The following is a 139,369-nucleotide window of genomic DNA, read 5'->3' as shown; positions in this document are numbered from 1 at the left end:
GGCAGCTTCCCACTGTGTGGCTGTCACGTGGAACTGCCAGAAGGGCCCAGGCCTTGAACCCTAAGTAAGGGAGGCATCTCCCAGCTGGACTGAAGGGACCACTGAAGGGCTGGGAGGGCAGGATTTTGCCCCCGTTGTAAGGGATCTCCAGCTGACGGATGTAGGAGCAGGCATGATTCCTGCTCTTCTGGGCTGCTTCTTCCCAGTGCACCAGCTGAGGAGCTTCTGCAGCTCCCCGGAGCTGTGGATTTGGTGACTAAGGATTGCAGTGCTGAGCCGTGGTGGAGCTCATGGACCTAAACCCCCTGCTGGAGGGTCCCCAGAGAAATTCACACCTAGCCCCATGCTCACGTGGCCTTCAAAGAGCAGGATATATCCCCTCCCTCACTGCCCTCCTGCCCCTTCTCTCAAAGACCAGAAGCCCACCAGGAATGTCAGTCCTCTCTGCTGCAGGAACCTTTGGACTTCATGCCTGTGATGAAATCTGCTACAAGCAAGGAGTTAATGTTTGACCGGGACCACACAAGCTGCACAGAAAAATCCATGTGCAAGACCTTCTCTTCCTCCTTATTTGCTTTGCAAGGTGAGCAAATTCCGTTATGACGTCTCCTTCCCCTTTCACTGCCGCCCCCCCTCCTCACTTCACCCTGCAAGAGGTGGTGGGAAAAAGCATCAACACAGAGCAGAGACCGTGGGGTCTAGAGAGCCCTGGGAGGAGCACTTTGCTTGGTTCCTTTTTGTCTGTCCTCCTGTGGCTGGATTTGCTCAGCCTCCTCTCTGCTCCTGGCCCCTTCCCAGCCTCTCTGTTGCGCTCTGTTACAGCGTAGGAACCGCCACTGAAATGAGCTGCTGAAGGGACACACTGCAGCAGCTGTCATGGGCGACCTGGGGATGGAGTTTCAAGCAACGTTTCATTTGGTTTTGCTCAGGAGCTAAAGCGGTGGGATTGTTCTCCCTGTTGTGCATTGGCATTACGTGAAAGCGGAGCCCTCCAGTGAAACGCAACTCTGCCGGTGAAACCTCCCGTTGGCAGCCCTGTCCTTAACTCCTGCACGCACACCCCCAAAGGCCATGCTTCTGGGGGTGTTCTGTTAACCATTTGTGTTAATTTATCAGCTAGCCTTTAAGGCAGCAGGCCACAGAAAATATTAGATCACGGGCAAATCTTATAACCCACTGGGTGCAACAGCCAGTCTTTTGGATTTCGTGCTTTCACGCTCTCGTTGCATGTTAAACACCTTACAATAGATCGAGCCAGGAGAGTCGGTCATCTCCTGCGGCCAAGTCCCATGAGTGGTATTACGGTTCGTGTCACCTGAGCATGCCAAGCCAAGCTCTGGCTCTTCTCTCAAAGGTCAGGACAGTTAATTTTTTAAAAAGTTACCTTCCTATCTCTTAGACCAAAATTAATGGTATTTGGTTTAATACGGGAAGTTGGCTGGTTTTCTAAAAGGTGGCAGAACCGAAGTGCAGCCCTTCTTCTGGGAATAAGTGACAGTGCCCACAAGTTTATGAAGTCCTGAGGACACTGTCTAAAATAAATCAAATGGCACAAGCTCCTTGTCCAGAACTGTGCCCTAGGTTCAAGGAAACAAATGTGATTTGTTTTTCTTTCAACTTTTCCTTAACGTGTATGATACGATCCCAATTACAGTATAGTAATTGATTAACCCAAATGGAACTAGCTTCCTCCTCCTTTCCGTAGGGACAGAGAGGGACCTTCCAGGTCTGAGGCTTACCATACCTTTTCAGTGAAAGGCACGCTGAGGGCAAACGAAAATATTCTGGGAGTGTGTGTACATAGCTCTGGACTGTCTTTTTAAAATAGTTCTTGTTTAACTAAATACTCTCCAAAATGGTGGTCCCATCTAGAGGCCTGAGTGTTACCACTGTGAGAGGGTGGTGAAAAGCATCTCAGATAATCAGCTGTCACAAGCAAAACCAGACAAAGTCTCCAAGGCAAGCAGGAGTAAATTCCAACCATTTTAAGTGTGGACAAATATAAAACTTGGCATTCAGGCTGTAAATATGCTAAAAAGTCAGTCTGCTGTTTCTAGTAAGTGACTTTTGATTTTCTATAGTTGAGTTTCAGGCATTAGTCTCAGATATTAAAAATGAAGTTGTGAGGCTCATCTGGAAAGCAAGAGAAGTCAGGTAAGAGCTTGTGTTAAGGGATGAGCCGTCATTGACTTGAACGTTCCCAGGTTTATCATGTAGGTACAATATGATGTATTTAGAGGTGAATAAGAAGGAATTGTTAGTAAAAGTTAAGTGTTGTTTAAAAATATGGAAGTGCAAGTTACTGAATCTGTGTAAGAGAGTGACAGATGTGATCGGTGTGCATGGAGCAGTTCAGCCCGAAGTGCTTTCACAGCACTAAAGGTTATAAGTTTATCTCGTTTGTGGCTGACGCTGCCGGCAGGTACCTGAAGTACAGCGACTAAGTCATGGAACATGGCGAGTGTCTCTCCACTGAACCGTGCCTTTCCCTGCAAGCAATCCCACTGATTCCTGAGAGCAGGGGGTACTGACGCCTGCGGGAGCAAGGTTGGGGTGGAAGAACTGAGACCCCAGCACGCACCATTCTGTCATCGGACATCGGCACGCAACTGCTTGTGACACCGGTGGATGTTGTTTGTTGTGTACATATTGCAAAATGTCCCATTCTGACTTGGACTCTGCACTTCTGAAGAACACTCGTCTCTGATTTAACAGGCAGCGTGATCGATCCTTTAGGCAGATACAAGCTCTGCTGACTCCAATGGAAGCTGCAGTTTGTGAAAGGACCAGCGCTGGGGTCTCGGTGTTCAGAGACATGAGGGTAGCAGTGTGTGAAACTGGCAGATTCCTTGTAAAATGCAAGCGCACCTAGCACAGAGTTAACCCTGGGTGACAGCAGGTAAAAGAGGGCAAAAGTATAATAAAAATGGGTCTCTACTGTAGGTATTTACACAGTATTGACATTGCTAGCTGTGCTTATAGATTTATGTCAAATGTTACCGTGCTGTCATAAAACAATAAAGTACTTCTGTGAAGGGCTTAGGGCAAAGGGGAGGCAGAGAAGCCTCGCTATATAAGGCCCTCCTCCAGCACCCATGGTAATCCATGGGAATGTTTCCATAGCTGTGTGGAGGCCTGCTAGGGGAGGGCGAGCAGAAGTGGCACGCTCACTGTGTTTAGAGCAGGTAACTAGTGATTTTGTCTCAGGGAAGATATTGCCACCACCGAATTTTAGGAGCCGAATGCCGCTGACAAGTCCACTTTGCAGTCAGTGGAGAGAGATGAGGGTTCCTCCCGGGAGCAGGGATATATCTGAACTGAATTGTCCTCTCGTGTTTCATAGAAATGCTGACAAGGACCCATAAAAGCTGAGAGATGACGTTAAGAAATATACTGTGCTGAGGGTGGCCACGAGGTGAAAAGGGCGGGAGTCCAGCGTCCCAGGGTTTCTACACAGCGTGCCCCGGACTCGGCACGCTTTCAGCTCTGGGCTGCCGCAGCTCCGCTTCTCACATTGGGCTCACAGGGGGCTTCCCCTCGATGTTTTGGCTGCAGGACCAGACTTTGCAGCTGAACTCAGTGTTTGTATGTAGTGGACCAAACTGAAATGCCAGCCCCAATCAGTCAGGGCGCCAGGGAGTGTCGATCCAGGCACAGTGCCTGCCTGTCCATGGGTCTGCGGTTCCGGTTTGTTCTTCCTGCTCGTTCTCTCTGCTCTTCATGAGGTTATGGCAATATTTCTTCTCCAAGCCACGCTGACAGTCACACTGCAGAAAAGTATTGCTCCTCCACGAGAGGTGGTTGCTTTGTAGTCGTTCCCTGCTTAGATGCCACTGCATGGGAAGGTGTTTTCCTGCTTCTTTCCAGATGCAGGAGGTAATTGTTTTCCCTCAAAGCATTTAGCAGAAGTGTTCCCCCACCATAGCAGTCCCACAGCTGTTCTGTGAGGGGTGGGAGCGCTGCCTGCTTCCTCACCCTGCTCTGGACAACACTTCCCAAAAATCAGCCAGCTTCAAAAAAGAGAAGCATTTCTGTTGAGAAGGGACATCTTAGAGCGCCTTCATAGACCTGAGTGTTGCTGCCAGCCTGGCGTGCTTTGCTGTCCCTGTCAGGAACCAGAGCGCTTCACACCTGCTGGTCTTCACTGTTCTCTGATACAGCTGATACGGGCTGTTTGGAAAACAGGTGGGAAGGTGTTGAGCGCTTCAGCATCTGATCCCACGCCTCTCAGCTGTCTGAATTAAGTTTGAGCCTAGGCAACTAGATGAGCCTTCCATACTTCTTGCTCAGAAGCATGGCCCATGCCGTTTCCTGTCACAGATTTTATCTTACACGCTAATGAGTAGAGCCAAAAATCCATGCCTCACTCGTTAGATACATCAGCCTCCAAACCCCCCGGGCTGACTTCACACAGGGGCAGCTCTCAGAGTCCAGGGGCCCACTCCATCCGGATCTCAGTGTGAGGCTGGGTTGGTCCTTCCTTGCGAGACCTGGGAGATGTCACAGTGGCGTTAAACAGACTCAGTCCCTTGCCACCTGATGTCCCTTTCATTCCTCTGGTTCTCAGCTCAGCTGGTGCTGAAGATGTGGCCCAGGTTCATTCCCCTACTCCCAACAGCACCACAGGCTTCTGCTCCACAGGACCACCCCCTACCCCAGCAGAGCACCGTAGGACACCCTGTCCTTGCACCCCACTGTCCTTCTGCAAAAAAAACCCAAGCGTATTTTAAGCTCAGTTCAGTCAGAGGCGAGCACTCTCTCACATGCATACCCGGAGCAGAGCACCATGGCACCAGCATCCCCTTGGCTTTGTGTGTGATCTTTTCCCATGAATATCTCAGTGGTGTCTTCATCACATGAGCTCCTCAGCCTCTGGGGTGGTGAGACAGCCCAGGAGATGGAGATGACCCTTTTTAGTTTGCACATCTCTTGCTCCGCGTAGCCACCCATTAAAATTACTCGCTTTACCCTTCCCTGTAGGAATTCGTGGCGGGGGGGGGGGGGGAACCCTGGCACAAACGGCGTGGGACTGGCGGGGGAGACGCGGAGCAGAGCGTGTCTCTGGCTCCTCACACTCCACACTCCTTCTCTTCTTTTTATTGACCTGCCTCGCCGATTGGAAAGGACCCATGTGTCCGTCCCCCCGCCACGGCCCCCTCTTCCTCCCCAGCCACACAATTGTCACCGCCAATTAGTGCATTGTTAGGGCGCACAATGGCGCTGTGGCCACTGGAATGGGCCGCTTTTGTGCGTCTCCAGTCGGCCGTAGGGGCAGTCAAGATTCATTTAGGGCCTTACACAACATGGACAGAAAATACTATCAGAAAAGCAAAAGGGGGAAAAGAAAAAGGGGGGAGAGAGAGAGAGAGGTAGTAAGGGGGATGTAGGGGGGTGGTGGGCGAATTCTGCTATTCAGGGGTGAGCCCAGCCCCATGAAAGGCCCAAGAAGCAGTGCCACATTGAAGACGCCCCTTGGAACACAAAAAGGAACCAGGGCTTAACAGTAATTAGTGGGCGAACCGCAAAGAGCGCCGTGGCTCTCCAGTGAATTGTCCCTGCACCTACTGCCACAGCCGCCCCTTCCCCCTTCCCCCCGTGTCCGTGCGGGAGGGAGCAGCGCGGGATGGGAATGGGCAGCCCTGCGCTACCCACCGCGCTCGGGGAGGCCTCGCCTGGCTCCTCTTTGTGGCAGGTAAATTGGATTTCCTTCTCTAAAGCTGGCGGCCAATTCCAGGAGATAGTCCGCAGCCGGAGCAGGGCAGGGGGCGATGGTTTTGGGATCAGCACGGTGCCTGCACCGAGGACCTTTACAGCAGCCCTGTCCCTTTCTGCAGCCTGGAAACGGCTGTGCCCTGTGTGTCCCTGGCACGTCCCTCTTCCCCCAGCAGAGCCTTGGAGGTGGCTGCTCTTGTTCTCTTCTGCTTCCGTTTCTTGCCTCTTTACTCATAAAATAGCCACCCATACGGGTTTTTTTATGATCTATTTAGGGAAAGGCCCTAAGGATGAGATGAGGAATCCGCTCAGGCTGAAGACCAAACCTTGCCCTTCCTTCTCCGCGGAATTCTGCACAGAGCAAATAGCACTTGGCATCCACCCCTCTCCCCTCCTCTCTGTGCCGGCTCTCGGTCACGCTAAGGCCTCCAGCGGTACGTACATAATTTCTTAAAGTACATTTGGCCCAGCACGGCTTGGGCTTGTTTTGGGTGGCTGCATTAGTGTGCAGGTGAGTACGTTTAATCTCTGCTGCTGTGGCGATCAGCTTGTGGCTGTTACCAGCCTCGGCTCATCTCCGGAACTGCTTGTGCCAGGTTTAGTCAGAAGCTTCTGTGCCCAAGAGAGTTTGCTGCGTCTCAGGAATATGCCAGGTTAAAAGATCCGTAGGGCAGGTTTGGCCACACATAAACGTGCTTAAGTGTTGAGGAGAAATTCAGGGCATCTTGGCCCAAATGGAAAGTACACAGAGACACAAAATTATGAATCGTTCCTTTTATGTTGTCAGGGAATCTTAAACAAAATCTATGGAAGAAAGCTGCAGGGCCTGGTGGTTCGTTTGCTGGCTCTTCTCAGCTAATGGATGTGTGTTTTGGCTCTGTTTGGGCACAGGGGTGCTGGAACAGGTGCTCATCATAGACTCATAGAATGGTTCAGGTTAGATGGGACCATAAAGATCATCCAGTTCCAACCCCCTGCCCTGGGCAGGGACACCTCCCACTAGACCAGGCTGCTCAAAGCCCCATCCAGCCTGGCCTTGAACACCTCCAGGGATGGGGCATCCACAACTTCCCCGGGCAACCTGTTCCAGTGTCTCACCACCCTCACAGTAAAGAATTTCTTCCTAATATCTAATGTAAATCTCCCCTCCTTCAGTTTAAAACTGTTACCCCTCGTCCTATCACTACACTCCCTCATAAAGAGTCCCTCCCCATCTCTCCTGTAGGCCCCCTTCAGGTACTGGAAGGCTGCTATAAGGTCTCCCCAGAGCCTTCTCTTCTCCAGGCTGAACAACCCCAACTCTCTCAGCCTGTCCTCATAGCAGAGGTGCTGTAGCATAGAGCTCAGGCACAATCACACGCAATCCCGCAAACTTAAACTGGGCTCTTGCGGATTCGGCTCAGTGTAAATTAGACCAGACACCAACTGACCAAATGTAGTAGTCTCTGCTGGAAGCATTTCCAAACTGCAGCACGTGAAAGTGATGCACCCACACATATACGTGTACAGTTCCGGACTGCCATCTCTCTTCTGGTAGAGACTGAAGATACCTCCTCATTTCACCTGTTAGCCCCAGGTGCAACACTCTCCTCTCTCTAAGATACTCGAGCAAGCTTAGGAAATGCAGTTGCTGCTCCAGGACCAGTCTTCTTCCACGACCCGGAAACCACAGCCGCTCTCTATGGCTATGCAAAATAGGTTTGATTGCACTAGAGCAGCGAAAATAAGATTCGCGACCAAGACTTTTGGTCCCTCCAAAATCCCATCACAGGTTTCACAGGCGGCTGAGGGCAGCGCAGTGGGCATCAAGGGCTCGGCTGGTGCTGCCGGGATGGCTCCCGCAACGCAAACACGATCAGGGAGCTGACAGCGTACGTGTCTCACAGATAGAGCTGGTGGAAGGCACTGTCTCGCAACACAGGACGTGTCTGTCTCTCACCCGCCACAACACGTCTTCTCTCTGCTAATTAGCAACATCCCTGGCAGAGTCTCAGCTGAAAGGATTACGTCGTGTTCTCACCTTGCCTTCCCCCTGCCTCCCCCAACAAGGGATGCAGCCTGGCTGCCCCAGGTAAGGAATCGGCCTCCTTCCCCTCCAGGCTGTCCCTCTACCAGAAAGGGGTTTTTGCCTGCAGGACGGTCAGGCTGGCCCTGGCTGCACGGACGCGCAGCCTCGCATCCCCGCAGCCTCGCATCCCTGCAGCGTAGCACCGGAGGTTGTCAGCCCGATGTGCTCCAGTGGAACGGAAACGCAGAGCAGTGACTGCAGCGGGAGCCAGAATGGTCTTTTTCCAGCTCAGGACCGAAGGGCTGATTTCCCAGCTCTGTGTAGCCATAAGGGCAAATCACAGACCTCGTCTGTCTGCAAAAACAGGGAGAATTACCTGCCCTTTCTCCCATTTTTTTGTGTTCCTTGTGTGTCTGCTCAGCCCGAGAGCTGTTTGTGCTGCAGGTACGTTCGTCACCTAGCACAGCGAGGGGGCACATAACGAAGCTGCATGGTGGCAGCTCGCACAGTGATTTCTCCGAGCGCGCCCGGTGGGGTCCTGTCTGCCTGGCGTGGGTGTAACGGCCAGGCTCTGGCAGTGCCAGCCTGCCGGCGGCACGGAGAGGGGCTCAGCGGCTCCCCTGTCCCAAATAGTGGAACAGTCAGTTCCACCAGCCTAAGGGAAATACACAAAGAGAGGGAAATCTGCTGCAGCTGGGCAGACTTCTCTGAGCAGAAAGCTGAACCAAGCTACCCCACCATTTTCATGCCACGAGGAAGGTGCTGGCCTGTGTGAACCCCATCTTTGCAGCTGTTGCGCTACCTTTTTTGTCAGCTTGTTGCTTATATAAAATCAGGTTGATTGGATCAGTTTGATAAAAAGACCCTGTGAGAGGACTACACGACCTGGCCATCAGAGATTTCTGGCAGCCCTGTGCTAGCACTTGTGGAAGGACTGAAATGTTTTGGAGCGGTCCCTTGCATCACCAGGATGTATCCCAAGCAGGGTAACATCGGTGTGTGCTTGATGGTGCTGCACACGGCAGTGAGGTGCAGGATTTAGGGAACAGATTCCTTCTTTTGCCCAGCAAATCTCTTGATGTGCTCCAATTCTGTAACGCTAGTCCCTGCTATAGGTGTTGCTATTTAAGATTGAGCTCGGTGGGTTACTTGCGTGTGTTAATTCCTCACATCTAACTAATGCCTCAATGCGAAGGTTGCTGGCAATATCCTTTCCAAAATCACTTTGACCTGTGTATTACATTATCCCATGAATGGCTTGCAGAAGGAAGTCATAAAAACATGTATAGTTCCAGCTAGTGCTAATTGCCTTTTCATCTGTTTCTGTCTCTTTTTACTTAGGTCCAATAAATGTTGATTATGCAGGGACTTAAATCTGTATTTCAACATAATTTGGTTCATTTGATGTGAATGACATGACTCGCTAAGCCTTAGCTCCAAATATTCCTCCAGCCCCGTGTCAAGCACTTCAAGGATGTCAAAAGCAGATATGGAGAATCTGAAGTGCCTAGTCTTAGAAGGAGTGCCTAAAAGGTCAGGGAGAGGACGTTGTTTCAGGAGGTCTCTCGTCTTGATACTTACTGGTTCATGAAAACCTGAAAACATGGCATGTGTGTGTGTGTTGCATGTGACCTTTCTGCTTCCAGGGTGCTACAGATGAGTACACATACAGGATAAAGCCTTCAACTGGTGTGTGATTTTTTTGGTTGCCTCTGATCTTGAGTGGGCAATGTGGCATGTTGTAAAGGAGTCCACGGGACAGGTCTGTAACGATTTCTGGAAATAAAGATCCCTTAAGGTTGCCTCAAGACGGTCCAGAATCACTGCATTGGGAAAACCTGCATCACAGCGTCTTGAGAGGTTAGCGAAGAAATGCAGTCAGAGTGCCTTACGTGTTTGAAACCCATTTCAACTGTATGAAACTTCATATTTTCAGGAAAGGCCAGACTGAACTTGAACTATTCTGAATACAGACTGAAGTCACTCTTAACGGCGGCAGTTGTTATCATGTGTTTTTCACCAATTCATAGAATTTTAAGGCCAGGAGAGACCACCCATAACCGTGGATGTTCACACCCGTAGCGGTTTCTCTGTAAAGTGCCAGTTCAGCATAGACAGAAAGTTTCTTGGAAACTTTTCTATTTTGACTGACCGACTTTCTCTGAAAGCCAGGCAGGACCTAAGGGACAAGTGCTCACCGGGCGGATTCCTGTCCTGTTTCCCAGCAAGCTCCTGGCACCCCAGGATTTCCGTGTCCCCCGCTCCAGGACCTCCCCCATCCTGTGCTCCCAAGGCTTCCCCAGGCAGGGGGCTTCTAGGCCTTCTCCACGTTGTGACAGGAAACCTCCTAGCTTTTCCTGATGCTGCAGGATTTCTCAGAAGTGCGGGCAGCTTGCCCTGCTTGGCACAAACTGGTGTGTTTTACATTGTTTTTTTAATGTTGGAATTTTCCGCAAAACAGAAATTGCAAGTTTCAGCCAGCTTCGGGTCCAGGCCGCTTGAGTGTTTTCTCCAGAGGACTTTGCACATTGGCCATTACAAACTGGCACCTTCACTCCGAAGTATTTGCTACAACATTTTCAGCCAGAGGTTGCTCTAACCTCTCTCTCTCTCTTTGCTGGATTAGAAAACTGCTTGGTACTTTTGTCCCTGGAAATAAAGTACTGTAACAGATATTATTTTAATTTTTGGTGCAAAACAAGCAAATAGAAACAAGTTTCCAAAGGCTGTGAGCTGAGGCAGGGCAAGGAAAGCATTGTGCCAAAGCTGAACTGCTTTGAACACCCTAAAGGTCTCTCATAGCAAAGGAGGGGCAGAAAAAGTAAATAGCTATTTAGAGATGGTGTTGATCAAACCAGCATTGGCCTGAAGATAAAGCAAGCAGTAGCTAGTCTATATTATTATTATTTCATAGCGGCATTTGATAGCCCCTACATATGAGTTGGGGTTTTGTTTTACTCAAGTGATGAGCATCAAAGCTGGTGTAAGCCAGCGCTGACCTGATGGCTACCAAGATGATTAGGGGACTGGAACACCTCTCTTAGGAAGAAAGGCTGAGGAACTTGGGTCTCTTCAGTCTGGAAAAAAAGACGGCTGAGGGGGGATCTTATCAACACTTATAAATACTTAAAGGGTGGGTGTCAGGAGGATGGAGCCACGCTCTCTTCAGTGGTGCCCAGCGACAGGACAAGAGGTAATGGGCACAAACTTGAACATAGGAAGTTCCATCTCAACATGAGGAGGAACTTCTTTACCCTGAGGGTGGCAGAGCACTGGAAGAGGCTGCCCAGAGAGGTGGTGGAGTCTCCGTCTCTGGAGACATTCAAAACCCGCCTGGACACGTTCCTGTGCAACCTGCTCTAAGGTGACCCTGCTCTGGCAGGGGGGTTGGACTAGATGAGGTCCCTTCCAACCCCTGCCATTCTGTGATTCTGTGACCTTTGCCGTGCTCCTTCATGCCTGCTGAGGAGCCTGGCCAGGGTTGAGGCTTCTCAAATCTGCACCTGTGCTCAGAAGCCAATGCCTGTATTTTTGCATGCTGCCCCCCCCCCCAGCAGGTTACTGGCAAGTGGTGATGGTCCCACCTCACATGCACAGAGAGGGTTAGATGTGCCATGGTGGAACCCACAGCTTTGTGGCCATTAAGGTCACCTTTGCTGGACATTCAGATCAGACTCGGGCGGTTTGCAGGAGATGCCCTGCTCTCTCAGCTGGAGCCACTCAGACCACTAGAGTGGGGAGCAGTGGCCCCTTGGCCAAGAAAAAAAATCTCAGATTTCATGCTTCGGGGTTGCTCATTTGGCAGCTTTCCTGAGAGCTCAACTCACTTACAGCTATAAGCATACAAACGTATGTGCATACAATCACCCTGCTTGGAAATCCCAGCCGAGCAAAGTATTTGACTCTGAAAAATACTTGGAGTAACTTCTTTGCAATGTATAGAGCAGCAAGCATTTCAGAGAAACAATCTAACTGTGTATTTAAACAGTCATTACTGCCTTCTGGGTAAATAACACATGTTTTTAAAATGGTCTTTATACACTAACACAATAAATCCTAATTGCTCTGAAGGACCCATTAGGGTCTATCAGGTCAATACATGGCGGAGGGTTTTTGAAAGTCACTCACCCTGTTGTTACATGAGCCACAATTTGAAAGTCCATAAATAAGTATTTGCCCAATGAAGAGTGAGGGCTTTGCCAGGGCCATACTAATTTATCATGTCAACTTCACTATGGGGAGACTGTTTTCTTTTCAAGGGCCCATGTAAAAAGAAAAAAAAGAAAAAAAAGAAAAAAAGAAAAAAAGAAAAAAAAGAAAAAAAAGAAAAAAGAAAAAAAAGAAAAAGAAAAAAGCACGACGTGTTGTGTTTCGAAAACTACATAGCTGAAAACTTTCAGGCTGCAACGTGTGTGTGTCCCAAGAAAATCAAACGTAAATTCACTGCCTCCTCCTTATCTCAGCACGGTGTGAATCACAGCAGGGAGATTTGAAAATCAGCTGTGGCCGTGGAGCTGGTGGCTGGGCTGGGACGTGGCAGGGCTGGGACGTGGAAGGGCCCCTTCCTCATCCCCACTGACCCTCCTGCGCCTCTGGGCCAGGGCCCTGGTCCTGTCTCTGCCTTCTGCGTGCTGCGGTGGTGGCACCTGGGGACAGGAACACCCCTTGGGTGAACCAACCCTGCCACGCAGAAAGGGCTCCCAGTCCCCAGGGAGACCAGCGGAAACTAATTATGTACCTTTTATGGGCACTTATATGTGCAAATATTGTTAAGTAATAATTGATGAGTCCGGGAAGATGAGCTTCAAATGCAGCCGCTCTTCCTGATTTTGCTTTAGTTTTACTTACCTGAACTTCTGGTAGCATTTTACAAACTGCAGCCCTTGTGTCAGGTGTTGCTAAAGCCTGTGTCACTGTTAGAAATCAATGTGTCAGGTGTTGCTAAAGCCTGTGTCACTGTTAGAAATCAAGTTTTGCATTAATTCACTCAGAAGTTGTCTAGTTCCGCGTAGCTTTTTGAATATCACTACAGTTTGGCATGGTTTTGTTTCCCTGCAGTATGTTAAGGCGTGCAATTGCAAAAGTATATATAAAACCAAACAGTATTGATGTAGGTTAGGCTTTTCAAGGGAATTTCAACAAGGCATCCATGGTGAAAAGCATTTGAGTGGTTTAAATCTGAATTCCTGTCCCCAGCCCACAGCTTGTAGCTCATTCGGGCAGATGACAGAATGTTTGCCCCTGCTGCTGCTGCTGCTGCGCTCCGGTAGGATTTGGGTGCCAGGATCCCTCTGCAAATGCTGGCGGTGAGTCTCGTTCTGCTCTGCCCGCTCGCCAAGGGCTCCGAGCTGCCTGCGGGGCAGCAGGGACCTTGTCTGTTCTTTAGGAGCCTGAGCTAGCGCAGCCTCGCGCAGCCTCCAGCTGGGGTGACCGCCAAGTTGCCCACCAGCACCAGGAGCCCACAGTCACTTCTGATGGGCCTCTCCTGCTCCTTTCCTGGGAGCCGGAGCTTCGTCAGCCGTGCGGACAAAACCAAGGAGGGTGGAGGACCAGGGACGGCCTGATGGTCCTACAACAAGAGGGGCAGGAGGTTCCTGCCCTGTTTTGGTACAGGCCAAGCCAAGAGGGAGATCAGTGCTCCCCGGCTTTGTCCCTGCCCAGAGCCCGGGCTGAAAAGCTCTTTGCAAAATCTGCTGAGCTCCCGAACAAGGGCCAGGGCAATCGCTAGTCGTCACAGAGGCAGCTCAGTCCTTTCTAAAGTCTTTTAAAAGTCACCGTATCCTTCACAAAGGCAGTTTGTCCAAGTAAACAGCATGGGCTGACAATACAGCAGGGAAAGAACCAAATAATAGAGAAATATTTACCACCTTTTTTCTTTCTGCTTCTACCAGGAACCGCTGCATGCCAGCTGAAGCTGCCTCAGTGGGTGGAAGTTATGTCCGTGGGGACACAGGTGTGGTCAGCCCATGCCCGTATCCTCTGGGATGGAGCCAGGAGCAGGGACTTGCTGGACTCTCAGGCAGACCTGTCTGGTGTGTGGTGGAGCTTCACGAACACCTCTGCACAGGGATTAAAGGTAAAGCGATTCCCGGATAATTTGTAGAGTTTTTTTAACAACAACAGCAAGTTCTGAGGGGCGGGAAACACCTTCTCTTTTGTCTCCAGGGTTTGGCACCTGTCGGGTTTTGTGCAGGCCCAGCTTGTGTCACTAACAGTGCTGGGAGCACATAAAGCACCGTACCCTCATACTGTACGGTGGAGATGAATAACAAGCCTATCAACTGTACTTGCGCTTACACCATATTTAATCCTGTTCTGGTTGCTCTGCTACGTATTCATAAAAAAAAAAAAAAACAAAAAAAAAAAGGAAACAGAAGCACAGAGCAAGCCAACAGATGTCTACCTGGCTCTTAATTGGATTTTATGTGTCCCCAGTGTAGCAAATACACCATTATTTACAGCCAGGCTCTAAGAATTAGATGCATCTGGAGGAGTGGCGAAACCTGAACCAGGCTACAAGAGTTGATAGATTAACTGCAACGAAGAGCTGCCCCATTTTCCCCTTCTTATCTTCTCCCTTCCCTCCTAAGGTACCTGTTCCCCATCGCGTGTTGAATCAAACCAAGATACTGCCCAAGGGAGCGCTTATAAAAATTAAAAATACCAGCAAAAAAAAAAAAAGAGAATGTCAGCTTTTGTGGGGCTTCATCAGCATTTTCTAATTGTACAGCAATGATGATAATAAAAAGGCTGCCCTCTGCTCTCAGCTATAATTTGGATAATCAACTGAAAGCTGTAATGAAACTGTCTGTGATTGCTTTCTGCTGAGCTGCTAGCTCACAGAAACTCATTGTTGGGGAGAATTAAAAGTTATGACTCCTGCTACAGGGGTATGCCACTGTGTTCCAAAGGAACACGTGACTTGTAATTCTCTTCCATATAGCTTTATTACAGGCAAAACTTCCAGCATAAAGCAAAGAGGCATAGGGATGTCAGCTTTTTTTTGGGGGTTTTTTTGCCTTTTTTTAAAAAAAGTTGTTAAGCTTTGATAAGCACTTGGTAAGGTTGACAGTGCCAAATGACATGCACGCCTAGGCTGGGTGGGCTTGTAGACACAGAGGATTTCGGGGGTGGCAATGAGGGTCTCTGGTCTTGAAACCCCTGAGGACTTTGGCGTGTGGTTGCAGCAGTCACCGTGCCGCATAAGAGCCAGTGGCCAGGGAGCGATGGGCAAGCCAGAGTTTACCTCTGGGAGGAAGGCAGGAGCCAAGTCATGCTTTGAGTCTTTGCTTTCTGGGCTCTGGGATGCAGTCGGGGATATTTTGGGTGCTGGCGCTCCCCAGCACCAGGCCTGAAGGCGTGCTGTCCCTGCCTGTGCCGTGGGTATGTCCGGACCAGCAGGTCTGGTCCTTGGTGGGGGTGCTTTGGTCCAAACTGCCCTTCCATCCGCATCCACCGAGGAGGAGTGAGGAGCCCCTTCCTGTGCAAGGGCTCGGGAGCAGCCTTCCTCCTTGGCCAGCGCAAGGGCGCTGCCATAGCGGGTGCAGCCTGGCACCCCCAAATCTGGCTTCTGAAGCCGGTCTGTTCCCCCGCGTGGCCTGGATGTGCCGTGGGCTTCAGGAGCCGCGGAAGCCGCTGCAAACCGGGCGGGTAGTTTGGATGTTTGCTAGTGCACGGATTCAAATTCCGGATGTCAGGCAGCTGAGCGCGGCCACCGCCGGAGCCCCGTTTCCCAGAGCGCCGGGCAGGGACGCTCCGCCCCGGGCAGGGTCTCCCGAAGGCGCCGGCACGGTTCCGGGGCCTGCCGCCCGCCGGGGAGGCGGACAGCGGCTCCTCAAGCGCCTCCGGGGGCTGGGCGGGCGGCGGAGCGGCGAGCCGGCCGGCGGCCCGGTGCCGGGAACGCGGTAGCGCCGCTGCCCGCACCCCTCCGGCGGGGCCGGTTTCCCTTCCCCGCCGAGGCGAGGCTGCCCCGGGGGCGGGAGCGCTGCCCCGCCGGGCGGCAGGAGGTGCCGCCGTGACCCTCGTACCCGGGCTGAGGTACGATCGCCGGCAAAGGCGGGCAGGACCCCCCGCACGCCTCCTCCCCCCGGGTTTCCCCCCGCCGCCCCATCCCGTTACGGCGGAGCGAGGCCCCGGCCCCTTCCCGCGGAGAGGGGCTGAAGGGCTCGCGGAGGAGGGGGCGAAGCGGCAGCGGCACCGCAGACGCCGTCTGCCTCCTCCTCCTCCTCCGGCCGCTGCCCCCCGCCGTCCCGCTCGGCCCTGCTCGCCGGCGAGGGCAAGCCGGGACGGGGCGGCCTCGCCGGTTCAGGCGGGGCGCGCGGGCGGGGGGTTCCGGGAGGGCCCCGGTGGGTGAGACGGGAAGGAGGTGGGATCCCCGCGGCAGCCCAGGGGCCGGGGGCGGTGAGCGGTGAGGCAGCACCGCCGCCTCTTCCCGGGCCGGCTCCGCCGCGGGTGTCCGAGCGCCGGCGGGGGGGTCCGCCCCACACAGCCGGGGCCAGTCGGTGGGGGGGAGGGCCGCGGGCAGCGCAGCGTCCCGGCGGGGCGCCTCGGGGGGACTCGGTGCCCGGGGCGGGGGCGGCCGGTGGGAGCCTCGGCGGGGGCGTGGCGGGGGGGGCGTTCCCGGGGCGTTCCCGGGGCGGGCGCGGGGCGGGGCGCGGGCGCGGCGCGGCGCGGGGGCGCCCGCCCGCCCCAGAGCGCAGGTGGCGGCGGCGGCGGCAGCGGCGGCCGCGGCGGGTCCCGCTCCCGGCCCGGCGGCGGCGGCGGCGGCGGCAGGTGGCCGGTGGCCGGGGCATGCGGCGGCGGTAGGACGCGCGGCGGCGATGGGCGGCCGGGGGCTGCCGGTGCCGCTGGTGCTGGGGCTGCCGCTGCTGCTGGGGCTGCCGGCGGCGGGGCGCGCCGCCTCCAAGGCGCTGGTGTGCCAGGAGATCACGGTGCCGATGTGCAAGGGCATCGGCTACAACCTCACCTACATGCCCAACCAGTTCAACCACGACACGCAGGACGAGGCCGGGCTGGAGGTGCACCAGTTCTGGCCGCTGGTGGAGATCCAGTGCTCCCCGGACCTGCGCTTCTTCCTCTGCAGCATGTACACCCCCATCTGCCTGCCCGACTACACCAAGCCGCTGCCCCCCTGCCGCTCCGTCTGCGAGCGGGCCAAGGCCGGCTGCTCGCCCATCATGCAGCAGTATGGCTTCGCCTGGCCCGAGAGGATGAGCTGCGACAGCCTGCCGGTGCTGGGGGACACCGAGGTGCTCTGCATGGGATACAACCACACCGAAGCCACCACCCTGCCGCCTTTCTTCGGGAAGCCCACGCGCCCGGCCAAGGATGCGGCCAAAAACCTGACGCCGCTCGGCGGGCAGCGCCCCTCGGGGCCGGACTGCGGCCGGACTTGCAAGTGCAAAGCGCCCCTGATCCCCATCTCCAAGGAGTCCCATCCGCTGTACAACCGCATCAGGACTGGGCAAGTACCCAACTGCGCCATCCCCTGCTACCAGCCCTACTTCACCCAGGATGAGAAGACCTTCGCCACCTTCTGGATCGGCCTCTGGTCCATCCTCTGCTTCCTCTCCACCTCCACCACCGTGGCCACCTTCCTCATCGACATGGAACGCTTCAAGTACCCTGAGCGCCCCATCATCTTCCTCTCGGCTTGCTACCTCTTCGTCTCCATGGGCTACATCGTGCGGCTGGTGGCAGGGCATGCCAACGTGGCTTGCAACCCGGAGTACCACCACATCCACTATGAGACCACGGGTCCTGCCCTCTGCACCGTGGTTTTCCTTCTCCTCTACTTCTTCGGCATGGCCAGCTCTATCTGGTGGGTCATCCTGTCCCTCACCTGGTTCCTGGCAGCTGGCATGAAGTGGGGCAATGAGGCCATCGCTAGCTATGCGCAGTACTTCCACCTGGCTGCCTGGCTTATCCCCAGTGCCAAATCTATCGCTGTACTGGCACTCAGCTCTGTGGACGGTGACCCAGTGGCCGGAGTTTGCTATGTGGGCAACCAGAGCCTGGAGAACCTGCGGGGCTTTGTGCTGGCACCACTGGTGGTTTATCTCTTCACCGGCAGCCTCTTCCTGCTGGCTGGCTTCGTCTCGCTCTTTCGCATCCGCAGCGTGATCAAGCAGGGCGGCACCAAGACTGACAAGCTGGAGAAGCTGATGATCCGCATCGGCATCTTCACCGTGCTCTACACCGTGCCCGCCACCATCGTCATTGCCTGCTACATCTATGAGCAGCACAACCGGGAGGCATGGGAGCGGGCACAGAACTGCTCCTGCCCGGGGGACCCCCACCGCCCCAAGCCTGACTACGCCGTCTTCATGCTCAAGTACTTCATGTGCCTTGTGGTGGGCATCACCTCCGGCGTCTGGATCTGGTCTGGCAAGACGCTCGAGTCCTGGCGGCGCTTCACAGCCCGCTGCTGCCAGGCCAGGAAGCCGGCGGGCGCCTCCGTGTACGGTGAGGCCAGCCCGGCGCTGGCGGGCAGGACGGTGCTGCCCAGCATGGCCTCCTACCACAAGCAGGTCCCGCTGTCCCACGTGTGACCGGAGGGAGCCTCGGTGACCCCAGCTGCAGGGAGGAGAGGGTTGCAAAGACCCCGGGCCACAGAAGGGGGGGTGGCAGCTGGGCCGCCCCTGGCATCCTCAGCCCCACCGTGGCGGTGCTGCCTGGGACCGAGCGCGTGCGCCTGTGGGGCACGGAGCAGCCGCAGCCCCAGGCAGGGCAGGGAGAGGTGCTGCCAGTGATGTGGGGGCAGAGGGACAGGGAGGTCTGGAGCCTGGCAGGGCCACATATACCTCATTTGGGGTCCCACGCCCTGTTTGGGGTCCTGGGGTGCTGCTGGCTGCCAGCTGGTCAGGTGGCAGGTAGCCCTTGATCACTGATTTGTGTCCCAAAACGAGCCCCAGGGCAGGTCTTGCTGGTGCCGGGGTGCAGGGGGGAGCTGCAGCAGGCAGGGTGGGCGGTGGTCCCCAACCCCGGGCGATGCGCAGGCACCAGCACAGAGGGGGCCGGGGAGAGCTGGCAGTGGGGGCTGCCTCCCTGCCGTGCTGTGTCTGGGCCCCCCGTGTGGATCGGGACGGTGTCCCCAGGGCCCCCACAGCCCCTGGGCACAGCTGTGTGTTGCAGAGGAGAGAGCTGGGGGTTCCCGGGGGGGACGCTGCCGCTGGCCCCGCTCGAGCAGCAGCACGCTGAGCGGTGGGAGGGAGCCATGCGGGCCGGGGGCTTCGTGGGTGATGGCGGTGCAGGAGGAGGGGGCTGCGGAGAGGAACTGCCACCCAGCCCTCGAGGCGGGCAGGGACAGGGTCCCAGCTGTCTGCAGCGCAGGTGGGGACCCGGCAACACCAGAGGTCCTTTCTCCCCTGGGCAAACGTGTGCTGGCTCTTCCTGGGCAGGGGGCTCGGGGCTGGGCAGGGGCTGGTGCCAGTGGGGCTCAGCTGTGCGGCACCCACTCCCGGGTTTGACCCGCCGCCCTGTGGTGGGCAGCCAGCTCCGGCAACTCGCCCTGGCGAGCCGAGGGGCTGCATGGGTGATGAGGCTGCCATCCCAGCACTGGCTTCGCCCGGGGCCCCTCTGGCTCTGGCAGTGAGAGCAGCCTCCCCCTGCACTGCCGTGTGCTCCGGGAAGGGCCGATGCTGTGGCGTGTGGGTTACCAGGGGTGAGGCTGGCGTCCCTGCCGGCTGTGGCACAACCAGCCCTAAAAGGGTGGTCGTGCTTCTGCAGCAGTGGGTGGTGTGTGCATGAGGGTGTGTGGGTTCCAAGCCAGGCGGCAGGCTGTCTCTCCTGGGGAGCAGCTGGGGTTTCCAGCCAGCTTCAACACTTCTTGCTGCTTCTTTTCAAAGCTGCACCTGTGTTGGAGACAGCGCCGGGTTCTTCGAGAGGGAGCAGTTAATGTAGGAAAACAGCAGAGCGCTCGCTCTCTCTTTGCTCCAGCTTCCCCAGCCCAGGTCAGGCAGCAGCAGAGCACTGACAGACCCGGTGCCTGGCTTTAGGCGGTGGTGACAGCTGGGTTTGAATGAGTAGCGTGACGGTGGGGGGACCTGTTGTCAACTTCATGGAAGGCAGCCGGGGCGAGGGGATCCGGCTGTGGCACGGGCTGGGGCACAGCTGGCGAGGGGTGGCTGCCTGTGGCTTCAGCCTGTTTGTGAAAGCACCTGATTTTTAATTTTTTTTTTCCTTGCCCTAAGTGGTGATCACGTATGTAACCACCCAGCCGTTACTCGAGTCCTTTTTGCCTTCCTTCAAGCGTGGCACCGTGACCCGGCTGCTCCAGCACCGGAGAACAACTGCTGGCTTTGCTCCCGCGGGACTGCGGGGATCCGGGGTTGTTCTCAACACCCTTGGACCACTTCAGTCAAGAAGGTTTCCACCTCATTTTAAAACCAAAGCCTGGGATGTGAAGGGGGGGACACGCTCGAGTGGCACATTTACTGATAAAGGCACTGCCAAGGTACAGTGTGAGTGTCTCCGGGTGTTCTGGCCAGAGGAGCCGGCGGTGCCGGGCCGGGGGGGCTCAGGGAAGGCTCAGCCGCACATATCAGCACTCTTGCGACAGCGGGCTCGCTCCCTCCGGCGTGTTGCAGTACTTCATCGTGGACAGAATTGCACCACGTTGTGTTACAAACTGTAAATAGTTGTATTATAGCCTGCTTGTGCGCACGGAAGCCGTAGTGACCTTTGATACGGGTTTGGGGCAGGTGTGTTCTCAGCAGCAAGGCAGGTCGGGCGCAGAGACGCTGTGGGTAGTCTCCTGGTGTAATCCAGGGCATTAAATGACTCCAACCTGCTCCAGTCCTCGCCTCGCTGGACTCCTCTCTTTCCATAGTGCCTTTTGTAGATACAGCTAAACACACATCATGCAATACAATGAACAAAACCATGTCAAAGGTGGTGTTTTGTTGTTTTTGGTTTTTTTTTTCAAAGCGCAACTGACTGTGTAAAGAAAAAAAAAAAAACAACCAAGATTAGCAACAAACCGTTGCCTATTGAAAAATGCAAGAGCGTTTTCAGCTTTGATCTAACGGTAGGTTAATACAATCAACTTGTGTCTGAGCCTGGCTTCTCAGCAACAAGTGGCCGGCGGGGGAAAGGAGCTGTTGCCGTGTGCCCCGTGTGCTGTAGCCAATTTACATGATGGGGTCTTTTTGCCTCTTCCGTTACTGATGCTGTTAAACATTGTTTAAATAACTGTGCTATATTTTGTGAAAGAGCCGAAGAAATTTTATTCAGAGAGAAGTATTGAAATTAGTTATTTATGAGGACCAACAACAACAACAAAAAAGTGTGTGTTGTTTTCTTTGATTCTGATGATAGAATATTAAATACCATAACAACTTAACTGTGGGGGGGGACGGGGAGGCATGTGCTGGAGGGCTGTGCCGGGCTCTTATCACTAGGGATCGTGGGGGTCTGGTGAGGCAATTGCACAGGAATAGCATGTCCCATGTGCCTGAACCCCATGCAGCGCTGCCCTGGGCAGGTGGGGTGTCACGCACCCATGCCCTCGCCGCGGGCATGTCCTGGGCCACCACGGTGTCCCAGCCCGGCTGCAGCAGCCCCGGGGTCTGTGCTGAACCGGGTTTAACCCTGAGGGGCTGCCGCCCCGGCTGGCTGGTGGCCGTGACCTCGCCGACAGCGTGTTTCCTTGCCAGGCCAAGGTCGCGCCTGGCTGGCAGAGGAGGGTTAACTATCAACTTTTATTGGCGTTCTGCAGTTTGTACAGTGTCGGTCCCTCGCCCTACGCTGAGCTCTGGCCCTGAAGAGGTGCCCTTTGATATTTGTCAGGCCAAGCAGCTGACGGCTCTGCACCCAGCGGGTGCCGCACGCCCATTTGAGTGTCCGTGTTGCCATCTGCCGTGCGCTTGCTGGCGTCGGGAGGAGCGTTCAGCAAGGACAGCAAGGGGTTAAGGCCGGCTCCCTGGTGACTAATGGTGCAGGACTCTGCTATCTAGTTAGGTGTGTAGGCACACACCAGGTCCCACTAGATAGGATCTCTTACCTGGAAGCAGCATTCCAGCACCCAGTGATAAACCCCACAGCCGCAGAGCCTGACTCACCCTGTTCCTCAGCGATCTGCACCACCCCCCCACCCCCCCACCCCCCCCAGCTCAAGTACAGGCAAAACACGCTCAGGGGCAACTGTTTTGGGGTGTGGAGGGGACACGCACCATCTCAGCACAAGGTTCTTACCGCAGCCCTGCGGACACTTGCCACCTGCCTCTGGAAGTATCTCCAGCACCTCACTGGCAGCCTTGTTGTCATCCTCACCTGCCAGGAAGCCGCCGTGTCCTCCGCTCCTCAGTAAATAGGAGTTTGGTAGAGCTGCCACCCACCGCCTACCTGGAGCGGCTGTTCCGGAGCAAGGGAAGGGCCATTACTGCAGGCAGCCCTTTGCGAATCACCCGCAGGACCCTGTTCCTGTGAGCACACGCATGGTCACGCACAGCCCAGCCTAACGCTTGCGCTGCCGTGTCACTCCCATGCTCTCCGTGTCCCATGAGAGCACTCCCATGCTCTCAGTTTGGTCAACTGAGGCCACCCTCGAGGCAGTCGTTGGCATCCTTGGGCGTTGGAACAGTGCACAATTTCAGGCTGGGTGGCATGGGGAATGACAGCGTCTGACAGCGCAGGAACCATGTGGCTTCTCAAATAGGTTTTACTATCACAAAGCAGAAGCCAAAATGGTTGTTCCACCTAAAATAATGCCTTGTCCACAAAGGCAGCCTGAGACTTTTCTAATCCTATGGCAAACAACCCCATGTTCAGCCAGTTCAATGCTCTGTCCCTGGCCAGTCAGCTGGGGGGGGTGGCGTTCATAAGCGCACTACAGTCACTCTGGCAGCACCCTGTAATTCACTGTATATCGTCAAACAACTTTTTGGTGCAAGTGCAGTTTTCCCAGATAGCGTTATGGACCATCAGTCCTGTGTAATGTCACTGCCCTGTTGTGCTGTGGAAACGCCAGCGCAGGATGGGGTCAGCAGCCCGCCCGTGCTGAGCTCTGAACACAGCAGCTCTCCCTGCCCCATGCAAGCTCTTGCCTCAATTGCTCTTCTGTCCTCCTCTTCTGCTTGCTCAGGTTATGCTTGATGCCTATACTCTTACCCAGAAGTGATGGTCTTGACATTTATTCCATCCCTGAAGTGCCTGTCCTCTTAACTGCCAAACCCACACTGAAGTGGTTCTCATAAAATTCCCTTAGAAACAAAATACACAGTCCCCGTACACAAAGGGGAAAGGCTGCTGAAGCCCAAGGGCATCACGTAGCCCGCAAACACATCCGTGACTTCCTGCCCCTGCTGACCGCTAAAACAGGGTTCTTGTCAGTGCTCACGCTATTCTTGCTGGGCTGTAACACAGCTATCCTCCCTGCAAACAGCACTGACTGCCAGATGGGGAGCGCTGCCCTGCAACTGAACACAGGCAGAGGTCACCTCAACATAGATTAAATATTATTCAGCTGTTGGGTTAAGAGAAACAAGGTACATTGATCCCATAGATGGCTGCTCTTCCCTGGGAGCAGAGGTAGGTAACCATCTCTGTAATTCCAGTAGTCTGATCTGCTATTTTTCCTTTGCCTTTTTGAGAAAAGTGCTGCCAACATATAAATAATAGTGAAAGTTACAGGGTATCCTCCCTCCCCCAGTTCACCTTCCAGCAGAACCACCCAAATGTAATTCCTTCTGAAACACCACCACTGCTCACCCCTTCAAAAGGGAGCTGTATGGTTTACTTTTTATTGTTTACCTAAGAAACACACTAGCTGTGTTTTCCAGAATCAAAGTCTTTTAGTGGGATCAGAATGTTAAATGGGATTCCTATTTTTCCTCTCTTAAGAAGCTGAGTTGTTGTTGAGCCCTGTTTAGCATCAACTGAACAGATCAAAATCCTATTGACAATGTGCTCTGGGCTACGCTACGGTAAACCTAAAGCCAGTTAGGGTTCGAGGCAAAATTAAGTTTGGAGCAGCAGTCTCCTGCAGGATGTATCACAGAAGCAGCCGTCAGCCCGAGTTGTCATTCACCTGCCATCCAGATCAGCAGGAGGAGCCTCCATCACATTTGGCAAAAAAAGTAAACGACTGCCCTGAGTTTCTGCTGAGCCCCGCACAGCTCAAGGGCTGCACTGGCAGAAGCCATGTGCCAGCCTGCAAAGTGCATCCAGACCCTTCCCACAAAGTTGAAGGCACCTGGCGGTGCTAAGGAAAGAAAAGCTCTTTAGCAATTAGGTCACAAGTCAATCCAGGAGTCGGTCACCTGTAGCTTCCAATTTAATGCTCCTCAAGGGAGGACTTAAAAAGCATCAAATCATCTCCAGAGAGACTGGCCCTACCTAAAGGCCGTTTAAGTGCAAAGAAACTGTGAGTGAGTGTTTATTTGAGCAGCCAGAGTCAAATCCTAAATCCAAATGACATGTGGGAATAGCCAGGCAGCTTCGCAAGACTTTACCTCTCCTTCAGCCCAAGCAGGCGGCCAGGGCCCTGCCCCACGCTGCCGACCCAGCGGCTCGCAGTTGCCAGATGACCTCTGCTGCCGGCTCTGCAGACGTTCACAGGTCACTCCGCCAAAATGAAGGGGAAACAGATTAATGCACACCACTGGGTTTTTTCTTTCTTTTTTCATACTTCAGAGAAGCTGCACAGCACCAAATACTTGTGAGGGGGAATGAAATCAGACAGCTGTACAGAACACACAATTCACCTTTAACTTTAATTAAAATAGAGTTTATTAGCTTTTCTTTTAATACAAACATGAGAAAGGAAAACCACCTGAAGATGTAGCGTTATTTTCAAAATTGAATTGTGATCAATACCTGAAGTGCCAAGTTCCATGGATTTGGGAGCCAGGGGCTGGCGTGTTTGCATGCTGCAGAAGGCAACATGCGTCATTTTAACAGCTGAGTGCAGCCAAACTGATGGTTACGCTCAGACAGCCCCGCTCTCAAAGGCACATGGACTTGCTGCTCAGTGTAAGTTTCTGGGCCTTGGCTGGAAGAGGAAGTGCACAAAACCCGTGCCATTCGGAGGGAGATCTGCTCCTAGGACAAACCGCCTAGAATCCTATTTGGATCCAAGAAGGGAAGATACTACAAAGACTTGTAACAGGAAGAGCCTAATAATACTTATCCTGTTTAGAGTTCAGTTTCAGAGCCTGAAAGCAAGCTCCATTCCAAAGTCTCAGAAAGAGCAAAACCCAAGCCTCTAGAGCAGTTGCACAAGATAAAATTCACTTGGCAGGAAAAAAAAAAAAAAAAAAGAAAAAAAAGGGTTTTATAGAAAGCTTTTTGATAATTCTCAATTGAACACAATATTTTTCAATCTACCTTGCTAGGTAGTCCAGGATTCTCAAACTCATTACTGTCTCATTATGAATGTAAATCCCTCCCAGGAAACAAAATCCCAAGGAGGGCCAGATGGATGCACAATATCAGCTTTAGGAACTCCACTGTATATAGCACAAGAGATCTGCAGTAGAACTCGGAGAAGCAGTGCTGCACACACGCCATTCACCACTGGATTGCTACACTGTTTGGGATGGTGATGATGTTTCCAGACCAACTTTCTCATTCAATGCCTCAGAAAAATATACAGATTGCGTCTCTTCCAGAGCAATATAAGTATTAGAAAATGAGAGAAGCACCATAATTCACAAGAAATGCAGCATGGACCCTATACATTTTAACAACACATAAAACCATATCTCTGCCCCCAGTCAAAACATTCAAAGTCTTTTGACAATCTCTACCGGAGTGAAGTTGTGGGTGCAGAGCTGGAATTCCTTCCTGCTGGGCAGCTTCTTGCTTATGAACAGATCACCAATAATAGCAGCTTTTAGTAGCCAAACCAGGGAAAAGCCGTCAACACGTGTCTATGCTACTGTTTTCAGCTCCAGAGTGGCTTTATACTTTAAGAGTCCCATGTTTTGTTTTGTTTTGTTTTTGTTAACACTGCATCGACCTGAAATACAAATGCAGTGAGACTCTGGATGACAGGGGAGAGGAGGGAAGAACATTGTAACTATAGTCATGTGGTTAGTGTTTAAATTCTAAAATTTAAAACTACTTATTATTAAAAACCTCAAGAGTTCACAGCTATAGGCCTACATAGTAAGCAAACATCTGTGGGGGAGAGAAGGAGAGAAGTTTGTTTTTGCACCTCTGGATACATTAGAAGGAGGAGAGAGTTGATTTGACAAAGGTCTTGTCTTTTGCACCAAGTATGCTCCTCAAGCTCTGGGCTCTCTTGGCTAGTTTACCCTCCACTCCTCCTCTTGCTGGAAGACACCATCACCGCTGGCTTGTGTGCATGGAGTGGTGGTATTCCTCCCATTCATACAGATGCTGGTTCATGGTGCTGCACCTTTCTCTCTCCTCAGGAGAGGATGGCATTAGAACGGCGGATACCAACTAAGTTATCAGCACTGAAAGATCGTCTCATAGCAGCTTTTGACAAGTCTTTGTATTTGTCTTCACACAGCCGGGAGATAGCCTGGATACCACGTTCAGAAACAAAATGAGAAGTACACATTAGAAAAGTTTGAACATTTCAAGGAAGCTTTTACAAGCGTAATATCAACAGAGCAGGCACTCCGTAGCAGTGACGCTATGAGCTTTTTTACCTAGAACAACAGTAAATAAAAACTACTTTGGAGGGAAAATATTAAAGGCGTCTGTCCTCATGCTAACAAGAGCCCTATCCATCAGAAAGGCATAAAGGCGGCAAGTGGTTTCCATATCCAAGTATCTTCATTCTTTTACCAGTCTCACTATCTATTGGAAAACTTGGATCCATTTCAGACTTAAGAGTTTGTGGAAGTTATGTTCAAAATTGCACCCAGTAGCTAGGTCTGGAGCACACAGCAGCACAAAATCTTTTAACAGTACAAAAATGCACACAGTCGTTTCTATGAGAAAAGGCTCAAACTGAAAAGGTCTCTGCTCAGTGCAAGTGAGCCTAGGAAATTAAGTTCTACTAGGACATCCATTTTGCCTTTACCTTCTTTACACCCTCTCCCCCAACATGCTCCTTCTGGGATCGTTCACACGATCAGGTTCCTGACAAGGTCTGAGAAGGGAGGGCAGCCCACTGCTCCATGGCATGGCAATAGCCATGGCACTTTAATAGAGCTATTAAATATCAGCACATGTGGACAAACAGTGTTTAACCGCTTTTCCACCCATTTATTGGCTTGTGTCTGCTCTGCTTATCTAGCTAGTCAAGCAGCCTTTATTCTGGTGCAACTGTTCTAGTAATAAGCCTAATTATTTAAATCCTAATAACACATGATTGTCCAGAAAACTCTGTGTTTCCTCCCCTTGCAAAGCCTGTTTCTGATTGGAGCCTTCAGGCATTATCAATGCAAATAAATAGGGATACCGGTAATAAAAGGCTGAATTTCAGTCCTGAATATTCACTTCCATTAATAATTTACCACCTATCACCAGATGATCTTTCAGAGTCCTGCGATCAGCCACAAGCCTACACCTTCCCTTTAAGGCAGCACCCATTCAGCACAGCCCAGCATTCTGGAAGTTCAAAAGGTGAAAGGCACTCTGAGCATGAATAAACTTCTAAGTGTATTTTAAAATAATTATTTACATTTATTCCTGCTGACCTTCTGGAGGCATACATTTGGCTCGAGAGTGGCATTCTTTGAGACACTGGCTGCATGAGCTCCCGCTGCAAGACCAGACAGACTCTCCATCCTGTTTTAATGCTAGCACATCAATCATAAAACAACCTGTGTTGACATATTTACCCCCAGTCACCCATATGGTGTAAATCAGTTTTCAGTCCCTGCAATACTAATTCACCGCTCCACGCAGGCTCCTACCAACCGCTTGTGTGCTTCTAACCAAAAGGTAGAATTAAAAATTTTAGCAAATGGTTTAAATATTTATCACATTTTAGAATTAAAAATCAAAGTGTCCTATATACATGCATTAGTAAATGCATTATAGCAAATCACATACTGTACTGAAAATTACTCTGGTTTTAAATACCAAGCCCCCAAATGCTAGCAAAGAAGAAACAAAACAGGCTCACAATCTGTAAATCATCCACTTATGCCTGGGCACTGAGCGGTTCAGTAAACAATTTCATGTGGGATATGAACTGCCCTACAACCACATTTACAACTAGTGACAGTGTTAGCTTAAAGTGTGAGTAAAAAGGGTGAGACAAAGCAGAAGAGCTGCATTGCTTAACTTTACATAGAGGGATTCATCGGCATATCATACCTATCATTCCAAAGGACCAGGAGGGATCACACTTATTGCCAAAGTTCAGCCACTTCTGGCACTTGGCAGAATTATTGGGGGTGGACAATAGAACAATATAAGCCAAGAATACCATAGCACACCCCTCTTTGAAAGGGCCTATGGTATCAGTGTACACAGGGCCTGCGGTAATGCCTTTGTTATAAGGTACGCAAAACAACATGCAGAGTCATCAATTAAATCTGGACAGATGAAAGAACAAGAAATTTTGCCTGGGAACCCAGGTAATTTAGATATTTTCAAAAAGTCTTACATATCTCCGCCAATTAGGGAGACTGACTCTGCAAAAGTTCCAAGTTTTTTTAATATGAGCCTTCGTACCAAAGAAGGCTGCGGGGACTCACAGAGGGGCAGCCTTTCCCATCGAGCAGGAAGGGCCAGTAATCTGTATTTACACTCCTCTGGACATTCTGAAGGACTCCGAAGAAGCAGCTATTCCAAAACTTTATCTTAAAGAATAATTTCTTTGGAAAGGTGAGGTTCTAAGAGTTGTGAAAAGAAACATATTATTTCTCCAGCTGTCCCCAGACAAATGGTTTATTAAACCACGAGAACAGTAAGAGCGCTCCCTCTAAATCTAAAAGCAGCTGTGCAGTGGGATGCAGTGGGAAACCTTCAGCTGGTAGTATTTAGAAAGGCCTGAGTGTGACTGTCTCTAGGTGCTTGGAATACAGACTGTGACCAGGGAAGGACAGACAATCCATTACATATGACAGTAATCCTTTCAATCTTAAGTAGCCTAGCTGAGCTACGGTTCCCAAAATAACATCCATTTTATTTGGCAATCTGCTAGACTTCCGTAATCTCTGTCCCTTCCTTTCCTCAGAATACTAGCTTAGCCTAGGCATGGTTTCAGAAGCTCTAACTGTAGTTATAAAGGGGTTAAATTAGCCTGTAATACACTAATCTAAAAGCTTTTTAGTTTTTCTAACTGCCACTTAACATGATTAGCAACAGATGCTCTTACTACACATACAGACAGAGTCCCCTGCTCAGCCAATCTCAGACCATTACCTCCAGTTTCTGTGCTCTCTCTTTACTGAGAGGCTCCAGCAGAAAGCTCAGGTTATTGTCATCTGCTAGGGAGCGAAGATCGAAGTAGTATTTGGCGTAAACACTGGCAGGAACATTGATATTAAACTGCAGTAGCTCCAAGAAGTGCCTTTCCATCTCGTTCCTAGGAGGCGTAAGGGAAAGAAGACAAAAGAAAAAGAGATTGTTTTAGCTGGCTGAAAACACTGAAGAGACCTCAAGCTTGTTTTTAAAACCAGCAACTTTGAAATAGTCATCGAGAGCTCTGCATTATTAGTTTGGAGAGACAGGCCATTCACTAGTGCTCAAAACAAGGTGCAGCTTTTGAGTCCTGGCACCTCCGGCTCAGAGAGAAAGGTAGTGCCCTGTCGTGCTCTCGCTCGGCTGACCGGGGAGGTTCATTCTTCGGAGTTCCATTAGTGCAGCTGTACAATTCATGCGCCATTCTCACTCTCGTACGGCCCCACACTATAGTGATCAGATGAAAGGAATGATGTATGCTGTTTATTAGCTCTGAAGAACTTGCAGACATTTTCACCAGGCTGATAACAGGAAGGGGGTTTATTGAAGTAGAGGCGGACTAACAAAAGGAGTAGGCAGATCACCACGGCAACAAATGGATCTATGAAGAGCTGCTGCTATTATCTCACAGAAAAAAGCCTCTTGAAGCAACGTGGATTCATCTCCAATAAATAAATAAATAAGCAGCATTAGGTGGGAGAAGGAATTTTCTCCTCAATAGCATTAGGCAGGATAACAAAGTACTATGTCAAAGGGCACTGTCCAGTTTTTACTCACTCGTCTATTTTCACTGGGCAGAATATCTGGAGGAAAGTGGGGAGAGTGCCATGACATGAAAAAGGCTGCTTCAGCTACTGTACCGTGGTCAGCTAAGAGATGTTCTATGGATGAAAAACTATGTTTTACACATTAACCTAAAAGAAACTGGTGGTACCCAAACCAAGCAATTCAGTTCAACCCTAACTCCACGACTGTTCCTACTGGTAGCAGACCTGTCTCAACAGAATATAGCAGCTGTATAGGCCAATTGTGAATACACCAGAAGATAAGTTGCACAAATTCAGTGCCAAGCCTGTTCTTGCTTTTTTTGAGCTTTTAAAATGGATGTTTCACCTATCAGAGGGAGGGAAATAAATCAAAGAATCATCCAGGTTGTGTCCTGTATTGGATGGCAGGTCTCAATATGAATAGCAGCTTTGTGCTTGTTTCTAGCATAGTGGACTTGAGTATCATTGAACCTAGTGCCAAAATTAATTTCCTGTTCATATGGTCATAAGCCTATAGAAATGTAAATCAGATAATGTTTTGATGATCAGCTGATCAGAGCTTGATTTACCCTGTGAATAAATGCTCTTCACTGCCCCTTTTGTACTCACTACGCTAATACATTTTAATTGTGTAAAAATACAATTCTTCATTGGATTAACAAGTCTATTAACAGTGGTTTAAAACCTGGGAAAGGATAATGCCCATGTGTTTTCTGTGCCTTATTTACAAATATATGTAGCCAAAAGAATGAACAGCATGTGTCCCTTTACAAGCAATCATAGCAAGATTAGCAGCTGCACAGTTAATTTTTCAGTGATTATAGATTCACTCTCATCAAAGCAAGCAAGTTTTGACAAAGGATGACTTCCAAATGTCAATAATAGTTTCCTTTGCCTTTTTTTCCCCCATTAGAAATAAGTAAAACAAAACACCCCCCAAAATCCCCAAGAAAACCCCTTTTCAGTAAAAAACCCACCCTGCCTTGGTTAAATAGGAACAGGCTTGCAATAGAAAAAATAAGATGAACACTTAACCTACGTTGAATAGGAAGAGGCTAAGGCAAATGAACTCATCTGCCAGTCGCGAGGCCTGGATCGCGTATCCTTTAACCCACTAGCAGTTTCTGCAAGGGCCACACAGCTCACACTGCTGCTGTATGTTGAGTGTTGTGGGGTGAGGCTGCCAAACAAGTGTCTTTAAGCAGTAAGGACAGTGTGTTTGGTGGGGATGAGGTGCACCTAAGCTGCCTTTAGAAGAGGTGCCTAGCTTGTACACATATGCACACACACCGATTTGTAAATTGGGTGAACTAAACCAGATATAAACCCTTTTGCCCCGTTCCAGAGTGGTGTAACTCCCATGCTTGGCTTGCAGTGGCTCAACAAGAGTATCCGTCAGGTTAGTGAGATCATTCTAGATACAGAGTGCCAAGAGGAAAATTCATGGAAAATTCACAGAAAGTTCACAAACAAAATTTGCCGCCAGGCCTTGCAGACAGGCCTTTACTGCACAGGAATGGCCCACCGTGGGAGCAATACCTGGTAAAGTCCTGCCAAGCAATCTTTACCTGGGGAGCTGCTGGGTTTTTTTGGATGGATTTTTTGGCAGCATCACCGGCCATCTCCAACGTTACAATGCAACCACGCCTGAAATCCTTTGCCAATTGTTTTCTCTCAGCAACACTTGTGTTCAGAATGCCTAATACTCACCATCAAGTGACCAGTTAAAAAAAAAATTGGAACTACTAAAGCTGACAATTAACTATAGCACCAACTATTAATTGAAAGTAGACCTATAAACTTAAAATTCAGTTTTGCTGAGTTTTTTAAGCAGTTTTCTAAGGTCCTGATTAGGGTGATATTATCCAACCGAGGAGCAGTGAAGACCCTGCCAAGGGGCTTCACATCCCTGTGTGGGGCATGGGATGGACACCCCTGGGCCACTGTCTGAAAGGGGTTGTACAGTTTCTGCCCATACCTAAATTCAAAGGTCTAAGTCATTTCAAATGAGATGGGATTCCAAAAATCCCATCTTCAAATTGGAGGGAAAAAAAAAAAAAAAGAAGCCTAAATTCAGTCTATTTTCCTTACCACCATCACTGCTTTGAAAATGTAAGTACTGACAATTTCAGGAGTCCCAGCATCGGCAATAGAGAATAAACATCCTGCTTGTTACAGATATTTTCAGTGCTATCAATTTGATTTGTCCCAAATAAGGCTAGAAGAAGAGACATCAAAAAGAGCAAGATGTATACTCCAGCACTCCTAGCATCGCTGACCCCACTTCAGCCATCTCAGAGTTATTTGCAGCAGCGCTTCAAGTATGTTCCTCAGATAGATGAGCACTCTGAGCCAGGTTGAGTGAAGATGTACATTGTATAAAATCACTAATTATGCCTTTCTGAAAGCAGGGCTGGCACAGCCCTGCATTTGGAGACAAAGAACTCCCAGGCAAGGGGCATGTATAAAACAAGGTACTATGTTTGCTGTTGCTGTTTGCGAGGTGAAATAACTTGAATAACAAATTGTTTTGGTGCAGATAACTCCCACGTTTTTAGAAATACTGCTCCCCACCTAAAAGGAAGAAAACTGTTATTCCTCCTCCCAAAGAGTCACAGATAAGTAATTACTTACTGTACTTTAAACATTAGCTTTAGGCTGAATCCAGGGAAGAGAGCTTGTGGCAAGAACAGACTCTCTCACACAGGTAGCCTCCCGCAGCTGCCTGCACACCTCGACCATCTCAGCCTGCTCCTATGCTAGAACAGACTGTTACTACATAGGCCTGGACACATGCTCAATTACAGCGCAGCAGTGTGATAAAACTCAAAACGCACATAAAACGTGTCATGAAGTTCATTAAGGCCAGAAAGCCTGATATTAAGCTAGCCTTCTAGCACTGTGATAATAAGGGAAATAGGGGAACAAGCTGGCAAACAGAATTAAAACAATAATGCTGGCATCTCAAAGGTCTAAGAGACAGAACTTTGTGATGAGGAATTTAACAGGAAATCTAATGGGCCAAAACACGCTTCTAGCCCATAGTATGAGCCCAGAGGCACAAGGAGGAACATCCTCTGAAACTGCAGAAATTGTAGGGCTTAAAGCTGAGTGCACCAAGAAAAGACAGCAGATTCAAAATTTCTGAAAAACTGAAATCTACACGAGACAAGAATATATACAAGGAACAGCCTTATGTAAAAAAGTAGTAGTAAGATTGAGGATTTTCTTCTCAGCACTGTAGGCTAAGAACTAACTAAGAACTCACCCAAAGAGGATGAGCTGTATCAGTAGCTGGACGTAACACATGCAAACATGGATACCAACACACTGACACCTGGCTGCCAGCAGCAGTGGCTAGGAATTCAGATATTGAGATATTTAGTCCTTAGCTGGATACAAGAGCAGACACCTAAGTCACAAGTTATGGCTTACCTTGCAATTTTTCAAATTCTAAAACAGAAAAGGCAAAGAACAAGTTTAGTTAACTTTTTTTTCCCCTTCCCAAAAAGACTTGTGATAAGACTATAAATTAGACATTTTAGAGATACACCAATGCAAAAAAAATCAGTGGAAACAAGCAGCCAGTCCCATGGTTCACGACTGGGGGAAAGACGATAAAGAAAACTACCTTTGAAGCTGCTCACCCAAGTCACTAGAAATATTAATACGGATTTGTCTCCAAGTAGGGTTATCCAAAGTTTCCTAGGTTAAAAAAGGGAATGAGGCCGGACACTAGATATACATCTTGTACGTATATCATAGCACCAGAGACAGACATTTTTTCAATATGATCACAAAAATTGCCATTCGAAAAAAACAAACAAACCCCAAAACCCACGCCAAACCCCCGCCAAACCCCCACCACTGCAGACTGGCCAATTGTTGCAACTTACATGTCCTCAACAGTAATGTCCTTCAATATTTGGCAATAATCCACATTCCACACAGCCTGATCATCCCAGACTTTAGAAGCCAGCAGAATAGCTCCTAGGACTATCCTCTTCCAGTTACTAGGGCATATGTCAATCTCTGCATAGGTCAAAAGCCTTTCCAAATAAACCTATAGAAAGAAAAAAAAAAGAGTTTTATGTGTGTAGTTCAGACCTGGAGCTGAGTTCTGAGCAGCAAGCAGGCCAGTCCAACACAACTATTTTATCCCATTACCATTAAGTGTGTCAAAATAAGTATTAGTGATTACTACTTACACTTTATAATCTAAACTTTCAGGAGTGACAGGTTCCATTTTACTATAACACAAAAACTGGACCACCAAGGTATACAATAAAGTTACTGAAGAATCTGTCCTGAGCAATGAGCACTGCTGTTTCAGGCAGACACTGCTAGAGTTCCTTCTGTCACCGAGTCACGCAGTCACTGACAGGTTCTCATTAGGGCCTATCTGGGATAGCAAATCACTCAACATCACACTAGCCTCTCATCACAGTTAAGGTTCAGCACTTGTAGCTTAACAGGAAGCGCTAAAGCATGCACTGTGATCTCTAGTCATGGGACAAAGATGCATTAATTGTCATCTTTCCACAATGAAAAGCGTTACAGTGCTGTTTCTACTTCACCCTGTAGAGAACAGACTTAACCTACAACGTCATCCTCTGCTTTCATCTACATCACCAACTGCTTAGTGAAAGATCCCAAGTCCAAAGATAGGTCTTGCCCTTTTACTCATTCCTCCCATGTAACCTCAAATCATCCCAAAGATGTTCAATCAGTCCCTTGCTTAAAAATTTTCTGCTATTTCACTCCTATAATGATCCACGTACTAAGTAATTTGCACTTTCAAATTTGAATCTAGATTGTTTTTAAGGTTCTATTCCCTAAGCTAAGTCCAAGGTCCTAATGAAACCTCAGGTAAAAACAGGAAGCTGTTGTACAGGTCTAAGGGCAGGATCAATCTTTATTACTAGGGTCTCCCCACACTTTCTTCCCATCCTTTGCTTGTAGCCTTCAAGTGGACTGAAGGTGTTCCTATAATAACAGAGCCATCTAGTGGTAAAATCCACTTTAAAAACTACCTCTATTTCTGGTTTTTGTAAATACTTCAGCTAGTTAGATTGTCCGGGGTTAGCTATCATCTTGTCCTGTCAAAATTGCTTGCCATGTTCTTTGGAAAAGCAAAAACCTCAAGCTACTTTCAGAGTTCCAGTAGCCCTAACTATCCGGCCTTTTTAATTACTTATTTCCTTATTAAAGAGAGTCCTTCAAGCTGAGTTTGCTTAACTGCCACATTGTTTTTTTGGTGACAGTTCTTTTCTGTTCTCCTTTCAGACTGTTCTTCAGAAGGAAGCCACAATGAAGACTGAAGTCTAGTACAAAACAAAGTGCAAAGATATTGTCTAATGCAGCAATTACATAGGTTGTGGTTTTTTCCTTTCCCTTCATACACATATATGTATATGCATGCATATATGTGTGTGTATAAATGAAGTCATCAGTATCATCGTCAGTTTTTAATATCCATCTTGCTTTCTGAAATCAAACAACAAACTGTAATGAGATTATTTTCTTACTATTGTTCTAAAGTTCCAAGTACCTGCATGTCACCTGGGGAAAAAAATTGTAGCCTCTTTGGTTTAATAAAAAAAACCTGATAGAAAGGTGGTAGCGATTGAAGGACATAATAATGAGAAAGTTAATCTCCTGGAGTTCCTACAGTATTGATCCTCGACCTCTTAGGTGGTGTTACTTGCACTGTTCTCATTAATATGAACTCAAAACTCCCACTTTCCCCTCCACAAAACTGAAATAAAAGATGTCTTTGTGTCTGATCTTATTACACCCCACTGTTTAAGATGTCCCACTGTTCTGCCTTTCTCAAGGTTCTTCATCGAGTTATATATTATGAAACAATGTTTGATTGGACAAGTAATTAAGCATTACATATTCATATATAGAAAAGGTAAGGTCTTTTTTAGTTAACCACTTCAGTGACTACTTAGAAAATCTTCTTTAATGAACTTACTTGTACAGCATCTTCATTATTAACAAGATTTCATGAGATACTGTGATTATTTAAATGTCAGTTCAGCCCAGTTCACTCATTGAGGGGAGGGGAAAAAAAAGTCTTCCAAAAGCTCAAGTTTCGGTAATCAGGCATCTCTTACCAGTGTCACTATTGCACATTCAGCTGTCAGCTGTGCAGCACTGAAAAGTGTTCGAACGAACCGGTAGATGTGCTTGTGATCAGGGTCATGCTTGTAGTAGTCATCTGGAACTTCTTCCCGCTGCAAGAAAGTTCCCTGAATTACTGAAAAATCTGTTTTACTCAATACTGACTTTAAAGAACAGCCACACACATTTGCTGCTTCTCACTGAGTGGAAGTGTATACAACTCTTCCCTGCCACAGAGACACAACAAAATCATATACTGAAAGCAGCAAGCAGCCTTGCAATATTATGAATATTCCAAGCAAAACATAATAGCTTTAGTTGATACCTTTGTTTTGAACACTTTTTAAATCTGTAAGGCTAATGAGAAAGAGCATGAACTACCATCATTATTACAGGTCCTAACTATCATCCATGGAACATTTCAAAGACAGATAAAAGACAGATAAAGACAGATATCTCATTTTAAAGAGATAAAAAAACCAAAAGGTTTCTCCCTGCAAGAAAAATCACAGATATATACACACCAGGGAAACACTGGCTCTTCAAAAGGCAAAATTAAGAGACTTCACAAGATTCCCCTTCCAGCTGAGGAAGAGCTGAAGAACACGTCAGTAATTCTGTCACAGACAGAACTGGATGGTAACTTACGCTGTATTCGTAGGACTGTTCTTGAGAGATTCCAGAAAGACAACAAAGCTAATGAACAGCTAGATTTGACATGATGCTAAACTATTTCTAAATACAGGGGAGAAGAAAAACTTAGAAATAAACCGACTGTAAAAGCAATCCTAAACTGAGTGTTTGAGTGTTTAGGAATTCCGACCCCGTTTCCCCAGACATTCTGATATTCAGCACTCTTTCTGGAGGGATGAAACTTCAAGAGCACCAACTTTACCCACTGGTTCTACAACACTGATATTGAATAGGTTTCTATCAACAGTCCAAGTTAGACCTATAGTACGGTAAAGATACCAGATGAGGACAGCATAGCTGCTTGACATTAAACAAACAGTCATAAGGTAAGCAAAACAGCAAGCATTTTCATGTGGTTTTGTAGTTTAAAATAGCCAGGTAAGAGCATCAAGTAAAACAAAGAGGTAAGTTAACTTGCAGGCTCTATACGAGTCAGCAGTGTGCCCCGGCAGCCAAGAGGGCAAATGTCATCCTGGGCTGCATCAAACACAGCACAACCAGCCAGTAAAAAATGGTGACTGTCGCGCTGTATTCAGCATTGGTGCAGCCTCACCTTGAACACTGTGTGCAGTTCTGGGGCCCACAATTTAAGAAGGACGTGAAGGTCCTTGAAGGCATCCAGAGAAGGGCAACAAAGCTGGTGAATGGGCTGAAAGGAACATCCTATGAGGAGCGTCTAAGGACTTTGTCCTTGTCTGGTATGGAAAAGAGGAGGCTGAGGGGCAATCTCATTGCTCCCTACAGCTTCAGGGTCCAGTCCTGTTCAATATATTCATCAATGACCTGCATGAAGGGATAGAGCGTACCCTCAGCAAGTTTGCTGATGACATAAAGCTGGGAAGGATGGCTGACACACCAGAAGGCTGTGCTACCATACAGAGAGACCTGGACAGGCTGGAGATCTGGGCAAAGAGGAACCTTATGAAATTCAATAAGGGCAAGTGTAGGGTGCTGCACCTGGGGAGGAATAACCCCATGCACCAGAACAGGTTGGGGGCTGACCTGCTGGAGAGCAGCTCGGTGGAAAGAGACCTGGGAGTCCTGGTGGACTATAGGATGACCATGAGCCAGCAATGTGCCCTTGTGGCCCCAATGGCACCCTGGGGTGCATCAAGAAGAGTGTGGCCAGCAGGTCGAGGAAGGTCATCCTCCCCCTCTGCTCTGCCTTGGTGAGGCCACACCTGGAGTACTGCGTCCAGTTCTGAGCTTCCCGGTTCAAGAAGGACCGGGAACTGCTGGAGAGGGTGCAGCAAAGGGCTACCAAGATGATTAGGGGACTCAAATACCTCTCTTATGAAGAAAGACTGAGGGATTTGGGTCTCTTCAGACTGGAAAAAAAGACGGCTGAGGGGGGATCTTATCAACACTTATAAATACTTAAAGGGTGGGTGTCAGGAGGATGGGGCCAGGCTCTTTTCAGTGGTACCCAGCGACAGGACAAGAGGTAGTGGGCACAAACTTGAGCATAGGAAGTTCCACCTAAACATGAGGAGGAACTTCTTTACTTTGAGGGTAGCAGACCACTGGAAGAGGCTGCCCAGAGAAGTGGTGGAGTCTCCGTCTCTGGAGACATTCCAAACCCGCCTGGACACGTTCCTGTGCAACCTGCTCTAAGGTGAGCCTGCTCTGGCAGGGGGCTTGGACTAGATGACCTCCAGAGGTCCCTTCCAACCCTACCATTCTGTGATTCATGAGGAGGGGAAGTGGAGAGGGAGGTGCTGAGCTCTTCTCCTTGGTGTCCAGTGATAAAACATGTGGGAATAGTGCAAAACTGCACCAGGGAAGGTTTAGACTGGACATTAGGAAGCATTTCTTTACCAAGAGGGTGGTCAAACACTGGAACAGGCTTCCTAGAGAGGTGGTAGATGCCCAAGCCTGTCAGTGTTTAAGAGGCATTTGGACAATGCCCTTCATAACTTGCTTTAACTTGGTCAGCCCTGAATTGGTCAGGCAGCTGGACTAGACGATCCTTGTAGGTCCCTTCCAACTGAAATAGCCTATTCTATTCTAACTTTGTACTCTCCACACAGCCTTCTAATACACCACTAACCAACAGAGGTTACCTCTTCAAGGTGTGCGTGCAACATTAGGAATACCATGAGCAGGACCCTCCTTGCATAATTCCTGCACTATGAGCAGTACAAAAGCACATCTGGAAGTGCATTTTTGCATAGGAGGAAAGGACTGAGACTGGTATTTGTGACTAAGCCCTATGATGCTGGTAACTTCAAGTTTATTACTTCTGCTACGAGGGTCAATAGAGCCCAGATTTTGACTCCTTTGACTCCTTCTGAATCTTCAGAGAACAAGGTGTTCAGAGATTTCTTCCAGCTAGTAAACATTTTTAAAGCAACTGTAGGTACCTGCACAAAACCTCATTGCTATAGAAACTAACATGTCATTTGTATCTTTCCCCTCAGCAGTACGACATACAGCCATTACTATATTTCTGTCTGTACAGTGCAGTAAGGCAGAAGAGACCTTTAAGTGTTCCCTAAAGGACACAATGATTTTCCTTTATTCATACTCATTAAATTGGAGGTAAGCTATATGAAAGGATCAAATGATGTCAGTTTGCTCAATAAAGAAAATAAATTGTCTGATGGAGTTCATCTTAAATAAACAATTTTCAATGTGAGACAACAGATTCAGGCAGTTGAAAACAGTTTTGGACCAGACTTTTCTCTTGAAGTGACACAGTCCATATATGAAATCTTCTATATAGCTCTTCTCATGAAGTTCATTATTTTTATTGAGTAAAGAGTTGTATTTATTCAAGTGTACAATTCCTAGCACAATGGATTGCTTAGGGATGAAACTCTAACAAGCTTAGAATATTTGCTTATCAAAAACTGTTTATTAATAAGCCAAATCTGTGAGACAGATTAAGCTACATTCAACTAAGATAGGTCCCAGAGCAAATTGAATTTTTAAAGCCACTAGAACTTTGCTAAATTAATTTCCAATGAAAAACAAAGGAAGTGGTTCTGTAGGACAGTCATTAAGCTAGTAGTGCTCAAACTGGACATAAAAAGCACATGCTCCTCTCTTGAGCTTGCCTGCACTACGAGGTTTTGCATTTAAAGATTGTCCAAAAAAAAAGTGTACCAGGACCAGTCACGTTAGAATCACATGCTGAATGCTCCTAGCTGTTACTGCAAGGAGCGTTAAGCATATCTGCTTTAAAATTTTGCCTTTCAGGTTTTTTAAAGACCAGACTCACTGTCTCCTACTTTGTGTGATGCTTCATGTATTACGTTCTCCTGTTTGCAGTCATTTAAAAGGTTAGGCACATATCTACTAACCATGTCTTCCTAAATAAATAGGAAAGACTTTTAATTAAAGTAGTGTTAGAGAGGGGAAGAAAGGAGCCAGACAAGGAAGTTCCGACACAAAATATGCAAGAATCAGCACATGCTTACTTTTTATTTATATTTAGACAAAGCATAGAAACCTTTGCAACATTTAGAGAGACTGGGTTCTGTTCATGATTTAGCTGATATCAGAAGTCCAGAGGACACCGTCTGCGCTGTTTTATATATAAATACACAAATTAAGAACAATTTGCTTGTGACCTGGTACAAAGACATTTTGATGACTTATACAATACAAATAAAGATGTTAAAAACAGGTATATTGATACACATTCACAGGATCAAAAAGTTACACTTACTGTGAGAGGATGAGATTTTTCATCAAAAATATCCAATGATCTGTCGGAATCTCTACAAAGTAAAAATCTCTGTTTTAGCAACAAGAATAAGTTGGTAATGCTATGCTCCACTAAAAAGTATTATTCATTAAATGGAATAAACGGACACATTTTATAGATCAGCTTTTCCTAGAATATGGTATGAAGTTATATTTTATTTTTGCAAAGCATTTAACGATGAGATCTTACAACTGAATATTTAAGCAGCTAAACAATGAATAGCTATCCATATTCTCACATTATGCTTAGTACAGTTCTCCCTTAAAATGTGAAACAGTCTCATTAATAGCATTTATTTCAAAAAGGCAGCTGCAATTTTGAAGCATATGCTGTAACTAGCTATAATGGCATGGGTTATTTGTACAGGGGACAGAGTGTTCCTTCACCCATCAAAACTAATCTGTACCTCTGCATTCAGGAAAAGCTAAACAAAGTCCAAAGGCTGACTTGTAGCGAGTTAAGTGTATTTTCTTCAGTCCCTCTGTTTTGACTTTTTATGCTTCATTCTCAATGAAGTACATGCCATTGGATGGATACTGACCATTCCATATCAGCTCAAGAGAGGATACAAAGAGGAAGCAGATACAGCACAAAGTTACAGATTTTTAAAATCCTTTAAATTATACTAGCTGTTACTGAAATGACCAAGACCATATCCCCAGCTCAAAAAGAAAGTTGTTATATTTCAGAAAAAAAAAAGTTCACTCACCTGTTCTTTATATGGTAGAATATTGCTAATGTTACACTAAAAAAGAGAAAGAAAAAAAAGAAAAGACTAAACAAAGCACATTCTGTGCACACTATTCCACTGCAAAAGCTGTTCTCCAGGGCAAAATGTTTAGAATCCATTACGTATTGGCTTCCTCTTACATTTTCGAGTACTCTGTATCTCATTTCTGACGTTTACCTGCCTGAACAGAAACTGGCCAAATCAAATTTGCTAGCCAAACTACTTTTATATTCATCATACAGATGTTTGTGCTGCAAAATAAATATTATACCACATTTTAAACACACACCTTCACTGCCTGATTAAGTGACGTTTATTGACGATGTGGACATTTATTGAAGAAGCTCTGATCTGTTGCAAGATGTACACCACTTCAAAATGGCACAAGCACCATCTTTTAGGTTTTTTTTCCTCTAGAAAGAGAGTGACATACTAGGTACCTCTTGTTTCAAATCAAATTTTAAAGCAACAGATCAACTTAGATATTTCCAAAGTCTATTATGTTAAAACAGTAAAGCCTTCTGGGCCTAAATCTACTTTTCCTTACTTTCCCTTCAAGCACAGTGGAACACCTCAATTCTCAGCTGGTATTGTCTTTGCACAAACAACTGTCTCTGTGGTACCCAGAACAATAGGTCAAACAGCCATTTCCACTGGAGATCCAAGACGACTAAATAATTATCAAACTCACCTACCTGAAATAACAAATATATGAAGAAAAAGTAGAAAGGCTACAACTAAAACCAAAGCCAACAACATACTTTTATCCACAACTAGAGGGCAGACTAATACCACTGGCAAGTAGCAAACACAGTCCTACAAACTTTTCCTGCAACTCCATGCAAAATCCTTTTCAAGTTTTCACAGATCGGGAGTTTCTGGATTTGACTTCCAGTGTGAAGACTGAGCTCCCCACCCCCAACACAGACTTTTAAACTGAAAATGCTGACACACTTCTGCACCGACCCAGATTCTCAAGTACACAATGATAACTACTTTGAAATACAACAGTATATTAGTTCTGTAACTAAAAAAAAAAAAAGCTCACTTCAGCAGTCATAATTAAGCAGACCTCTACACCCCCTCCACGACCAACCTGAATAAGCAGTGCTGTGCTCCTCCCATTCAAGTGTCCAACTGGCTTTGGAACAGACAAGACCACCACAAAATCCCAAATAAGCCTTGCAATGCTACTAAGCCGCTTGTTGGCGACAAATGGTTCTTACCACTTTATTGTGCTTCTAAGGTTAGGTTGACTGACGGTGCTGTCATCTATAAATATTGTTGAGCACGAGCTGTATTTTTTTGTAAGCTGCCCAGGAGAAACCTTAGGGACGAAAAAAGAGAATACATTCAAGAAGAGGGATTCTGTAAGCTTCAGTTTCCCACACTGAATACTTGCTTTACATCTCAAGTAGTTACTGCAGAGAAGGGCTTTGTAGGTGATTGCTCCTGCTACGTAAGCTACTCTACAGCCACCAAGCTCCTGAGGACACTCTTTGTGCAAGCTAGGTTTAGAAATCACTGCTTTTATTATACAACATGATGTTTTTACGTAAGTAATTTTCAGCAGAAATAGCTGCAGCTAAAACTGCAAGTCCTCTGATTTTCTCAGTTCTCCTCCATTCCATTCTTGCCAGTTCAGGTCTCAGCCTTCCCTCTCTGATGTACTTTATTAGATTTCCCTGTGACTCCATAATCAACTTCTCCCTTCTTTTATACCCTATACCTTTACATTTTCTGGTTATCCAGTATAATTTGCATTCGGGGTTTTGTCTTATTGTATTTTAGAAAAAAAGAAACCTCTTCCTGACATTGCTCCCTTCACTCACGCCTTGTTTAGCATCTGGAATCTGGAAATAAAGTACTACTGTTACCCTTACTTCTAGTATTTAGAGCTAGCAATATGTTCCATCATCTACCCTAATCCTTTAGACGAGGGAGAAATCTTCCTATATAACACCGAGTCAGGCTTCCCTGAGCACGTTTAGAGAATGCCTTGCACTAGACCTAGGCCATCACAATTGAGGGAGGAGTTTTAATCAAGCAATTCAAGACTCATTAGTTTTTGCCAGGATCTTTTTAAATGCCTTGTCTGAAAACTTGAAAGTCTTTCATATAAAAATGTTGGCACCCTTCACAACTCAGTGGCTGCCTGGAAATACCTCCCGTTCCAGCTGAAATTTGCCAGCAAAAACAATCCAATCACACTTTACCTTGGTGCTGGCAGACTAAAGCTGGAACTGTAATTGAAAAAGAAAGAAAAGGGAAAAAAAACCACCACACCTCCCCCCAGTCATACTAAATACAACAGACTCAATATCATTATCTTACTAGGAACCTATCAGCAGACAATTCTGCTAGACAGTATTTTAAAAAAATTGTGTTAACAACTTCCATTCTTAGCTTTACTAGTTAATAATTTTTTTTATCCACTTATTAATGACATTGCATCTTTTTTGTATGTCTTTTTTTTTTTATAAGTGAAGTGTCAAAACCAACCAATATTTGTGGAAGAAGCTTAGAGCATATTTTCAGATTTAAAACTAATGGATTATCATTTGTTTATCACGCTGATTACAATGTTTGTTGATAATTCTCTTTTCATGCTGGATACATTTCTTACAGCAAGTCCTGTAGTAATGCTCAAACAGCAAGTCATTTAAGACTTGTCATCTCGGCTAAGAAATTATTTGTTTTATTTCTATTTAAAAGAAACAATGTAGGCAGTTTAACTTATATTTTCTCCTTTACTGTTCTGAAATGCTCAAGACTGATACAACAAAAGAATCCTTTTTTTTTTTTTGACATCACCCATTCTTGCCCTGTGATACTGTGCCTGATTGTTTATTTTTTAAAGACAGGTACCTTTATCTTGCTAAGGAGGGTTTGGAACACATGTAGGACTAAACCCCTAGAATTACTACAGTTGTTTCTCGAATTCGTCTTTGTCCCAATATGCTCATATTATCTATATAGCACACTAAGAATTTGTTTTACTTACATGATTGATGTGGTTACTCTTCCTCTTCTCTCGCACTATAGAAAGCGGGAGAAAGAATGTGAACTGAAAGGTTTCTAAAATACAATCCAAATTTACGTTCAATAAAGTCATTCCATTAACCTAGTCTTCTGAAGTACACGAGTATTAAAAGTTTAAAATTTGACTTTAGGTTTCTGGAAAAGTAGTTTGAGGGAAAAAATGCTGAGTTTTATCAAGCTAGTAAACTACTTCCAACTATCCATAGGTACACTTAGGAACTACTTCTACCCATCACACTAAGGGAAAAAAGTCTTGGCTTTGAAAAGATGCTATGCATCATGAAAAACTGGATGATTTCAGATAGTTCAAGTAGACAACGTCCAACATTCAACAGCAACCACTTAGCAACCAGATGCAAAAACATCACACCCCGAACCTGACAGAGACACACAAGGAGGAAGGTGCCCAGCATTATATATATGTGTCATGTCTCCTCCTATTGTCAGCAGAAAGTGAAGAGGTATTTCACTATACAGAAGATGCTGGCACAAGCCATGCCTATTCATCATATAACTGCAACCATATTATTTGATAGTTTTAAACTGTGTTAGCCTTTCAAAAAATATTGTAAGGTTTAACTTTCAGCTATAACAGCAATAGTAAACCAGTGCTGTTAAAGGAGAGCTGAGAGTTGCATACATGCAGAAAGCTATACAAATGTGACCAGCCCAGACAGATGACTTCTCCAAAATTTTCACCTCAGCTCATTACCACTTGTTATCAGGACACATTCTCTTAAATATTTAGAAAAAAAATTAACATTTGGAACATAGATTGTCCAATTTTTTTTTTTTGTCTTTTTGCATAAATCGAAAGTCATGAACCTGGTAACATACCAGTGAAAGAGAACTTACAGATATTAATTCTACTAGTTCTATGAAAGGTTAACTAGAGAAGATCCAGCGAAATTAGAAAATAAATTCTTCTGCTGACTTGTCCATTAAATTACCCTGTAAAAATCAATTCATCCAACTAATACAAACTTCAGAGAATAGTTAATAGTTATCATCTCACCTAGCAGACCCTTTTTCTACATGAACACAAGTGTATACATTTCAATACATTACACTTGAAGAATACTAAATCATGTTTAAAAGCAATACTGCCCCTAAGAAAGATGTTCATGTGGTTTGAACGTTGCTTGCAGCAAGGCTGAAAGGCTGTACAGTGAAGCTGCACCACAATGTTTAAGAACTCTGTCAACTTGCTAACTGCAACTTAAGCAGCGCTCATCTCAGAGGTGTTTGAGATGTGCAGGTCAGATCCTCTGTTTGAAGCAGTCTTCAATTCCTTGGCATCACCTCTTCTGGAGAATCATGCTAGTGCTTGTTTCCACTGCTTACGGATTATCTGAGCATTGCAAAGTTGATACAACGGATAATTTTACTACTTGCCATAAGACTCTGAATAGCAGGACTGCAACTGAAAGATCTGTCAAAACAATTCTACTTTTCTGTGGCACAGCTATGCCAAGGTAGAAGACGCACTGCAGCTTTCCATCAACACATCCAATCTCAAATGAAACACTGTCTTAGAAAAAATAGCACTTCAAACAAAAACCAACTATAAAAGGGACGGAAGCACTTTTAAACTAATATCTTAAAATCCTTTTGAATTGCAACTTAAAAATTTACTATTGTCAGAATTCTTTTTTATTTGTGCAATATGGAAATGCCTCCACTTTTTAAACAGCATTTTGAAATGCACAAGCTATACTAATCCTTCAAAATTGACTTTATTAGGTAAACAAGGGATCTGCAAAGAAACTGAAAATCCCAATACATCCATGTAATTAAAACCAAGATTCAAGAATAATTATGCTACTGAAACTAAACATATTCAAAAGTAACTGATATAGACTGACAGCTAAGGCTTATTATTCTTCACAGAAAACTGTCCTTTAATTTTAAATTATATTTTTTTAACTTAATTTTTGAAACAGGCCTTATCATAAAAAAAAACCACCACTGCTTGAAGCATGGATTGCAATAGTGAAGGAAGCCTTGCTCCTTTCCACTACTAGGACTCAAACTCTGAAATCTCCTGATATTTAAGTGTTTAGAAGAACAAGTGATTTTAGCTGTTAAGTAAAACAGCCTACAAACACACTTCTATGTAAACATGCAAATCATTAATCCCTATGCTTTGAAAGAGTTAAAGCAATTTAAGTGTTCTTGAGCTGTATATTTAAAACAGGCAGTTATTTTTCCATGTTTTCTCCCGCCTTTTTTTAAATTGGAAAAAAGCTTACCATCTGTTTGAGACTTGCTCAGGAAAATTGTGCTTGCTCTGGGATGATCAGATGGATTAGATTCCAAGGCTAAATCTGAAACAGAAAGGACAAAAAAAAGGAGAGACCTTTAACAGAAGATGATTACTGCAACGATTCCCACCCAGCCTTAAAATGCTCAAGCACAGTGATGGAGACAAGACCAGAAACACATGAAAGGGACTGTCTCTCTAAAGCAAAACCTTACTTTTGCCAAGATAAATAAAAATCTGACATTTTTCGCCTCTGAAGAAAACAAAGCCGGTGGACTTAATCCTACTGCCATGAAGCTCTGAAGTAGCTTATGGTTTCCATCAAAACAAAATCTGGTAAGGCAGATCTCAGAAAGCAACATACATCTTCAAAAGTAAGTACGTGTCCCTGCCTGTGCTCAGTAGAGGGCAGAAAGCTAGAACTTTATCAAGAGCATAATTTAAAAAAAAAAAAAGAAAAAAGAAAGAAAAAAAGACAGACACTGCTGACCTTTCCCTCTATGCTTTAAGTAGCCAGCAGGAAACAATCTCTGTGGTCTTATAAAGAACGTAATAAGTAAATTTTACAGTGCTGATAAATATCAAAACATGGATCATACACTATTCTTTTATTTTGGGATTTGAAGTAATACCCTGTACAGCCAATATGTAATTACTGAAGAACAAAATGACTGCTTTAATCCTTTGCCACAATGAACAGTGATGACATTAGATGAGGACATATTACTCTCTTAGATTAAGAAGGGAGTGATCTCTGAGAAGTTTGTTGATGAAACTGTAAACATCATGATGAAATTCTGAGCTGCGTTAGCTTTGACAGAAGAAACAGCTGTTCTGAAGAAGTCATGCTACAGACACACTGACTTACGTGAACATATGAACAGAATAATCTAGTACTGTGATCCTGCACATCCTGGAAAAAGCAAATTCACATCCATTTACATTGGTCAGTCTGATCTTCCTGTGTGCTACTTAGTCCATGCTAACCATAAAAGCATGCAAAATTGCAGACTTGCACATGGTAGTACTTCAAGGTGGTACACCAGTGCAGCTGCCACACCCTTAAAAAACGTCATCTAAGAATCAACATCAACTTTTAATGAAAAAAAAAAAATTAAAATCTTAAGAGCTTTTTACGCACTCAACCAACAGAACTCTGGTTAAATAGTAGCCAAAGTACGCACAAGCTGTCTTGGTGCTGGAAGTCTTAACCATGTGAATGTGTTGTGCTACTGCACCTAGGCCATAGCACAGCCACAGCCCTCATGCGTCAGCGAGTGAACGTAATTGCAAAAGTACGTGTGTCCCCAAGACTTCTCATTCCAGATTCCCACTGGTACACAACATTGGTATCCAGACCTGGATGTTTTCCAAGTACTTGGCTTACAACATCACTGATCTTAGTCCAACAGTATTGCTCTGACACTGGTCCAGGATGCAGAACACTGTAGTTCTGAATCTCTATTGTGTTAAGTAAGGTAGCCAACGTCTATTTAGGAACATAAAGATAGTTCAATCAGGAATTTTCCCCCCTTCTCAAAAAAGGGCCAGAGTCAGCTACAAAAGCAGACCATCTCGAGCAGTTTTTAAAAGCTAACTTACAAAACCAGTATTTCTATTTTCATCTTACTGTGCTTATTCACTGCACACAGTGAACAGATACCTGAATTTAATCACGTAGTTAAAATGTAAGAAGTCCTGGTTTAGAAGCCCTAGAACGGAATTTGCCTTACAGCTCATACCTGAAGCACCACTAATACATGTTTGATTCTCGGAAAAAAAAAATCCAGCACACAATAGTATGCCGTACTGGCAAATTTTAACTACTGTTTATAATGTCTCAACAAAACAGTGTAACTGTTTTTTTAAATTTGTCCACAACGTTGAGAATTTTCTAACACTGATTTAGCAAAATCACTTTTAATAGACAGTATAGAGACCAACTCTAATTTCTAATGCCAGCGCTCTATTAAAAAAAACCAAACCAAACAACATACTTCAACACAGACCACTAATAATGGCAAATATTAAACAACTTTTTAGATTTGAGAAAGGAGTGATTCAGAAATGAAGGTATTTTGCTAGTTTACCGAATAACTTAAGTATCATCAACAGGCAGAACAAGGCTGCAATATGCAGATATAAAATACAGATTATTATTATCAGGTTACGATGCAACAGAGCAAAGAACTCAGAATTTATTTACTTACAGTTCAGTAGCAACTTTTAGAATAACTGGGTAAGTCAGGTTAGAAAGGACCTCAGGAGGTCTCAAGTTCAACCTCTTGCTGAAAACAGGGTGAGCTACAAGGTAGAACTAGGCTGCTAAAGGCTTTATCCAGTTGAGTCTTGAAAACCTCCAATACGGGTCGCCAGAGCCCAGATCACCTTTCCCACCAAGGGGGACGAATGCCTATAGGTCTATGGGACTCACTATGGAATGGTAGAGAACAGCATGCAGGAGTGTACAAGACTTGCGTGATATTTAGGGGAAGGCAACAAGGAAGACTGGGGAGGAACAAGGACAGGCAAAGAGGGAAAAGGGCTACTGAATTCAGTAATTCCTAACATAGAATTTCATGTTTCTCCTTCTTGAATTTCAGAGGGTTCCTGTTGGCCCAATCCTCCAGCCTATCTAGGTCCCTCTGAACGAGCAGCCTCCAGCCTATTGACTGTTGCCCAATTGGGTGTCATCTGCAATTTGGGCGCACCCCATTGCCTCCCCCAGGTCATTGATAAGTGTTAAACAGGACACGTGCTTCTCTTCCAGGGAAGAGGCAGTAACGGGTAACGCCCATCCTCCCTCACCTCATAAAAAAAATACACTAACATCTTGACGTCCCTGAGGTTTTGATTTACTTGGAAACTATATGACTTGTTAAAGCTCACTTCTTACATTGTTTTTGCCTCTTGTGCTCCGCCAGTTCCTATATATCCATGCTGCTTAGATGTTAGAAATCATTACTTGGGCTAAAAGCACTACGAGAATTGAAAACATGCAAATATAACCAACTTTCATCCCAGACAAAAAGGTCTAAGATCCACAGCACTGCAGGATGCACCAAGGGACACAATATTGACATGGCCACACAAGTCAAACTTGCCCCCCTGAACCCAAGTAGACCCACACTTTTGAGGAGAGGAATAGCAGCAAAAGGAAAATAGACTTTGCTGGCTCCAGTTCCACACTGGCTCTGCCAGACACAAGATGCTTTCTGCTAGACAGTCAGGTGTATCAGCACCCACAGCACATTAAATCCACAACACAGACTATACAACTGGAGTTACGTTACAATACTAATGAAGTCCAAGACACACGTGCAGCCCCTGTTACAAACCCCCTTCAAGAAGTGATCAAGACCAACTGTGACTAGGCTTCTTATCCCAGAATAATGTGGCATTACTAGAAACAGTACATCTGCTTTTGTCTTGCAAGAGACAGAAGAAAGACAGATGCATTTAGTAGACTGCCTCCCTGTAGCTTTCCTCTTCTAAGCAGCCAGAGAATTTTGTCTGTCCTTTCTATGCTGTTCTCCCTGGACAATATTTTTTTCCAAACAATGGAAAAATTAGTCATATGATTTGCTTTTCCTAAACCGCCAGTGTTGCTCATGAAATACCAAAATGCAAGAGCCATAGAGCTGATGAAGGAAGCATAAGACAAGAGGCAGATAAGAACGTGAGAAGAGGCAAAATGTAATGGGAAACATGGCAAAAAAAAAAAAAAAAAGCCAGAGGAAGAGATCAATCAGTCTGCAAGTCTGCAAACAATTTGATTCATAACCAAGCGTAACTCCTAATACTTCCATCCTGGGAGCACTTACAAGTCCAAAAAATCAAGATATCTAGCCCTGAAAATAAGGGTAAGTCTTGATTAGGAGCTACATCAGAAGATGTATGACAGAAAGCTCAAGCTTCACAGAAAGTGACAGGATGAACAGAAATAATGGGAATTAAAACATGCAGAAACAGGGATGAGAGAAATGAGAGAAGGAAATGGATGATAAAAGAAAACAACTCCAAAACATTTTCGTTCTAGAGGCTATCAACTCAATAGAACTCAAAACACATTTTCTGTTGGACCCTCACACTTAGTAATAAAGAGGTGAGAAGGGAAGATTCCCACCAGAAATAAGGTCCGTCGGAGCAGCACAGTAATGTTGCCATGCTGCAATGGCCCTCCACGTCTCTCCAAGAGCTGCGTATTAAAAATAGCCTTCCCTCTTATTTCTCTGCATCTCTCAGTGCCACTTACTCACGTTGTACTACCAAGGCTGTCAGATCAACCCTGCAACTGGAGCACAGAGAAGCCTGAACTTGCTTCCCTCTCTCGCCATTCCCATTTTAAAGAATCCCTTGCAGCTTGCTTGCCCTTCAGACAATCTCAGCTACCTCTGCTGCTGCTGTGCACTCCATGCGCCGATAAGAGCATACAGTCCCCCGCAGGGCAGCTCATGTTACTTTTAAAAGCAAACCTCTGCCCCTAGCTCAAGATCTCATGTCCTTTCCTCAACACAAAATCCGCATGAAGACTTTACTTTTACTCATCTATGCCATGTAAGAACATGTGTGGGTTTTAGGCATTTATAATGCTAGCTACTTAGGTACTGTTTTACACACCTCCACAGGTGATTTCTAATTATTAAGAACACATTTTACACACTGCATCGTGCTACATATATTATCTCACGAATAAAACTGACAGTCAAAGATGTCACTGTTACTAAGTAGCAGCCTTTTGACAATTTCACTACTTCAGAACACTAAAATATTGCATTTCCTTTAATAGTTTTAGCCCCATCCTCTGCTTTATTAGACAGCAGTAACATTTTGATACAGCACATATTTAAAGCATTAAGTCATAAAATAATCTCTTTGCTGTAAATTGACAGTGGGTTACTAGCTTTGATTAATGTTTGAGCTTCCCTTATATTTCATTACCTTACAGTGTGAAAGATGTGAGTTACTCAACACTTCCAATAAAGATTTAAAAATTAAGACAAATTAGACTAAAAAATTTTCTAATACATTTCAGAAAGTGTGTTATTCCTAGCAATAGCTTCATTCCCAGAGGGACCTGGACAGGCTCAAGAAGTGGGCCCGTGTGAACCTCATGAGGTTCAAGGCCAAGTGCAGGGTCCTGCACCTGCGTTGAAGCAACACCCAGTATTAGTACAGGCTGGGGGATAAAGGATTTGCCCTTTCACACCACACTCCTGAGTTGGGCTGGTTCAACAGTAAATGGACACAGTCAGCATTTCAAATTTGCTACTAAAAATCAGAAGAATTTAGAAAGCAAAAGTGTAGACTATCTATTAAATACTGTGGGCTAACCAGGGTTCAAGTTTTCTATTCACTTCTGTGACTTTAAAAAATAAAAATAAAAATCAATACAGTATTGATGTTGCATTTTTTAAACTGCAGGATGATCCACACCACTATCATTGGCCTCCACAGCAAATCCCAACATGACCCTATTGCACTCAGCTCCCAGACCCTGTTGGGAAACATGATTGAGAGATCTGTTCCACCAGACACAATACCTAGCCTTTCTAGGACCGAAAGAAGTTGAGTGGGCTTCCATGTGTTTCATGATGGGTTATAATCACTTCTACATGTCTTAGCTAAGCAGAACAGCAGGATGTCAAGAGTACTCCAAATTCCACAGTGAAGGCAGGACCAGTTAAAAGAAAGGAAAACTAGATGTCCCTAGGATTTTATGTTGGCACTAGAAGGAAAACAGTAGTTCACAGGCTAGATCTTAAAAGTAACCAACATTTTGTTAGAGATGTTTCTGTACTGCATGTAACACAGGACCATTTAGACAGACAAGGAGAAAGAATTGGTTCCATGCTGTCCACTTTTTATTCCCCAGACAGACCTTTACATGTAACATAATTCACTACCACGAGAAGCTAAAGCAGAACTCTTCAACCTTAACTTTTTAATTGATAAGCCAAAATAAAGTTTTCTAACTGTACATACACATTAAAGATAAACCAAATTTTACATTTCCATGTACTGTGTGCTAGGTGTCACATGCCACCTGATGGACTGGCATACGTTAAGTTTTTTTCAACTTCCAATTGCTCACATTAATGCAAACTTCAGATGAAGTTTGGGCTTTTATGAAAGTTAACAGTTTCATCAAGTTTTGTGCCATTTTAGGCACAAGCTCAAACGCAGTCACTCTTTAGAGTGGCTTTGTGGATTCTCAGCGTACCTGCAGTATGTTCTATAAAATTAAATAACTTATCTGCATAACAAAAAACATCCAACAGTTTTACAGAAAAGCGCCTTTTTTTTTTAATCTTTTAAAGAAACTGACATTCAACAGTTTATTATCCAAGTCTGACTGACATGTTTGATGACAAGCCAGTGTTACTTTTCACACTGGAAAAAACTTAACAACTATGTTTGATTGCTGCAATGACTTCAAGACCCTTTCAGAACTCCAAACAAAAGCAAAGCTGTGCTATAAACACACAGCTCATCAGACACTGCAGAATGCTACCTGGTTGACAGTGGGATTTTTGTGTAAGCTGTTGAGGTAAAACTGATATTTGCATCACCTGCAAGTACGAGTTTTAGTTTTACTCATCTGGCTTCACTACACATTTAAATAAATAGCACCAAGCTTTTTAAGCCAGTTGCGTCTTTGTCCCTTCAAGTGGAAACATTTGGCATTTTCTTCTGAAAACATGGGTTTTCTAGTGAGTGAAATAGAAGCGCACATTCAAACTCCAGCTATAATAAATTAAAAAAACCCCAGATTTAGAAATCTCACAATCAGCTTGTTAGCAAGGATCTGTAGATCCAAGGTCTGGGTTCTTAACTTTCAATAGCATTTTCCTCCTGCCTCCCACAGTAACTTCTTCCTTTATGTGGAAGAAACATTGTTAGAAACCTTAATTTAATGTGTAATGCAAATTTGGGAGGAGTAGGTTTTTGTGTTTTGTTGGCTCGTGCGAGAGTTCATTCCCATGTTAGTCAGCTTTTCAGTATGATCTCACCACGCTGATCGCCCTTGAGAGAACAGATACTTCTAGCCACAAAATTTCTGTTGCTCTGTAACATCTACCCTGACAGGAGGGAAAAAGCAAGACTCCTAAAGAAAGCCAGAAGAGGAAAGGATCCTAGAAATGAGTTACATGGAAACCATAGTGTAAAAAAAAAAAAAAAAGTCAAGATTAAAATGAATTCAGTTTCCTTAATTCCACGAGTTTCATCAAAATCCTCAGGAGAGGATTTCATACAAGAGAATCAGAAAATCATTTGGTGGGAAGAGATCTTTAAGTTCATCAAGTCCAACCGTTAACCTAGCACTGCCAAATCCCACTAAACCATGTCCCTAAGTGCCACATCTACATGTCTTTTAAACACCTCCAGGGATGGTGACTCAACCACTTCCCCAGGCAGCCCGTTTCAGTGCTCGACAATTTCCTTTCAATATTTCCCATTTTCTGAAAAATCTCTCTGTTATAGTAGCTGTTACACTGGAAGCCTGAAGAAACACTCACCAAACCAAACCAATCAGTTTCCCTCCATATGAGCTTCATGTATGTATGTTCCATATCGACTCTTCTTAAAAACCTAAGGCTCACATAAACTTGCTCACTGCAGAAGTCTCCAAGATTTAGTGAGGAGAGAAAAGGACAGATTTCTTAGCTGTCAGCAGTACTCAAACATAAGAACAGGAATACAGATACTATGCTATGGCTATGACTTCTAATTCCCAAAGTTCTAGATCGATTTCATCATTGTTTCTGATCAACTTATTGATTCAGTCATTTCCACTACAGGCATGTTACAGACCATTTCGTAAAGGCCATGACATCAGGCATCTTAAGCCAACAACATGGAAGGTGTTTCAGGCTCGTAGAGAGTCAATTCTTTCACATTTGTCAAGACCACGTGTTATTTGTAACTGCTACAAACACCTTTGTGATTCTCTTTCCTAGGAAAGAGGTATTGAGAGTTCTGGGGAAAGAAGAGTGAGCTTTAAGTTAGCTGAAAAACTTGGCAAATACAAGGGAAAAAGTAGAGGGAACACCAGAACAGGGACCAGAGCATCAGTTGGTTTTCACCCCCAACTTCATATTTGTCTAACTAGACAATGGTATTTGTCAGCCTATGCAGCTAAATATCATCAAATAGAGGGGCACAAAAACCAACACAAGATGGTTAAGATTTTCTTGTGCTAAAAACTGCTGGCATCAAAAACCTGATCCTTGCATCAAAGTGTTCATATTTTTTTCTTTTTTTCTTTTTTTTTTTTATTTAACTAACTTACACTTTAACCAGGATTTTAAAAAAACAGGAAAAAACCCCTCCACCCACATGCTTGAAGTAAGCTGACATTACATAAGAGAGGAACAAATGAACCATATTTAGACCTTCTGCAAGGAGGTTTATAGACAAGCTGTTAGTGAAATCAGATCACAGACAATCAATATATTCAAGTATCTGTTCATCTTCAACACTGCTTAATAACTGCAGCATGCAAGCAACGTGCAGCTTGCCCCTTTCAGTGTGACACAGCCTCTAGAAAGCCAGGGGGGTACTGAAAAAAGAAAAGTAGGCACACAGATGCTTGCAGAGTTATTCAGGCAGTAGTGTGTCTGAACCTGTTCAGGTAAATCTCACTTAGTTCATTCTCTATTAACGCTCCTCTTCAAAGTCCTCTACTGTTTGTTTTCCCATCTAACCTCTGTCTGATGTCTACATCCCACTCAGCACCTCTCTTGATACCATTTGCTGTTCCCTTTCATCCCTGATTGTCTTTTCCCTTGTCATTCTCCACCACCCACCCACCCCCAGTTCTTCAGGTGAAGGTACCAGGTCATTTTGTCCCACCAGTTCAGTAGGTCAACAATCCTCCCCTTGGCTCATGTGAATCAGGCAAACCTCTGCTCAGCAAAACTGCTGAGCTCAGTAAGCAGCAGTGGCGGAGGGAGATAATTCTTGTTCTAGTTTTATCCAAGGATCAAAGAATTTATGAAAAATTAGATCTGTGTTTAAATACAGGGGTCTGGCAGGAAAGTGGCAGCCATAAGAAGTTCCCCCCCAAATAACTAGAAAAAATAGCAGGAAAAAAAAAGCCCAAAATAAACATTAGCAGACACTGATTTGGGAAAAAAAAATCCAAACAAAGCCCCCCCAAAAAACAGTAATCGGCACAGCCCAAATGGCACATTAAGATCAAAGAGCTGCTATTTCTAAACCTACAGAGGAAAGCCTTCTTGGTCAAATCAGACTGCTTTGGACTGTTGCTTGCATGCTGGAAGAAGGAACGCTTAACGCTTAGCTGAACTGTCAACTAGTAGCCTTCGCTTTTGATATTTCGCATTAGCAGTAGGCATGAACCTATTTGGAAGAAACTGTTGTTTTCAAAGTTACGTTTATTCCCGTTTACTTAATACAACTTGGCTTAGCATATCAAACCACAAATGCAGGCTTATTTCTCATTCTGAAAAAGCATGCACTGGTTATGGATCTTGAGAATGATAAAATACAAAGTCATCCTTTAAATTCTCTCTTACAACAATCCCTTCCCATTTGAATTAACTTTTGTTGAAACACTACACTTCCAGTTTCACAGTGTGTTTTATCTTCATCCCACTTACCACTCCTTTTTGTCTTACATAAATACCATTCATAACCTCCCCATGTTATGGAAGTGAGATTTTTTTTTTTCTTGTTTCATTCTGATCTGATACAGACAATCTAAGCAGTGCTGACTGTAAAGCAGTGCCTGTTAAGTAGAGTGATGGAGAAGATACAGAATAATCCTCGTTTAAGAGCGTAGACCTGCAAGGACCACATTCCACTTGCTACGGAAAAAGCAAGTCAAAACATTACAAAAGAAAAAGTCCACAGCTCAGTTGGTAAATTCTGCATTCCTGATAGAACCAAAACATTCAATTTTAGCAAAGCAAGTGCAAAAGTATTAAGAAAGACTTAAGAACAACAAACAACTTCAACATAGAAATTTAAGGAATGAAGCATCTGCATCACATTTGGATGCTAGCTTTCTGATATATTTAGCTGTGTTCTTAGAAACTCCTAGAACTGAACAGCATGAACAAAAATAGCCAAGATGATCTTGATTTTTTTCCCCCCCTGCAGCTTTCTCTCTTTTCCCCCTGCCAAAGCATTCAAGAAAAGGCCAGTCAGTAGTTTCCTAACCTTCCATCATTGACAAAATTGTCATCTTAGCTAACCTATGATATTATACATTAATAAATTATAGAAGTAATATTTATCCCTCAAATATACTTACCACTATAGCAACAAACTAATGCTCTGTAGTAGTCAACAGAGCAGGAACACGCAGGCTGCTTGCATGGTTTGGGTGTGCTGACAGCTTTTATATCCCAGAGTTAAGAGGGATAAGCACAGCTATCTGGTATATGCAAGTGCTGCGTTTACAGATTTATTATTTTCATAGAAGGTCTTAAATTAAACAGATAGCACTATCACTTAAAATTTCATTATAATGTCTGTTTCATAACACCCAATTTCAGACTTCACAAATAATGCCTTATGTTTTGAAGTTAACTGCTTCAATCTTACCCAGGTAGTGCTTTATACTGTTCAAAAATGAACAGAAGAAGTTTTACTTCTAATATTGGCCATCCAGAATTGTATTTCCATAAAGATATCAAACTTTGATACTTTTTGCAGCCCTAAACAGTTATATCAATCAAGAAACTGTAGAAAAATGGCATCTATCATTTACAGCAGATCTACTTATGAGGCCATGCAATAGTGAACCACATACCACTGTAAAAGTGATCTGTAAAATAATCTAAAACATATCCTACTTATGGAGTTCCAATTTTAGTATTACCTCCTGCCTCAAGACTAAAGTTTCCATAGCCACAAAAGTAAAATTTGTGATAGACAGCTGCTATCTTATTCTTGGTCTGTACACTTTTATTCACGTCTGCAAATTCAAAAAATTAAATACTTCCCTACTTCAAGGCCAGTTCTGACATCTGGATGAACTCACAATTAAGCCTAGTTACATACCACTGCTGACAAGATCACATACTAAAGATTCAAACAAATACAACCCTTATTCCTGAGCAGACTTATTTAGTTTAGGCTTATTAGAATCTTTAGAGAGTTTAGCTCCTCCTCCCATAACGAGTATGGGAGAGTTGAGACATTTCTGTAATATCCTCTCGCAAAAATGAAGTTTTATTTCTCCTAGGCGGCAAATATAATTTCTCCTACTGCTGTATTGCAGAGCTGTCTCAAAGGAGATCCAAGGGGCTGACTGTTCCATCTCGTTTCTGTAACAGCTGCACCATATGGTGCTGTGCAGAACTGTGCGAGTTTAATAATTCCATTTCTGAAGGTTTCCTCACACTCTTTTGCAGCCAGTTTCTCTCTGATAGCCAAAATTTTTTTCTTAAGTTCAAGACGAGTATGTAGGGCCAGTGTAAGTGTTACTGTATGCATCATACATTAAAGATGTCAGACAGGCCATCTTTTTCCAACTGAATATATTTCATATAGGTGTGGTTATAATTATGAAAAGGAATAGCAAGACGCTTGTTAATTAAACCAAGTTTTGAATATCACAAGCTATTACCCTGTGCTGTATGCTTACAGTATCGCGTGAACATACAGACAGACAGGAGCACCCCTAACCTGTTACATGTTGTCTCGGTAACTCACTGCAGCAAAAACCTGCGAGCTCTTCCCAGGCATGTCTGAAGAGGAGACGCATTACAGAGCACGCCTGTGTGACACCAGTGCTCCAGGTATCACTGGAAGGAATCTGAACAGCAAACACGTACTTTCCCATGAGCTCAAGGAAAGCAAACTGGGAACACTGAACACTACATGACAAGGAACCTCGGTGTAATGAGTCCACAGCTATCACCAAGCACCCTGCATAGCTAGATTACAAATTACCCATGTCCAGCTGAAATGATGTCATATGCACACAATCTTTGTAATTCTTCCCTTATTCCCCACACACCCTCTTCCTTCCTCCTGTTCAACAGAGGCTGGAAATGCAGCAGCGTTTGCGAACTGCCTGGACATTACAACTGAGTCACGACTCCATAGTTAAGGAGAAACGAGCAGCCAGATCCCCACCTCAAACGGGAGCACCCGGGGGCTCTGCCACCATTCTTTCGGGTTCCCTGACCCGCCCTCTCCAGCGGGGCAGCCGGGGACCCGAGTGTGTGCGTGGGGAACTGGCCGCTTCTCCGCCCTTGGCCGGTTACTCGTTAAGCGGCCGCGGCTGTACTTCGGGAAGAGGTCCCCGGTCCGGCGGCAGGCAGGCGGCGTGCCCGCAGGAACCCCCGGGGCTGTCAGAGCGCTGACAGCCGCAGGGAACTTTGCTTGGGGCGCGGCGCGGGGCCGGGCCCCGTCAGGCCGCCCCCACCCCCCCCGCCTTCCCCCGCGGGGCTCGCCGGCCGGCCCGCCCGCTCCCCCCGCCGCCGGGACAAAGGGGGCGCGCCGCGGGCGGGGAAGCGCCGCGCCCTGGGCTGCCGGTCCCCCGGACACCCAGCCGCGGCGGAGCGGGGCGGGAGCACCATGGGGACACAGCCGCCGGCGGGGCGGGGATGCGGTGCCCGGCGCTCCCCGCCGCCCGCTGGGCCCCGCCGCTCGCCCCCCGCCGCCGCTCACCATCCGGGAACTCCCGGTCGCTGATGTGCTGGAGGTGGGGGCCGCCGCCGCCGGGATCCGAGTCCCCCGACTCGGCCTCCGCCGATCCCGAGCCGCCGCCGCCTCCGCCGCCCGCCGCCGCCGCCGCCTGGTACGCGTCCGCCCAGCGGTCGGGCGCCGGCGCTGCCCCGCCGCCGCGGGCCCGGCTGAGCTTGGGGCTGGCGTCCGGCGATACGCAGCAGGTGACGGTGTTGCCCATGGAGCTCGGAGCTCCCCCGCCGGGCTCCGGCTACGCGGCTCCCGGGCTGGGGCGGGGGAGGGGGGCGGAGGGGGAGCCGAGGCGCCGGGCTGAGGGAAGGAGGGAGGGACGGCGGGGCGGGCCGGGCCTCAGCGCCGCATCACCGTCGCCTCCGCCCCGGCCGGGCGCGGCCCCCGCCCGCCCCAACGGCCGCGCGAGCCCCCCCGCCGCCTCCTGCGCGCGGGCAAGCAACGGACCTCTCGCGAGCGGCCACCTTCCCCCGGGCCGGGGGAGGGGCGGGCGGGAGGCCGGGGCGGGGGGGTGGGGGGAGGCGCGGCCCCGCCTCGCTCCCACCCAATCGCCTCCCGCCGCGGCGCCGCGTGACGCCGCTCCGCCAATGGGCCCGGGGGTCGTCACGCGGCAGCCGCCGCGCCCTTCCGGGCCTGGCACCCTTTGCCTTCCCCACGCGCACACGCACGGGCAGCGCCGGATCCACCCCCCCCCCCTCGGCCGCGCCCCCTGGCGGGGCCACGCCCCCTCTCGCGTGGCCACGCCCCCGGCCACGCCCCCTCGGAGGTGTGGGGGCGCCCGGCTCCCGCTGCCCGGCCGCGCACATGGAGCAGCTGCAGCAGCAGCAGCATAATAATAAATAATAATAAAAAGCAATAATGTAGCATAATAAAATAATACATAAATAACGATACGACTGATATTCCGCCTCCGGGGTGGCTGCGGTGCGGGCAGGCCCGGGAGGGGAGGGATGCAGGCAGCCCCGGGAGGGATACAGGCAGCCTCTCCTGTGTGATGCTCCTCTAAATTCAGGAGGTTGTTTGCAGGTCTCGCCAGCTCCTTTTCCCCCCGTATCCAAGGTCTGAAGGGCGTCCAGGTTGGTCAGGGGTGTTCTGCCTGCTTGTCCCCACGGGTGTCCTGGCACCGGGCTGGGCGGGGGGCTGCAGCCGCCGGTGGGGAGCTCTGGGGTTGGTTCCCAGTGACTTTTTGGTGAAGTCCCTCAAGCCCAAGCGATGCCGTGTCCTGCTGCTGGCTTATATTGCTGCTCTGCGCTTCACCCGCAGCGGCGGCCTGAGGAGGGAAGGCAGCGCACGGCGCTGGGATTCCCAGGGAACTGCTGATGGTCTGGGGTGAAAATCTCCGGCAGCTGCACTCCTGCTTGGCGAGCCCCGGCTACCCCAGAGCTTCTCAGAGGGCTTGGGACGCTCAAACACACTCCAGGGAAGATGGATTAGAGGAGGAGATACCCGCGGCAGTCAGGGGCCCTGATAAACATGCACGTAGGTCATTCTGCAATGGATCACCTCACTATCACCACAAAAATTTAACTCTGGCTCTTGATAAGAAGAATGGCGCTGCAGAAGACTGCGGAACACACAAAGTATTACAAAACGCCCCTATCATGCTGGCAGTTACTCCAGAGAGAGGCAGGCTGAGGGGTTTACTCCATTTTGCAGGACAAATCCTAACATTGGCTCTCCCACGTGATCCTGGGTGCCGAGTTTTCAGACAAAACCATGCCTAGTTTCTTTGTGGAGAGGAAGTCATAGGTGCTGCGTCTCTCGAATCTGTACGACCTAATCCCAGGCACAATAAAGGGAGGAACTAAATGATTTATAGTCTTATATGAGGATTATTCCCTTGGACCGATGAATTATGCTTTTTCACTCGCCGGCAAGTTCTCTAAGCTGTGTTGGCTAAGCCTCTCTACGCGCTACTGACAGTTTGTAAAGCCTCGTTACTCCGGAGAAACCTGACCTCGCTGTAGATTACGCGAGGGCCTCGGAGATTTGCTTTCAGCGCCTTTTGAACCGCTTCAGCCCAGCGTCACTCCGGAAAGCTGTGGGATGGCGGGTCCTACTCCCAGGTCTCAGGAGGACCGGGACCCAGCCGTCGAGTGGGACAGGAGACTGGCCTGAGTCAGGGAGGGAAAAGAGGGGCTACACACAAAACAGACATTCAGAAGTTGTTGGTGTTTTCTTCCCTCCGGCATTGTACCCACTGATTTTTGGTGAGGAGGGCGCGGGGAAGAGAAGAAAGCTGGAGGGCTGGCGCGGTTTAGTGAAGTAATTAATTCTCCAGCAAGAATAAGAGCTGGCTTGCATCTGCTCTATTTAATATTAAAACTGGCATAATTTACCCTCTTACAGCAGAGAAGCAATACCCTTGCTTGTTTGCACCTGGCTGACTCTGTTTTAAAAAGCGTCAGCGGCTGAGCAAGCTGACGGAGGCGAGCCTGCTCCGTTTGGAGCGGTGGTGGGAACCAGGAGGCAAATCCACACATCTCAGGCAGACAGTCACGGTGATGAGCATTCGTTTCTCAGACTGTGTCCGTCTCGTTCTGTGCAGCCACACCAGCACGTGCGATGGGGCCGCCCAGCTTTGGCAGAGGGAGGTACAACTCCAGCAAGCTGGGACCTCTGGGAAGTCCAGGCTTCGGAGCAGCCTCAGGGAACCCTTTGCCAAAGCTGTGGTTTTGGGCAGTGGGAAACCCTTGTTTGAGGGCAAAGAAGAAGTGAGCAAGAGTGTCTCACCGGGTGGCTGAGCACCGGGACCCGGCCGTTGAGGGCAACAGCCAAAACCTCACATATTTGTCCCGACAGATGAAAAATGCTGGGAACTCGGAGTGGCTGGAGTTATGTGACGTGTCTCACTGCTATTTGGGCGTGAAGGTTTGGGTTCCTCTGCCTCCCAGAGGCTGAAGTTTCCCGTGGGCCTCATACTTGTTCTCGGTGTGTAATGCTGCAAAGGGGAAGAGACGAGGGCTGCTCTTCCCTCGTGCTGGTGCGGTTGAAGAGTATCAGGATTTATATAAAAATGCAGGGGGAGGAAAGAAATCAGTAGTCTGTTTCCCTGTGTAGCCTTATTCACGTAGATCTTAAGCAAGAGGAAGCTGACTTTAATCCCTGGAAATCACAGAAACAGCAAACTGTCCCACCTCCTCGTCATTCCAGGAGAATTTGAGCTTCCGCTTCCACATACCTCAGTACACCAGTAAGGAGTATTTTTCCATATCTGTGTGTGTTTCCCTGTAGCTGCAGTAATGCGAAATATTCATTTCCCCCTCCATTTTGGCAAAGTAACTCTTACAATCTTAATACAGATCTGATTTATCAGGACAATATGGCAAAAGTTGTTGCTGTGTGTATTTTCTGCAGACCTAGGTGATCCTTTTAATAGGTACAGCCTGAGCAACACCCTGCAGAGATGAAACACATTATCTTTTATTTATGCAGCTTAGCACTCTATTGACTTACTGCTATAGCAATATACTGAATACCATCTATCATGATTTATTACCGGTCCTGGTTCCCTTCCTATTTTCCGTCTCGCTTTTCTACTGTTTTGCTTGATTTACCCCAGTGAATCATCAGACAGTTTCCATGATAAAAAAAAATCAATTACTTTGATGTACAATGGGCAGCACATACCTAGTTCCACATTTTGCATGATAAGTAGGCATTTTGGATGGCCGATCTTGGCAATAACAAATGTATAAGCTGAAAATAGCTTACTACGGACCGTGGAGACTAAACCCCTTTGTGTCCTGCTCGGGGAAGAGAGGTCTGTGCCGCGGGACCCTCGGTTGCTGCCCCTTCTCTCTGAGCAGGGCACCCAGTGGGCAGCACCCCCCCACCTTGCTCACAGGCACCAAATACTGTGCTTTTACATAATCTGTTGGACTGAACTGTATTTCCACCCTGCTTGAAGCATTTCCCTTTAGTTGCAGCATTCACACACCCCCTGCCCAGTTTCAGAGCTCTCCGGGTTCACTAGAGCTGTGGCCGGGGTAGGGCGATTCCCAGTGCAGATGACAGTGCAAGGAGGGGTGGTGGTGTCAGTTTTATTGAGCTCTCCTGATTACAGGGCTGGCCCATAAAGATTAATAAGTCTTATGGCAGAGTAGAAATAATGATGCCACAGGGAATCGCTGCTATCCCCGGGGAGGAGCTGAGGGTAACACCGGCAAGCTCCAGTCCCACCGATGTCAGCACCCTGCTTGAGAGGGATGCTCCAGCTTCAAGGTGTACGGGGTGAAAACCACCGTGAAAAAGACTTGCAAGTTGATGGAAATGGGATTCACGGGTGCATTTGCCTGCTCACTTCAAGCCAGAGTCAGGAAGAAGCCTGATCACGAGCTACGGCCTGTTCTGAATGGGGCTCAAACCTGCATGTTTGCAGACAGAATTCAAACAAATCAGAAAGAAATTGTGTCATCCTCTGCACGGGGCAAACACTTCATAAAATGGCGAAAGGTTTTTCTTATGGGATGAGAAAACAGTTTATCACTCAGCTTTAAATGCATGCAGTATTTGTAGTTTGGATTAGCGCTGAGCATTCATGCTCAATTAACCTCTTAGGGATTACATTTAGTTTCATTTGAACGCTGCCTGGGCGCTGCATTTAGCCAGGATAACTCAGGCACGGAGGGCACAGAACAAAGTCCTGGATTTTAGGCAGGTGTGATCCTCAAATGAAGGCATTCTGGGGTTTCTAATTCCCTCTCTTTTCTTGTTCCAGTTGCATACCTAACAGGCTTCAGTCGCTCGCTATGGGGAAGAAGGACCTGCTCTCAGCGCTGTCCTGAAGGTCGGCACATAAAAATATCCCCCCGGAGTGTTGGCCGGACTCTGAGCTGCCAGGAGCGAGATGTACCTCTGGAAACCAAGGGTAGGAGTAACTTCAGTAGGGTCCCGAGGTCTGTTCCTCAAAAGCATACTGCGTCTTTCTCCTGGGGAACCGAGCGGAGCAGAGCAGAGCAGCCTTTGACTTGTTCTGGCATTGTGGGTTTGCTTTTTCTTTTTTTAAAAAAACCACCACCACGGAGTCTTGCTTTTATGAAGATAAAAGGTAATTCTCTTGTACTTGTGTTCACAGAGAAAATGTGACCTAAATGTAACCTACAAAGTAATAGCTCAAGGGTCCTGAGTGCCGAATGGATTCCAGCGGGTGTTAATGCCACTGCGGATGGGAGTTTATAAACTTGACACTTAATGTCATTGTTCCCTAAAGAGTGCAAGTTTGTTATACAGGCCTTCATTCCTCCTCCAAGGGATGGCTCTTGTTGAACTTTCACTAATGCATGGTGGGGAGAGGGTATGTTTGCTTTAATTTTCAGAAAAGGGAAAGCAACTTTCCAAAACGTGGGAAATGAATCCTAATTTAAGCCCTCTGGGAAAGTTGCTGTTATTACCAGGAGAACTCTACACAGCCTCTAAGGAAGGCCAGGCAGGATCCTGAAACAAAACCTGTCAGATCGTGATGACAGCCGACGGAGGAGCAACCTATACTCCCGAGATGCGGAGATGAAAAAGATCTATGATTTATTCTGAAAACACAAAGGACCAGATTCACTCCTGATGTGAGTCTAATGAGGTCAAAGGATCTATAGCAGCGAGGAACGTACCCTGCCAACTACTGAATGCAGCTTCTGAGCTACAAGTTTAACTATAGGTATAATTATTTGCAGGGTGCATAATAAATGAAGACTGCCAGGCTTTACAGGACTAATAGTGCTACCAGCTGTGTTTTGGCTTGTGGGCTCACAGGGGAAGGTAATTCTGTCTCTTTACTTGGCCCATTTGCTCCATACACGTGAGCCACTGTCTGCTTGTGTTCAAAGGAACTCCACTTCTCAGACAAGTCTTTACATTTCCTGCGATGGTTACTTGTAGGTAGATTTGTGCATGTTTTTATTTAACTCCCTCTCTGAAAGCTTAGTGCTTGTGTTCATAACCACACAACCCCGAAGCCCCTTGCTTCATGATCCAAAACCAGACTTCCCTTTGTCTGTGAGCAGCAGTATCCCTCAGAGGAGACGTCTGAAACCATAGTTACCAACTCCTATCTGAATAACAACTCTTGAAAAATTCCCAAATCCAAGGGTATGTTCATCCCCACACCAACTGCAACAGGAAGCTGAGAGTCTCCTAAAATGCTTGAAATTAAATTCTAGGATCTTCCATAGGCCATCCAGCTTCACAGCCATCGTCAGTCTCAGAAATGGAGAATGGCTCCTTGCAAATGCTCAGCTGTGCTTTACAGGGCCGAGAATCTTAAATCCTGTAAATTCTGCTGCTGTCTTCACCTTGACTTAGTACTTCATGGGCCTTTCCAAGGCCATGTGCCTCCTTGCTTGTCTGCAGGGCGATAACACCAGCTCCGTGTTGTGTTTTGTTCAATTTCTCCCTTCTTAGAAAGTGTCCCAGCTGCGGGAGGAATGCTTTCTGATCTTACTCTCAAGCACTCTATGGATAACTTGGAGAAGAGCCAGGACTTTATCTCTTCCTGGAAACGTAACTGCAGGAAGAATGAATCACCAGGTTGAACCTGTATAACCAACTGAAAACAAAAGCTCAGACTTCTGTGTCTCACTGTTGCAAATAATGGGGGGAAAAATAGGCATCCTGTTTTGAAATCCACTACCAGCTGACAGGACAAAAATATTGCACGCGTGATTGTCTTTTGAAGCTGACAAGTAACATAAGACTATGGCCATTTAAGGGAAAAAGCCTGGAACAAAACAGTAGTTAGGGAAATAGAAATCTCCAACGTTTCCGCGGAAGAAAGTAACCAGCAAGGCTGTTCAGAACACACGGGGTAGATATTCAGTAGCCCTAAATTTTTGCACTTTTAAATCATCTTCTGTACTACCCTTGGCTAGCGAGGAATACATGCAAACTAGGGCCGCAGCCTGTGTTTCATAGCATCGGGACAGACTGCAGTGCTAATGTCATTGATTAAATCTGTCCTTTTGCCTCTGCAGTAATCTAAGATGTCATTACAGGCAACGCAGAGGCTTCTTGGCTCGCATGTGAGCATCTGGATGACTGCAGGGATACCAACAGCACAAACATATCAGAGTTATCGTGTCTTTACCTTAGCTTCTCTTTTTCTCTACCTTCATTTTGTCTTAAGGAAAAACGAAACTAGCTTTGCAGTTATCAAAGGCTAAGGTAGTGCTAATGGAGACTTAATACCTGAGAAGAGTATCTGAGATGTGCTGCTGCTGCCAAGAAAGACCAAGGCCTGCAAAGCTGTACTTTGTGTGCTCCTGGGTGGAGGGCTGGCAGAACTACTATTTTGACGTACCAAGTGTCAGAAATAGCTGCTACTGCAGGTCGTGGATACAAATTTCTGATGAGGAAAAGCAAAATGCTTTCCAGTATTTTAACACAAACATTAACATGGATGTGTGACTTCATTCAGAAAAGTCAAATTGCATGCATAAGCCCTGCAGTAAGTTTGTTTAGGGCAAACTTCTAAAGGTTTAATTCCAACCCTGGGCCACCAAAGCCTGGACAGAGTCTCTAAGGAGTACTTCCTATTAGCTTTAAGGTACCTGAAACTGCTGAGAGTTGACTCGACTCTTCCTTCTTCTCTATTGTATTCTAAGGAGTAGAGGAGAGAAACAATGCCATTAGAAATAACACTGAAACCCCCACATTTTTCATAAACTTGGATTTTGCTTGGTTTTAAAAGGGCAATGTTTGCACTGAGGCAGAGCTCGTGCATCTACATGAACGCTATGGCTGTTGTCTGCCTGTCCATATAATTGTTTTTAAATTTTTTCAAATTAGTTGTTGTTAACTAGTTTTAAATTAATAGGGTGCATTGCTTGCACTGTAATTTCCTCTCCAATTATATAACGCTGCACCTATAGAGCACATCAGAAATTTGGCCACCTAACATTAATCCCCTAGATCCATCCTCAGACTCCATAAAAGGGTGGGTTCTGAGGCATTTCTCCCCGCCCCAGTATCCCACGCACCAGAGACATGTGTTACCCTGGCCTACAACCATCGACCAGCTGCAGCGTGTGCGGCAGAAGCTGGTGGCGGAGGGAAATCACAGCATTGCACAGCGATTTCCCTGTCACAGCCCCACGCTCCCCGCAGCACTGCTGGAGCAGACCTTTCCGGTATCCACCCCTGTGCGCACCGATGCACACTCACGTGTCAGTCGCGCTCCGGTGGCTTTAGGGACTCTCCTGTCACAAGACCCGACACGTGGCATCTCATGGCCTGGAAGTCCATCGACTGGAGACGCGGGTAAGGTCTGTGAACATCTGAAAGTGCAGCCGTAAGTGGAGGAGGTTTCCAGCAAATGAAGTGCTGCCGGAACGGCAGTGGCTGCTTACGAGGAAGAGCTTACTCGTTTTGCTTCTTGTTCCTTAATTAAAGCTTCAGAATAATGTCAGCTTTCAGACCTGCATGGCCTTTGAAAGATCAGTCACATAATTCCACTAAAAGCTAAGTGATCTTTCTGTAACAAGACATTTTAATAAACGTGGTGATTATGCATGACAGTTTATCAAGATGCGAGGTTGAAGGCGTGAATGTAACGTTACTGATGGGAACTATTCCCTCTTCAGGGGCTCCAGAAACTTCCTGCATTTCAACTCAAGCACTTATGAAATTATACATCTTCAGATTTTTTATCATTACTTCCATTGTTTAATGTAACCCTGCATGTAAAGGAAATGACACGACAGATCAGACCATACATTTACTTCAATATTTAACTTTTTTTTGTGAGGATCTTGCTGAAGCAGCAAGTTATAACGTCTACTGATAACCTGTCAGTTTCTGCAGCAACTTAAGTTTTTATTTTTAACTCACTTTAATTTCATTTTAATTTCAATTCAATTTTTAATTCAAAGATGATCCAGATCGGTAGAAGCTGAGGCTGTCTTGATTCTGCAACTGCAGGCTGTCATCAGCCAAATTAATCTCTGGTTTATTCCCTTTGTATTTAACAGCAAGGGATTCACCGCCCCATCTATCTTACTGATGTGGAGAATCTGGAAGCTACTGGTGAAGATGAAAATGTAAAAATTGTTAAATCCTTTCACTGCTAGTCACGGAATCACGGAATCACGGAATCTTCAGAGTTGGAAGGGACCTCTAGAGATCATCTAGTCCAACTCCCCTGCTAGAGCAGGGTTGCCTAAAGCACATCCCTCAGGGCTGCATCCAGGCGGGTCTTGAAAATCTCCAGAGAAGGGGACTCCACAACCTCCCTGGGCAGCCTGTTCCAGTGCTCTGTCACCCTCACTGTAAAGAAGTTTTTCCGTGTATTTGAACGGAACTTCCTATGTTCTAGCTTGTGCCCATTGCCCCTTGTCCTGTCGCTGGGAACCATTGAAAAGAGCCTGGCTCCGTCCTCCTTAAACCCACCCTTTAGGTACTTGTAAACATTAATCAGGTCCCCCCTCAACCTTCTCTTCTCCAGGCTAAAGAGTCCCAGCTCTTTCAGCCTTTCCTCATAAGGGAGGTGCTCCAGTCCCATAATCATCTTGGTTGCCCTACGCTGGACTCGCTCCAGCAGTTCCCTGTCCCTCTTGAACTGGGGAGCCCAAAACTGGACACAGTATTCCAGTTGTGGCCTCACCAGTGCAGAGTAGAGGGGAAGAATGACCTCCCTCGACCTACTGGCCACAGTCTTCCCTATGCAGCCCAGGATGCCATTGGCCTTCTTGGCGACAAGGGCACACTGCTGGCTCATGGATAATTTGCTGTCTACCAGGACCCCCAGGTCCTTCTCCTCAGAGCTGCTTCCCAGCATGTCCGCCCCTAACCTATACTGGTGTTTGGCATTCTTCCTTCCCAGGTGCAGGACCCTACACTTGCTTTTGTTGAACCTCATTAGGTTCTTCTCTGCCCAGCTCTCCAGCCTGTCCAGGTCACGCTGGATGGCAGCACGGCCCTCTGGAGTGTCGGCCACCCCTCCCAGCTTGGTATCATCAGCGAACTTGCTGAGGATACACTCTGTCCCCTCATCTAGGTCATTAATGAATATATTGAACAAAATTGGTCCAAGTATTGACCCCTGAGGGACACCACTCGTTACAGGCCTCCAACTGGACTCTGTGCCGCTGATCACAACCCTCTGGGTTCTGTCACTCAGCCAGCTCTCGATCCACCTCACTGTCACCTCGTCTAGCCCATACTTCCTCAGCTTCCTAATGAGGATGTTATGGGAGACAGTGTCAAAAGCCTTGCTAAGGTCAAGGTAGATGACATCTACGGCTCTCCCCTCATCCAGCCAACCCGTTATAACATCATAGAAAGCTATCAGATTGGTCAGGCATGATTTGCCCTTGGTAAATCCATGCTGACCACTTCCAATAACTTCCTGTTCCTCTATGTGTTTGGAGACGACATCCAGAATGAGTCGCTCCATTACCTTCCCAGGGACAGAGGTGAGACTAACCGGCCTGTAGTTCCCTGGGTCCTCCTTCTTGCCTTTTTTGAAGATTGGAGTGACGTTAGCCTTCCTCCAGTCCTCAGGCACCTCTCCTGTTCCCCACGACCTACCATTTGAATGACCACTTACAGTGATACTTAGGGAGAAAGACCGCTTTCTTTTCCAGGTTCTCCTCCAAGCTTTGTGTTAGCTCGTGCTTGTTTGGTTCATGAAAGCTCTTAGCAAAATAGATATTTGTCCAAACTTTACTTCAAAGACAGTTTTTGTATTTCAGCAGAACAACAACCAGAAGTAGTGCTATTTATTTAGAGAGGAAAGGATTAAATGTGTACGACCAGAAGTTTCTACACAAATGCAGAACAGAACCATTTGGAATAAGGCGTTGCTGCCAGAGGGTTATCAACAACACAGGCTTCTAGATAGAGTTTGAAAAAAAAAAATAAATCAGATTGTTTCTATTTATACCTGCCTTTGCCTTGGTAACCAGAAACTGCATGAGGGATGCAGTATTTTCCCCACATCATGGATGGCTCCAAAATCCATGCGCAGCCGTGCAGTACACGCAGTGTCTGCAGAACTATCAAAAGAACTGTCACACTCATTTCTAAGAGAGGATTTTAAATATTAAGCATGAAAGAGAAGATCTCAGGAAGGGATGTATATTAGTATAGCTTCAAAATAATTTGCTCTCATTTTTGTCTCATTTACTTGATTCTTTGATCTTCTGAGTATTACAAGGACCATTGCTCTTAAACACTTTATAATTACCCCAAGTAACTTACCCGCATCTGAGGTAGCAGGATTTACCTATAATTGGACGCGTTATACCTTTGCTCTATCAAGTAGCTGAATAAGGTAAGAATGGACTTGAATTGGTGTTGATATTTTAACTCATTCTTGCTTACTTTAAATCAGCTACTCCCTACTTTGTGAGTTTATCTGCAGTTCGGTGCCCTTGTAGCCTTCTGCAGTGTTTAAAAGCTGACGTGGGGTAGGTTCTTCCAACTTTATTGTTGTGCTAAGCTCCTGCCCTGCTGGGAGAAAAAGCATTTCAGTTCTGGGCAATTGTTTTAGTTATGATTCTTTGTTGTCGCATTTTCCTTACCCTTTTACTGTCAGGATGGGTGGAACAAATCAAGCCTCTTTCTCTGACGCTACAATACTTGGGTACTGTACCTTCTTAGAAAATGGATCTGGAGAGGGGAAAAGCAGGTAAATATAGGCTTAGAATGAATATGGGGAATCAGGGCCCTTACTGAGCTTCTAGCGGACTTGCTTCCCTTTTAATAGCTTCACTATCCAGTTATCATCTGGAAAGTAATTTCTGATCTCCTGTATAAGGCTCACAGAAGTCAGTGACAAAGCAACATTAGCAGGGAAGGAGAAAGAGTTCTGGGAAGCAGAGCAGGACCTGCTGGGCTCCAAAGACATTCAGGGATATCTGACTTATAAAAACACATTCTTGGGATAAAAGCACTTACTGCATTATCATCCCTGAGAAAAAATGTATAAATTTTCACACCAGCCTTCTTTCACTCTGGTTGCTATTTTGCCAGACACTAGGCCTTATGAAATACTGCAGGGGAAGAAAACCGTTCCAGGGGGATGAAAGGAGGCAGTGGGAAGCACTGGAGCCCTTGTTGCGCTCCTCCACATCTCGGCTGGGGATCCCAGGGCTGGCATGTGGTGCCAGAGGTGGAGGCGAAAGCTTTGTGCCATTTGGGAGTTTCCCCTTCATTTACCTGATGGTGTAGTTTAGGCAGAGCATAAGTGATTCAAAAACTCATCCAAGCAGATTTCCCATTTCAAGTGCAATCACTCTCATTGCTTTTCCCACACTGCCTATATAAATAATTAAAAAAATAATTGAGATAATAGCACAAGCAGTTTCAAACTCTCAAAAGCAGGAGTAGTGGCAAGGGACCAGCACTTTAGGACATAAAACCACAATAAGCTGAATCATCGCACCTGCTCTGGCATGTTTATGAGGAGAAGTCTGAGTTGCCATGAGACAAGTATAAACTGGTTTGGGGCAAGTGAAATTCTGATTTCCATTCCCCTACAGTAGCAGAACCCTAAAAACAAGTTCCTGCTACCCCCGTGTAGCCTGTAATGCTCCTCCACAAAGGCGTTCATGAATCTTGAGCCACTCTGTTGAAATCAACAGCTTTCAGATGTAACCACATTTGCTTTTCGTCTGCCAGCCAGATTTGCTGCTCCCTGTGGGAAAGAGCGGGGATGTTTTCTGGAGCTGGCTACACTCCCCAGCTTTGAGGGTCAGCCTCGCCCTGTCAGTGGTAACACTGGGAGCTGCTGAGCCACACAGCCACTGGAGAGGGATGCAGGGAAGGCATGCTGCTCCCCTGCCCTGCTCCCTGATGTGTGGTCCTTCACACACAAGGCCTGGCCCCTTGCAGGGCTGAGGAGCATGGCTGGAGGTCCTGCTGCGCCTTTTGGAGGAGTACCTGGAGCAGCACCTCCAGGCAGCCGGAGCGCACACGCTGCCAGGATGCTTCCCCGGCCCTCCTGTGGCCTTTAGCAGTCTTTGGAGGCAGTTCAAGTAGCTGGAGATGGAGACACACAAAGGAGAGGAGCACTGTGTTGTTTTGCCAAACAAGAGATTAAACGGAGCCAAAGGTGAAGAGAAGCCCGTACACAAACAGCGCCGCAGAAGCGTTACTGCCACACCACCACCCGAGAGCGGCTTTGGCCTCGGTCAATGCTCTGACCCAGAAGCACAAGAAGTGTTGTGTTTCTGCAATGGTTCCCCCGTTATCAAGGGAGTGCTTCCAGGCCGGTGGTGAGCACTTCCAGAGACAACGTCCACCATGCTGGCAATGGAGGACGAGGCCGGGGGGCTGGACAAACGCCTTTCCTTTGCACTGACTTCCCAAAACCCCTGAAACAAAAGCCACGAGCCAGAGCCACAGAGCGGCCGCGGAGACAGCAGACAATGTCGCACAGGCCGTTTCACACCTCGTGCCTTTTTGCGCAGCAACGGAGGTGTGAAAATGCCAGAAGCCCCGCCAGCCCGGGCCTCCCACAGGACGCAGCGCCATGCTGCCCCTCGGACCCCCCACGGACGGGCGCAGGCACAGCCCTGACCGAGCCAGCGGCCTCCCCCAGCCATACACCGGCCTACCAAGCCCGGGACGGCCGGCATCGCCCTGCGGACAGCCATGGCGTGCCTTCTGCCTTGCCCTCCGCTTCCCCCCCCGCCGCCGCGGCTGAGGGGCAGGAGCGCTCGGGAGACCTTCCAGCCCCCGCCTCATCCCCCATTACCCGTGATTTGATCGCCCCGCCCGGGCCGGCCGGGGGAGGCCGCTCAGCGCCGCCGTCCCCGCCGCCGTCCCCCAGCCGGGCGGCAGCCCGGGGAGGCCGCACCGACCCCAGGCGGCGGCGCTAGGGGCCGGCCCTGCCTCTCCCCCGCGGTCCCGGGCCTGCGACGCGTGAGCAGCGGGCGGGCCGGGCGGCGAAGGGCCGGGCCCGGGCCCAGGGGTGAAGCCGGGCCTTCCCCTGCCCTCAGCTCGGCCTCGGGCGGCGGCGGCGGCGCGGGGCGGAGCGCGGCGGAGGCGGCGGAGAGCCGTGACGGCCCGGGGCTGCGCCAGCGGATCGGGAGGCGGTGGGCCGCCGGCGGGATGGCTTTGGTGCCCTACGAGGAGGGAGGCGGCTGGGGAGCGCGGCAGCTGCACAGCCCCTGGGCCACGTACCGCTTCGCCGGCAGCACCATCCGCCTCCGGCAGGACTGGCGGCGGCTGGGGGTGGCGGCCGTGGTCTGGGATGCGGTAGGTGTTCGCCCCAGGTGGAATGTTTCTGTACTCGATGGCTGCCCTGGCTTTCAGAGTGACCACAGAGAATTATTTAACACTGAATTATCATAGAATCACAGAATGGTTTGGGTTGGAAGGGACCTTAAAGATCATCTGTTTCCACCCCCCCTGCCCTGGGCAGGGACACCTCCCACTAGACCAGGCTGCTCAAAGCCCCATCCAGCCTGGCCTTGAACACCCCCAGGGATGGGGCAGCCACAACTTCCCTGGGCAAATTGTTAAGGGAAGGCGTTTTTCCTATGAGATTTTCTTATTTTTTTACAAAAAAGTTAAACTCTGCTTTACCTTTTTTTTTTTTTTTCCCCCTTCCCTCTCTTAAGAGATCCTGGGGGGCTGCAAGGGAAAGAGGCTACCTTAAACCCTGCATGGCCAGTGCCAAATACAGGAAATAATAATTCTGGTTCGCTCACAGAACTCTCACCCATTTCTTCACAGCACCCCGCGATGTTTGCTTAACGCCCTTCAGAGCGCAGCAGGGATCCTGCTGCTTGTAGCCGTCAGGGAGTGCTGATAGGCTTTATCTTGGCAATAACAACCATCCCAACCAGAGGGGTTTGTGGTGGGCCCAAGGCTGCAGGTCGCAGCACCACCGTGGGAATCCAAGGGCTTCCCGGTCGGTTGTGTCTCTGTCCGGACACAAATGGCACTTTTACCTCTAGTTTTAAAGAGCAAGCGTAGCAATTTTAGCAAACGCCTCACATGAGTCTGTGCACAGGGCTGTTGGTCTTTCCCAACATTGGCTTTGACAGAACTTGCTACAGAGAGAGTGCCTTATCAAACTTCTGTAAAAAACACATTAGATAACAACCATATTGAAGTGTTGTTACTTTACTTTTCCTATGTCCATCCCGACAACATGCCAGTGTTGTGCAGAAACCTTTTGAAATACCACACTAGATACTATGAAACCTTATCCTGGACTTTTGCAATATTCATTCACTAGTGTTTGACAACCCCAGCTTTTCCTTTCCAAATGCAACTCTCTTTGCCTCCTGTTACATTTGGGGATCCAAGCCCTGTAACCACATCCAAGTTGTAGCCTCTGTGGTTCTTTTTTCCCATCTGCGTGTAAAGTCTTCCATAAAACTCATAAAAAGACTATACATGCACACAGGAGGCAGAGAAAGGCTGAACAAAATCTTACTGCAGACCTGAAGTGCCCGACCCTTCCCATAACCTTCTCTCTCAGTGTAAATCAGAAATCCTGTGTTCAGTATGACTGAAACAAGCCCTGTGCTTAATTGCCATTTTCTTTTGGTTTAGGCTGTTGTCCTGTGTACTTATCTGGAGATAGGAGGCATTGATCTCAGGGATCGGTCTGTGATTGAGCTGGGAGCTGGGACTGGATTGCTGGGAATAGTGGCCACGTTATTAGGTAAGGGCTTTTTTGTTTCCTTGTTTAAAGCAATTTACAACTGTAGTAAAACTATCACTTTTACATCTACATGCCCGGTATAGAAGTTAGCACCAAAGCTACATATGTGGACTGTGATGTTTCCTGAGTCATCTTTCTTTCTTGTTAGACTTCAGAGCCTGCTGCGTTATTTATTGTAGCGATGGTGCCACTGCAGTTTACTTTATGGTGGGACCCTGTTAAGGCTGACGCCTGTTACCATGGTGCTCGACTCAGCAGCATTCAGTTCTGCAGCTATTCTCCCCCAGGGAGCAAGTGCGGTTCTTCCACTTGTCCTCCTATGCAGCACAGATAAAGCTACAGACAGAAACCACTCTGAGCTTGTGTAAGCCTTGTTAGCCTATCTTGCAGACAGGGGAATCAAGGTCTGGAGAAATGAAGTGCTTTGGCTGTGATCTGTCTGTGGCTGAAGCAGGGACTGGGTACTAGGTTAAATTTGTGCAAACTGTCCCAGGTTAACTTTGTAATTCAAAGCTCTTGTGGCTGTGGAAGGTGCCTACCGAAATAATAAAAACAAAGCAGTTTGACAAAATACAATCCTGACACGCAGAGTCACACAGGCATAACTTTTGTCTGATCTGTGAAAGAAGCTCTCTAGCTGCCTCCCTCCCACTGAACAAATACAGAATTGGAGCAGGTTAATTGTAACAGTCCCTGTAACTCGCTCTGTTGTCACCTATGGAAAGGCAGAAAGTAACTCCTATACTTTCATGCATTAAAAAAAAGCTCCAGAAAACACTTTTTGTTCCCTACCTAACTTAATTTTCATGTGGAGTACACTTTATATTCTTAAATGACTGTTGAAGGGTAGGATGTATGTAGATAGTGGACTTTTTGCTTGTTTTGTTCCTTTGTTTGTTTGTTTTTAATCAGGCAGCTCAGGGGAGCTGTTAATGTTTAACAGGAACTAAGGAGCCTGCTTGAATTAAAAGCATTGTATTCCAAATGCTATATTTATAGACATTGATTATCTGTCTGAGACATATTCTCCTGTTCTGCCTAGGTGCTCGTGTTACCATCACAGACAGGGCGGCAGCACTGGAGTTCCTGGAGTCAAACGTAGAGGCTAACTTACCTTCTGAACTACGTCCGAGAGCTGTGGTGAAGGAACTGACTTGGGGAAAAGACCTGGATAACTTCCCTCCAGGAGCATTTGACTTCATCCTAGGTGCAGACATCGTTTATCTGGAAGAAACTTTTGCAGAACTGCTTCAGACGTTGGAGCACCTGTGCTCAGAGCAAACTGTGATTCTTCTTTCCTGTCGTATCCGGTATGAACGCGATCACAAATTCTTGAAGATGCTGAGAGGCCGTTTCTCTGTATATGAGGTCCACTATGATTCCAGTAAGGATGTTCATATCTACAAAGCGCAGAAGGGCAGTCGCAAGGATGACTTTTGACTCTGTGCTTTGTTAGTAAACCACTGATGCTGTTCAATCCTCCCCTTGTTTCTACTCAATACACTTGTTCCTAAGCATATAATTGCAGTTGTGTTATTTCACTGGCTTCTTGTTCTGATGGTCTTGTCTGATCACTTGGTCTGATACAGCAAGGATTGTATTTCTGTTCCGCATAGTGAACCTCTGCTTCACTTCTCAGTAGAGTTGCATAGGGTCTTCCACTGACTTTTTATTGACGGTAAGTTTTGAAACTGATTTAAGTTGCAGAAATCTCCAGACATCAAAAATGTAATCAAAAGATCTGTTGTTTAAAATCAAGCCACGCTTAATTTCTGTGTGAAACTGAGAAATAGATTAGAGTGAGTTTTTTTCCCCTTACAGCTTCCTTAACTTGAGAAAAGTAAAAGTGGATGAAATATAAGCTAAGACTAAAGTTCTAAATGCTTTAACTCTTTAGGCCTTCTGCATCTTAAAAGTTGTGGTAAAAGAAGCCACTTAAAGGGCAAAACCAACAAAGCTGCTATAAAGTTGTCCTATTGCTGTCACTGCTGCATTGAAGAGGCATAGGGAAACAGAGAGCAAGATATGTGTGTGGGGGTGGGCTGGGAATCAGTACTGCCGAGTAAGCCAACTTAGAAATCAGTGGTGTTTTTACCTGACTTGCAAGCGTGGAGGCTCTGCCTGCAGTACCGAAGCAGTCGTGGTTCTTGGGTTGTCCCTAACAAGACAACTTTCCCTCACATGGATCAAGGCTCCTTGCAGCAGATACACATGCACATGGGCCAGCAGGGAAAGTGAAACAAGTAGACTCAAACTATTCTTTAAATATCAAATCATTCATTGACTCTTGATGTACCGATAAATAATCTTCTTCTTGCTGCCTTTGTTTGTGGCTCGCTCTGTCTGAGAGCTGTTATGTAGAAGAGGACGGTGCTGCTGTAGTCTTTGTAGCTGGGGGAGTACTTATTCATGTATTACTTGTGACCTTGGGGCAGAGTCTAGATTTTGGCATGCTTTCTGTGCACAGTGGGAGTTAGGGGCTGTTCTAAGTAACTGATTTCATACCTGGAGCTTGTAAAAGCACCCATGTTTGTTTATCCCACAAGATCCTATGTGAAAAGTACTGCAGCCCAGAATCTGGCTCGCACCAGCAGCAAACTTTCTTCTCTTTCTAGTGGTGGAAGAATGAAACTGGTGAAAACAAAGTCCAAAGACAGCTACACTTCTAAATGCAGGAATTGCTATAGTACTTTTTTTTTTTTGGTGGATGTGGAACTTTTTTATTTATTTAAACTTAACTTACAAAGCCCCGGGTCAGGTTTAGAATTGAAGAGTGTGCATGTCTTTGCCACTGGCAACAGCAAACACCAGCAGCTGCTTCAGGCCATGGACGTTAGGAGCTCTTTATCACTTCTGCTTCCATCAAACTTCCTACTGGAAAAGATGCGGAGTGTCTGTGGTCCAGAAGTGACGTGCAGACTGTAATCTGGAAATGACACATTTATCGTTAGAGCTCCCACAAATGAGGCCCGAAGGTCTTGTGCTTCATCCCTGACGCATCTCTCACGTGTTTTCAGCTAAGTTCCTTGGCTCTGGACTCAGCTTGAGAGTTGCCGCTCTAAAATACTTTCTTACAACAGTATCCCCAGAAGCCACATGGTGTCACTAAAACAGTACTTACGCAGCTGGCTGGGAATCTGCAGTCTGAAACTGGAGTTGAAGTCCCTTTGAGGGAAGGAAGAGAGCACCTTTAATTAAAACCAGAACACGATACGAGCTTTAATGTGCCAGACATGGCTTTTTCAGCGCTATTAACAGGGTCAGCAATGTTTGAAAAAAATTACAAGCTCTCCCCACTCTCTTAGAGTGTGGCTGTTAGGTTCTCACCACTCCTCTTCCTTTTCCTCCCCATGGGTGTTTCCTTGTCTCCGAGCTCATCCGCGGTCACTGTATGTTAGGCTCCCCGCGGGCTGGAGCTGGCAGAAAGCAGCGTGCTGGTGCTTGGGCTTGTGAGAGTGTGGACTTGGTGCCTGGGGACAGCCTGCAACCTGGCTGTGCGCGGCCCTCGCGAGAGGCCGCAGCTTGCGCTGTTGCCATAGTAGGAACAGGCTTGAAAAGCCCGCTTAAATAGCACAAGCAAAGCCCAGAGTAGTACAGAATAAAGCCTGCTGCAGCAACCTACACACTTGTGAGAAGGGAGCTTTGCTCCAGGCCTTGCTTCGATGGTCGCAAAAGTTTTGTACTTTTAAAACAAATCAATTTAATTGCATCTCTTTCTAATTGTTTAGCAGCTTTCAGTGTCCGCTTTCCCACTGCTGCTGTTACAGTCTGTAGCCTTCCTCATGCTGGAAGAGACCAGACTCGGCTTCTTTTGCTGGGTTGCTGTCGCAGAGCAGCCGTATACAACCCTGAGGAGAATGTTTGAAGGCTGAAGCAATGCTCCTGCCCATAAGTAAATACTTGTGGAGAAAAGTGTGAGATGACACTGGTGAGCGCCTTGCCCCTGACCTGCAGAGCTGAGCTCTTGGTGGCCCCTCCCCAGCACAGCAAGTGGCACCCCCTCAAAGGGACACCTTCTCCACTGACTGCTACTGGGGTACAGGCGCTCCTTTAGATTCAGGAGACCAGAACCAGGAATATTGTGGTTAGGCCACCAACACAAGCACATTAGTTCTGGTTGCTTTTTAAGCTACGGTGTTTAGGGGCAGGCACCAGCTGTGAGAACGTAACTCGTCTGTAACCTACAGCCCATTCCCGCTGGGCAGTGCCAACACCCACCCGCACAGGGACTGAGCAGTGCTTTCTGTTGTCCCAGACTGGGCTTCACAGCTTTTTTATATTCTTATCACACATCGCTTCAAGGGACATGTCAGGAGGGAACCAACACCAGACGTGCGGGAGAGAAGCAGCAGAGGCGTAATTGCCCAGTGAGTGAGCAGAGAGAGCAGCCCTCCGCGATGACACCTGCAGACTCTGGTGTCCTGACCAATTGGTCCCCGAGCTCCTGCTCCAGCATGAGATGATGCATGGTAATGCTTCAGCGGCTGTTTGGCAATTACACTAGCGCCCTGCCAGAGCGCTTTTTGTCACCCTGTTCATCCCAACACTAGTGAATCACAGAACAGTGGGGGTTGGAAGGGACCTTCAGAGATCATCCAGTCCAACCCCCCTGCCAAAGCAGGCTCACCCAGAGCAGGTTGCACAGGAACATGTCCAGGAGGGTTTTGAGTATCTCCAGAGAAGGAGACTCCACCACCCAGAGGGCAGCCTCTTTCAGTGCTCTGCTACCCTCAAAGCAAGGAATTTTTTCCTCATGTTGAGATGGAATTTCCTGTGTTCCAGTTTGTGCCTGTTGCCCCTTGTCCTGTCACTCACTGGACACCACTGGAAAGAGTCTGGCCCCATCCTCTTGACACCCGCCCTTTAAGATGTTTATAAGCATTGATGAGACCCCTCTGTCTTCTCCAGGCTAAACAGGCCCAGGTCTCTCAGCCTTTCAAGACAGCGTGATTCTCCTTTGGGTGGTTCCTTTGCATTGCTCCTGTTTTGTAACAGATGATGTGAACTCATCTGCAGGGAGGATGTGTTTGGGCACGGGTCCCTGAGTAGTGGGGCAATGCATAAACGGTCTCTTAAGAAATGAAATACTCACCCCAGGGAGAGGATCCAAGCCACAGGGAAGTGACCAGGTAAGACGTGAACACGTTGCGAGATTGTGAAACCATCCCTGAAACGTGCCTTTCTGCAAGGGAGCAAACTTCTAAAATGTCATTGCAACTAAAGTTGTGTTTGATTAAGACATGGAGTATAGATTTCAGCTCTGTATCTTATGGACAAAGAGCTTCATGGTGCAGCAGTGTTAGAAGAACCAGGTTTACCAGCTGGCCTACTGACTGCACAGGGATCTGTGTTACCAGATTCTTCCAGTGCGAAATTCAAGCCAAACTGCGTTTTTCTCTCTGTTTGGGATTCTCCCTCATTAGTGAGATGTGGATTTTTCTGAGCAAGTATGTGAATGGCATTATGAAAATGCTCAGCTGCGAAAACCACAAAATCCCAGCCATAATGAGCTGACCTTTCTGCTTCCCCTCGACTTCACTGGAGGTGTGGTTACCTCGGTGCCGAATTTGTTCTTCTGGCTTTCAGCCCAGCGTTTGGATCCGGCCTCGCAGACGACATAATCGGGTTGGGATCCTTGCAGTGTTTCCTGCCTTCTGTTCTGCTCTGTTATTAACACCAGTAGTAGCTGGTTTACAGGAATGCTTAAAAGTGGGAAAGACAGCATATTTAAACTGCAAAAGGGAGAAGTCTTGCACACATTATTAATCAATGGAACTAATTGCCAGCAGAATGGATACTGGAAAGCAGGTTTAAAAATATCAGAAGTGGAAGAGAAACCTTGTTTTTCAGGACTTAGCCTCTCGCTAATCTAATTCAATTTAATTAAGATTTAAAAAGCTTTCCCTTTGGGGAAAGTATCTCATGAATACTCACAGCAGGCCACAGATCATGAGAGGACACCATAGTCTGCTTAAAATATGCCTTTCCCCATATTCCTATCTAGCTGCCATTTGCCACTAAATTTGTGTAAATGGAACACCCTGCTCAAAAAAGAGACTTTGTAGAGTTTTTTAAAGCATGTTTATGTGACTGCACATAAATGTTTGTGTAAAAAGGGAGTTATGACAGTTTATACCACAAAGGTTACAGTAAGAAAAAGCACTTCTTTATGACAATAATTCACAAATTCACAAGAATCACTTTAATATACAAAGCAATTACTACCATTCTGAAACACAAAGCAGCTAATATGTACATAGTGTTAATAAAATGCATTATAACCCAGTACAATTTTTTTTTTTTAAACACAGATAAAGCACAAAAAAAATAAGTAAAAAAAAAAACAAAACAAAACAAAACACAACAGGGATGTTCCTAGACTTTTGGGGAAATGTAAATAAGAATTTCTTTTCCCCCAGTAATGGATTTCATTTAGTCTTTTTAACTTCCACAAGTATGTGGGAGTCGAGCTCAAATACCCTGTTCTGTGCTGACATGGTGTGGGTAAAGAATCAGAAATGCAGATGAGGTGAACTTACTCTTTCCAGCTTACATTACAAAGGGAGAATAAAAACCCTTGCTCTGGAAGCTTCCCTGAAAAACATTGTTCCAAGACAATTTCTAATTATAAATCCAAAGTAGAAATAACTCATTTTTGAAGTGAGCAACCGATCTGCGGACAAGTCTGTGGAGGGGCTGGCTGCCAACTAGCACCTCTTCTTGCCCTGTTCCCCATCCCGTCCTTAGAAGTCCATGTAAGCAGCACAGTTTCAAATCTCAAACTCGAAGTCCTAGAACTTTTTAAAATTAATGTTTTAATATAAATAAAGGTCATTACACACACAAAAAAATGGAGTGGCACTTGGATAAAACACAACTTGTGGAGAGCATCAGAACATCCGTAGTTCTTAGGAGCGGCCATTTCCAGGTAACTGACTGGCTCATGGCTGTCCTTCCCCACCCCTCGCTCAGCTATCCCCTAATTTAGAGAAATACACAGCTCAGGCTGAGACTGAGTGAACCGACGGCTCCCAAGTCATGAGTACAGTAAGTGGTCAGCTTACGAAGTGTGCCAACCGTGGATCATTACAGCCTGTCCCTGTCCCTCTCCCTGCCAGCACACGGCTCCTGAGGACAGCTGGACTTCTCCCGCCTCTCGCTGGTGAAAGCAAGACCTGGACTCACCAATTTGTGTCAGGCAAACCAGCCCGAGCAAGTCTCTTTGAGGACCAGAGCTTACATACGTTTAAAAAACACATTCCAAGGCAAAACACTTGAAACGCAAACCCTCTTCACCAACTGGATCTGGTCCCTTTTCCCCCAAAGCTGTACAGACTTAAGCCATATCCATCCACAGACCTGAACCTGTCACAAGCACACAGTAGATAGGTTTCCAGCACCCTGTTTCTCTCCATCAGCCTGGCTCCTCCCAGACCGACTGAGCTTCACGATACATTCAGGTTTCTGCAAAATCAGTGTCTTTTACAGCTAGCAAATTCAAAAGCTCAGGGAAACACGTTCCTAGGCACAGTACAGAGAAACATCAATGTACTGTATGCTTTTAAAACCTGCTCACAGTGACAGATTACAGGGTTACGGCTAAATTATCATTGTTTCTGGGGGGGGAAAAAAAAAAGGTGGTTGTGCTTTTTTTTATCTTTTAAAGCAGGGTGACACATTGTCAATGTACCTTTACTTCCTGGTGTCAAAGAACTGGAAAGCATCCTGATTTATTTTCTTGGAATGCAGCTTGTAAAATTCGCAGCCAAATCTCAAATTAAGAAACGGGGAATAAAGTGACTGCAAAACAGTTTAGCTTTCCTTCCAAATTAACCTCCTTTTCCCACTTGGGATCACTGAACTAGTTCTACTCTAAAAATAATTTCCCATCCATCCCGTACGTACTGCTCTGAGACACCACACGCTTAATTCTTTCCAGCCTCCAGTACTGGCAGTTCAGATCTCCTGCCATTTTGAAGCAACGCCTGCTGGACGCCAGGTGCTCATCAGCAAGTTAAATTTGTGCAGGAGTCAACCACCGTGGGGAGAGGAGCGAATCGTGTGCGGGCAGCAGGATTACAACAATTGTGCCGGGGAGCTTCTCAAGCAAACCCAATTGCTCTTCATTTTTTTTTTTTGTTCTGTGTTTTTTTTTCTTTTTTTTTTTTTTCCTTAAAAGTGCACATTTTAATTAAACATTTACAAAGAATATAGTGTAACAAAAATAAATACATGACCTTTTGGTTAGATCATTGGCAAATGTTACATCACTAACCAGCTTCAGGGTGAAAAAATGACAGTAAAAAACAGGGTCTCAGAAAATCAATGAAACCCTCTATGAATTGTCATAGATTTGCAACGACTGATAATGAACTTGCTCTGATGGGGAGACTTGTCTTTATTTTAACCCACAAAAAGCACTGGCTGTCTGTCATAAATTAAAGAAATAGAAAATAGAAAATAGAAAAGCAGAGGCCAGTTCTTGCTAACAGATGACTACCTGCAGCTGCAGTCTACTGGAAGCCCAGATTTAAAAGAAACCTGTAGAACAAATTTAGATCAGAAACTATCATCAGGGCTGTTTTTCCTTATTAAATCTAACTTCTTTTTTTTTTTTTCCTGAGCCTCTTAATGATTCCAAACACCCCACCGATTTTCTGATCAACGTAAAAGTACCAGAGAAGACCGTGGTCTGCAATGCAGATGCCGACTACAGAAGAGCCAGAACCTAGAGGTGCCTGTCCAGCCCTGGCGAGCACCACGGGCTAAAACTGTGCTTTCGGACACAAGCTACGGTGCTGGCAACGACCCGATTCTGGTGAAATCGCTGCTTAAATAAAAACGCATCGCCACTACCCCAGGAGGAAAACAGAAGTCTTACCAGTGGTTCCTTTAGAAAATAACACCTTAACGACCTTTCCAATTGTTTTGCCTTTGATATATAGCTGCCAAAGAGAAAAAGCACAAAAGTGAATTACTGGGGGGGGGTGGAGTGGGGTGGTGGTTGTTGTAAAACAACTGTTTACGTAATTTCAAAAATCTCCATCAATAAAAAAACAAACAAACAAAAAAAAAACCCTCACAAAAGCGATGGAAGATGAAATAAAATTCTTGAAAATGGATAACTGAGAAACAGCACAAAACAAATTAGTAATAAGCGCTAGAATAATGCAGCCCAGAACTACTGGGGCAGGGGGAAGCTTTCACACACACACGCACACATCCACACACACCCAGACACACACAGAAAAGTAAAAATTTTTTCTGACCTCCATATACTATAATACTCAGCATTCCTGACTTAAAAGCTCTCAGAGCTGTAGATTATATACTGTGTGTATATATATATATATGTACATATATTATACATATGTATTTTCCAAGAATATCTAAATTAAAAGAGCACCTCTGACAATATCTTAACTGCCTGATCGGTGCTGTTGTTTTGCAAAATAATGACATTACAAAAATTATATTTCAAATCAATTCTTGTTTATTATGAACATAATGGATCTAGCCCTTTCTAACCCTCTCTTCAGGTAAAACAGGCTATCAATTCTTGAAAACTCACAACCGTGAGATATAAAACTAACCCTCCCTCTCCCCTGCCAGCATAATTTCCGTCCTACTTCCGAATGGCCTTAGTTAACAGAAGCTGATTACCCCAGCCTCACTACTTGGTAAATAACGTATGAATGGATTCCTGTGTCATATTCTTTCCCTTTTTGGGTCAATACGAATAGTAAAGCATGTATGGGTAACTCTAGCCAGCCCTCTACTTGGTCTGATACTTTTTTTATTATCGTCATTTAAAATTTCCATTAAAGAAATTCAAGTCCCTAAATCCTCAGTGCAGCATAAATAAAAATAGAGACTCTTGCAGATCCCTATTTACTTTAAAAGAACGTCCTTTTTCTTAGTGAAACGTTATTTCCTAACAAGGTCTAGACTAACAGCACTACAGACTACTCACAGACCACGCACAAACCGGTAACACGGGTCTCCTCTCGCTGCCGCGCAGATTTGCACCGACCCTGTATTAGAAGAACCCCGTCTGGGTACCAGTTTGGGCTCCCTGGTCCACTGGGCTCCCAGGCTTTGTGCCGAGCGACTCTCCGCAAGCGCTCGGCAGTGCTCATCACCCGCCAGGAACAGCTCTCAGACCACAGCCAGCCTCACGCAGCTTCACCGCAAAACCTCCAAGTTTTTGCAAACAGGTGTTTCTACAAAAGCAACAGCCTTAAGGTAGGCACGTACAGCCTTTTCCGTGTTTCTCAAAGCTGGAGGAACCATTCCAAGTAACTGTGTGAATGAGGCCATCATGATTTTCATGTTTTACAAGAATGACTCCTGTGTCATCAACACTTCTACTCAGCACCGGTTATGAAAAACTGGTCACCGTTGTATGTATTTGTATTCTCTGACTTTAGGAATCCGACAATTTTTATAAAAGCATTGCTGAGAATTTAGGGCTGTCTTTAAATTTGCATTGCTAAACTAATAAATTCATCTTCCATTAAATAAAAACATGAAAATCAATTCTCTACGGCAGACAAAACCAGACCATTTATAAAACCCCTCAAAACTTCTGAAAATTAATTCTTTCGTAATTCTGATACTTATGTTCTCTTCTTGAAACACAAACATAATTTGAAATCATTGATAAGTCTAGATTTAACAACAATGCTACAAGTTTAACCCTGCTCCTTTTAAAGTCTCTTGGAAACTGAATGCCCTCTCAAATGAGAAAACCAGCACTTTTAATACTGCTTAGCTGTTTGAGACTCAACTGCCCAGAGTCTTCCAAATGTTCTTCTTGTAACGTTATATTGATTGTACAACCTTTTAGACGCTCGTGTTTGAATTTCATCTTAAAAACAGGCAGAGTGAATGGGAAAAAAATATTAGCTAATACTTTGCTAGAGGCATTAGTACAGACCAGAGTCTTATTCGTATGTCTCTATACATAAAAGTTTGACCAGAAGCCCAAAGTAAACTTACTCCGTCAAATGACCCAAGTTAATTTATCAAGAGACTGGCTTCAGAGGGCCAGTAAACAAACTGCACATGATTCTTTTTGACACAATCTTTTTGACAACTTCTTGACATTCTTTTTTGCTTCTTTTTGAGCATCACTCTTTTGAAGTCCTAATCCTTAGTACAGAGTTGTTTTTAAATATGAACTACCTTTTTAACAATGTAAATCTGGGAAAGATCACATTTTCTCAGTGCACACAAACCATTTGATCTCGCAAGTGTCTGAGGCACATGAGTAGTTTTACTTACGGGAATAAATTATTTGGTAAATCTGACCCTTTAGATGAAAAAATACTCTGAATAAATTAAGAATTTAGCTAGCCTGGACAGGTTCAAATAATTAATATTGTCCCTTGTGAAGCAAAAGTTGGAATATTTGTGTTTGAAGTCCTCTTCAATATTTGAGGTTGTCCTGGTAGTTGTCATACTGTGATTTAATTTATGCACGGAAGGCAGCCTCAAAGTTTGAAAAAGAATCTAGCAAACCAGGCTGATGTTTCCACTGAGTACAATAATTTCCATTACACAAGATAGTGGTAGGGAAATAGAAATACAACCTCACTAATTGAGAGGACTCGGGACACAGACTATACTGTCATCAGGGAGTACGGACGTGGAGTTGGCCATGCTTCAACTGCTTAGTCGTTCTGCATACGAACAGGTAGTGCTTTCATGTGTTACCCTTGCATACTACGTAACTGTTATTGAAACACCACTATTGTACCTTTTTCATTCTGAATTCCTTTCCAATCCAAATATCATTTCCCAGTCAGTATCCTATGACATTGGTGTTGGCTTTTTGTGCATTCAGAAGGCTGAACACATTCGCACACATAAGCTTCGAGAAGCAACAACTGACCAGTGAAGCTCATTTCAATGCATTTGTTTCTGAGGTATGGAGAAGTTTTTACTGGTCCAGGAGGGCTTAATACAGACTACATATCAAAACCCCTCCTGGGCTAGTTTGGAAAAGGTATGTTATCTCCACACCAAGAATGTGACTGTGAAGCGCCTGTCATTTGGCATGCCGCTTAGCCGTGTATTTTCATAGTTCATAATGAGTGTGTGAAACCAATTTGGCAACCATTGCTTCTTCATTGCACCATGCATGCTCCATGTATGTGGCCCACAGTTCTCTGGACCAAGAGGCTGGGGTGGTTCTGTCTCTAAGGCAGTGGAAAGAGCTCAGCACAAATTCCTGAAATCGTTACAAAAGGACCCTCCCCACAGCAACTTCCCAAGCGACCACTGTTACTCCTTGAAGAGGATGGGGAGATGAGAAAGAAGCCTGTTCTTCTTCTTCACGCTGAGACTGATGATGAAAATAATCTTGTAGGGGGAGAAGTGGAGGCAAGTACTTGAACATTCACAGTTTGATGCAAAGCACAGATGAAGTATATTCTGTAGTTGCTTCAGGCAGTTTTGCGCATAGAAAAAAAGAAATGTTTAGAAAATAAAAAGTTTACTTTGTCTTTCTGGGTATAGCCAGAATCAGTCTCTATCCCACCTGGACAAGTGAAAATGGGAATCCAAAATTAATCTGATTTGTGGCAGTAAAGGTCCTTAAGTGCTTTCAACTCCTCAATCAGTGTCTTGTTTTGGTTTTCAAGCACAGCCACTCGATTTTCTAGACATTTCACATACTCCTTTTTCTTCCTGCGACATTCACGTGCTGCCTCTCTGCAAAGCAAAAAAGGCCATTCAAATCCAGAACAATTAGTTGCAGACATGGACGACTTACCTAGTACTGCCATTTTTAGAATGCAGAGGTATTGTTAAGAAATGCAAGTTACGACAAAGGGCCGAGTTCATAACAATTGCTCACCACAAATCACACGCTCAAGATCCACAGATCATTTCAACACGCAGAACCCAGTAAGTCAGCACCAATAAAACTCTGCTTCTATGAGAAAAGGATCCTACTCAATGACAAAATTCTGCTTGCAGGATTGCAAGTCGAATGCTGCTGCAATAATTTCATTGATTTTATTATAATAAATAGATGAATATTAAAAACATAGGTGAGACAAATGTTCACCTATTAATCTCTTTATAGTCTTAACTCTTCCCTTTGCTGCAGTCCAAACAAATACTAATGGTCAGGATGCTCAACTGGTGCAAAAAAAGCTGTATTTAGAGCATTCATATATTTGCTCTTGAGCCACACTTTCATTTTAGTAATAATGTCTGCATCACTGCAATAATATAACAACTGGAATTAAAAAAATCACAAAATAAACAGTCACTAGCAACTACATAATTCTTTAGTCTGTCATGCCAAGAACGTGGCAGCGCTAATGTGCTGAAGCAGATCTCGAGACAGTCAAACTTCTAAGGCTTGCTTGTAAAGACTGAGCTGCCTGTAGGTAACTTGGTGACATACTAAGAACACCAATGAAAAATGCCTGAAAGGTGTTAATGTGCTGCTGAGCATCCTGAAGGCAGTAACATCACGGCAGAAGCTATCCTGCACAGCAACAGTGATGGTACCGATGTGCGAAGTGAGCATGAGGCTAAATGCCGCAGGTGGATGGGAGTCCGGGCAGAGGGCTCTCCTCCTGTAATGCAGCCTGTCGAAGCAACACAGCAGATACATGTAAACGTACACGCTTGTTTGCCCTGAACCTTTCGATGCAAAGCAGAGGAGCTTCAAAAGAAGAGTCTGAGTGTCCCTTCATTGCAAATACTACATAGATCGGTGATACTCTCAATGTTCTGGGAAATGCGAGGACAAAATTGAACCCAACTCTTCTGCTTAGCAGGTAAACAGCAGCTGTAGTACTAGGACCTACCTGGTAAAAAAAACTCTAAAAGTAATTTTTGAAATTCAGCTCCACAAATGACACAGGATGAAGAAAATCCAGTTTGTATGCCCTGAAAAGACTCAGGTATTCATTTATCACTCCTACAAATACAATTGCACGTGCTTGGAGCACTTCAGTGAGCCATGTGCAACATTTAGAATTTAAGTCATTTTGGGCTGTTACTCGTTTCACCAAAAAATTAAGTACTACTGGATCAGGAGCGCCTCCCAGTGCAAACTACTAACTTGTCTTCTTGGGTGACAACTTCTTTCTTTTTGTGATATTTGAGACAGCTTGAGCTTTATATTAAGCCACCTCAAATCTGTGTGCGTTAGCTATTCATTACGAACAGCTAGAGTTATACTGAATTACAAGAGACCTTTTAAAATGTAAAATTTACACAGAAAATTTGCACAATAATATCTATGAATATTTACGCTATAATCCTGCAATAAGTACTACCTTACCATCTGCCTCTCTCTATCCCTTTCCCCTGCTTTGCAAATATCTATTAAGCCAGCAGGCCAAAGGCACCACATGCAAATGATACTGTTGCAGAAGCTGTCAATTTACATCAAACAGGGGTAATTCCCCATTGTTTTTCTTGGCTTTCACAAACACAAAAGCTTTCTTTCACTGGAATAAGATTGCTGACTAAACGGGAGGATTCAGAATGCTAATTAAATTTTTCTCAAATGCAAAGCCTGAAAGGGTGATGTCTACTATTCACTGATATCAGGAAAATATATAAAAAGGGGGGATGGGTGACATTCTGTACAAAAACCTTTTAAAAAAGTGAACTCTGCTGTTCAGCATTATTTACTCCTTTAAAGACCCTCAGACAAGCACTGGGTCTGCTCATGTAACTTTCTATTGTGTTCACAGTTTAGCAATCTACAGAAGATAAATGCACCTGTACATCATAAGAATTTTTTCAGACTGACAGCTGAAGTAAACCGTCATTTCATGGGGCTTCCCCTCCTCAGAGGGAAGGGATGCGTGGCTGTTTTCCCAGTGTCAGGGTGTAACACGCAGGCTTAAATCCATGGCTGCAGATGGGAGTTCAAGCTTGGTGTGATGGGTCAGTTCAGGCCAGTCCCACAGCAGTAGGCGCAGGGAGCATCATGTCCAACTTCTCTCCGCTGCTCCCTTCCTTCACTGCCTCCACCAAGCCCCACCTCCGTAGGCTTCGCTGTTCCTCCTCACACACTAGATCCCACAGGGTCAAGTCTCCTCTCTTTTTCTCTCTCTCAGCCCCTCTGCTGCCATTACTGGCTCCACAAGACATGGAAAGGAGTAGCTGCTCGTTTAGCCTTCCCTTAAGTATGTCAGCCTCCAGAGGATAAAACACAAAGGGCAAGCAGCTAAAAAGAATAAGTGAGACAATCAAGAAAGCACTCATGAAGAGTGCAGGTGGGCCAGAAGGTTAAGGTAAAGAATCCAGGAAAGGAAACTGCATGAATGCATTACCACAAAAAAATGAACTCATCTCAGTGTTTGTAAGAACATTATTTGCAGTCATACAAGTCTCTCACCAATGACTTTTATCCTTACGGCAACAAACAAATTCACACACCTCACAGAATGAGTCTGACACCTCTACTTAAGGTTTCATAGTCACAATACATGGCATTAACAGATGTGCTTCTCTGCTTTGCATCCTTACGTAAAGGCAAATTCTTCAGAAAGCGTTTCATAAAATGACTGAGAAAGATCAGGATTCTTAGTGCTTAACACTCTAGTTCTATGCTCAGCTCACTGGAAAAGAAGGTGATGTAAATGCACATGCCTGTTCTTCATTAGACGCACTTCTCTCTTCCGCGCGGCCTCTTCTGCTGGCTGGGTTGGAAGTGCTGGAGAGGATGCCATGACTACGCCTGGTGCAATGGTGCTGGTAGGGGCAGTGCGAATCTGGTAGGTCTGCACATCTCCGGAGGCAGCTGAAAGACACAAGGGGACATGATGTCCATTTGGTGACAGTGCTGTTAAACACGGTGCAAAGAGCACCTAGTCATCTATCTAACCACGCACTCTGGCTACAGTACAGGAGGGATGACCCATCATCTGGGTCATCACTGCTATCTCAGTCTTAGTTTATTAACATATACAAGGTTTTGGGCATTCCTGCTGAAGAAGTCTTCACTTGTGCTTGATAACTTGATTTGTTTTGCTGTATTGCTGTGCTGCTTTCTCCCTTAGTATATTTCTTTTTACTTCTCTGATTTTTGGGCAGTTTTAAGAAGATGAAGGATGGCAAACAGTATTTCTGGCTATGCTCCAAATGTCTATCTGCAAAAGGAGAAACTGCATGTGTAAGTATTTGGCACAGAAAAAAGGGTGTAGAAACGTAGCATTTACTCCAACAAGAGAGAGACAGTGCAAACTAGACACTCAACTTCACTACTTCTCTAGAATGAACAAGGTCTTGGGTTTCTTTTATTTGTTTATTGTAATCTAGGACTGTGTTATATTTGCCTGAGCTTGTAAAAAAATCCAATACCACCTAAAGAAATCACAAGCCCTTAAGAACACAAAACCCAGAAGATCAACACAACAACAATATTCTTGGCTATGTATTTTCACTGATGCCTGGAGACCTCTTCACTGGTTAACTTTCAAATCACCTGCTTTACAATCATAAAAGCAGGGGTACATGTCTCTGTTATTTTTAATAAAAAAAAAATTAATAAACCAAAACATATATTTTAATACAATAAAGAACACCAGCTTATTCTAAGTTGAAGTAGCCCTGCTTGTTCTAAGTGGTGGGCTAGACAAAACTATCTTGTAAGGCATCTTCCTAAATTATTCGATGATTCTAAGACTCAATGATTACGTACTTTGTGACTCATTACAAAAGCCACAGGAGGAAGAAATTATGACTTGTAATTGAAAAGGGGAAAAAATTACTAATAAATTAAAGTGTCTTTACAGAAAGAATCAAAAAACCTTCTTTCCTAAGTTCAATGCTTCACTTTAAATGTACTATTGTTGCAGATGACTGTCTGGGAGAACTCAACTCTAAAGTGGTACCAGTTTTTGCAGAACATATAAAAAAAATAATTATGTGGACAAAGTGCAGGAAATACAGCATGGAAAACCAAAAATAAATAGATCGTTTTAAGAAGTAAACACAAAATATCCACAATTTTATCAATATGAAGGGAAAGGCTCCAAGAAAACGTGACAAATAGCTTTGTCCAGAATTTCCTTTAATCATTTTGGAGACATACCTGTGCCAAAGCTGTTATTTCTGTTTCCTGACACGTTTGAAGGAGTTAGGTTGGCTACTTCTATCTGCATGGGGAAAATGTTATGCAGAATGACTGGCTGTGAAGTTTCTCACCTTGTACAACAACTTGGTTGCTGGGTACAAGTATCTGTTGTCCATCTGTGGTCTGTGCATATTGTAAAATGGTGGTGCCAGGTTGGGTTGCAGCTGCATTGGTCATAGTCAACGTCTGGAGACCTTGTACTCCATCTGTGCCATTGTTAGACAGCTGTATTGCTCCTCCTTGGGTAATAGCAACTGAAGACCAAAAAAAAATTGACACAGCATTTAAGACACTAATTTACTCAATAACTTACAGTATCAAACCTAGATATGGAAGAATACTCATCTGAGTTCAATCCCTTGCACCCTTATACACCCTCAAATCAGACACACGGCTTTAATGTACATTAAAGAAATCATGCTTTGAAAATAGTTTTTCAATTTTTTGTGAGACTCGTATTTTTGGGGAAGTGAAAAAACACAGCCTAAGTTTCTCTGATAAAAGAGCATCGCACAGAGAAGCTACAATCCTCCCCCAGTGCTTAATTTTTAATTTGTTAGTTAGGATTTTCTTCTTGGTTGGTTTAGGTCTTTTCCTCAGTCCATTCTTTTTTCTTCTCATCTGAAATTCCTCTCCTCTTCCATGCTTTATGCCCTTCAGTCTCCTCTGCTGCTATTACTATCCATCTTGTGTTTCACTTTCTTCTTGCTTTGGCATTTTTTTTTCCTTTTGACTGTGTCCCCCCTTCTCTACAACTTCCTCCGCACCTTCCTAGCAGTGTTTTCATTCATAAAGGTCCAATTTCACATATTTTTTTTTCCTTCAAGCAGTTCTACTTTGCTGGGTTTTTTTTTCCTTTCTTTCCCTCAATCCTGTCACGCAGGCGTACTGAGACATCACCCCTCATTCATGATTCCACAGAATTTCACTGTGTTCCTATATACAGACACCCCAAAACCTCAAATTGCACAAGCATTTTATTTTACAGTTATGATAGGAAAGCACAGTTAATTACATCAGTTTCAATAAAATTAAGTAGGGTATTAGGTGAAGTGGCTAAGGATTACAGAGAGATATAAAATTTTAGAGATTTTAAGAGAAAGATGTAAACAAGTAGTTCTTTCTCCCTTTTGTATATTTAATACTGGGTTGGTTTGTATGAGACAGCATGTGAATTCTAGTTTTACAGCTGTATCCTCAATCCTTTAACTCAGAGCACTACAGCTATAAATTCTAATGAATAAAGGAAACACAGAAACGTTTATTTATTAAGGATTGTAAATAAGGTTGCTGAAATTCTCATTTTTTCAGGACTTTCTAAAAAGGTAATTGCAGACTGTAACTTTTTTGTATCAATGAGGTTACAATTTTGTGAACCAGGATTAATAATTTGCCAGGAAAAAAAGAAACTTCTGAATTACTTCATCTGGTTCCTGAAGTTAAAAAGTTTACAATAATACTATGGGTCGTTCATACTTTGCCTCAGGATGCACTAGCTGCACTAAGTGGCAAGCAGTCCCAGAATGTTAACTGAACATTTCAAATACTTACAACAGGAATGTTTTTAAAAAGCTTGGTTATCAAACAGTCAAATTAAAGCAATCTTATTTTCACCTCCTGCTTTGTCCTAATCCAAACAGTTATAGAAATAATAGTTCTTCATCTTCTCATCCCCACTTACTAGCACCACTGAGAAATTCAGACTACATACTGTACTGCCCACTGCTGGTTTGGTAAATGGGAGTTGGCACCGTAACAGTGGCGATGGCAGGTGCTGCTGTTTCCTCTTCAGACTTTTCTTCTTCGATCCTTGGCACTCCTGGGGCGTCTGAGGACAAGTCATTCAAAATTTTTCTGGCAAAGACAGTGTGTTGTAGAGATTTTAATAAAAATTTAAAAAAAAAAAAATTAAAAAAAAGTCTATTTGATACATAATGCTGGAGAAAACTGAAAAGTGCAGTAAGCCAGCAAGGAAAATATGGGCGCAGAATGAAAATCCCGCACTATCTTCAAACTGTTATTGGAGAGGATTGTTGAAAGTGCCATGCACAGAGGGGCAAGGCAGCCAGCACAGAACAGCTGTGCTCATCAACACGAGATACCGGTGCGTCTCAACAGGTTCTTCTCAACCCAAGATACAGCTATCACAACCTTCTCTTTGTCTTAAAACCATGCTTCTTTCTTGTCCATTTTTACTTGTTTCCTGCTTTTAGCCACATAAAGATTAGAAGAAAGCAAAAGTAGGTAAAAACCTATCTCCTCACATCAGGGGAACTGCTGTGTTTCAGAGACCATAAAGGCCTCAGCCAGAGAGCTGAGTATAAAGAAAATTAGCAGAAATGCTTGTAATGAGCAACCAGTTTATGATCTAACACCTGTCCCAGAGACAATGCTGAATGTTTGAGTAAGTCACACAGTCATGTTTACAGGTGCTCTGCCCAGGAAAGCTGTGAGATTAGCATGGGTAAAGGAGAAAGTAGTTTGTTTAATTACTTCCACGGGTTAATTATCCAAAGCAAAAACTGCTAAAGCATCACAGCTACAAGTCCCACTGAACATGACTGTAAGACTGACCACAGTGCTTACTGCAATTTGCATCATTTAGACCTCAGAGGACTGTCGAGCCCTTTCCACTGCTGCCATATTCTGTGACTGCAAAATGCTACTTAGTTAAAGGGCAATATTTTTTGTCATTCTCCTCATGTTTTCCTGTGGATTTTCACTAGAGCTCGAAGTGTGATGAAGCAAACACAGCTGCAGACCCCAGGCTCCAAGACAACGCTCGTTTCTTAAATAAGGCTCCTAAAGCTTTGGGAGTCCGACCATCTGTATGGAGCTATTTGGGGAGAGCAGTCACTCTGCTAAGCAACTTGACAAACAGAGCTTTGCTGTTGCTGTTTTGACTCCGTGTGCATGCAGGAACCCCAGCATTGCACAAGCACTCACTCCTCTGAGCCAAGCACCGCTTGGACAAATAAAAAACTCCTGCCAGAGAGTTTGTCATCTAGGTATTAGACTAGAAAAACTAGTGGACAAAACAGATGAAAAAATATGGAGATAGCAGGGAGGATGAAGAACAAAACCCAAGAAGCTCAAAACAGAAAAGAAGCTACAGCTCACCACTTTCTAAGTTCATGTCAGATATGATCTGGTGGTTAGAACCTATCTTTGCCATCATAAAGATGGATTTAAGATAGAAGCTAAGGTGGCAGCTTTACAAATATAGAAGCTATGAAGTGACATGGGGAATGCATGGTGTACTTCAATAGCAGGATCCAAGTGGAGTTTCTGAGGAAGAGGTATAGCCCTTCAATTCCATGAACCCATTTGCACCTATCCTGTCTCTGGGTGCAGTTACAGCAGCTTGAATAATGCCAACAAGGAACTCACTAAGCACAGCTGTGGTCTGGCCCAGTCTTACTGACATGACCCCTACGCCGGCCCGGGGTCTGAGCTGCGTATACAAGTTTTACAATTACAAAGTTTTGCTGAATCACCAGGATCTGGTTTGAGGACAGAGGCCGTGGTGTGGCATCAGTGCGTGCAAAGGCATCCATCCCAATGAGAAGTCAGCATGCACAAGTCCCCTCTTCTCAGTGTTGCTGCTTGTTTACTTAGCTCTGTCCTCTCACGATATACAGCCATTCTTCCATATATAGTAAAAGCAAGTGTCTCACTGCAGAAGCAGACTGCAAGGAAGTCTGTGGCAGCTTTGAAGTTAGCAGCACTGCTCCTCACAAAATATTTTCCCAGATCTATTATAGCTAGGGATCTTCACTAATGATTTTCACTATCTTCAGCAGAACAGCCTTGAAGGCTGCTGGAGAAGGTAGAAAATAACCTACAATTGCTATAAAAAAACCATAAATGGGTGACATATGCTTAGGCCTAGAGTCTACCTTATATTTCTAAGGCTATGCTCATAAAGAAAAAAGGAGCACCTGAATTTTCTGAAGCAGCAGGAATCCACAGGTCACTTAAAACCCAATGAACTTCAGAACTGTTCCTTAATGCTATTTAGCATGTTTTAAGCATGAAAAGTGAGATTTAGTACAGCCAGAAAAAGCTGTGCAAGAGCTTAGTTAATAAAGTAACATATGACTAACACCATGTGAAGGAGCACCTCAGTTGGTCTCAGCACAGAAGTATTTGCCATGACAACTAAAGACACCAGATGCCTATCACTACATTCAACTCATAACCTGACTTTTTAAACTTTAAACACAAGCAATTTTGCCCAAGCAGAAATTCTCTCTGAGCCACAGAACACCACGTGGTCGCTGAAAGTCTCATGGGAGAAAGGAATTAAGTTTGATTGCTGCTAGCATTTCAACAATAATGAAAAACAGTGGAGTTGATTTTTTGCAGAGTAGAGATTATACAGAAGCCACTTTTCTTGCAAAGCTTCAGTGTATTTCACGTATTAAGTATCCATTAAAGCTAGCTCTAAGGCACTTGCACAATGATACCTCAATGTTTCACAAATTTGGCAATTAGCTTGTGCTCAGCTCATTTCTGCCTTAACTGAGTGTAACAGCTGAGGTTTCCTCCTCCTCTCCTATTTGCTTATCTCTTTACATCCTATTTCATGGAAAGACATTGCAGAAGAGAGATTTCAGTTAAATGGTAAATCTAAAAATAACTCTACGATCACACTGTTTGTCTCCCCACGTGAAGAACGCAACCATCAAGCAAAATGCTTCAGCTTTTAACCTCCATACCTGTAGGAGGGTCGTCTGGAAAGAATTTCTCTTCGTTTCTGTGAGTCTGTGACACTGTCTACTGATTCCTGTGAATCTTCACTTTCTGCTATAGTGGAGATCTGCAAATAAGAAAAGCAATCAAACTTAGCAAGACACTTCCAATGTCTTTATTTTAAGGAAACGTTGACATCCTGTGAAAAACACTACAATGCGAGTATTCTACAGTGCTTCTACCTAGGCAACAAACAGAAAGGACAGACTGTTTAGCAACAGATCCAGTGAAGAATGGCCACAGTCCGTTATCTACCTGTGAGAATGTCCTTTACAATTTAAATACTCAATTAAGAAAATATGAACAGTAATTCCATACAATTTTTGCTTTCCGTGATTCCTTGTTTCCATCCATTTTAAAGTAACAAGGAAAGATTTTTTAGTAAAATTCAGGAAGGGAAAAACTAAAACCAAATTAAGAGAGCAGAAATGTTTGTAAACAAAGAGCAAAATACTGAAGCTGAGAAACATCGATTTATAAATATTTGGGTAGGTATGTTATAGTGAGACTGCCTTTTGGGAGGAAATTGTCAGGAAAATGTTATACATGAAGATGCTAGAAAATAATGCAGTGCTTCAATTCTGAACATCTGTGCTGAAAAATGACAAAGTTTTATGAAGGAAAGATAAAATGTTTATATCAATCATATTTCAATAATCTTAAATTTGAACTGTGCCAAAAATGTAAAAACACTTCCAACTCATAAAACCAGAGACTGCTTTCCAAAAGACTATAGTCACATGACAAATATACAAAAGCTAACAATAGTTTTTGAATAGAGAAATGTCTGTGTGAGAAACATAACTCGCGGCCTGACATTTTATGTGCTATAGGGAAGATTCCTAAAGGCTCCAAAAGCTTGCTGGCGCCCAAATCTCGCAGTTATCAGATGGAGGGCCTGAACAGGTCCAAGGCTGACTGTGAACTACTGGGCTTTGAATATCACAGCATTCCAAACACGTTCTGGCTTTGCACTGAGCCCGGTGAATTCCAAGCATGGTTTCATTGTCAGTCTCCTACCTTCCACCTCTGGGCTAGTAACTTGTCCACTTATCTGAAAACTGCTCACCTCCGATAGATTAAAACTCTAAACTTTGACTGCCTTGGCTGAGGAGGGTAGGGCCTGCCAGAACCTCAGCACTAAAGCTGACAAGGAGTAAACAAAAGATTATTATCAGAACGGCCTAGTTTTAAATTATGCATGCCTCATTATTTTTTTTTAAATAATAGCCAGCTAAATATCTGTATCAAATAGTGACAACGTCTACTTTTTAAAATTAAACTTTTTTTTGGCTCAGTGTACTAATAGTAAAGGAATGATGTACGGTCTTTGCCCCATGTAGCGGCTGTACGCCAAGCAATTTATATTTGTGTTCAGTAACACTGGGCTAAAAGTGGTTAAAAAAAAAAAGTTAGAAGTTTTAAAGATTTCAGACTACTTGTCTCCTAAGTCTTCAAGCTATCTCATCACATATTGCCTTATCTGTCTTGCTTTACAGAAGAGAAAATGCTAAGGCTTTACAAAGCAAACAACATTCAACAGGGAAATTTCAAAATCATTTTTACAAGAGGACTGATCGGTTTATTTTAAGGACCACTAACATACAGACATCTGTTTTGTAAACCAATGCAAGTATTTTCCAAGTAGCAAAGACTCTCATCCCAGAATATCAGCCTCATTAATGATTAAAGACTACATTATAAAACCCAGACTCTTTTGTTCACTTCAGAATAGTATGAACTCTTACTTAGTAATGATGTATGAAAATACAGTAGAGAGAAAAAGCAGAGTAATACTGTAAGAAAAACCATGAAGCTGTTAAACTCACCAACCAAATTCTAGAGGGAAATGAAACTCAGCAATGGTTGACAGTGAAAAGTGGTTAAACGAGAACAGAAAAAAAGTGCTACAGACTAGCAAATACTGTACAGTTTTTGCCTTCAACATGCTCTTGAAGTTTATAGAAGCAAAAACACAATCCAGAACACAAACACATTAGAAACCAGTGGACTAGCAGGACTATTCAAACGGCCCAATTCACGTAATAGGAATGTTCTCTGGTCTGTACCTGTACTGTCTGGACCTGTGGAGACTGAATAACTGATGGCTGGGCAGCCTGAATTACTCCATGCACTTGGACCGTCTGCCCATTGGGCAGCTGGACTAAGGTCACCGTGGGCGCAGACGACGTTGCGTGAGCTGCTGGCATAGATACCTGCAAAGAAGAGACAGCGAGCATAAATTAGGTTATTGCAAAATCTTCCTATTTAGCTACGAAGAACACTTTTTAGTGAAAGAATTATGCATTTTCTAGACCCCAGTTAGATGACCCAAATGTTTCAAGCGTAATATAAAACCCCCTGAACTGCCTAAGCCCAACATCTGACCTACTTTACAAATTAATCTAATGCAGAATTTCTGCAGGCTCAAACCATCGCCTGTAAAACCACTGACAAGAATGAGAAAAACACAACTGCCTCTATTTGGAGGTAACGAATATGAACACACCATTACCTTTCGCTAACTTCAGTTAGATATTGTGCTAGGACTTGCTACTCCTACAGACGCTGCTGAGTCAAAGGCAGAAACATATGGGAGTGGAGCTATTTTTGTTCTCACTCAAGAAAATGCAGAGTGTTTGCCAGATGTAAGATGTTAAAATTTTTAGGGAGTCGCAGCTTTCAGACCTTCCAGAGACTAAACCATATCGAGTAGTTGGCAAAGTCCACTTAAATGAAGAAAACTGACCATGTGTTCAGAGAAAACCCATGGGTTTGCAGGCAGTTACTGTGAGACAGTGTTAACGGGTCAACACAAACTCCAGTTTTAAGAGTTATTCCTATAAGGAAAAATGGCTCGCATTTTGAACCCTCAGTTCCTAACCACAACTTTGTTTCTCCAGCACAGACCTGTAGGCACAGTGGCTATGCCAAGAGGCATACATATGCTAACGACTTTGGCACGGCATGTGGTGCTTAGGCTCCGAGGACAGCCAGACTCGCACAAAGCTCTTCACGCCAGGCAAGAAAGTCTCACCCTGGAAGGTCACAAGAACTACCATGGGCAGCTGATGGACCACGCACTGAGGTTGCTATGTGGCTGGGCAGATGCCCTGGTGCACATCCAGAACTCAGCAACTGTCTGATGACACGGTGCACGTGTTGGTGGCTGGGGGCGTCCTGAAGGCAGGAGGGATCCAGGGGTGCCATACCAGCAGATATGGCCCTTGGTTTGTGCCCAACTCGCACTACTGTAGCCCTCAGGGAAGGGCTGCAGGCAAGCATGAGCCCTCGCAGACCATGGCCAGGCCGTGGGTCACTGACCTGCCAGACTTCTCCTAGGCACCCAAGTTTGGAAAAATTTAACGATCCTCCCGTGTTCAACGGTATTTTCAGAAATTCGATCCATGCAGCTGCAATGCCAGAAGTGTCGGCACCGCTGTCCTACCTAATCTCAAAGAGCTGCTCTGTAAGTAAATCCTCTGCTGTCCCCATGAACACATGGTTCTCAAAAAGCTGCGGTAGGTGATCTCTAAATTTCCATAAACATCCGCCACTCACAAGGAAATCTTGCTTAACAACAAAATTAAGGGGAATTACATGTAGATCTCTCTCCTCCATAGCTGTCTCTCTCCCTAATCCACAAATTTGTGTTTGCCTTTACCTTCCTTTTTCAGGAAAACGGCTGCAGCATTACATGGCGGTACTCAACTCACATCCGAGAGAAACTGGGACTGAGATTAACATGCGCGCGCTTTCCTCTGGCAAATTATATTGCTTTACCAAGCAACCTTTTTTAATAATGCATGTCTGACTAAACAGTCCCTGGCAATGACAGCAAAGCTGATCAACTGGAGGCCACTCTGCGGTTGGATTAAGCCAACAGCAGAGTGTAACTTCCGCAGATGTCTCTGACTCATACCTTGTGGAACTGGAACGAGTTTCCTTTTGACTCTAAAACCTACCCTGAACTCGCTAAAAATGCAGCAATTAAACTAAGCTTATAAGAGGGGTGACCTTACAAGAGATAATAAAAGAATTTAAATTGACATAATTAGTTATTTAGATTTGCCAAAGCCTCTGAGGGCACTCCCTAATGCCAAACACTGCCACTTCACATATTAAAAATATTGTAATAACGTAACACTGATGTGAACAAGACAAGGAATTATGTTTAGACTGTTTTATCACCTCCACAAGGAATATAAAACTTGGGGAAAAGCTGAGGTTGAAATAATACAGTGAATGGTAACAGAGGAAATTAGGAAAAATACAACATGTTCCTTTGTGGTTCACATGGTTTTTAAGCATAGCTGAATAGCTTTTTCTTACTCAGAAAAAATTCTCATTCAAGTGCCAGGGTAATTTTGCCCGAGTAGAGTGCATTCAACCCACTACATACCTGTAAGTTCAGCTACCTGGAGGTTAGTATGTTATCACACAAACTGGAAACATTTCTGCTTCTCTGGACTAAATCTTAATGCATACCAAGTGAGAAGCAGTTTACTGGTTTTGCAAGAGAAATAAACTACTTCCATTCAGTTCACACTGAAGTGTTATTCACACCACCTACATCCTGTGCCTAAGTTAGACAGTGAGAAAGCTGCCCAAAGAGGCAAGCTGGTGCAGGGCAGCTGGTGTCCTGTAAATTCACACTACAGCTCCGCTGAACAAAATCACCCCATACATTTTAACAGCTCCAATCCCTGTACTACCACTTGAATGGAAGTGTACTATCTCTGGTTTACCAAAAGGTGTAATGACTTGAAAAAGACATTAATCATTTATACAATGATAAGCGATTTAACACTTGTGCCACGTAAAAGACACTCAATTCCCCAAATTAGGAGGTCTAAAAAACCTGTTTGTTCTTTGCAGACTGCGAATAGTTTTAAAATGAAATGGTTACAGAAGACAGACAAACAGATTCTGTACTCATTTACACAATGGAGTTGCTCCTGCCAACCATCAGTGTATCCAAGAATGAAACCAGGTTCCAAAAATCAGAGCCGTAGCTGGGATCGCATTTCCTGTCTCCAAAATAATTTGGGGATAATAAATGATCTACTACTTTTTCTCTACAACAGCCAACAATTCTGTGATATTCTGGAGACAACAGGATAACATGAGCTGTCAAATGCCAGGTTGTTCCACTTGATTATAATGTTTATAATATTAATCCCACAGAATCATAGAATCATAGAATGGTTTGGGTTGGAAGGGACCTTAAAGATCATCTTGTTCCAACGCCCCTTGCCATGGGTAGGGCAGATATAACATCTGATAAGATGTTGTATTTGCTGCATTATCGATCTATATTTTCAGTTTGTTTTCTTCAGAATATAACTGACTGCTATAGACAAGTTTCTAACAGAAAACATAACAGCAAAACAATCCAGTCAATATAAAAAAGACAGTAAATTACATATTTTGAAAAAAATATCTTTCGGTGGTATGGTTGTGGTACGGAATGCTAGAAATCTTTTCATTCATTATTCTGTTACCATTACACAGTTCACACACATACAGTTCTTCAGAACTAACACAGCCTAGTGTGATGGGAAGTTAAAAATCTCTACTGCTTTAAAAATGTGAAGACAAATATTAAAGGAACTATACATCACACCTGTTTCAGAATTGTATCAATGGTACCTTCTCTCAGGCCCATGAGCAGACATTATTCCTCTTAAAAAAATTATCCAATAGGTAAAACTATTACATCGTATGATTTTTATACCTGGGCTAACGTTGCAATCTGTGGTTGTGCCTGTACTGTCATCTGTTGGGTTTCTGCCTCTGTAACCGCTGCATCTCCACTCTGCTGGTTCTCTGCTCCAGATTCCATGGTCATTTAGTTACCTACAATCACAATATTTGTCATAAGTCTGGGTTGGCATGCAAGTCCATTATTCTTGGTGGATCTGGTAGCAATCACTGCAGCTGAATTCCCATTACTACATACTGTTTTCATTTGCTTATTAAAATGTTGCCAAACTATTAGCATTCAGGCAAAATTTTTTCATGCCAGGTGTCTGCCTCAGGTGGATTTTTCTGTGTGTAATGTCTCTGAAAAAACAGGCCCAGTCTCCTCCAAATAACAAGATCAGAAAAAAAAAATGCGTTTTGCTCATCCTAAAAAAACTGCTTGAGCAATTGCACTGTGATGACCTAGTACCTCCACAATTTGGAATAATGACTGGTGGTTTGTCAGGAAGGGCGCAGGAAGGTGACAATGTGCCCTGGCACAGCCCTCCCTCTCCCCCGCAGCTGCAGATAACCAACAGCAATTGCTCCTGTGTCAGGCACTTTGTTTTCAGTCTTCTTTTTTCTTCTGTCTGAACTAAATATGCAACACCTCCATGCAAATTCTTTCCACAACCAGAGTGTGTACAGCCCTACGTCACAGCAACTCGGTCTTTTCTACTCGGTAGTTTTCAAGTCAGTATACATAGCGATGGAAGCCATTTCTACTTGAACCTTACTGCAAATAAATATTTTTATATTGAGAGGCAAGGGGTAGTCTGTCATGACCTAAGTTTTGCATTGTATAAAGCTCCTAATACACTCGTATTTCTAAGCAATAACTGAGCAAACCTAGATCACCAGAAGCCACAATCCTATAAAAAGAGGTTGCATAACTTCCAAACTCATGCATGTAGGCAGAGTGCAAGGAATGTTAAATTCTGCACCAATCTGTGAAAATTACTTTTCAGTTTTTCTTTAAATACTGATATGAGAATATTTAATATAAAAAAAGCTTCAAAACACAAGGGAATGTGCCCAATGGTGATATACCACTGTATTATACAGAACTCCAAATACCAAATATTAAGAGTGGACATTACCTCCATGGCCACAATACTAATTCTGTGTACCACCCTGTGCTGCCCAATCGACTTCAGAGCTCTGGCTACCCCAAGGCAGCACATCCCTCTTCAGAGCTGGAGAAAAACAACCAGCAGAGCATTTCTGCTTTGGGAAAGGGCTTGGAGGCAGAGGATAAGAAGATCAGATCAGAAGAAAGGTGGAAAGAAGGAGAAATGCCCCTCTCCTTGCTCAACTTTACTGCCCCCCCCACCCCCGAGGACAAGACTCAGAGGTGTCAATACAGGTGGTGGCACCATGACCACATTCAAGACATTTCATTTTAAACACAAAGTCAGGGAAACTGCCATTTCAATGCAAACTACACTTCAGTATTAGAAGAAATAGAATACTCTTTGGAGATATACTGCCTAAAGCAGTAGAGTCACACTTCAACCCTGAGGATAATATGAAATGTCTGTCTTACAGTAAATGATTGCTAATCAACACTGATAAAACAGTATTTCAAACCAGTAGCTGCATCTCACTTCCAAAGAAAGGAAGTCAATGTATATAAATCAAAATCTGTACATTTAGAATCGTAAGTGATTGTTCAAATGAGCTTTTGTGTTTGGTGTGTGAACACTGGAATATTTAAGTACCAAATATTTAGTTCCAACATCAGTTTAGAAACTCTCAGGAAATTAAAAGAAGGAAAAGAAGTAAACCTGATTTTCCTTAAAAACAAGCAATGAAAGAAAGCATATAAATTTTTGGCAAAAGCAAATTAAATTCTTCTAAGCACCTGGAATTTTGTTATACCTCTCCCTGTCGCCATTATTTTTGTCACACATAAACCAGGTATTAGTCCGACAAATGCTCACAGAGAAACAATACTCTACCTATATGTATATATTGGTAAACTGTCCATGAAAGAAATTAATTGTAAACTCACTGCATTTTAAGTAGTTGAGACATTACATTTTACAAGAATTTCAAGAATAGCCCGTGTCCATGCAAATAGAATAACCCGATTCTTTCCTACTAGGTCTTCTCCATGTTGCATTTCACCTTCCAGAAAGCACAAAAGAAAACCCAGGCACTATTACTATTTGCAGCATACATTACCAACAGTTCTTAGAGACTTCATTAATGACAACAGTTTAAGTGCTTTTCCATCCCAACTTTAACACACGAATTATATTTTAACAGTCTCAGTCCTACATGTTATATACCCAATTTTCTTTTGGAGTATTCTGCGTTTTCAAAAGTGCAAACTACAAACCAGACTACCATAGGTTTCCCTTTGATTTTTATAGTTTTTAAGGAGGTACCTAGTTTTAACACTTTTTTGCGAGTATCAGCCAGGTAGGCAAATCAACAACTTTTTCCCAATTCCTATGTGCGCGTCATAGTGACTCCAGTCAAAAGACTGGAACCATCATCGGAACCGTTTCAGGAGCAGATCTTTTTGCATCAGCAACGTCTCCCAGCCAAGTATGCAAAAAGAACTTTAACAAACAATTTTCCATGTATAAATTAAAGTATGCTGCAAAACTAACAATGCTTTTGTTTGCTGATAGAAATTGTGACTCCAGTATGGAGTCAATTGCTATATAAATGGCATTAGAAATAGATATGCAAGTGTAGATGTGTAAGTAAAAACGTGTAAGGGAGGAATCTCTTGAATGAGGTATTTAGCAATGTTCGCAAAGGTGGATGTTGCCAAATTCCTGCTGATAAATGCAATGCTTTCCTAGGAAGAATTTTCATTCCTCTCACACACTATTCAGCAAAGGACCTCTGATTTTACAAGCTTGGTTTCCACACTTGCATCATCTTTTGCATACGTAATCAGCAAAAGCATTAACTGTTTGAGGTGCTGCCTCCTCTACAACACCAACATTTCGGAAATCAAATTCTTAACGTGACTTGCAAACACCTAAAAGGAACTTCCTCATAACACACAGTAAGCACCAAGCAATGCAGGAAGCTGCCTGCAACACTTACATCTTGACACAGTGAGTTTCCAATGTCACTTGTAGTTTTTGCACAAGCTCTTAGTCTCGTGTTATTTGCAAGTTCTAAGTACTCTTGAATTTGGTTCAATTTACCTTGCACTTATACATGACGGTGTTTGTATTCTAACATCTTCACTACTACCTTTCACAATAACTTGTGAGAAAAAGATGGAATCAGATTTTTGAGCATCATGACATCATATTCCAGATACACTGATTACTGCATTGTTTCATGTTTGCTTTAACTTATGGTATGATTAAGATTGTGAAGATATACAAGACCAGGCACCTACAACATTGTAAGTACTGAAGTTGTGTGTACAGATGAGACCATGATGGCTGAAATTAAGGTTGTCAATTCCTATTAGTTCTTGAAATGTAACAGATGAAATGATGTTTGGTTTGAACCCTTAACCTCCCCACACACACAAACGAATGCCAATCCTGCACCTCCTTTCTAAGCTCTCTATACCCCTAGTCTAGACAAGCCTTGCTGACGGGTACCCCCGTGTCTCTCTGCTCTTGTGGGTGCTCAGGCTCACCCCGCCACCCCATCCCTTTGCTCCTCCTGCCCCGTTCAGAATGGCCCACCCGGCTCCCTGGCACTGATTTCCCTGGCAACCACCACACCAGGACTTCTCGAATGGAGGCAGGGATCTGAAAATGTCCTGGTGGGGAACAAGTGTCCAGGGCAGGGAAGGTACACGGGAGCACACCTTCTTATTCCTCCCTGCTTCCAGGCTACTTTCCATCTTGTCAGGAGAGGATACACACCCTCATTTTGAGAAAAAAATTAGCAATTGCTGTAGTTCATCTTGAAACAAGTATTCTAAATGAAACTAACTGAAAAAAACAGTTAGCTATTAACAACCAGTGCTGGAAAACCAGAGCCCGCTTGTCTAAAACACCCCAGCTATGAACTCTGAACACAGGTTAAGAAAGCTGATGAGATTACCTGGTTAGAGACGGTTTAACTCATGACTTTTACGCAGTACACAACTGTCTTTATTAGTTCAAAAGAGCTAGTATTATACTTACTGACACTTTCTTAACAACATACATACTAATGATCTGAAACTCCGGAGGTGAAGAGCCAAATAGTGAAACGTTCAGCTGACACACAGTGATTTGTTTTTAGCCAAATGAGGACTGGGAGAAAGAAGTTCAGCAGAAGATAACTAACTGTACTAGCTGAATTTACACCAAGCGGGGCAACAGAAGACGGATGCTAATAAACACAAAGAGTTGCAGAATGCAGAGAAACTGAACTACACACACTGTAGAAAAATCCAAACGAACCTGTCTCGTTAGTTGCATAACCTTGGAAAGGGGGCCAGGGCACTACTGCAGACAGTTCACTTCAGATTTCTGCTTAACATGCATCTGTAACAAGAAAAGCTGAAGTGGCAGACTGCAACAGTAATGAGAGACAGGGTAATCTTTAAAAATCGTATTTGTATAGAGGGACCCTATACATCAGCTGGATTACAGTGCAGAGGTTGGGAGCCTGCGTTAAAAATGGGTTCTGTGGAATTTGCGTGTTCAGAGAAAGCAAGTATTTGCAGCATTGAAAACCTGTTGTATGAAGAGACTGGACAGAATTGTAGTATCTTCCCCAGAAAAGAGAGAAATGCTTCAAACACTAAAAATCTATATTTAAATTAGTAACAGGGTAAGTAAATGAGAAACATGCACTGCCTGATTATAAGAACAGTGAAGCTGAAAGGTGACAAATCTAAAAGTATAAAAATGAAAATTTAAAAATATCTATTAAAAATATGAAATTTCACACTTTATGTACTGCACAAATAGAGCACTGATGCTGATGCTGATAAGCAATTTATCAGGATTCAAACAGGGGTTAGACATGCACACGGATTACAAGAATATCCAAGAATATCCAGAATTAGTGTGGTTATTTCATACCAAAAGTAGTGCAGAACTGAAAGGAATATAAAACCTCATGAGATTTAAATCAGTCTCTAATCCTTAAAAATTCAAATAAAGACTTTCATGAGGGGAGAAAATTATGCCACATTCTTGCAGGTTCCAGTAGTCTTTTGAGGTGCCTACTGATCTTCAGTATCTTAAAGACAGGATGCTGAACTAGGTGTGCTACAGATAATGGTAAATCCTGTAATCTCTGTTATTTAAAGCGAGCATCAATGCTATGTATTCAGAGCATGAGCAGAGTTACTGCCTCTCCCATCTCCTTACAGAGCCAGGAAGACATAATTCTGTCTTCTCACAGCCTGCCACGTCTGTGGTCTCCCTGGCATATCTTGCTTTCTCCTTTTTCTCCTGTCCCAAATGTCCTTGTGAATGCCAGCATCTTTCCTGAACATTAGGCTCTGCTCCTTGGCTTTTCCTTGCTCACACGAGCCATAGAGCTCTCCTGCTCCACAGACAAGGCTGCTTTTTTTTTTTCCCAGGATAGACTGAAGAAAAAAGGTGGAGGTCTTTTCCCAAACACCACTAAATCCCAGAACCAAAATACCTCACTGTGGCTGTTACAGCAGATACAACTTTCCATCCACTTTTTGTACATGAAGGTCCTGAATGCCCCAAAGCTTTCTGTGCTTTTCAGTTGTACCAGCTGGCACAATAAAACGTACTACTTCTCCCTCTGTGCTTTTCTTTTCTTTCTCTTTAGTAACATCGTGGTGACAATTCACTGTTATCAGTCAATGCTTATGCTGACAGTTATTGGCCATACAATATAACCACACCTTGAGGCAACACGGTTCACTTTACATGTCAGATGTACTGCCACAGCCTGCTCACAAGCAAGCACGGCTTTACCACGTGACACGCTTTGAAGTCTCCTTCTCCTCCACAGCCTAGATGATGACTTCTGGTTTTATTTTATTAAAGTACACACCCAGATTTTGAAGAACAGCACGACAGCCTCCAAAACCAGTGCAGAGCAGAGACCCAACAAACCTATGCCCATTCTGAGCCCAACCTGTGCCACATCCAGGCAGACACTGCTCCAGCCACCACCTGCAGAGGCCCCTGATCCAGTTCAATATTCAGCCACCCCACGGCTCACGACAGCAAAGGGCCGGAGCAGCAAGGGGGCTGAGGGGGGCGGGAACCTGAGGCAAGGCCTGTTTCTCAAACCCTGTATTTGGCTTTATTCATAGCAGGTGTGCCAGTACGATTGCTCAAGGAAGCAAATACAGCTCCACCATCCAAAGTTCCAGGAATTCAACTCACTCCGTATTTAATATATGTGGCATTATAAAGCCACAGATCCACTGTGAAAGCACTGAGAGGGTCACCAAACACCACTCACGTATGCTATTTTTTGTTTTCACCTTTCCACTGCAAGTACTGAGAACATTCGCATGAAATCTCTAAACACTTCCACTGTCACCTTGCCGCGTGGCAGCCCTTTCAGCCGCGGCCCAACAGCCGCTTTATGAACTCCATTCAATGGCTGCCAGACTGAAAGTGTTCAGAGAAAAATAATTTTATTTACAGCTAACACACGGGACTTCAAATAACCAGTAACAAATGCTCAACAGGACAAGACAGGCCCATAATTATCTCTCTCTGTCGCTAATGACTGCAGTGGGTTGGCACAGGAATTGCAATTTACACCAGATCTTCTCTGTCATCCCAAGCTGGCACTGCCCCTGCCGCTGCCCTGTGGGTACTTTCTCCTCCTGCCCTCTCTCCTCAGGGTGACAAGACTGTGTGCCATACTGTGAACACAACCAATGTTTGCTGCTTTGTATTAAATCTACTTTTTATTACTTCTCTGAAGGGGTTCACCACATGGTCACGCCAGCTTCTGGGTCAGGGCAGCACAAGGGCCGGGCAAACCGAGTGGAGGCAGAAGTAAAAGACTGGCCTCAACAACCAACTCCACTGAAAACGCCAAGAAATGGAGAAGGGTCTTCAGATCATTTGCATTGACACACAGCAATCTGCCAGGCAAACTGCGGAATAAAAACCCGGAAAAATTCTTCTTGTCACTGAAGTTAAAATACTTGATCTTTAACTTACAAGAAAAATTGAATCTCACTGTAAAGAGATCTTGCACAAAGCAGAATCAGACCATCAGCTGAACGTAATACCTGTAGTCCCACTTCTGTCTCCATCAATATGACACTCGGAGAAGTGTCTGAAAACTCTTTGCTGACTGAATACATGCTGTTAACAGCCAATGCAAGAGAGGCAAACAATGTAGTGTTTTCATACAGATCACAGAAGAAATGCAACCAGGAGCCCTGAATATGCCTAACAAACTTTTCTGGCTCATGACTTTCCCAACAAAACTTCCAGTGTGGTTGTAGCTGCACTTCCAAAGTCGGTGAAAATTTCTCACACTTAACAGATTTAGATATGTAAATGAAGAAAGTATTGGAAAAAACTACTTGTGTTGCATGCTCAATTTCCCTTTCACTAAAGAAAAAGCAGTGGCAGACTTTAAAACAAGAGCAGGAGACCAAAAATCTTAATCTCACAGCTACAGTGGCGAGCACCCCAATCAGCCATCTCCTCTAGATTTGGTTCTCTGTTAGCATAACAGAAGCAAGCTGACATTTAACAGGCAGATGGTGAATCAGTATGAGCAGGTAAGGTGTGTGAGTGAAAGTTTCTTAAACACTTGTCACTGCTGGATCTTCCTGATTTAACTCCACGCTCGTGGCATTGTACTAGTATCTAGTCTTTCTGCCCTCAAGCTTTTTAAAGGGAAAAGAGACTCTGACAGCAATTAACAGCAATTTATTTCTTGTATCACAGATTCTATGAACAAACAAATACAAGAGTATCCAGCAGCAAGCACTTGGTACACGCACATATTTTAGTTCAGGTTTAATCTATACTGCCTTTTCTTGCTCAATATAGAATCAAGGGACCTGACTGAATTACAACCTTTCCCTTAGAGACGGTGAACTGGGCACTAAATGTAAGGGTGAACCCCCCTGCACAGCTTAAAAAAACCCAAACCTACATATTTTAATTCTACTGACAATATATGTGTTTTTTAAAAAAAATTTTTTCCTAACCTTATCTAATATTCGGGATAGGTCTGCAAAGAGCCTGGTAGAAGAGCCCGAGGGGAGAGACCAGAGCAAGCATTTCCTAAGGCATTAACAAGGAAAACCAAACAAATGCCCCTCCACTGTCTTATCCCTTTTGCATTCACAAATTCCCCCAAAATGCTACCAGACTTCACTTAGACAAAACAAAATGTCAAAACAAATCCCAGAAGGGTTATAAAGTCATTGAGTAACTACTATTGTTATTGAAAACATAATCCATAAATACGTTCTATTTATAAATGCTCTGTCCTCATATTGAATGCACTTAAGGTATTAAAAGACTAATTCACATGCTTTATGTCTGCGATCCTTAACGTGTGACAGAATTGTGAGAACTAGTTATAAACACCATTAGTGAATGTGTGTAGAAAAAAACCCACCCCAAAACACCCCAAAAGATGTCTGCAAACTGAAATTTAAAGAAAATATAGATTTTTAAGGATGTCCTGGGCAGTATACACAATCTATTCACAGAGACTTCATGAGAACTTGCTTGTTTCTGAGAATTCAGCACATTTTGTAGTTCTTTTCTTACCAATGTTATGTTTATACAGTGCATTTACATACAAGCTGACCGCACTTTACTACAGCTTACCATCTTTTCTCTGGCATTATTTTTAGAACACAAAAAGCACCTAATTTTCAACCTATGCTGATTTCTTGCAATTCCTACTAACTGTAGAAAGAAGTTTTCCTTTCACAAAAAATGAAACCACGTGAAATTGTCAAAATACAGGCCTCTTCTCCACCTGTCTGCTGAAAGTACTGGGGGTCACTTTGCCATGTGTAGTGTGGCTGCTGGCTACTTAATAAAAATTATCACAACTATGTATCTGGAGAGTATCGTTTGTACACAGACATCTTTAACACAACATAAAATACCGGCATCGGATGATTTTTTTATGACAGCATCTAGGAGCTATCGCTCCCACCGAATTCATCACAAACTCCAGGAACAAGCTCTTTGCTAGAGAATTTGCTACAGGCCTAGCAAATTAATAATCAGCATAGCCACTCATGATGAGGTTTAATTTCTGGCCCTCGTCAAATTTTGCCTTTGACTGGAACAGCAGCGAGTGGAGACCTGAGGAATAGATGACTCCATGAGATGTGAAGCCGACCTCCCACCGTAACCGACTGCAGTGACATGAAGCCAATCACTTCTATTTGCATTTCCAACCTCAGTGTGAAACTGTGACCATGCACTAGTCTGATGGCAGGTTTTAACGAAAAAAGGAAAATAGGACTACATCTGTACTAAGACCAGTGAGGTAACGTGTGTGTGTCTGCCGGTCTGCCTCCAAAAGGGAGCCCCTGTGATGCTACTGGGCGCTGCAGCTCATCAACGGTGCCCACTTCTGCAAACAGCGGGCACCTCACTTGGCAAGGCAGGGATGGAACTTGTTCATCCCGTGGTGAAAGCTTGCTGGACATGAAACACCACCCACCTAAAGGACATAGGGTGTATTGATGCAGCCTGAACCCAAGTAATTTCAGTATGGCAACGGGTAGAATGGACTAACATCTCTGTTCCGCTAACGAGGCCCTGTGCCCAAGGTGGTACAGCCTACCTCTTAGTAGGGCTTGTTAGCTTGGGCTCAGCACCATGCTACACCACCTACGCGACCCCTGTGTAAGGAGGTAGGTTGTACATGGCTGGCACAGTGAGCAAGTTGGAAACAGTGCTCTGGTACCACCCGGCTATCTAGATATGCCAAATAAATAATTTATCCTGCTGTGTCCGGTCAACAAGCAGAACATTTTGGGCCACCTCCTTTCATAGCAAATATTGGCATGTGAAGGTGTTCCAGGGGAAGAGCTAAGGCAGTCCAGAGTAACAGAAAAGACAGCTAATTTTGCAAGTGGACAGAGACCTCCTCCTTCCCCTGTGACAGGGAGAAAACGGGAGATAATGTTAGAAAAGAGGACTGTGTCCCTACCAACAATGAAAGGAGTATTTGGAGCAGAAAATGATGCCGAGTTAGAAAGGTTAAGATCCACCTAAGAAGGTGCATGTGTTCCTTTTTTCCACTGGACAGACCTGTCAGGACTTGAGATTTCCACTTGACTTGCAGAGTCATTCAGATGGATCATATTTGTTCTCCTCCATATGCATTTCTGTGTCTTGTGGCCTTTTACCGCCCCATCGTTCATTCTGACAGAAAAAGACCCACCTAAATGCTGCATGAAATATTTGACAACGTTTTGACATGTTGTAAGGATCTTTGTCCATGTGCCAAGCAACCTTTAAACATCCCAGGTCAGAGGCATCAGCTGGAGGAACTGCTGCAATCCCCGGGGCAGTGTGCAGCTCTGTAGGGAGTGACTCTACACATGTTTGAATTAAATAAATGGTTACCTCCAAGGTGGAGAAACTACTGAAACTTGTTCCCAGCAAACAACTACAGGACTGATGACTGACTGCTGAATGGAGCTACTCTCCTAGAGAGAGTGAAGTGGGAAGATGATGTTGTTAAGACAAGGGTATTCAATAACAGCGGCTCCTGCACAGGCTTTGCTGTATGTATGTGGTACAGAGATTTGCATAGTCTCGGTCACAGGGTCCATGACAAATGCTTAAGTGAACAAAACTAAAGCTACTTTAAAATTATACAGAAGATCACGTAGCTCCCTCTTGGTGCTCAGAGCAGATCAGGAACAACTTACTAAAAAAACCCAAAACAACCCAGAGCATTACACAGACTGACATCAGTCTGGTTAACTTGAGTGCTCCAAGCCCAAGGGCCAAGAATACAACATACAGTAACCTTACACCTGCAACAGAGAAAGGAATCATCTCTATACAGGTGTTTCAAAAATTGTAATAATTTAAATTACATACCAGGTATGATTTAATGAAAGCATATGCAGGAATGTGATAAAGACAGATAACCATGTAAACATGGTTATTATTACCTGAACTCTTTCCATTCTCAAGTAATTTGTTTCCAGAGCCTCTGTTAATTTTACAGTGTGAAAATATTAACAGACACGTCACATTTATCAGAATAGCGTACTGTAAGACTGGACTGAAGGTTCTTAGAGATTACACTGATTAAAGATGACATTCTAATGTAATATGAATGTAAATTTATATTCTGAAACTTAACCTTCTGGGAAGTCCCAGAAATTCAGGGACTTTCCCATCAATACTGTTTCCTTTCCCATCCTGTAATGAGGGAGGGCAACTGTTAGTATTTGAAGTTCTTTGATCTAAAATGTTAAATTAGATATACGAATTTCATCATCCATTTGTTTTGTTTGTGTAAAAATTAAGAAAAAAAAAAAAGAGCCTGAGGTCTGAATAGTGTAGGTCACTGCAAAATACTGCATATTGAAAGGGGTCTGATGTTGGAATACCAAAGTGATACAGATCCCACTTGTTTTCACATCATTCTTCTGTTTCAGAGAACTATCAAATCAATTAAGAAATTCAGGGCAAGCACAGGGTTTTAGGTATTGCCAGCAGCATAGTTAAACTCGACAAGAAAGTTTTAGGCAGAATTTGTGTCTGTGCTGAGATTCTGTCTGTTGGTGAGAAGGGAAGCTCCACTGCTGATGTTTCTAACCCACTTCTGAATGTCAGTGGCTAAAGGATTAATTCATTAAAAATGCCACTTCATATATTTACGCTGCAAGCTTTATGGGCACAAGCTATTAAACCAAACACTGCTCATTCTGTTTGATGCCTGGAATGTACTGGAATGTGGTATTTCTAGAGTCCAACCCATAGTATAAGAGCATGAAGTTATATAATTTGGTAAATATTGGAAAGTCTTATTTTAAAAAAACAACACAACAAAATGGATGTCTCAGACCAATGCTTTCACTGTTTTATTGAGAGATTACCTTTAGAGCTGGTCATCTGAAAGTCAGATAGACTGAATTATTCATACAAAGCTGACAATTACCAGATGTAAAGTCAAATGTCTGAAACAAATTCAAAATAACCTGTATCTGTACAAGCAGCATACTTTCTCTTATGAGTTAATAGCTTTGTTTCTTTCTTAACAGGCAGTATAGAGTACTTTTTGCTGCAACGCTCTCTAGTAAGTGAAAACTTTTGAATCCTTTCTGCAGTTTGAGTGCTACAGTAGAGTATGCCCAGGTATGCACAAGAAAAACAGCACCTCCTCACAAACCTTGCCCTTGTCCAACTTCTGAATGCATCCTATTCACAAAATTTACTGCAACATTAAAACCAAAAGATTTGGGGCTTAAGCCACAGCTCAGACTTGGAAATATTTTAAATCCTAAAATTGCTCTGGCTTTACTAGCTATATTGCAGTCATTGTTGCTCGGTCAATTACCACTAGTCTTGAAGCAATAGCAGACACATTATCTTGCTTAATGCATCAAAATTAAATCTACGGCCCACCCTCTATCTAAAAATCAACTGAGATGAAACAGTAACCAAATTTTGTAGTAAAATAATTTTGATTAATTGACTAATTTGACAAATTTTGGATTTTGTTTTATTTTTCATGTATTTTTATATTTTCCTACATGTTCCCAGACGGTGCTGGAAAGCTTCTTAAATGAGAAAGATACCTCATGTGCTTTCCAGGCAGATCTACTCTGCAAAAGTGTCATCTCCAGAACAGAGAATAATTTATCTTGGTTCTCAAACACTGAACTGGAGTTTAAGACCAGCATTACCTGTGGGCAACACAGCTGTCTCCATTGAACAGAGATGTGTCTTGCTGGTAACACTGAAGGTCAGAACGACGACCCTGAGTAAGCAACGGGAGCCATCGACGAACCAGAAAGGGACAGAAAAGGAAACAGAATCTGTGTTTTGCATCAGTGTGTTGCACACAAAAGAAAATCTTGCTTTCTGCAAACTACAGTCTTACAAGTGTATCTGTTGGCAGCACTGCCAGCTCAGGCTCTGCTTTCCTCCGCATCCTTTCTTATTTATACCTTTACAGCTGTCTGTGAGGCTGTGTAGTAAATGCGACAGGGCAACCCACTTGCACTACAGACAGAAAACACAACTTATTTTTATCCCGGACCAGTTTTCCAATCCAGTTCACGCCACTGCCTGACAAACAGCCGTACTGGTGCTACTGGCACAGGAGCAGGAACAGGGAAGGTGGAGCAGAGTCTACCCTGCTGCAGCCAGGCCTGCCAATGAAAACAAAGTAGATCAAGTCATGGGTACAGGTGTCATAAGGCTGTGGGAAGTCAACAAAGATGCTGAAGAAAAGAAATCTATATTCTGTAATTTGATTATTCTTGTTTTACTGATGACACTGCTTAGGAGTGGGAGGCCGGAAACAGGATGATTATTTCTTATATAGTCAACATTATCTTTCTGAGGATTGGGCAGACACATTTTTCAAACAGCCACATGACTGACAAAGCAGTTGTCTGCAGCAGGTAACATACTTCTTCCTCTACCCAACCCAGGATAACGTGTGTGGTTATATATGCTACACTGACCTTACGCTACAACTTTCATCTGAGTAGTTTCAGCCACAATTATTATTTTAAATTCAGGCAGACAGGCTAAGGCATCTATCAGTTTGTAGTAATAGTGAAACTAAAGCGAGGTCACCACCCAGGTGCCTTGGGCCAACTGACAGTCTTGAGAAGACTGAAACCTGCCTCTGATAAGGAGTAACTAGTTCAACCACACAGCTGTCACCAGGCTTTCAAAAGAGGGAAACTTTCCTCTTGTTTTTTTTTTTTATTTTTCTTCAACTGAGGCACTTGCTGTGCCATAGCTTCCCCAGCCGCGAGGACAAACAGATGGATGTGGCTCCGATCACCATGGACAGAGCCCGACTCTTCCTGCTTTCACTCCGAATCATGGAATGCTGTGGTTCCCCAAGACGGGTCACCTGCTGACCCAGCTCTCTGATGCTGAAGGGAGAAAGCTGTGTGTGTCCCCTTCCTTTCCCTACAGTCTCCCTGTGAATTTGGCCCCATGCTGGTGTGAACGGCATCTCAATCACTAACCAACTCAGCTCGCTCACACAGCAAAAAAATAGCCTAACAAAAAAAGCACAGTTTTCTACAAGGTTAGTGATTTCACCTGTCTCATTAGATTTTACACCAATCAACACTACAGCAATGTAAGGGATGGCCGAACACCACACAACCAGGAGCAGAAGAGAAGGAAAGAGTAAGATGTCTGTCTTTTGACAGCCACATATAGTTCTATCAGATGAAACCACAGCAACAGGCTTCTATTAGTATTATGCTGTGGCATTAGTAGACGGTGTCCCTTTTCACATCTTCCCTCCCTTGGTATCTCCTAGAATTTTCCTATCAGCACAGAAGAGAAAAATTTGGATGAGTTTCAGGAAGAGGCGCAGGGGTCCTACTTCTATAGTAATGCCCTAGGCTTTTTTTTCCCCAAGAGAAAGCTCTCCACAATCTACAAAGGCATAAATTTACAAACCCTGCTCATACTGCATGTCACTTGGAGGAATGGACAGGCACCAGCAGAGTTTGAGGCCGAGCCAGCTACACAGAGCCAGAGGAAGAGTCATCAGAAAAAGGCAAGAAAATAATGCTTCCCATCCATTACTCCATGGGTTATAAAAGGTAAGCTAGATGAAAAGAGATTTTATATTCAAATCCTAGGAAAGGTGCAAGGGAAAGCAAAATCTAACTGATCTTGGAATAACAGTAGAGAACAAGAGAAGATTTAGGGTAGCATCTATCAGAGAAATGCAGGTAATATTGGAGCCAAAACGTCACAGGAGGTTACAGAGTTGCTGGAGAGATGATTAAGAAGACTGCAGCAAAGAGCTGCGGAGAATGGCGACGGGAGACCAGAAGTTAGAACAAAACATGTGAGAACAGGACTGAGGAAGTGAAAAAAAGCACACAAAAGGTGTTTAAGCCAAGTAAATAAGTAGCACAACAAACAGTACATATACATGATATTGAAATTTGGGAACAGCTGCTGCTCATGTTCATTTGCTCACATTTGGCACACATAAAAACTTAAATTTGGCTAAATGATCCAGCACTGCAGCAAGAAGAACCCAGAACAGGATCTATGCCATCCAGCTTAGTTACAAAACACAGCAATAATTTAAAAATTTTAATGTAGGCTGCATTTTCTCATTTAGCAGTGCTGCTGTTTGAGCTGCCCTTATCTTCCTGCTCATTCCAGACCCATTCCTTCCCCTGATTATGCTGGTATGGATACTGTGCAACCATGCAGCAAACAGGGGAGGGAATGATCCAGGTGAAAAATAATCAGGCTCCCCACCCCTCATGCTGCTGGATCATTTCCCCAGTCAGGCCTACCATCCAGCAGCCCAAACATTTGTGCCACTGCAACGGAGAGGACATGAACAAATCACCAGACATGGAAGATGCTTCAGCCAATATTATTGTCAAAAAACATATGTGGAACTATGGTTTCAGTCCATCAGGCAGTAGATAAACTTCAGAAATTCCTGGATTTCTCAAGCTACCTTTTTTTTTATTTTTTATTTTTTGAGTCTGCTCAAGAAAAGAACCTGCTCTTTTCTAAGTTTAGAAAGCTATCTGAAAAAGTTTCTGCCAAAAGAGGAAAATACAACCCAGCTTTACAGCTGTTCCAAATGCAGCGAAAAAAGTTTTGGTGATAACCTCATTGACCAAACAAGCTATTGCTGGAACAACACTTAGAGCATCAGAGATTTTTTACAGATCACTTCCATGCTCCCCTCCAAAAAGTGTGAAAACATCAAGGGTAGACATTTTTGTTTCAGTTTCCTGCATGACGGTAGCTTCAAGAGAGTTAATTATAAGGCTTCCTGCAGCTTTGTCTAAAGTAGCTAGTGTAGTCTTGTGTCAGAGACCAATTGAAAAGTAATGAAACCCAGAACAGCAATTGGCAGGACTCTCCTATCTTTGGAACTATTTTTCCATCTTTCACCTAATGGGCTTGCTTTATGACAAACATCAAATCGCACAATACTCTCAGGAGAAAACCAGGTATGCTTATTATCTTAAATGGTAACAGAAACCCTATACCTATGCAGTTTGCTCAAAATCATTTAGAGTACCTAACAAGCATCAGTGCTGCTTTAAACTTGTATGTATGTATATATGTTCTACATATATATAAAACATACACATGCATCCAAACAGGAACACACTCCCTCCAAATTCTTTGCCCTCTCCCCTTTAAGTGGCTCTTCCACCACCTAGTTTTCTGTTCTCTCCACTTTGCACAGGATACTCTAAATCCAGCACTGCCAGAAAAAAAAATACCCAGCAGCAGCATGAAATGAGAAAATCCTTGTCTCTTTTCAAATGCTTTTTTATCTAAAGGACCAACTAAACCCTGGCACAGCTTCATCTTCTGCACAGCTGATAAGGCCATTTCAGAAACAGAAGGTGCCGTATTTGTTCTCACTCACCTTTTTAATTGCAGTATAACCAGGTGATTTAGAAGTTTTGAAGAATAAAAGAGATATCAATTCCTTCATGTTAGGTGATGTACAAAAATTATTAACCACAGATTGCTCAGGTTTTCATAATCACCACAAAATGTGACCACAGAGACTGCAGATGAGGCATCACAATTTTTAATTCAGAGAAAAATCTCTGCCTTGTCATGAAGCTTTAACTGTATGCAGGTAGGGCACCAGAGAGCTCAAACCGAATTCAGAAGGGTTGTTTCTGTAGATGAGGATTGCTGTCATGTCCCATGAAACTAACTTTACATTAGCGGCAGAAAGCTACCACGGCCTTCTCACTGCAGAAAAGCCTTGAGAAGTGCGGCATGAGTAACTGATCTCCACTTGCTTCCAGAGATCCGAAAATAGAGGTGAAGTGTGAATATCCCATTTGTTTCAAAAGGGTGTCAACAGAAATTCCTAGTCAGGGCCTTGTCTGCTATCAAAATGTGCACCTACAGAGCTGTAGCTGCACTTTGGCAACAAGAGGCTGTTTGCTTCTTACTGCAGCAGAACAGCCACTTTCCAGAATACGATCAGCTACTACAGAATATTTTATATTTGACATCAGTACCAGCAATAGCTATGCTGGTGCAGGCTTTCAGGAAAGATTGATGACTTGACAGTCTAAATGAGATGCTTCTAAATTTTCTATTATCAGCAGACCCCTCTTCCCTTCCAGACCTTTGGGTTTGGTTTTTTTTCCCCACACAGGGTAGCAGACACCCTTATCACCAAAAGTATGGGAGAAAATATATAGATCAGATGCAGATACAGACACAAAGCCGAAAGTACTATCTAAACATTTATGTTCTATCAATGAAATGAAAGCATTAAATATTATTACACTCTTCTTTCCTACATGCAAATATTTCATTTTAGGTCACCTGTAATATGTAAATACACACAATATAAATACACAACCACCTCTCTGTTCCTTTTTCTCTCTGATCTGTGAGGATACAAAGCTGGTGAGGAAATGCAGAGATCTGTGTTAGAAAATATGGATCCGAGAGTCTTCCACTCTATTATGAAATAAAGTAAAACGTTGTTTCTAAAGCTACAAAAAACAACAAGCAGGATTTACTGTCGCATTTTTGTATTTAAAATGAAGTGCATCAAACCAAGAATGAATGAAATACACCAACAACTACATTCTCTTTAATGACTATCAACAGCTACGTTGCTTACTGAAGTCCTCAGATGTCTATTAATTAATTACAACTTTACAAACTCTTTTATCATGTTGGTATTATTCAGAGTGAAGTGATGTAGAGCACCTTTGGTGTTAATTTCAAAAGAAGTGGTGGAAGTGACAGAAAACAGAAATTAACATACAAGGAAGGACAGGCCTATTTACATATGTAAATCACAAATACTCATCTGGAATGGCCACATTTTACTGTAAAAATCTGTATTTCTTGATGCAGGGAAAGGAAGTAAGTAGAGTTTCAAAATTCCTGTATTCTGAAATAAGTGTTTGGTAGTCACAATGGGACTAAACAGAGACATCTGATATTCCTAAGCCTCTAGTCCTTTATTTAAAAAATAGGAAACTTGTTTCTAGCCCCAGAAAAAAAATAGTAAATTAATGATGGCTGTTATTCCAGATGCAGATTACGTGCAAGCATTTTGATATTTAGGAGGGAGAAGAAAACAAAAAGATATTAAAAAAAATGTTTTCAGAAGGGTCACATGATCTATAAAAATTTTTATCCTATTTTTATCCCAAATATACATTTGAGAGGTGTAAAAATCTTTGGTCAAAAGAAGTTTTTTTTAAGACGACTGCCACATCATTTTTACTTATTACCGCAGACAAAAATACAGATATCCAGGTTTTGAAAGCAGAAATTAAGTCAAAATAACATCTTCTACTCTAGGCAACAAAATGGGGGGAAAAAAAAGCCCACAGCTGCAGCAAGGCAAGGCTGGCGTAAGGTGGAAAAGGCAGCCGGGCTGACATTTGCTATTAAAGCAGGGAGAGAGGTCAAATCCTGCTCCCTGCCCAGCACCTCAGAGCCCGTGGAAAACTGGCAAAAGCAAATCCCAAACCGAGATTCGCCCGCCGCGGCCAGGCTCGAGTTCGCTTTGGGTTAAAAATACTTAACGGGGAAGAAATAAGGCGGCGAAGGGGCCCCGTGTCTCCGTTACGTGATCCGCGCACCGGGCTCGCAGCTCTTCCCTCCGGCATGTCCCCGGTGTTGGGTGACCGTCCCCCCTCTCGCAGCCTCCCGGGGACGGCCCTGCCCCTCGCTGCGAATAAAAGTGACCACCAAGACCAAGCGCTGGCCCCAGCTGCTGTCCACAGATTTTTTTTTTTTTTTATTTAAAAAAAAACACAAAAAAAACCCCAAAAAACTTCTCGTTACAGAGCCTGGGAGCGCCCCACGAACTCCCTTCCACCATGGAAGAGTTTGGTTTATTTATTTATACAGCGCACTCGGGTCACCGGGGAAGTGAAACTCGGGGCGCGGGGGGCCGGGGCGGCCCCGGCAGGAGGGCTGCCAGCCCGCCCCGCCGCCACCACCGCCGGCCCCGGAGCTCGGCGGGGCCGGGAGGCCGCGCCCGGAGGCCGCCGCCGGCCGAGGCGGGCAGCGCCGAGGGGAGGAAGCGGGCCGAGGCGGCGCCCCGCCGCTGAGGGGGCGCGGGTGGGTGCGCGGCCGCCCCCCGCCGCTGCCGCTCCCCCCTCGTCGTCTTCCTCCGCCGCCTCCTCCTGGGGCCGGGGGGCGCGATCCCCCGTCCCCGCCGCGGTGAGCGCCGCCGCTGGCTGCCGCCAGAGTCGCCGCCGCCGCCCGGCCGTGGCGGCCGCCGCCGCCGCCGCCGGGGCCCGGCTCCCATCCGCCATTATCCTTTGTTCGCGGCGCGGCGGCGGCGGGGATGTTGCAGGGCTCGGCTCCATCTTTAAAGCGGGCGCCCCTCCCGCGGGCGGTGCAAGGCCGGGCCCCCGCGTCCTGCCGCCCGGCGGCTCCCCTGGTCCCCGCCGGGCTCCATTTCCTTCCCTCCCCCCCGCCCCTGTTTGCTGGGCGCCTTCCTCCTCTTACCGGTTACCAGGCTGCTCCGTCACTGCTTTCGTTCGCGCCTAGGATCTCGCCGCAGTTTTATTCTCTCCCCCACGTAACACACCGCGTCAAACTACACCTCCGCCGCGTCACTCACACACACACAGGCGCTCCCAGCCCGGCGACAGGCAGGCAGCGGCCGACTGAGGAGCGCCAGCCAGGGAGCAAGCGCCGAGCGCGCCGCGGCCCGCACGGAAAACGCCGAGCGCTCACGGAAAACGCCGAGCGCCCGGCAGGCGGCGGGAACGGCCGAGCGCGCCGCCAGCCCCCGCGGAAAGAGCCGAGCGACCGCGGAAACGAACGAAGCCGGGCCGGAGGGAGGGGGGGAGGCGGAAAGAGCCGAGCGGCCGCGGGAAGGCGCGAATGGCGCTTCCGCCCCGGGGCGGCCCGCAAAGAAAGCGCGGAGCCGGGGGGGAAAGGGAGCGAGGAGGCCGGGAAGGCGGGAGACGTCACGGAAACAGTCGGGCGCCCACCCGTCTGCCCCAGAGCCCCCGCTGAGGGCGACGGGTCCACCCGGGTTCCCCACTCACGTCCCCACGCACCCCCTGGCTCCCCGGGGGGACCTGCTCCCCTTTACCCCTTTGGGGATCCCCTGCCTGCGTGTCCCACTGCTGCCCAGTCTCTAACTCAGGCCTCTGATTCTCACCCCAAAACCCTCATCTTCACAGGCACAACATGGTGGGTGAGGTGCTGCGGCCAGGCCATGCTGCCCCTCCTCAATGCCGGTTGCCTGTGTGGTGTCCCTGCCATGGTGGAGCACTCAGATCCCTCATGTTGCTCCTCTAAACCTTCTGCTGCCCCATTTTCACTGTGCTGCGATGCCCCGTCCCCTCCCTGCCCTCTCTGGCCCTGTGGCTGGCCAGCCATGCCGGCCCAAAACCAGGCACAGGGTGACAGCTCCTCTGTTGTGACACAAATATCCCCATGAAATCCCCCAGCCCCGAGCAACTGGCCTCCACCAGCGCTGGAGGGACAGACCTGTTTTGGCAGATGTGCAGACACCAGGCACTGACGCTGTAAAAAATTCAAGTCCAGAGAAGGGCAACGAAGCTGGTGAGGGGTCCAGAGAACAAGTCTTCATAAGGAGCGGCTGAGGGAGCTGGGGTTGTTCAGCCTGGAGAAGAGGAGGCTGAGGGGAGACCTTATCGCTCTCTACAACTGCCTGAAAGGAGGTTGTAGCCAGGTGGGGGTCGGTCTCTTCTCCTAAGTAACAGGCGACAGGACAAGAGGAAACGGCCTCAAGTTGCGCCAGGGGAGGTTTAGGATGGATATTAGGAAAAAATTCTTCAACGAAAGGGTTATCAAGCATTGGAACAGGCTGCCCAGGGAAGTGGTGGAGTCACCATCCCTGGAGGTATTTAAAAGATGGGTAGACATGGTGCCGAGGGACATGGTTTAGCGGTGGTTTTGTCAGTGTTAGGTTGATGACTGGACTCGATGATCTGAAAGGTCCCTTCCAACCTAGATAATTCTATGATTCTAAAACCCACAATTTTCAGAGCTGCTGTGCCCGAGGCGGCAGTTTGCACCCATGGCGCCAGCGCTGTGCCTCAGGAAGGACAGACATTGTCACAATGGGGAAGGGGACGAGATACGGGTTTGTGTCTCTGGAGAAGAGGAGAGGAGTGGCCACATTCTGTGGCCCTCGCCCTCATCTGCAGTGCCAGTGTGATGTCCCTTGCTGGGGTTTTTAAACTCTGGATAGGTGAACTTCTAGGAAAGGTTTTTCAAAGAGTCGATGCCACCATGGAGCAGAGAATGGGCCCGGCAGCGGTGCTCCATCTGGGTGAGTCCAGCTCCGTCTTCTCCAGTTCACAGACACAGCTGAATGCACCCGATGATACACCCTGAAGAATGAACTTCTCCAACTACAAACAGATAAAAGCTATACATAACCTTGGAGAAACTACTTTTTGTTTCACAAAACCTCAAGATGGCACTACATAACAAGATTTGAAGCTCCAAATCTGGTTGATTTTTGCAGCCAGCCTGTCACAGCCGCCCCGTGAGACACTTCATCGGACAACACCGGTGCATGGTGTAAATTAGTTTTACTCTTGTGAAGTCTTATTTTCTCAAGAAGGTTGAACTGATTTTACTTACGCTGAGTTTTGTCTAACTCCATCAAAAATAACAAAAGGCGGCGCAGGGAGCGATTACTTTGCGCTTGATTGCAGTTATTCTAAAATAAACTGAAAAAAACCCAGCTTTGATGTGTAAAAAAAACCAAAACGCAGCCTAAGTTCAACAGATAAAACATTGTTTTATTGACAGCACATACTATGGCTTGGGCCACAGCTCATTTTCTGCCTCTGACGTACGTTTTCCCTCTGCCCTGCCTGCAGACAGGAGCTCCAAGGTTACAGCCCAGCATGGCCTCCACTGCCGCCCTCCCCATGCCCTCTTCTTCCCCGGTGTTGTGGACCTGTGCTGTGCCTTTGGGTCATGCCCAATCCTGGCTGCAGTGTACAGCTGACATCATTTTGGGAAGTGATTTTCTCTTTTTAGAGTCCACTAGGATATAAAAGCTCGACCCACTAAGTAAGTCCTTTGCAACTGCTATTGGGAGCAGAGTTTTCTGCCATTTAAAGCTTTTGAGACAGGTGAGCAATCTAAAATCAGTGTTTCTAATTTGGACTATTCATCGACAGTGAATGGAAACGCTTCTCACTCTAAATGGCCAGCAGAGGTGCGAAAGGCTGGTCTCACAATCACATCCTTCTCATTTCACTCCACTAGAAAATAAGGTAGAGGGTTGTTTTTGATAGTGTTTTAACATTTGAACTCTAGCCCCACTGCACAGGATTTTAATATTTTAATGTGTGTTTAATAACATATCTTCTATGCATTTTGTTACCATATACAGATGTAAATCAAAATAGCTAGTTAAAAATATACTTTAATTCAGCTAAAACATGGACGTTTTGCTGTGTGGATTTTATAGTTTGCTAAAACCCCTGGTTTCAAGGAGTGGTTCTGAGATCAAAGCATAAGGGATCAGCTTTTGTGCTCTTCTTGGAAGAGTAAAGTACTTTCTGTGAGAAAATACTTATAATGAGCAGAAGAAATGTAGCCATCTGAGTGTCTCTTGTTTGACTCATGCATTTCTTTATCTGTTTTCCCATCCTTCTCTTTCCCCTTTGTGTTAATGTTTCTGTTGCATCAGCTTCTTTTTCTCCCCCAAATGACCCAAATCCTATACATTCTCCACCCATGCGTGTTTCCCAGAACTGGATTTCTTGCCCTGGCGCAGCAAGCCTGAAGAATCCCAGCAATAAGCCTTCAAGGGAATAAATTTTGATCCTCGAAAGGCAACTAAAAGGCAACTAAAAGCAGTGTACGGCTCCCATCAGAAACCTAGGTAGCCTGATTGATGAGATTGCTGCTGCTGGGACTGAACTACACCCGGTCCCCCAGACTAGCCATGGCTGCCCTTATCAAGCTCGGCAGCTCCTTGTGCGGCTCTGATCCTACTGCCCGTGTAGGGCATGGCTGATACCCTGGTGCCCTGCTGATCCTTGCCAGCCCTGCTTTCACCCACAGCTCTCTGGCCGGCTCCTCGGCACTTCTCCGAAAGTCTGTCAGCTCGCTGACGAGTTTGCGAAGGGCATCTGGTAGTGGTGGCCACTTCTCTGCCAGCCAGTGTAGGCTCCCAATATAACAGACAACTCAAGAGAGCAATTTATCTCAAACTAAAACGGATGCCTGGGATAGGCCAGATGCCTGAAGTGATTTGAGATTACGCCCAGTGTTATGCATTTTTGGTATCTTCATCTCTTACCCCCTGGCTGAGGCTTAGACCATATGTGGATGGGAGCTGGATTCAGCCCTGACTCATACCCGTTCAGTGGCAGGGCTGGGTGAACATCTCATACACGACTGCTGTGAAGCCTCCTGACAACTCTTTTGGACATTCCTTCTTCCCTTACAGGTTTTCTGGTTTTGTTTTTGTTCGTTTTTTTTTCCTCTCACCAGATCTGAGCAAAATCCGAACCCTAAGCAAACCCACAACTTTTTTGGGAGTGTGAGTGAAAGCCTGAGCTGCAAACCCCCCTTCCCTCACTGACATTTATGCATTCCTTTCACCGTTTCCTCTTGGGGAATCTGTAGAAAATGGGATAGTAATGATGCGCCAATTACCCGCAAAGTCCAACAGGGAGAGCCTGGTTTGGGGAGTGAACTGGAATGCTCAGCAGTTTTCTTTTTCATCAGCAAAAGTTTGCTTGATGATGAGTGAGACCCAGCAAGATTAATTACTTTTCCTACAGTTAAGCCTCAGAGGCAAATTCATTAGCTTTGCAGCTTCCAGGTTGGTTATCCTGGGCGGTGGACTCCTTGCATACAGCATCGCAGGTTGCTAGCCCCTGGCCCAGGGTTCGTAGAGGCTAATGGGCGAGCAGGAAAGGTTTGTGCTTGGTTCTGAGGTGTGTCAGGGCCACAATTCATACACGGCAATCTGGAGCAGTCGACCCTGCTGACACTGGTACCATGCAAGATAATATTTATTGTGGAAACACACATACACATGCATTTTCAGTCTACGCACTGCTGTAAAGAGAGCAACACAAAAGTATTTTTTACAGGCCACAGCTACCTCTGGGAGTGATTTATAACAAAATAATCTTTCAGCATCAAATACTCCCTGACAATTTCTAGAGGACCAGTGTGGTCTTGCAGTGCAGGGACAGAGAGAGGGTGTTTTGTACAAGGATGACATTAAGCGCAAGTATTGCTGGGGAGAAAAGAAGGCAAGGTGTGCTCTGGGGCTTCGCAGCTCCGTTCACTAGTGGGTATTCTTCCAAGGAAAGGGAGGAAAGGAGAGCGTTTGCAAATAATGAATGTGGAGGGGGGCAGATGTTACGTTAGGTGGTTAGTAAAGTGTCCAGCGCTTTTCAGTGTAAGGAGTATTGCATTGCACTTTCCCACCTGTACAAAGAGAGCAACTGATTTTAAAGCAGATGTAGGGGAAGGCAGGGGGTGCCGCCATACCCCTGTGATGGACGTAGCTGTTCAGTAGCACAGACAAAGCACTGAACTGATGATGGCATTCTGAGGAGAAGATGAAGGTGATAAAAAGGTGTTATTCTGAAACCCAATGGCAAAGAAATGTCAGTCCTCCATTTCGGTCTCTGCTTCTGAGATAGATGGAGGCTTAACTTCAAACTCCCATACAGAGCAGTCTTCTGTCATTTCAGAGCCTCTCAGGACCAGCCAAAACTGCTTACTCATCAGGATAAGGACAAAACCCTACAGGTTTAGTATCTGCCAGAGAGAACACGATTCACTGCCCCCCCTGAGCACTTTATTACAGAATTAGGTCTAAATTCACAGTTAACCCAGAACAAAATAACCAAAAATAGAAATGGTTTTTCAACATCATCCCACTTAAAGTTAATGAACTGCAGCTCAGGTCTGCCCTCACTGCTCTTGGACATTCATCATTGCTAAAAGTAATAAATCTTCCTGGCCAAATACAGGCTTTACAAGCAGGCAGATTGCATGCTCAATTAGTCCAAGGAAATTGGTCACTTTGCTTAACCCCTGCCGTTTGAAATGTGGAGCCCCGCTGCTGCACCGTCCTGCCAGAGCAGATCATGTCTCTTCTACTGACGGAGCAGCTGGGGAGGGGAAATCCTCCGTCCCAAGCCAGGGACACAGCCGTCCCCACCATGACTCACCTTGCGTGGAACAGAGGAGCTTCCCTGGCTCAGAGGCTGATGCAGCAGGATTTGCCTGCTCTGGCCGGCGTGGCAATTGGTTTCTGAGCCCCGAACACTTTTGCTTATATTCTCTACTAAATAACAGCCCATTTCTGAATTCTCAAATATGATCTCCCCAGAAGAAGAGTTTCCCCTCAGAAGATGTTTCAAGGGCAGGAGCGCAGGAACAGATGAGGGCAAGCAGCGTTTTGATGTTTTGACAGTGTGCTGTGTTTTTTAAGCATAGCCAGTAAAATACATCTTCTGGCTCCCCCAGCACACTGCAGTAAGCCCAGCCTAGCCCACCATCTGAACAACTCCTGCGCAGACTAGGGAGAAATCTAGGTTTATCCTTCAGTTCATGAAAAATGCCTCTTGAAAGTCATTGTTTTCTTGACACTATAGCTTCACTTTTCCCTGTCTTCCTCATGAAGCTGAATTTCTTCTCACTTTGCTTGACCCCTGTTTAATCCCTGCTTAGCCATTTCTATTTTTGGTTACTTTGTTCTGAGTTAACTGTGCATTTAGACCAAATTCTTCACACAGCATCTTCTCATTACAGAGACATCCTGGCTCACCCTAGTCTAGTGGCTTCTGAGGCCCCTGCTCTTTATGCAAAGATAAATGATGAATTGTGTTCCCACTAAACCCTCTTCCCACCAGGCTGCCTCCTTTGCCCCTATCTTGGTCCCCTGCACGACTTAGCGAAGGTGTGACTTTGCCTTGGTGTTGCAGATCAAGCTCAGGTACGGCCTTTTGGCTGCCCTCCTTTTCCATGCTGCTTTCCCTGCCTTGGGATCGACAGATGACGGCCCTGCAGAAGCTTGGTTATTGTTGTTATTCCCTCTTATGGCAAGTCCCCCGTGTGCCAGATGTCAGCAAAACTGCTCTGGGCTGAACCTCTAAAGGTCACCTAAGCTCTGAAGAGCATCTTGTGTTTTCACATGACAGACTGTCACCCAGAAGGAAGAACTAAAATGAATTGCTGGCCAGGGAAGAGCTTAGACATGCTATAAATACCTGTTTATGCTCCAAACAATGGTGATGTTTTTCTTACCTATCAAGCCCTTTTATCACATACTTCACGGATTGTGGGCCTCCTATACTCAAAAACTTTCTGTTGCTTTAAGAACTGGAAAAAAGGATGAATGATATTGTCAGCATTCACTAAAGTACCAGACACGCAAATGTAATATGAATGGGGTACTGACCTGGAGCAGATGGGCACTGCGGGTACAGGGAGTATTTCGGACAGCTTTAACCCAGGCGGTAGGATAGTTGTAGTGCAATAGCACGGGGCTGATTGCAGACTGCAACACATGCCTCAAAAAGTAAATCCTGGATCCATCAGTCCCGGGACGGCATTTAGCTCCCTTGTTCAAAGCTACGCCCACCATCTCTGCCTTGAGTGCCATGAGGATGTTTCCACACTGGAGAGAAGCAATGAATTCCTTCAACAGATACACGGCAAAAGCTTTGAGTAACAGCAGCAGGGTGGTGAAGATCTATGTTTGCCCTCCTCCCTTGTTGCAGATGAAGAAGGTGATACACAAAAATGTGGATGGCAGCACTGAAGAAAAGGTATGTTTGCTGCCCTGGCGTGCATAGTACTGACACGATGCGGAAAACTGAGCTGCACAGTGATGTGATGGATCACAACGTGAGGGAGCTACCCTGCCACCAAGGGACACGGCTGGTGCTCAGCTTGGGGACAGGCCAGCACCTGGGACCCTGCGTGCCATGAAGCAACTGCTGTGATGAGGCAGCATCTGCCCTATCCATGAGGGAGAAGGAGTTCAGGCTTCCCAGTAACCGGCTGGTCAGAGAGCTTTTCCTTTTGAATGGGAATGGGATTTCATCTGCCGCACATGGAGGAAAAAGCTGTTGGATGAGGAACAGTGGAAGTCAAAGCTGAAATAAACCCAGTAACGGCTGTCAGACTGAAATGGGGAGGAGGGGGGGAAATTGTTAGGGAATAATTCTTGGAAATGCTCTCATCTTTGGTCCTGAGTGCCCACATTTTGGCTTAAAGGTGGCTGCTGGGGTGGTATATTCTACATCGCTCTGCTGGTAAATACCCCATTTCTATCGGTGCAGCCTGCTGGTTTTGAGTCAGTTCCTACTGTAGAGAAAATATTACTTAGACTGACTTTCATACTTTGAAAAATTAAATCTTATATCTCCCTAGCTGCCTTTCTGCCGTGTGAGAAGCTGGCAAATACTCATTTAGTGAATAATTTCTGTGGTGGCAGGAAGAGGGGAGCCTGCCTGTGGTGCTTGGTTTCAGTTTAACAATGTATGTTGAGCAGCTCAAATTTTTAGCATGTCCGTTTACTATAAAGGCAGATTGCAAGAGTTGTGGGAAGGAGGGAGAAGTTTTCAGAAGTGAAAAAAACAGTAGAAACACTTTAAAAGTGGTGCAGGTTGAGCTGAAGCAAAACATGGGAGAAAAAGAGGGTGGGTGGAAGAGAGGAATCATTACCACTAGCCTTCTTCGGTTTCCATCGCAGGCGTGTGCTATATATTACTAATTTAGCTGCATGAGGGAGCCACAATTTCTTTAAAACATGCCAGGACTCCGGTTGGTCTCTCAGCCTGTAGTATCCAAACAACAAATTGTGTCCCAGCTGGGCTGTGTTTATCGGCTTAAAAGGAACTGATTTTCTCTTCCACAGTCAGGAGGAAAGACTTGTCTGACAACAAGAACTGAGATCGACTCTTTCTCTCAAACTCCCTGTAAATGGGCAATTTCAACCATTTGGTTGTCCATGTGCCGATTTCGGCTCTGCTGGCTTTGTGACCTGTAACTGGTGGCACATCCCTATCGTCCAGCCCCACCCTCATTGTCCATCCCTGTCCTCGTCCCCATCATCCATTCCACCAGCAGGGTCCATCATCCCCTTTTATTCACCACCACCATCTTCTGCACAACTAATTACGCTTTGACCTCTTTGCCCAGATGCACTGGCTTAAGTGAAAATGACTCTAAGCTGATTTGAACTGCACTTAAACAGGCAAGCAGGAAGCCTTGGCTCAAATAACTAGGTTTAGCCTTTTTTTTGTGCTTGTTCTTGCCTATTGTCTTTCAGGTCGGTTTTCATGGACTGCTAACTATTAAAGCACAGTGATTTGTACAATACTTCCACTAGTCTTGCTATTATATGTGGGTAAGAATAAGATACTGTATCTAATCACAAGTATTTATTTATCCAATTATATAACATATTTACTTGTGTGGCTATATAACATATAATTTAATTTGTTCTATGAAAATAGTGAGCCTTGCTTACTAGATTTGCGTCAAACCATCTGAACATAAATTGGAATTCAAATAAAAAATCACATTACTTTAAAGTATTCTTATTTAACTATTGATAAAATTGCTCAGATGGGCACAGTGTAAATGACAGTAAAATTGGCATTTACAACAGACCTATTAGACAGAAGGGAATTGGACTGAGAAAAACAAATCGATTTTTTTCTACACTGTGCTTGAAGTAAAAACTGCATACAGAAGGGTTCTACTCATTTAAAAAAATCTCGGTCAGTTGATTGGGGGACAAATGTTTGCTTTCTCTCTCTGTCTCTCCCCCTGGGGGTAATCTCCCAGGTGAGGGCTGGGGTGGAAAGTGGCCTCCAGCCCTCCCCAAGGCCCCTGTTTGACCTGATGTCCCCAGCTTTGGGATGATGGCCCTCAGTCCCACTGAAGTGACCCCTACATGCCACTGCCGGGAACACACTCAGCAGCATTTTCAGTGCTGGCCGGCGACTCCTGGTGCTGCAATGTGCACCCACCTTGTCGTCTGCTCACAGTGAGCCGCTGCCAAGGGCTGGGGAAACAGCCCTGGGACCGTCTGCATGAAAATCTGCACGAGAGTGTCTGAAGAGCTGCTCCTCATGCGTGGCTTAAATACAAAGCATTTTTATTTTTGGAAAGCCCCTGTCCTTACAGGTGTGGAAGCGCAGGCTCCCCTCCTGTTCTGCTGTTCTAACTCCGAGGGCTACAGACGTTTGGTGTTTCCAACCCACAGCCGTGACCCACAGCCCCGGGATGCTCGGGGTTCCCAGAGAGCCGCAAGGCAGCAGCCGGCTGCAGAGCTCTCTGCAGGTGGCTGGCTGGCCTGCAGGATTCCTCCTCCATGGGATTGTATCTCCCGGCCAACTTTTTGGGTTGTGGAGCTTCATGGTGCGCTCACCCTGGCTGGGCAGCAGGCAGCCTGTGCCCCCATGAGCTGTCACGCCGGCCCTGCTTGCTGGAAAACAGGAGCTTGTTGACTTCAGATCTCTTTGGCAAGACAACTATTGAGTGCCCCCTTTCCCCCCCTGCCTTAACTGGTAAGATTTGATATAAATGAGTTGCCACGCAGAGCTATATACAAAAGGATATTATATGATAGGGAAAAGGCAAAGCCAAGCATTTGGCTGAGTTTAGGCTGTTCTGTGCTTTTCCAAGCATGATAAAATTAACAGTATTATCTCTGTATGTGCTAGCACTTGTGGAACACTAATGGTGTCAAAACAGCAAAAGAAAATGAGAACAGGTTTGGGAAGACAGCAGAGTGTTATCCCTAGAAGAGAAGATTTGTGGTTTAATTTGAATAGCATCATCTTGGAAAGACTCTGCCCTGGATGGAGAGTAAGTTATTCTGAGAGAGGAACTCTCCTGCCCATTTCTATCTGTAGGAAGAGATAAAGGAGGACAGCGGCAAGGATGCTGCTGGAAAGCAGCACATGGGGACCTGAAGTTGCTTAGCGGTGAATATTTCCTCACTTTTATTTAGCTCCGGGGCATGGGTGATCTCTAGCCCTCTCTGCCCACCACACCCGTCTCAATCTGCCAAATACATTTAGCTCTTCTGTGAGCATAAACAAACAAATAAAACCAATGTAAATATCCATGGCAACAGTTTGGTTTCATTCATGGATGCTTTTAGCAGAGAAGAAAAAAATTGGATGCTGTCTATCCAGGTTTCTTGCTCAAATCTGGATTTTCTGGTGAACCGCATCTGGATGAATCTTGATTTCTGCAAAATGGAAACACAGTAGAAATTTTGTCGTTTGCAAAGCCATAGCCAGCTCTGACCTCCCTCCTGATGGCTCCCACCACAGATTCTCATGGTTGACATGAGGCACCTCCACTGAGTTACAGCAGTTTTTGTGCTCTTGAGCACCGAATTTCATCCTTCTCTCATGCTCTGGGCTGGCCTTCACCGCCACTTCCATCATCAACTACGCTACAACATCAACTATGACATGTCAAACAAGAAGGTGGGATAAATATCCCAAAGCTGCTTTTGGCTTTGAGGCTTGGCAGCCCTTACAATTACCGTGATTTGTGAGGAACAGGGGGGATCATGAGCTATACAGTGAGAAAACAATGCAGCAGGGTACCATTTCAGTGCCAAATTTTCATGGGTTGGATGACACAATCATCTCAGCAAGGCAGAAGCGTGAGAGCCACAGAAACCCAAAAATGCAAGAGAAAGCACTATGCCACAGCACTAACTGCTGGGAAATGCTGTTCCTGTATACGCAGCACCAGAGCTCCATTAGAGCACGCCGACCCCGCTCCAAGAGGAATAACCTCGGGTTAAACAGCTGTGAAGTGTAGATAACCTGGGGTTAGCTTCGTCTGTGGAGGGTGCTGCTGCTGGGTGCTGGTTACTTAACCAAGATAAAGTTCAGTTGATGGTGACTGCTCTGTTAGGCTGGCTGACATGAACTACCCCAGGCCAGCTGCCTTGGGGGAGAAGTCTTTTTTTCCCCAGCACTGGTTTCTTTGTGCTGGGTCCCTGAACATCTCACCCCATGTGGGCTGCTACGCAGCCACGAGCCCATCGGTGCTTTGGAGCAGTGTCTGCCATGCCCACATTTGGAATTATAGCTCAGCTGCCAAAAATCCTGATAATAATGTTCTTTGATCATTCCTTTCCCCATCATTCCTCTCATGTCATCTCTGTGGGGAGGTATCTCAAATGATGAAAGGTTTATAGGCAGAGGTGATATTTCTGATCTGAACAAAGGATGCGGTTGGGAAAACCAGCGGACTTTGGGCCAAGCCCCTCTCCATGCTGCTGTGCAGCATGGGGCAGTGGCGGCTGCTGAGGGAGGCCAGCAGTCCCAAAACTCCTCCGTCTACTTTAAACGCGGCAGCGGGTGCAGTGGAGGGTATCACCTCTCCCTGCACATCTGGTCTTGCTTTTGGGAGGGCAGGAGCGTGTTCAAAAGACAGAGCCCAAGCAGAGGCAGGATCCTTCCCACAGCTGCCTGCATTCCCGGGGCCGGAGGAGCCTGGCCGGGGGCTCAGGGCGGCTGGAGGGACACTCTCCTGCTGGGGGTCTGCGCCAGGGCACGCCGCCCTGCTCCCCCTTGGAAGGCTGAGCGGGATGGGGCTGCCACCCTGCTGGGGCACGAGTGCCATCTCCCTCCCTGGCACTGCGACGTGGCTTCTGGGAGACCAAGTTTGTCATTCTTTTTTTCCTCCTTTTAAGTCTTCCAAACAAGAACTTATGTGCAGCCTAAGCAAAAAGTCCTGAGGCTGCACCTAGCAGAGAAAGAGCTACAATGACTGTATACGTTTAATGGCGGATCATAAATGACTGGTGATATGTCAGCTGGAGGTCTTCGGCAGAGGAAGTCTTGATCTCAAAATGGTAGCTGCCACCCGTTATCTGCAATGAAACGAATGGAAATACTTTTGTGTCTTTGCTTGATGCCTTTTTTATGTCCCAGGTTTGGAGATTTTCCTTGTTCCTGTGAAGCAGGAACTTGTGCTGACAAAAAGGAAAACCACTTGCAGCCGGCTTCTGTGAGGTGACTCCAAGCTGCCGGTGCAGCCTGAACGCTCCCAGGCTGCTTCCCAGGGCTTGCTCTCAGCTCGGCGTCTGCTGCCCTGCTCCCACTGCGGTCAGGAAAGGCAAGGGCCTAAAGACAGAGAGGCAAGCTCGTTCGCATCTTCCTCCTTCTTCACCTCTTGCTCCTTCGTAACTCCTTGTGCGGACAGTACAGTCGCAAGGGGACAGCACTGGCCGACAGCCTGGTTCAACCAAACACAGGTACTGGCAACGGCGTCTGCTGTGACCTCCGTCAGACCAGGTTATCTCTGTTCCCTTTATTTGCCTTCCTGCCTTTGACCTTATCCACCTAGATTTGTGCTCGTAAAGAAGAGAGTGATTCCTTACTGCGTGGTTTCTCTTCTGCAGTCTGTGGAGGCATACAGGCAGTGCATTTTCTGACCAAGTCAGGGAAAAAAGATGTAGTTCAGATCAATCCAGGTTGTTTTGGCTGGGACAGCCCCTCGTGGCTTGGAGTTATTTCACCCTTTCTAAAAAAATTCCATCTATAGCCAATGCAGCAACAACAAAAAATATGTTTTGAAGAAAAATCAAAATATTTTGATGCTTTCCCATTTGCTCTGTCACTGTGAATGCTCTGTAAGTGTCATACGAGTATCTTGGGACTGTAGACACTTATTTCTTGGGTGCTGGTTTTGGGGTGGTGTCTGTCTGGCACAGGTCCCTGGCTCGGCAGCCAGCGCCCGCTCCCGGCAGAGCCCAGGATGGGATCTGCGGGCAGGAGGCTTTGGGGGGGTGTGGGACACCCCAGCACGGCTGCCCCTGCGCAGCCCTGCTGCACATGCATTCTCGGGGCAGAGCTGAAGATGGCAGCAGGAATTTGGTTTCCCTGCCTGCATTTTGTCCCCGTGGGAAGCGCCGCTGCACTAGGGGCTGCTGCCGAGTGCAAATGGGGCTGTGATAAGGGCTTAATTACATTGCTCCTGGGGTCACTGCGGGGAAAGACAGACTCTTCTCCCCTTGCATTTAACCCTACTTCATGCATGAAGAACACTGAGGAAACCCAGAAATCTCCATGTGGTGATCGCCTTTCCTAGGGAACCTCCATCTGGTGTGGGGACCATGGGCTGTACCCCCAGGCCCACGAGCTGCCTGCTCGCCCGTGCTCCCGGATGGAGTGACATCTCCATGCGACCTCCGATGGCTTTCAGGAACAGGCACCACGCGGGTTTGCAGTGTGCAGCTAGAAAAAGAAAAAAAAGGTCAAGATAAATATGCATTTTGCATGCCGGACGCCTTGCTCGCAGGGGCTGGTTGCGGAGGGGGCTGGCCACAGGTGGCCGGAGAGGGGGCACTGCCAAGAGCCCTGGACGCTAGGGTTTTGCTGCTTTACCAAAGGAGGATCGTGGCATGAGATCTGCCCATTTTATAGCAGTAGGCAAGGGAGGGGTGCCTGGTGCTGTGCCAAGTATTGCAGTCGTGAGCGCTGGACTCTCGAGCCGAGGAGAGAGAGGCCAAGGAAGACAGCAGGAACTTTATTCTGCATCTTAATTTATAGATGTTTCCTTAATCCTCTCACAGTCCTCATCTGTTTGAGAAATCAGGTTCATATGTCATCTGTAATGTCTCCTTCCAGACAAATAGCACCACAGGATCTGCAATTCCCATAAGTGTGTTGCACTTTGGAGACGGAGATACATGGGACGCTTCAGCATAGCTTGCTTTTAAGTGCCGCAGGATTTGCCTCATCAACATGAAGGTCTATTCGCTGTTCAGTGCATGCCGCCGGTAATAGTTTCAAGTTGCTCAGGTGCATCAAGAGCAGAAGAGCCCGTTTGCTCCAGGAAGGCACTGTCTGCTGATGCATTGCCCAGATCCTCATTTAGAAGGCAGAAATTGAGAGGAGGCCTCAAAAAAAAAAAAAAAAAAAAAAGACAAAGCAAAAAAAAAAAGAAGCAACCCCATAAACTTTACATAATTTCCTGGGTTTCATTCATTTTGCTGTAATTTTACACATCTTCACATTAAGTGCTTATATTGTCAGAGAAGCACTCACGATAAGTAATGTCACTCAGCGAGTCACAAATGGAAGCCATGTCAGCTGGCGTTGCAAAATGGATCTATAACTGGCTTTTTGTCCCTCAATTTGAGATGATCTAATTCGATTTCTGTGATTTACGGCTAGGAGGAGGATGCTCACCATCCTCCCGCTCCCTCCATGCACCCAGGCTTGATGTCTTCCCCTCTTCTGAATATCCCAGGTTTTGGAGCTAATTAGCCTCTGAGAGGGGAGCGCAATTATTTCCTGCCTAAACTGATTTGTACACCACTAACTGGAAGAGGGAATTTTTTTCCCCGTCCTTGCTGACATCCCAGGATAACAAGTATCACTCATGCCAGCCCTGAATTTGGAGATTCTGGTGAAAATGCATTTGTAAGAAAAACGAGCGAGGCGTTTGGGGTGAGTTATGGAGACCTGCAAGAATTTACCGCCGCAACATGGAGCTGCCAGTGACGGCAGCGGCGCCCGGCGCCAGCCCAGGCGGCTGCTGCTGCTCAGCCGCCTCCTCTCCACGTGTTTATTTACTCGCTGTAGCTCTGACACAAAACCTCCCGCATCCACCGGGCTTCAGTGGGTTTCAGCGGGCTTCAGATCAGAGCTGTGACATATAAAAATAAACCCTCTATAAAATCTCACAAGCTACTACTCTGGCAAAGGAAGAATCGTCGCTTAACGTGCTATGTCTGATTTAGCAGAAGAGGTGCTGCATTTCAGTATCAAATACGATTGGTACTGAGATAACCATGGACATAGGGCAGAGGGCCAACGCATTCATCTTTGTGGACAAAGTATGTTGAGGTCCCCGCAGCCCGCTCTCGCTGGCAGTGGAGCAGTGGCAACCCTGCAGACCTGAAAGCCGGGGCTCTTCCCAGCTCACCCCGACCAGAAGCCGGAGCATCAACGTATGAAACCCGTTTGCTTGAGCAGCACGTCCTCCCCTGTGCCCGTGCCAGCCACTGCACTTTCCCATCCCCAGTATGGGGGCAATGTGTGAATGAATGAATGAACTATGCGGAGTCTCTGGCTGCTGGGCTGCGAGGCCAGCATCGGCCGTGCCGTGGCTGCTTGCAGGCGCTGTGTGTGCCCGGTGTGCTGGGCAGGGGGTCAGTCGCAGGCACACAGGGGCTCTGCGCTCACCTGGGCACTGCTGTAAGTCACGCACGTCTACACGTGTGCACAGGTGTGCACGCACGCACCGCCCTGACAGACTGACCCCATTGGGAGCCGACCTGCTGGAGAGCAGCTCGGTGGAAAGAGACCTGGGAGTCCCGGTGGACAACAGGATGACCATGAGCCAGCAATGTGGCCCCAAGGGCATCCTGGGCTGCATCAAGAAGAGTGTGGCCAGCAGGTCGAGGGAGGTCATCCTCCCCCTCTACTCTGCCTTGGGGAGGCCGCACCTGGAGTACTGTGTCCAGTTCTGGGCTCCCCGGTTCAAGAAGGACAGGGAACTGCTGGAGAGGGTGCAGCAAAGGGCTACCAAGATGATTAGGGGACTTGAACACCTCTCTTAGGAAGAAAGACTGAGGGATTTGGGTCTCCTCAGACTGGAAAAAAGACGGCTGAGGGGGGACCTTATCAACGCTTACAAATAATTACAGGGTGGGTGTCAGGAGGATGGGGCCAGGCTCTTTTCAGTGGTGCCCAGCAAAAGGACAAGGGGTAACGGGCACAAACTTGAGCATAGGAAGTTCCACCTAAACATGAGGAGGAACTTCTTTACCCTGAGGGTGGCAGAGCACTGGAAGAGGCTGCCCAGAGAGGTGGTGGAGTCTCCGTCTCTGGAGACATTCCAAACCCGCCTGGACACGTTCCTGTGCAACCTGCTCTAGGTGAGCCTGCTCTGGCAGGGGGGTTGGACTAGATGATCTCCAGAGGTCCCTTCCAACCCCTGCCATTCTGTGATTCTGTGACCCCAGTGATGGCACTGTGGGGGTAAATCCACTCTGCCAACCCAAAGCCTCTCTTAATATTCACAATATGCAGTGCTCTCTCTCACCAGTGCTGACCTGTGGAGGGTGTGGGTACGAGCTGCTGAACTACCTGCAGGGTCCCAGTGACAGCGGTTTGGGCACGAAAGGACCTCCCAGAGCCACTGTGGTGGAAGGTGCCATATGAAATGGAAGATGGTCACCCCTCGACTTGCTCATCCCATGGATGCGCATGTCGTAGCTCTGTGAGCAGCCCTAGGTAAGCTCCGCCCTGACCTTGTGAGCCAGGATTTTGGGAAGAAAAGACGCGGGGCTGCCTTTGTGCACCCTGTGCCCCAGGCCCCCACGCCACGCTCCCCTAAAATTCAGGCAAAATTTACTCCTGGTGGTCGGCGGTGGCAGGACAGACAGACTCCTGCCACAACCCTGGCGGGTCGCTCACGGCTTCCCGGCACCCTCTTCCCTTGCTGCATCGTGCTCAAGTCATGAATATATGTATTAACTACAGAATAGTCTTAAGCAAACATTTATCTTGCAGAGCAATGGCTGTTGTTAAAGACTCCGGGGATGGATGTTTAGGAAAACAAGCCCATTCGAGCGCAGCGCTGGAAATGAGGATGTTCTCACAATAATTTTTTCCTCAGGTTAACAGTTTCCAAATAAGCAGGTGAAATGGTCTGAGGTGATTAAAGCAATAGAGAAGATTAGTTTTGTTATATATAATCACCTTTGCTTCTCTTTTATGTGTGGAGTGATTTTCTCAGCAGGGTGCCTTATCTATTTTAGGGAACGTTAGACTTTTTTTTCTTCTTCTTTTTTTTTTAAAAATGTAAATCAGGTTTTTAATCTTTCTGTGTCAATTTGATAGACTGTAATAGCAATTCTGTTTGGTAGTAGTTTCCCCCCTTTCCCAAGCACTTCTTTGCCTTTAATTGCCTTAATCGTTCTAATTTAAATAAATCCGGGATCACACCTTG

The 139,369-nt window shown here is 45.6% G+C and overlaps 4 protein-coding genes and 1 long non-coding RNA gene across 8 annotated transcripts; 2 read left to right on the top strand and 3 right to left on the bottom strand.

Annotated features, from left to right (window-relative positions):
- The first annotated feature begins 16,488 nt into the window (after nucleotides 1–16,488).
- FZD5 (frizzled class receptor 5) lies at nucleotides 16,489–21,110 on the top strand. Its single transcript, XM_054210204.1, has one exon. The coding sequence runs from the start codon at nucleotides 16,540–16,542 to the stop codon at nucleotides 18,268–18,270; it is 1,731 nt and encodes a 576-aa protein (XP_054066179.1). The 5' UTR covers nucleotides 16,489–16,539; the 3' UTR covers nucleotides 18,271–21,110.
- Nucleotides 21,111–24,430: 3,320 nt separating this feature from the next.
- CCNYL1 (cyclin Y like 1) lies at nucleotides 24,431–59,427 on the bottom strand. The gene is made up of 10 exons (XM_054210205.1): nucleotides 59,041–59,427; nucleotides 46,379–46,453; nucleotides 44,089–44,123; nucleotides 42,311–42,411; nucleotides 41,064–41,099; nucleotides 40,316–40,367; nucleotides 35,943–36,062; nucleotides 33,717–33,883; nucleotides 29,015–29,177; nucleotides 24,431–26,210 (listed from the first exon to the last, which is right to left on the bottom strand). The coding sequence occupies exons 1-10, from the start codon at nucleotides 59,276–59,278 to the stop codon at nucleotides 26,094–26,096; spliced, it is 1,104 nt and encodes a 367-aa protein (XP_054066180.1). The 5' UTR covers nucleotides 59,279–59,427; the 3' UTR covers nucleotides 24,431–26,093.
- A 3,585-nt stretch (nucleotides 59,428–63,012) lies between these two features.
- LOC128913137 (uncharacterized) lies at nucleotides 63,013–70,802 on the bottom strand. 2 transcript variants are annotated; one of them, XR_008467856.1, is made up of 5 exons: nucleotides 70,381–70,802; nucleotides 69,941–70,052; nucleotides 67,222–67,733; nucleotides 66,609–66,657; nucleotides 63,013–65,566 (listed from the first exon to the last, which is right to left on the bottom strand). It is a non-coding gene; the product is annotated as an uncharacterized LOC128913137 (long non-coding RNA). The 2 variants fall into 2 exon arrangements; XR_008467855.1 differs by having other exon boundaries at nucleotides 69,941–70,802.
- A 1,996-nt stretch (nucleotides 70,803–72,798) lies between these two features.
- Nucleotides 72,799–76,487, top strand: METTL21A (methyltransferase 21A, HSPA lysine). Of its 2 annotated transcripts, none has more exons than XM_054210210.1 (3): nucleotides 72,799–73,260; nucleotides 74,569–74,680; nucleotides 75,665–75,934. In XM_054210210.1, exons 1-3 carry the CDS (start codon nucleotides 73,114–73,116, stop codon nucleotides 75,787–75,789), a joined length of 384 nt encoding a protein of 127 aa, XP_054066185.1. In that variant the 5' UTR covers nucleotides 72,799–73,113; the 3' UTR covers nucleotides 75,790–75,934. The 2 variants fall into 2 exon arrangements, with proteins under 2 accessions (XP_054066185.1, XP_054066184.1); XM_054210209.1 differs by having other exon boundaries at nucleotides 72,817–73,260; nucleotides 75,723–76,487.
- A 4,372-nt stretch (nucleotides 76,488–80,859) lies between these two features.
- On the bottom strand, nucleotides 80,860–122,149 carry CREB1 (cAMP responsive element binding protein 1). 2 transcript variants are annotated; one of them, XM_054210207.1, is made up of 8 exons: nucleotides 121,889–122,149; nucleotides 102,289–102,410; nucleotides 98,621–98,767; nucleotides 96,518–96,618; nucleotides 93,508–93,650; nucleotides 91,868–92,050; nucleotides 90,307–90,461; nucleotides 80,860–87,393 (listed from the first exon to the last, which is right to left on the bottom strand). In XM_054210207.1, exons 2-8 carry the CDS (start codon nucleotides 102,400–102,402, stop codon nucleotides 87,253–87,255), a joined length of 984 nt encoding a protein of 327 aa, XP_054066182.1. In that variant the 5' UTR covers nucleotides 102,403–102,410; nucleotides 121,889–122,149; the 3' UTR covers nucleotides 80,860–87,252. The 2 variants fall into 2 exon arrangements, with proteins under 2 accessions (XP_054066182.1, XP_054066183.1); XM_054210208.1 differs by lacking the exon at nucleotides 102,289–102,410.
- Nucleotides 122,150–139,369: the final 17,220 nt, after the last annotated feature.

Source organism: Rissa tridactyla, chromosome 7 (genome assembly GCF_028500815.1).
Source record: "Rissa tridactyla isolate bRisTri1 chromosome 7, bRisTri1.patW.cur.20221130, whole genome shotgun sequence".
Lineage (NCBI taxonomy): Eukaryota > Metazoa > Chordata > Aves > Charadriiformes > Laridae > Rissa > Rissa tridactyla.
Note: the sequence above shows the minus strand (reverse complement) of the source record. Positions and strands in the feature narration are given on the sequence as shown.

Coding starts and splice junctions, on each gene's coding strand:
- FZD5 (XM_054210204.1), top strand. CDS start 16,540: ATGGGCGGCCGGGGGCTGCCGGTGCCGCTGGTGCTGGGGCTGCCGCTG.
- METTL21A (XM_054210209.1), top strand. CDS start 73,114: ATGGCTTTGGTGCCCTACGAGGAGGGAGGCGGCTGGGGAGCGCGGCAG. Junction 73,261..74,568: donor CGGCCGTGGTCTGGGATGCG/GTAGGTGTTCGC, acceptor CTTTTGGTTTAG/GCTGTTGTCCTGTGTACTTA. Junction 74,681..75,722: donor AATAGTGGCCACGTTATTAG/GTAAGGGCTTTT, acceptor TGTTCTGCCTAG/GTGCTCGTGTTACCATCACA.
- CREB1 (XM_054210207.1), bottom strand. CDS start 102,402: ATGACCATGGAATCTGGAGCAGAGAACCAGCAGAGTGGAGATGCAGCG. Junction 96,619..98,620: donor CACAGGTCCAGACAGTACAG/GTACAGACCAGA, acceptor TCTTATTTGCAG/ATCTCCACTATAGCAGAAAG. Junction 93,651..96,517: donor TCCAGACGACCCTCCTACAG/GTATGGAGGTTA, acceptor TGTCTTTGCCAG/AAAAATTTTGAATGACTTGT.
- CCNYL1 (XM_054210205.1), bottom strand. CDS start 59,278: ATGGGCAACACCGTCACCTGCTGCGTATCGCCGGACGCCAGCCCCAAG. Junction 44,124..46,378: donor GAGCAAGTCTCAAACAGATG/GTAAGCTTTTTT, acceptor CGCTTTCTATAG/TGCGAGAGAAGAGGAAGAGT. Junction 33,884..35,942: donor AATGTGCAATAGTGACACTG/GTAAGAGATGCC, acceptor TTCTTTCTATAG/GTTTATTTGGAAAGGCTTTT.